The sequence below is a fragment of the Podarcis cretensis genome (genome assembly GCF_951804945.1).
Source record: "Podarcis cretensis genome assembly, chromosome: 9".
Lineage (NCBI taxonomy): Eukaryota > Metazoa > Chordata > Lepidosauria > Squamata > Lacertidae > Podarcis > Podarcis cretensis.
The window spans coordinates 24248026-24392204 of NC_137178.1; the positions used below are offsets into that span (position 1 = coordinate 24248026).

The following is a 144179-nucleotide window of genomic DNA, read 5'->3' on the forward strand; positions in this document are numbered from 1 at the left end:
GTGTTGAATACGTATTTTTAAATGGGCTGTATATTGCCTTGGAGCTGGTGTAGGAGGCGGCATAGTAGTGTTAACATAATAAGATAAGACATTATTGCTAATTAGTCCTAAGCTGATCAAGATGCAATGAAGAACCTTGTGGGGCAATTATGTCTTGTTTGAAGAGAACAAGTGGAATTTTGAATCACATTAAACAGTCACCAAACAGCGGTAAGGCAATCAAGTTTAATCACATTTCCAGAAACTCATACAGATGTTCCTTTTCCTTTTGAGAAGCCAAATTCAGTCACCATTGCATTCTTCTCCATATAATTCTTTCAAACCTCTTTGCATCAATGGATACTAGCAGCTCTACAGTTTCGGCATTGCACCCTCCCAAATGATAACAGCAGACATTCAACAAGTTTTGTAATGACCAGTGATGACAGATGTAGATGCATCTCAGGTGCATATGGAGAGGGCAAAGTAAAGAATGAAGATGTCTTATAAGGTCTATTATAACTACAAAGAAATGTAGAAACCAGAACCAAATATGAGTTTTATTTCCACGGGGGGGGGGGGGGTCCATTATCTCCATGAATGCTAATTAAGCAATATACCTTTTAAGTATTGGTTGATATTACATGTATTCCAGGAGAAAATCCACTAGATATGAACCGTGATTCCTAGTTGTGTCCTGTTGTCCTGTTGTTCAAACCATTTTTGATTTTTTCCGTATATAGTGAATGTATTTTGCATTATGACATAATACGTTTATGTTGCTATGGAAGCACACAGAAATGTTGTCCTAGTTGTCCTAGGAAACACACAGAAACAGTTTCTGATAATGGCTGTCACACTGTAGCTCAATCCAGACTTTTTTGTTCTTTGTTCTTCTAAAAGCCAGGATGTCGTACTGAACCTTGAGCTACAGTACTGAAGTCTTAGTGCAGACCACACACAGCTTAATCATGAGGGAGTTGGGTGCAATGTTTCCATGAATCCAGTGCCTGCAACCTACCTTTGTCCCATCCTCTATAATCACCTGAGGGGATCATTGGAAGACCAGAATTTCATGGCTGGCTTCTTGCTTTGAGCATGGAAGAAGGTTATACTCATGGTGTATTCATATTTTCCCTTGCTTCCCACCCAGTTGCTCTTGTTGGTCTTCTTGGCTTGGATATGCATGCTGTCCCAGTGTTGGGAAGGTTCAACGTGCTATAGCGTTGCTTTGTGCATGAGCAAGGAGAACAGCTTTTGTCCAGCTTTTGTGGCTCTTCTGGGCGTGGTACCTAATTCCTGGCTGAAGCTTTCCGTGGACTCGGCATTGGGAGTCAATAGCGCAAAGCCCAGCACATCTGCATTTTCTGGCATGGGATGGTTGACTTCATTACTGGTAGTTTGCTACATCCATTTGGGGAGAACAGGGAATCTGCTCATTAGGGGAGGAAATCCAGTGAAGTGATTGTGCCAAATTGAATCATCCAATTAACTGCGCAAGATTTAACAGTCTCAGTGGTACCAGTTCATTTTCATACTAGACAGCAATTAAGGATTGCCATTATTATTACTATTATTTACCTTCCCTTCACTGGAAAGTCCCAGGGTGGGTTACAGCAATATAAAACACATCATTAAAACATTTTAAAACAAACTACGCTCGCAACTAAAGTGGGTCCTAAAACTCAGGTGTCCAAGCCCAGGTTAAAGAGGTGTGTTTTCAGTATATGATGAAAGCAGTACAATGAAGGGGCCAGACACACCGTTGTGGGGAGGGAATTCCATAATGTAGTGGCTGCTACAGAAAATGCTCACCCAAACTTCTGAGGATGAATGGAATTCATCCATTCATCCAACATTTAACAGCAATTTAAAACAACCCCACCCTCTGAATAAAACAGCTGGCAATGCCCCCGCAGCAACTGCAGATGGTCCCCATGGTGGGGGACATGGCAGTCTCCAGGAAAACTGTTTTGCAAAACAGTGTATGCTGGGCAAAATCGCAAGTAAAATGTGCATATTAGAAGAACTGAAATGCTGGTGTGTTCTCACGAGGACTTTTTTTTTAATTAAAAAATTGCAAACTAATGTGGAAATGTGAATGGAAATGGGCGGATTGGCCCATCCCTAGCCAGCAGTAGGCTCTTTTTCCTTTTCCCTTTTCCAGAGGTTGCAATTGCTGGAAGGCCAGAGCCATAGAAAACAGAGACGCTCAGATCGTCTCAGGTAAGCTTACATTCCAAGGCAGGGTGCCGCCGAGAAGCTATTTCAGACAAAGAGAAATGCTCCAAACTTCCTTACATGAAGCTTCTTGATGGATGTGCAGTGATTTCAGATGTTTTTGATTACTTGTTCAATAAATGCCAGCTCCGTTGTAAATTCCTTCACAAGGGAAAGATTGTTTCCACTGCCTTCAGTGAAAAATCACTAAGCCTTTTTATGCTCGGTGCCCTGCCGTTTTAAAGTTTGGTTAGTTTTATACTGCTGATTGCTTTTGAATTTTTCATAAACACATATAACTGGAACTGAGGGGCAAAGAGACAGCCCCTGTTGCACATGCAAGTATTCAGGCTGCAAAAATTGGTGGGTTATTTCAGCTGGTTTCAGGGGTGGCAGCAAAACTCATCAGTGAGTTTTAGCCACTATTATTGTTTCAAAGAAAAATGCCCAGCATGATATTTACATTATGACATAACACTGCTCCAAAGAGCATTATTTGGGGGGGGGGGAATGTTGTCCCTCACTGGCAGGTGCCATTAATATTTTGCTTACCTGAAGTTATAACTCTGTGTGTGGTATCTGATTCAAATTGTTTTTAAAATGAGAAATCTCACACAAGTCAATGGATGTCTTTACAAACTTTGAAGCGGTACAACAGAAAGAATGAATGAATGAATGAATGAATGAATGAATGAATGAATGAAAGACTCACCCCACCTAAGAGAACACAACTTACAGTATGAACAAGGTTTGAAGGCAAACTCTACAGATTAACCATCTAGTCCCCTAGACAAAAAGTTGAGAGTAGAGACAAAACCTTGTGCTAATGCATGGAGAGACCGGTCTTCCTTTCATAGAATAAGTCAGTAACTAAGGATGCAACTGCAGCAACCACAGACTAATGCAAAACACAGGATTGGCTGCAGTTTAGCACACTTTTAACTAATGGGCAAATGTGTTGTCGTCCCCCTTTATGTGCTTATGGTTTTCTGTACTTACACACAGGGTTTGTACTTGGGTGGAAGACAAAACCTGGGTTTGTACTGGAGGAGAAACAGCCAATTCCCTTTTTCTTTAGCGAGTTATTGCTGTTCACAAAAGCTCGTTCCTAAAATTCATTTAGGAAATCAAGAAGAGGCAACAGAAACTGCTTGGGGAAGGGTCACAGCTCAGCGGTAGAGAATCTGCCTTGCATGCAGAAGATCCCAGGGTCAGTTCTCAGCAACTCCAGGTAGGCTAGGAGAGACTCCCTGCTTGAAACCCTGGAGAGCAGCTGCCAGTCAGCGCAGGCAACACTGCGTGAGATGGACCATTGGTGTGACTAGGTATATGGCAGCTTTCTCCATTCCTAACTTTCTGAAAAGCAATATGTTCAAATTGTGCATTTTAATATATTTCTTTAGAATAATGTAATGGTAATTGCTTACACGAAACAAAATGGGTGCCCCCTAGTGGCCATATACTAGCTCTAAATCCTTGTAACATTTAATCAAAGATCAACAATTGGCCGGTGGAATATAAAAATCACTCAATAAACTGCCAAGTAACAATGTTTCACACAGGATGATGTTTCAAATGTATTTCACACACAAACACACACCCAGTCTCCCCCACTATACTGTCTGCTTTTGGCTTTGATTGTTACGTCTTTATTATACGACACACAGCTAAATCATTGCCTTCCTGTTGTGTTGTTTATTTTTATCACTTCCACCCCATACAAACTGTGTGTGTGTGTGTGTGAGAGAGAGAGAGGGGGGGGTGTTCATTGTTTCTTTCTCTGATATGCATGATTAAACAATGCTCCTACAACCCGTTACCTTATAGCATTTGTTTTCCTTTTACAACGGAAGTGTAGAATCTGTGGCCCTCCACAGATCTTGAACTCCAGCCCCCATCAGCCCCAGTCAGCGTGACACTGGATGATGGGAACTGGAGTCCAGCCACACTTGCAGAGCCACAGGTTTTACAGATTGCTAGAGGGTGAAAAGGAGAAAAACCACGTGAGACACCAGACCTTCTTGTACAATTCTTTGTCAGAGCAGCCATGGGAGAGAGTGAAAATGGGAATTATCAAACCATACCATTTTCCATATTCAGATCATTTCCCCACACTGCTGTTTGTCCCTCTCTAGTCTGAATCAAATTATCTCAGCTTCTTTTGAAAGAAATTGAAATAGACATGGGGTCCAATTATGAATCCTCGTCTCGTTTGACTTTAGTTGTCAGGGAGTCAAAAATCCATGCCAAGACTAACGGGTTTTTCTTTCATGTCAGGATAAGTGATTATATACATAAAAGATGACTGTGTTGTTGTTGTTTTTTCTGATAAATGAAGATGTCAGTTCTGCAGAGAAACATAAGGCAGCTTCAGACATTTTTACCTGCACCAAAGATCCTGGACTATAACTGCCTCCACTATGTTCATGATGTGATTTGTGAGAGGGGCACTTTATGCAGAAAGCATGTGTCCTCCTTTTCTTCCCACTTTTTAGATGAGAAGAAAGTTAAACAATTCAGTATCTGCATGGAGTGTCTTTGTCACAGTCACACATCTTTGTCACAAGCATGGAAGGAGAGGGATCAATGGGAAGAGGTGGTGGGTCATAATGTGTGTGTGTGTGTGTGTGTGTGTGTGTGTGTGTGTGTGTACAAAATAGTCTGCAAGTGAAGTACAATTGGGGGAGGCAATTAAAGTTCTAGCATACAAAAGATGAACAGGTTAAATCTGTAATGATACACTGGTACCGGTACTGTGTGTGCTTGAGTAGCCCCAGAATAAAAGCACTGACTGTACCCATTGCATTATTGGAATACGTTATTGGAGCTGCGTTTTCAGGTGGAATAAATGAGCAATGCTGCTTAACTTCTGCTAATGCTCAAATTACTGAAGAAATAGAACAACAACAACAAAAAGAGGATGCATTTGTGTGGAGGGAAGCGTGTCTCTAAGTGGCCAGAAAGGATGTGCACTCAATAACAAACATCTCTAAAAGAAGATTTCCGTTTCTTAAAAGCATTTGATGGTGAGACGTGCAGCCCGAAAGTGGAGTTTCTGTGCATTTCATCACAAGGAAGACAAATTTTGTTGACGGAAAGACAAACATCTTTGAGCAAGTCCTTTAAAATGAAAGAACATATGTTATGATTTGTACATATATGGCAATCCTGCGTGACAGACGGCCTGAGAATGTGAAAGGAGCTTTTGGAAAGGTCTGCTGCTGAGAGAACATTAAACAAACACTTAGACCAAGACAACGATATCTCAAGTCTGCTACTGACAGGATGAGAAGCCTCAAGTTTTCACTGCCTGTCTTCATTCCTTTCACAAGCTCGGGTCTTCTGCGATCCTCCCTAGAAAGAGGGAGTTAGAGATGCAAGTGTTAGGTCTCTCTCGAGAGAAGAAACTTGAGATAATCTGAAATGAAGAAGAGATGGACTCCGGTGAATTCGCAGTGATGAGTTGAAGGCACAGTGCACCTACAGATGAGTTTAACAGTTGAGCTCCTCAGGAGTGCAAGCAACTTATTTATGGCAATGCAGCTGGAGGCTAGAAAACCTAGGGATTTAGTAGGCTTTAGTAATGGAAGTTTGCACTGACAAAAAGTTGGCCAGCAATTATCTTACAGGTAATTCAGACTGTCACAAGACTGACTTATTGGACTGGAAATGGCCAAAGCTATTAATTGTAAAGGAAACTCAAGGTATGGTTAAAAGCTTGACAACACAGGTCTACTATTTGACCAGTTTGGGGCTTTGCCACCCAAAAGCTGTTTTGTGGTCACTTAACATCTCTCAAGGCCCTCTGTGGTTAAGTTGCCCCACAATGAGTCAATGGATCCCATTCTGCTTTCCTCAAGTCACCCGCCAGCAATAAGCTATTAGCTTAACCTCGTAACTGAAATTAATATAGAATAAGGAGAAGCAAGACACTGGGGGAGTTATTATCTGTCTTCCAGATGCGGAGGGTGAGGAAAATATGGGAGGAACTGTGCTTTTTAAATAAAAAAGAATAAAAAATCATATTCTGATGGCCACAATCCAGGACCTGACTAATGACTTTGAAATGCTGCGGACAGAAGTTAAACAGGCATCTCGATCTGGATGCACAAGGGAGCTCTTGATCAAGGACTGGAGAGGGCCAAAAGCAAGGGAAGCTCTGCAATTTGAAGTCCTGCCAGAAGCATAAAAACCCACCAGGTCTGTGCCTGTTGCAGGTACTAACAAAGGGAAAGTAGCCCTATGAGAGTAGGAGGTACAGTTCGAGGACAGAGAAATCAAGAAACAAGGAGACTGAGAAGGTACCAAATGGCCTTGTATAGATCTACAGGATTCTTTAGCTGTGGTGTCAAATACTTTGCACCACAAAGCTTCATTCTTGATCAAACCTATCTAAGAGGTATATAGAGATACATGCAGCGCTTTTCCAACCCCCCCTAAAAAAGATGTTTAGGAGTACTCTAATTTCGACTCAAGAAAATCACCATTCTATAGTTCAAATAAGGGAAAATAAATACAGTAAGAGGACAAAAGTACAAAGATCCACAAAATGTTTAGGGGTATGTGTACCCCCAGAAAAAAGCACTGGATACATGTTAAGTTTCCTCCCAACACAATGACAGAAGGTCATATCATATGGAAAGTGGGGTGGGAGAATCTAAAATGGCTTCCCCTGAGAATTTGCTTTCAGCATTGGGTGTTTAAGAACTCCTGGCTCAGTTGAGTAAGGTAGGAAGTGGTAGGAAGTTGGAAAGCAAAATATAAGTGGAGGAACATGCGATTAAACATATTGAAAGTTGGGATTAAAGGTGACTATTGATTCTGAAAAAGTTTAAGACCACGGCACTATACCCTATAGCCTGATCCTGTTTTATACAAATTAATTATTGGGCATTGTAAAATATTGCGCAAAATCATTTGGATGTATTAATAATTAATCTGATGCGAAAGGTTGTTATTAGAGATGTTCTACAAATTGGCATGTCCAGGTCATTTGTCCTCTGTTTTGATCACTCAAAAATGCTTAGCCAGAAAGTCAATTGCTTAGCACAACTAGTCATAGCATTGAGAGAATGGTATGTTACCTGTTCATTTTCATCATAGCAACTTGGGGGGGGGGGATTTTTAATTGGGAAAAGGTGGAGCTGGAAAGCAGAAAATCTGATCACTAATCTCATGATTTATTTATTTATTTTGCATCCTTAGATAATGCAATAAAGATTAATTGTAAACTAATTGTTAAAATACTTAAAAAAAAGAAAATTAAAGCCTTCTGTGGAATCTTCTGCTGCAAACTAATATTAAGAATTATTATCATGCAAAAAAAAAAAATACACATTCATTTGGGAAGTGTTATAAAAATTACAAAAAAATCCCCATTTGCAGTAAATGGCATAATCAGAGAGTTAAAGTCCCAGAATTTCCCTGTCTGTCTAAGAATGTGCAGGTGTGCAGTTTCTAATCGGCATTGCAACTGGCTCACTGTTCCCCACAATGCAAAGTCAACAGGTCTGTAAAACAGAATGTCTCAGCTTATTCATCACATCTCCTTGTGGACTGTGTTTTAGGGGTCATAAATGAAATCATTCTGCTCTACCGAGTGATAAATGTTCTGTTCATGAGAGCCTGCTTTTCAACTTTGATAAGCCTGGGAGGCTAGGAGTCCTTTTTTCCATTTGCAGGTTGACCCACAATTCCTTGAAGGCTTCTTCATACTGGGGCACCAGTTCCCCCATAGCAGTACTTTCAAATTTCTACGGGGCTCATCCTGTCTCCATGTCTGCCTGTTTCTCTCTCTCTCTCTCTCTCTCTCTCTCTCTCTCTTTTCTCTCTCTGATCTTCTCAACCCAAAATCTGGTATCTCAAATCCAGAGAAAGTTAGGAGTCCTTAAACCTTATTGGAATCAGTTGCACAAGTTGTGACTCATTTATGTCTTATTCATTTCAATAGGACTTTAGGAGAACTTTATTAGTAGTATTATTTCAGCCAATATTGTGTTCTTCTTGAGCCCCCACCCACCCACCCATTTTTGACCTCCTGACCCCATCCAATAAAATAAAAGTCTGCCATTTGGACCAAAGTTGACTTGTGCGGGAAGTTTTATTTTTTCTGGCAGTATGGCTTGGGCCATTGAGCATCATACAAGCTGAATATTTTACCATCACATCATCAAATTAAGTTCTAGTCTGTTTGACTGAGGCTGGATTCAAACCAGGATGATTTGAGTGAAAAGCCACCCATTCTCTTTGTAAAGCACTCCATTACTTTTCCATTTCTTAATGGATGATCGTAATGTGGTCAGGGCTGCTTCTTTGCAAGCATTGAACTTGCTCTGTCTGCATCTGGCAGGTCAAGATTGCACCTGTCTTCACCCTTTGACAACTGACAGCAGTTTAATTCACAAGCTCTTGGTCTTCATTCAACAGGGCGAGTGGTGGATTGCTCACTTTTTCCAGACAATGGCTTGAAAGTGATATTCCAAACCATATTTAGCATATGACTATCATGCATCATTTCTTTTGAAATATGGGGACTGGAAGTCCCATCTACAGCATATCCACCTTCCTTGCCGGGTCTGGCAAATGCAATTTAAATCATGGCAGCACTTTAGGAGCATTTTAGAATCCCAGCTATATTAAATGCATCTGGTGTCATGTGGTGGGAATGGAGGCTGCTAAGAACTGGGCAAGCATTCAGCTTGATCCTCAAAGCTCTCAACTGGTGCCAGGACTTTTAAACTGAGCCAGGGTGGTATACGGCACATGACCACAAATTGCACCTTTGGGACAGTGCAGTCTGCAGCTGTGGCCAACAGCAGCTTGTGAGTTTTGCTGAAGGCTTGGCAGACTGACTAAACCTGTGAGAAGGTTGAAATGCACAATGGATAACTGCATAGACTCACCTTTGAATTGCTTGGTCATATTCTGAAAAGCATCTTTGCCCATTTGTCATGCTTATTTTCCAGTATATTGCACCATCTTGTCCTCTAGAGGGCAAGCATTCACCAGGTGGTCCAGTTTGACCAAGAAACGAAGGGAGACCATTGCCATCTTCATACAATTTGATAAATGCCGGTTGTGTGGAAGCACAGCACACCCACTGTCCTGTCTCCTGTCTTCTATGCTCATTCAGCATAACTTCAGAAAGCAGTTCGTAGAATCTGCCCACGCAGCTGATTAATCCTGAAAAGGGTATGTTCTCTAATCAAGAGAAAACATCACATGAGAGTAGAATTTGTCTGCATGTAGGACGTGGAAGAAAGGTTGAAGGCTTCAATCTCACCCCCTACCTCTATGGGTACTCTTGGTAATCTGTGAAGAGACTGTTGTATCTCTGTCAGGAGTTTGGCCTACACTCGAGTAGGACCCTGGCAGAGACACATGCCCCTACTGACATGTTCCCTCTCACCTGGTTGATCGTTTGGGAGCTTCATAAGCTTTCTTCAGCCAGAAAATCGCAGCGACTGATGCCAACTGACACCGGCACACTTAGGGATCCGCAGAGTTTGCACACCTGCGTGACAGACCTCAGCAACTCAGCATTTTGGCTAATCTACTTTACAGTCATACCTCAGGTTAAATATGCTTCAGGTTGAGCATTTTCGGGTTGCGCTCTGTGGCGACCTGGAAGTAATGGAACGCATTACTTCCGGGTTTCGCCGCTCGCGCATGTGCAGACGCTCAAAATGATGTCACACGCATGCGCGGAAGCAGCGAATCACGACCTGCGCACGCACAGACGTGGGTTGCATTCACTTCAGGATGCGAACGGGGCTCCGGAACAGATCCTGTTCGCATCCAGAGGTACCACTGTATTTACATATAAACACACACGGAGCACTGCAACATGGCTCCCTCTCTCTCTAGCATCAGACAGCAAAGAGAAAAAGAACAAAGGACAATAGTCCCACTTCATGGAACACAGTAACACAAACATCCTGTCTCCATCACTTCCCACTCTGTGGAGTCAAAACATATACCATCATGTGACAATCCTATGACTGCAATCATGGAGCAGGAATTCTAACAGGAATGCCCCTGGATGCTCCAATGAATTGCAGCTGATAGGAACATAAGGAACAGGATCATAAGGAACATATTGCATTAGACCTCCTGTCCTCCTTCTCCCCTCCTTCTGTATGCAACCCCCCATATGCTCTGGAGAGTGGGAGAACCCCTCAAAGTAGATTTGGGGAGGGGTGCATGCAGGGAGGAGAGGGAGGGGACATTCTGTGCCACAAGCAGACATCATCCCATGAGTGCAATGATTTCATTGGCTTCAACCATTGGACTTTTTTTTTTTTGCCAAGGAGTTCCCTGACAGTAGCTCTCCATGGTCTTCCCCCATTTTGATACCTTTGAACTTGAGATGCCAAGGACTGAAACTATGAATGTTCTCTGTCCCTGAGCTGTGGCTTCTCTCCGGGACTGCTCATCTCTGTTTAATACACTTCAGGCAGGGTCAATAGAAGACACCAAGGGTATCCTTCCAACTGCTGGGTAACACTAGGATTACTGGCCTGTCTTTGCTATAGGTACATTCATTCTGTGTGTTCTCTCCCCCTAACTGTAGAAGGTGTGTGGGATGCAAATGCTAAACAACTTTTTCATACCTGTGGGCACAATTGCAATTTTTTTAGGGAGTGCCATGGGTTCAACCACTTCTAGCCACCTCTAGTAGAATACAGTGGTACCTCGGGTTAAGAACTTAATTCGTTCTGGAGGTCCGTTCTTAACCTGAAACTGTTCTTAACCTGAAGCACCACTTTAGCTAATGGGGTCTCTTGCTGCCACTGCGCCGCCGGAGCATGATTTCTGTTCTCATCCTGAAGCAAAGTTCTTAACCTGAGGCACTATTTCTGGGTTAGCAGAGTCTGTAACCTGAAGCGTCTGTAACCCGAGGTACCACTATAAGTCCAAACCTGGAAAAGTACATAGAGCTGAAAGAGGAAGTGGGAAAATGTCACTCTTCTAATTTCCTCCTTCAGCTCTATGTACTGTTCATGGGAGAAGAAAGCAGCAGCCCACACCATCTCATAGCCAAGGAGACATTAGGGGGATCAGAGGTTTTGTGGGCACCAGGGAAAGACCTCCAGGGTGCCATTTTGACAATCCCTGTGCTAAGCTGTCAGGTACAGCACCCCTGCTCTGCAGTCACAGTCCCCAAGGTAATTGCAGATGAATTCTTCCCCGTGGAGAGTAGCATGGATGATTCAGTTGTTGCTGATAGAACAACAATTGAAGGAGCAGAAATATGGAAGAAGCAAGCCTATAGACTAGCTGACTGCAGCTTGTAAACATTAACAACACATTGCACATTGCTACCAGGGGTGATGCCAGATTCAAAAAGGGAGAGAGGGAGAGAGATATTCAGCACAGAGCAGCAATTTGAACACTGAAGTGCTATATAAATGATAAGCATTATTATGATGGATGTGGTCAATTTCTTTCCCTTCCTGCAGTAGTCTCTTGCATGTGTTCTAGGAGGGATCTGCACACAGAAGCCTATTTCCGGGCACTGATCTCTTCTCTCTGGACCAGGGCCAATGCATTTAGGCCTGGGAATGTTAGAAGTTTAGGCCAAACTGTCTGTTTTCAGTAATCCAAGAATGCATCTAGCAAACACTGCTCTCTTGGCCCCCCCCTTTTTTTTGTTTCAGTGACTTTGATTTAGCTCTTGCAGGTTTCTTGGTCAGACAGATTGGGTTGCAGTCCTGCTGTGGCCAGGAGTGTCTCATGAAACCATAAACCAGAAAAGGGAATCTGAACTGGGACTGAGAAAATGTTGATTAGATTTGAAGCGCTGGATGGATGCCTCTTATTTGTGTTGCTTTCCTGACATGTACAATTATGATGATGACATTTGAATTGTCCAGTCCAAGAGTTCAGAAAACACAAGGTTAGCTATATATGAACTTAGATTTCAAGCCACTGTGAAGAAGAATGAAAGGGCTTACTGAATGCAAGATTATTCTTTTTTCAAATGACTCCAAGTCAGCTTCCATTTTGTACATGGGAGATACAGAAGATCATGTTGCACATGGTTGCCTTTGCTCTGACTGAAACTCTTGCCCTGAGTTCCTCTCTGGACTTCCCTTAATTTAGCCCAATGCAAATTTCTAGGTCACAACCTCAGGAAAAATGATAGGAGGTGTTAGATGTAGTGCTGGACTTGAGAAATGATAGGATCAGATAAACTAATGGGGAGAGAGGTTCTGGAGGTTGCCAGAAAACCAATAACACAAGTTTCTGGCTTTCAGTTTTGGCCACAAACTCCACAGTATCATTTCAGATCTTTGTCTAACTGACAGATATCCTGTGATTTCTGCAGCCAGCTGTTCACATAGTACTAGCGGCAACTTGAAGTTACCTCTTAATGTGTTTTTATTTGACTTCTGTTAAGTTATTCTACCCATTGCTTAAAGGTGATGAACCAGACGAACCATAGCACTATCTATTGGTACAGTGGTAAAACTAAAGCTATATGCGACATGAGCTATGTAAATATGTCAGGAGTGCTCTGATGGTGTTTCCTGCTTGGCAGGGGGTTGGACTCAATGGCCCTTGTGGTCTCTTCCAACTCTATGATTCTATGATTCTATGAAATATAATTGTCAGGAGTAATGAGAAGTTCCCCTTGATGCCTTGGTGCCAATAGAAGCTTCCCTTGAGATAGAAGTAGCTGGTCCAGAGAGGAGATTGTTGTCAGGACTGTAGCAGAGAGAGAAAGAGTTAAACTCCCCCTTGCTACCCCCCATGGTATCGAAGCTGCCTGGGCTTCCTCATGGCTGTTATTAACAAAAAAATGCAATAACATCATGTCTCGTTTGGAGCTAAAACAAAAGCCCCAGAGTTTATCTGCGTATTGGTCAATGTGTTGATCTATTTGTAGAATCAGTGACTTTCACCAGTGAGCTCCCAGCAGTTGATAAACTCAGCTGTTTAATCAAGGTGCTTGAGCACAACCTTTTGCACAAGAGATGGGATACTTAGAGCTGATTCTTAGTTTTGGTGCTGCCCTGGGTACCTTGGTGTTAGCCAAGGAGAATGCATAAATTGTGAAGAATACATCTAGGTATCCATACATGGAGTGGGTGTGCAGCAGGAATGTGTAGCCAATCACAGCTGCCAATACATGAGCAAGGAATGGAGCCATGCTAAGCAGCCACACCTTTGATGTCACTAGCCTCAACCCCTGGCATCTGCACACACAGCTGCACACAGTGCAAACATCTGCAGGCAGATGGAGGCTTGCATGTGATCTGGAACCCCAGTTGCTCAGGGATTCAAATTGTGTGGAAGCCTCTGTAAACGTGAAAGCTCTCTCCCTGCTGATGTGTTGACTGAATGAATAAACATTGGGGGATGTGGCTAGTCAGCACAATGACATTAGAGGTGCATGTTTCCAAGCACAAATTCAAAGTGTTGGTGCTGACTTATAGAGCCCTAAATGGCCTCGGCCCAGTATACCTGAAGGAGCATCTCCACCTCCATCGTTCAGCCTGGACACTGAGGTCCACCTCTGCGAGCCTTCTGGCAGTTCCCTCACTGCGAGAAGTGAGATTGCAGGGAACCAGACAGAGGGCCTTCTCAGCAGTGGTGCCGTCCCTGTGGAACGCCCTCCCATCAGATGTCAAAGAAATAAACAACTCTCTGACTTTTAGAAGACATCTGAAGGCAACCCTGTTTTGGGAAGATTTTAACATCTTATTATGTTTTTATATGTTTGGAAGCCACCCAGAGTGGCTGGGGAAACCCAGCCAGATTGGCGGGGTATAAATAATAAAATTTTTGTTGTTGTTGTTATTCTTATACATGGCACAATGCGTGAGTAAATCACCTGTGTAGGACTAAATCGGGGGAAAGAAACCTGTAGTCTTCCAGATGTTGCTACACTCCCAACTCCCAGTAGCCCAAGCCATCATAGTCCGTGGTCAGGGATTATGGCAGTTCTTGTCCAGAAACATCTGGAGGGCCACAGGTTCTCCATCCCTGGACTCAACCATTTATATGAATCCTTCTAAGATTCTTCTTCAGTTTGGAAATTTTTATCTTTCTATCCGACTGGAAATACTATGAAGAGACAGAGTTCCCTGAGCTGTTTTGGCACACCTACAGCTTTGGCTCGAACTGGAAAGTCCAGAGGTGCAGTGAAATGAAAACAATGTGGTAAAGAATATATCATAACTGTCAGTGCTAGGCATTCAATGGCCCATCAATACTTCATGGTAGCAGCAGGACAGGATGAAAGCTTCCCTAGTCTGTTCTGTAAAACAACAGGTCCATTTCTGAAGAGAAACTACTGATCATTAATGCATGCATGCATACCGACAGAAAAATACATGTGTTTCAGCAATTTCTAGAAAATGAAGCTTTAGGGGATCGGGAGACAATGTTCATTGGGACCATGACGCAGGGGGCAGGGCTTCCATTTGGGTGCTATTTAAGAAATTAAACACATACATAAACACACATGGAATATAATCACACAGTTCACATATCATCTGGAACAGTGATGGGGAACCTGTGGCCTTCTGGGTATTAACTCCCACCAGTACTAGCTAACATGGCCTATAGTCAGGGATGATGGAAGTTGCAATCAAGTGAATTGTCCCTCTGGCCTTTTGTGAAGAAGTCTGGAGCTGCTCTCAGAGCCTCTCTGAGACCCTTTGGTAAGCTGAACTTTGTTTTGCGAGTCTTAGCCCATCAAGGTTTCTGTACACCCATGTTCAGCCCACATCTTCAGAGCCTGCATAGGCTGGGCGACGGGAGCACCTTCTCTGACCTTCCCATCACAGGACCGCAGGAACAGCAACACACCATTCCCAAGGAATAGGTCCTGGTGCTGTGGCTGATATGAGCACCCAAATGCAGCAGAGTAAATGGAAGCAAAGCTGTGGAGGTTTTGTGGCATACCTAATTTATTTCTCCTAATTAAACAAATAAAAGAACATAACAAACATGTACGAGAGAAGCAGCTCTCATACAGCCATTCTGTCCCTAGACAGATCAAAGGAAAAGTCTTGCATTACTAGAGATGGAAGTCTCGAAGAGTAGCTTCTGCCCCATCCTTTCTCATAGAATGAAAGTAAAATAACATGATCAGGTGATCCTTGCAATGGGAAGGATGAAAATACTGACACAATGATGGGGCATGAAGCTTAATGGCACTTGTACATTTGGGTCCAATCAATGGGGAAATGAGCTTTGAAGCTGACTGTATCAGGTATGGGTGTTGATTGCTAAAGTCATTGTAGGCTAAAAGGAAGATCTCTCCCTAAGAGATGGAGATGTCCTTTAACAATATTCACTTAACCAGTCCAGGCTCAGATGCTTATTGTTTTTTGAAAAATTGTGGATGTGAGAAAGTTATGTTGATATGATTAAGTCCAGAGCGCTTGAGCTTCTGGCACCATGGGATCTGTTTTGATATTCAGATTAATGATACAGTGGTACCTCGGGTTAAGAACTTAATTCGTTCCGGAGGTCTGTTCTTAACCTGAAACTGTTCTTAACCTGAGGTACCACTTTAGCTAATGGGGCCTCCCGCCACTGCTGCGCTGCAGCCGCGCATTTTCTGTTCTCATCCTGAAGCAAAGTTCTTAACCTGAGGTACTATTTCTGGGTTAGCAGAGTCTATAAACTGAAGCGCCTGTAACCTGAAGCATCTGTAACATAGCTGTCAACTTTTTCCTTTTTTTGAGAGGAATCCTATTCGGAATAAGGGAATTTCCCTTAAAAAAAAGGAAAACTTTGACAGTTATGGTCTGTAACCCGAGGTACCACTGTAGATAGAAATTAAGGGTGTGCATCAGATATCAGAATCCAAAATCAGAAGTCAAAGAGGGACACTTGGGAATGAATCAGTGCTAGTTCAAGCCAAAGCAGGATCTTTCTGAAGTGCCCTGAACTGAATCATTGAACACTTCATCAATTCAGTCAACTTCTGAGACTGGAACTGTGTGTGTGTGTGTGTGTGTGTGTGTGTGTGTGTGTGTGTGTTTGTGTATGTGTGTGTGTGTGTGTGTGTGTGTGTGTGTGTGTGTGTGAAGGGGAGGCAGGATGATATCTATCCTTCTGAAACATTGCAGATTTCTTACCTAGGGGCACCTCTCTGATGTGTGCTTTTTTTGTACATATTGCGCACAAAACAATATGTTTTAGTCTTTAGTCTTTTTTTAAAATCACCTCAAAACTGTAAATGCTGCCATTGCAGGAAAATCACTGTGACTATCCTTCTGAAATATGGCAGAATTCATTCCCATGTAAGAGGTCTGCAAATGTAATCCAATTTGGTCCGTTTTTTTGTTTTAAAGACAAATTAAAGTTGGCTATTTTTTTTTAAAAAAAAAGTTTGGATTTAGCAGGCTTCATCCACCCTAGAGAAGCTAAAATGCCTGCATCCCCCCACCCCAAATTTCATTCAATCTTGTCAAACAGTGAAAAAATAGCCGTTTTAAAAATTCCCCATGATGGTGAATGCGGAGTCATGCAATTGGAATTTTCTGAATTGTGATTTGGATTTGGATCTCAACCAAAACACTCATCTTCTGAACTGGCCTGAACCAAATCAAGCTGTTTTCCAAAGCACCAAACTGGGTTCCAAACCAAATCTTGTGGTTTGTTATAAATCTTTTAAAAAGGGGAACTATCCATCAGAACAGTTCATGCCCTCCTTCTTCTGACAATAAAAATTTAAAGCTGAGCTGTGGTATTTTATATTGTGCTGCAAGCCAGTCTAAATTCACATGTTGCTATTATGATGCTGCAAAAATATAGCAATAAAATTGCCTTCTCTGGCTGTTCCAGCAACTACCCATTTTTTCTGGTATTATCCGTGTTTCGTAACACTTTTAAGATCAATAGGAAATATGAAGAGCTGTCCAGAAAATAGTAGATGAACTTTTAAAAACTACTGTTTATTTTCCTGTTGCCTGCTATTACTTTTTCTGTCATCTTTTTTTATCCATGTGGGTCCTCCTCTATTTACTTAAAAAGTAGCCTTTCTGATTCAAGATCATATTCTCTTTCAGGAGAAACTGTATGCAACAGTCAATTCTCCACAACTAATAGTGGGTTTGTATTTGGTGACACAAACATTTATTTCTAGGAGGGCGTTGCAAGTAATTGCACTCATGCAACAGTCACAAACTCTAAATAACTGAAACTTCCAGAACAGGTGGAATAAGCTCTAATTTATCAATATGAGAATATGCACTCTCCCCATGCTCAGAGGAACTTTTTCTCACATACTCCAGGAGTCAGTACTGGAAACAGATTCCACATTTTATCCCTGGGTAGCATAGCTGTCAGCTTTCCCCTTTTTTAAAGGGAAATTCCCTTATTCCAAATAGGATTCCTCGCAAGAAAAGGGAAAAGTTGACAGCTATGCGGGTAGCCCTGACACAAAGGAAGCCATGGTGGTGGCAATGCTCAACCCCACCACCACAGTTTGGTTTGGTTTGGTTTTCTTTCTTTTTGTTCTTAGGAAGTCTCTCTCTCTCTCTCTCTCTCTCTCTCTCTCTCTCTCTCTGTGTGTGTGTGTGTGTGAGGGTGTGTGAGGGTGTGTGAGGGTGCATGTGAGTCCCTTGGTTTGTATCTTAAAGGAAATGATCACTGAATAGCACCTTTCTCCTGTGTAAAGGCCCAACTGCATGCAACGTGTAATATCTCCTGCTGTTTATACTTTAAAAATAGCTATGCAACAGGGATGGGATGCAAAGGCTGAATTGGTAAAAGTCTGTGTTGCCAGAGATTTGTTTATTCCCCGCCCCCCGTTTTCATATTTTCCCAATCAGCCCCCACTGCCCTGCTAAGATTCTGTATTTCCCCCTCATTTCATTTATAGTTAGGTCACGAGTTTCTATGCCAGCTGGTTTAACCCGAGAAGCAAGGCTGGTGGAACTTTTTTTGTTGTTGATAGCCACGTTCCTTTTGGGGTTAATCTGTCAGGGCCATAGATGGCCACCACTCTTATCTTCTTTTTCAAGCAGATATGAGGGCTTGGCCACTAGCCAGGCACACAAAAGATTCCACCTGTACTTCATACCCCTGTGATTTCTGCTCCCCCACCCCACAACAATGCCCTGAGCCTCGAATCATGTTATGTATTAAAGTTCTCACCCTGGCCACCAGGGGTATCGTGTATATAGTTTTCACTCAGGTCCATATCAGTTAATTTAGGCAGGAAACCCTGGGTTGTTGTTGTTACAATGTTGACAGCCGGCTGCTTATAAAAGCAGGCCGGCTGAGCTGTTTGCTGTTCAGTTCAATTCCAGCTTATTTATAAAGAACCACTTGGAGAAATCTCTGTGTCGTCAGCTATGTCCACCCACTATTTAATAAATCATATATCACACAAGAAATCACTCTTGGGTTTCAAAAATGGTTAGGTGGTTAAGGAGAAGAAGGAACAGCTGTAGAAACTGGGGTTGCCATATTTCAAACAGACGCAAAATAAACAAACACGGCGTGCCAGCAGATGCAGTAATTTTGCAACCTGTCCCTCAGGCAGCCAGTGCTGCTGACCCCTCTGCCATCGAAGAAGAAGAGTTTGGATTTGATATCCTGTTTTATCACTACCCTAAGGAGTCTCAAAGCAGCTTACAATCTCCTTTCCCTTCCTCCCCCACAACAAACACTCTGAGAGGTGAGTGGGGCTGAGAGACTTCAGGGAAGTGTGACTGGCCCAAGGTCACCCAGCAGCTGCATGTGGAGGAGCAGAGACGCGAACCCAGTTCACCAGATTACCATGTCAGTTTCGTGCCATTTTCTTAGCCTTCTCCAGAGGCCAAGCCACAGGAAATGGATACACAGCATTTCAAGGTGATAAAAGCAACAGAATGGGGTTGTGTGGTCCAATCCTTTTCATGCTTAGCCAAAGTTGTTATTATTTGAATTATTTGGAACTTACACCACAATAAGTAAGCACAGAATTGCAGCCTTACATTGCAATGCTGCTCATGTCTACTCAGAATTAACCCCATTGAATTCATTGAGGCTTATTCCCAACTAAGTGTTTATAGGTTTGCAGCCTAAGCCACAATTTTAGAACTGATTTTGCAATGCTGTTCTTAAGTTTAGTCCTGTTGACCATAGCAGGACCTCACAGTAAATATGCATATAATCTGGTTGTAATGTAGATTATAGAGCGCAAGATGGGTTGCTTAAAGCATTAAAACAAGGACAGTGGTTTGGGGGTCAGTTCATACAGAGCAAGAATCAGAAATCCCCACACATATATCATCAGGTTTTACATATTTATAAAGTGTTATGTGCTCATGTAGTAATTAATATGACTATCACATTTGATGATTTACATATGGCAGTTGTGAAATGTCCTACACAGAACTGACTTTTCACATAAGATTTTCATAATGTGTGGGGCAATTATTGTTCACAAAGCACTTAGTGTTCGGACAGAAAATATATTAACCACTTGAGGGCTAACAGTCTGTTGTAATGATTAAAGGAACCCAAGGCTTCTGTTTTCTCTGCAATAAGGTTGTAAGTTCAAATGTTCAAGTCAAAATATTTTCATTTTAAATGTGTTTTATAGGTTGCATTTCAGGACCAGAACCAAGATATTGGGGGGGGGGGAGGGGAGGTGTTGATCTCTTCTAAATCTTCCTTGCAATTGATATAATTTGAACTGCTTAAAAAACTGTGACAAAATTTGAATCCCACCTCCCACCCCCCAGCCACTGAGCTGAAAATGAGCAGAGACATATTTCTGGAAACATATTTATTTATGAAAATATTTATATTTTCAGCCCCATTCCAACATGGCTCACAAAAGCCAGTTAAAACAACATACAATTGGTAAAGCGATTAAAACAAAGAAGCCAGATGAAAACCAACAACCAGATGTTAAGATTGCAGAAGGGGAGAAAGAAACGAAGAACACTGAATGAGTCAACACAGCAAAATGCCAGTAAATAATGAGTCGGTTGGGCTTCTTGCGGAGCATAATTCCGCAATCTGGGTGCCAAAACTGAAAAGGTCCTGTCCCACTTTCCAGCCATCTGAGAAATGGCAATAGGACAAAGCCTCTGATAATGATTGTACTTTTTGACCAAACTTACGTGGGAGAAGGCAATTCTTCCAAGTTGCCCACTCCCAGAGTTTATGACTTTATATAGCTAGGGACTCAATTCACTGAACTGTGATTGGAAATGCCAGTGCAATTTGAATGGTGTCAGTTACACCCTCTGAAAAACAGGCCCCAGACAAAACGTATCTGCATTTAGTTTTATAAATTTTATGAATATTGTTTGCACAGTCTATTGCTCACCATACAGCTGTCTTGTAATATTTCCCTTTGTCTCATCTTCATCAAATTAGTTACTGTAGAAATCAGTCCGTGTTGGGGATGATCTTCCCAAACCAAATAGTATATGTTTTGGATTTTGGATTTTTTTTTTAAAGTTAAACACAGCTTTTATGAAACTTGGGGGTTCAGTTTGAGGGAGGGAGGATGATGCCTGACATAGAGAGAAGATAAGTCTCAATGATCTGATTGTGAGTTGTTTGAAGTGTGCAGCCTGTGGGCTAAATCCTGATGGGTCTTGCTCTTGTGGGTTGAAGTCAGAAAGAAATAAGGCCCCTTTTTCTTCAGAATCAGATGCATTCCATATGGCAATACTGGGAGGTGCAAAGATAAGGGTGGTTGTTTGTACAAATATTTTGCACAAATATTTCCCTGGCCTTGATGTTAAAACATGCTTAAATTCTGAGCCCAGGGGTACACTTAAAAAGATGGTAAACAATAAATGATGTTTTCTTATTTGCAGTGCAACTGGGGTTATCTGAAGTAAGTCCATGTTTGTTTGGGAATTAACAACAGCAGTAGGAAGTGTATTACTCCTGTCCACTCTTCTCTGTTGGCAAGAGGAATTTCACAAGCAATGAAAGCTTCAGCCTTCCAGCTCAGACTACCTGTTTAGATGGGGCGGCCACATTTCTAGGTGGGGCATTTGAGGGAGGGAGGTGGGAAGGATGTGAGGGCCAGATCAGAGAAAGGAAAAGGCCCTCACTCCTCCTCCATGCAGAGAGTATGTTAAAAATCTGCTGACTGGCATAATTTGCTCCTCAGTGGGAGAGAAATTGGATTTAAACAAAAGAAAACCAGAAAAGGACAGAGGAGAGGAAGGCTGTTCCTATCATTTCACTTCCACCCTGCCAAAACCAGCTCAGTAAGTCACTGGATTTTTCCACTTTCGGTTCTTCCTCCCCAACCGCATTTTAGGGTGACAGCTCAAGTGATCTTTGTTTTTTAATTGTTTCAGCAGTGGAAGAGGACTCTGTGGGTACAGGGAGGGCCTCAGGTGCTGCATTGGCAACACCCCGAATGTGAGGAAATGAGCAAAAAATACAAAGACAAATGTGGGCAAAGGGACATTTTAATATATTTAATCTTTTTATACATTTCTTTCTAAATTACAAAGTCGACAAGTTGCAAGTATAGTTTGCTGCAAAAAGCTTTCTGTACGAAATATCTTCTATAAGAAAATACATCTCATTAAACATTTCCTGTAAATAAATTACTTCAAATGCTAGTTCTTGCAGGAGAATTATGGGGAGGACATGCAGAAGCCATCAGATAACGCTTAAATGAGTGGGAGCTTTACTTTGGCTGCGCTGAGGGACACCGACTCCTTCCTGTAGTCTCACAGAGGCAAAAGGATTTCAGATACGCACTTCCATCCCTTAAGGGAGGTCAGAAATGAAAATGTCTTATTGAAACTGTACATTTTTCCAGCCTTAGTCTTGTTTTCATTGCAGTAGAGCCGTGGCAGAAACCTGTAGTTCTCCATGTGGTGCAGTGGGGAGGAAATTGGGGATCTCTACCTCTAGGCAGCACAGAGACAATGGTAAGAGAGGTGGAAGAGGTTTCCCACCTCTCCACTAAAGTAAGCCAATTACAGTTTCCTGTACTCAGCCTTAAAATAAGTCCCAGTGAGATACAGAATTAAGCCTTTGCTTTTTGGAGTTTACATAGTCCTTTGTAAATAATATTATTATTTAGAAAAATATAACCATGGGCATACTAATCTTAGTTAGTTTCCTTCTGTTCTTAGCTACTGATATGTTGCTATCAACAGGCAAACTACATGTTGTACACAACTGCTAGAAATGAAGACCTAGCTGTTTTTCAATGAAAAACAGAACCGGAAGGCTGAATTTTCGAATGAAGTTGTGCATGGAAAGAGAGAGGTCAGTCTGCCATTTTCCCACCACTGTTTTCTCACTCAGTATGCTCCCCAAGCCGCTGGTCCTCCAAATGTTGCTGGACTTCAACACCCATCAGCCCCAGACAGCATGGCCAAGGGTCAAGGAGGATGGCCATTGGTAGTCCAGTAGCACTAGGCAGGCCACAGATTTCTTGCCCTTGCCTGAGACAGTGTACATTATCCCAAATATTGTGCAGTGGTGTTGATACTAAGACCTGAAGTCAAAGGGCTGGACCCAGGATATATATGCACTATGCTCTTAAAACTATTTCATTGGCATGGCTTTCTTTGAAGTCCATCAAAGTAGAATCTTAGAATAATTTTCAGCACTCTCCCTAAAGGACAGTTAGTGAAGAAGCCACAGCAAATGGACTGCTTCAAATCCAGTTTCTATTTGTAGTGTAGACACATGCTCCTAGATAATTTTAGGTACCTTCCAACCCTGTGGTTTGATAATGACATGATAAATCATTCTCCTTATTCACAAATATATGAGAGTTACTTTAAAAAAAATAGAGATAAAGAAAATGTAGCATAAGGCTTGTGTTTACTGAGAAATTTCGATACTGGTTACAAATAGACCATAATTTTAATGGCACATTGCCATAAGGTGGCTATGGGAAGCCAGGAAAATATGGCTTGTGGAAAGTGAGATAGCCAGGGAACCCCTTTTTCATTAGACTGCTTCAGATACTTCATTTTCACATAGATACGATCAATCACACTGCTGTTTCAAATGGCACATGGTAGCAGGAAAAACTCAGTCTAACACACACAGACACACACACACACCCTGCCTCTGAGTAGCATTTAAAAAAAGGAATACCATTCTCTTCTCCAATCAACAATATTTCCTGGAGGGTGATCCTACCCCTTTTCAAGGCTCCAATGCTTACACAAATAACACATTTGAAAAATAAATGAGTATAGTAAAAGAAAATGCAAGAGTGTTAGAAGGGTGGTGGTAGAATGACTGAACAGGTCACCATTCATCTTTGTCAGTCCATTAATACTGTGGCGGTGATAGTGAACACTGGTATCCACTACAGTCAATGGTAATCCAGTAGCAAGTGATAATATCCACATTCCAAATATTTGCAAGTCTGAGTTGTTATATTGTATCATGTGATGTCATTTGCTGATCACACTTTTGGCCTCCATGTCCATCTTGTTTTCTTTTCATTCCACCCCTGTTGCTGCTGGCATAGGATGCTTCCATTTTAAGTTCTCCAAACCACAGAAGATCTGTACTGAAAGCCCTGTTGATGCTGTTATTTAGTAGTACACACAGTCAATGGACGCTGGATGCCTCCGCCAGAGGCAAAGCTGAAAAATAGTTCACAATACAACCCACAATTCCCCACTATTTACAGCTAGCAGCTCAGCATACAATTCTGCTCAGAATGCATTCATGGACACTTTGCTTTTTTCTCTGTTAGCCCCCTGTGTGCTAGCAGTAAACTGAGACAAAAAGAAGCCATTGGCTATGAAGATGAAATTATTTGGGTGTTGTGGTCCAAATGCTTAACAGTATGCAAATCGAAAACATCATTCCTGCTTTATTACCTCTGTTCAAGGCAGATTTTGCCAGGCATGTGTGTTGTGTGTTTGTGAAATGAGTGAGATTTTTCCATTTGCAGTCTTCCATATGTAGCCCTTGTTTGGCAGGAGAAGATTTCTCATTCAGGTGACAGCCTTTGGTTGTTCATGGGTAATGTTAACAGATAAAGACATGTATGGTAATTTTCCCCTTGGCCTCTGATAGCTTCAGTTTACTAACATGTTTTTTTGTTCAGTACCCAAGAAGGTGCTGATAGAAAAGTCATTTGGCAAAGCACTGCTTTGTGTTGTAAATATGTCATATAGCAATATTTTACAATCATAATGGGGGGGGGGACCTAACCACAACCAATGTGGAGAATTCACAAAGCCATACGTCAAACATGAGTTAAATGCCAAATGTCATTGGCGCAGCGCTTTTCCACAAATGTCTGGCAGCATTGGCAGAGAGGCACCACGTCACAAATCAAAGGCCAGCTGCCACCGTATTCACCTCCAGGGCAGAAATATAATTCAGTTTGGGGTGTTGTTTCTTCCCACGACAATGGACACTTTGGCAATTTGTTTCTTATTTACAATCCTTGCATTCTACGATGCTGCAATGTGTACATTTTGCCAGTTCTTCACGGCCTGTGAATGACAGTCTCCCAGTCCACCATCAGATCTTCTGGCACACGTGAAGCCTCGCTTTTGAAGAGTAAGTGGCGTCTTTCCAGATTTTGCATGACAGCCCTTTGGCACAGTCACATCGCTGGAAAATCTCCAAGCCGTGGGACCCCTTCTTGCGTTGCTTGGTGCACACTTCCCCCTGGTGCAAGACGGGCTTGCAAATTTTGGTCCAGAAATGGCGAGCACAGCAAAAGCCCTCAGTGCAGTCGGAAGACCTTAAGCAGGAGTCTCCTTCGTGGCCTAAAGAAAGCAACTGCATAGTTAATATACAGGGAAGAGCACGGAAAGAAATCAAACATGGGCTCTTTCTAAAAACAAAATTCACAACACAATATAATTTAGGGAGAAACAATGCCAGAAGTGGGACCAGCAATGAAATTTTGTGCTATAGGCTTGCCCACCAACTGGAAGGCTCCAATTTGGATGACTTTAAAGAGGATTAGACAAATTCATGGCTCCTGACCATGATGGTTATGGTGAGAGTACGCTCTTGTGCTCAGATCCTGCTTGCAGGTTTCTCACAGGCATCTTTTCAACCACTGTGAGAACAGGATGCCATTGGCCTGATCCAGCAGCCTCTTTTTATGTTATTTAGCACCTTTTCCAGGCAAGTTTACTCAAAGGTGACACAGACTTTAATGCTGGTAAGTGTGTCTAAGACTGCAACCTACTAGTCCAGTCCTTTGCATGTAGGTCACTTATTATTATTATTATTATTATTATTATTATTATTATTTATACCCCGCCCATCTGGCTGGGTTTCCCCAACCACTCTGGGTGTCTCCCAACCAAATATTAAAAATAGAATCAAACATTAAAAACTTCCCTAAACAGGGCTGCCATCAGATGTTTTCTAAAAGTCAGGTAGTTGTTTATTTCCTTGACATCTGACCGGAGGGTGTTCCACAGGGTGGGTGCCACAACCGAGAAGGCCCTCTGCCTGGTTCCCTGTAACTTGGCTTCTCACAGTGATGGAACCGCCAGAAGGCCATCGGAACTGGACCTCACTGTCCGGGCAGAACAATGGGGGTGGAGATGCTCCCTCAGGTATACTGGGCCGAGGCCATTTAGGGCTTTAAAGGTCAACACCAACACTTTGAATTGTGCTCGGAAACATACTGGGAGCCAATGTAGGTCTTTCAGGACCAGTGTTATATGGTCTCGGTGGCCGCCCCCAGTCACCAGTCTAGCTGCTGCATTCTGGATTAGTTGTAGTTTCCGGGTCACCTTCAAAGGTAGCCCCACATAGAACACATTGCAGTAGTCCAAGCAGGAGATAACTAGAGCATGCACCACTCTGGTGAAACAGTCCACGGGCAGGTAGGGTCTCAGCCTGCATACCAGATGGAGCTGGTAGACAGCTGCCCTGGGCACAGAATTGACCTGCACCTCCATGGACAGCTATGAGTCCAAAATGACTCCCAGGCTGCGCACCTGGTCCTTCAGGGGCACAGTTACCCCATTCAGGACCACGGAGTCCTCCACACCCACCCTCCTCCTGCCCCCCAAAACAGTACTTCTGTCTTGTCAGGATTCAGCCTCAATCTGTTAGCCACCATCCATCCTCCAACCACCTCCAGACACTCACACAGGACATTCATTGCCTTCACTGGTTCTGATTTGAAAGAGAGGTAGAACTTTCTTCAGTGGAGCCTATCCAGGTAAGTGTGCTTAGGATTGCAGCTTTGATCAATTAAAAAGGACCTCATTCTTTCCCGTCATATTTATGAAGGAAACTCATTGCTGAATGTATGTATTGCTATCGCTGTATACAAGCATCTGATTAATTCAGTACGCTAGAATGGAGTAGTTCTGCATCTTGTGAAACTAAAGATTACAAAATGCACATTGCAAAACACTCACATGGCATTTTGGGGTTTTGAGAAATATGTTATAACCCACCCTGAACATTGTTTTTGCCATGGAAGTATGGGATATAAAGAGTTGTAGCCAAAGTTAGTCTGACTGAGAGATGACGCACTGAAACTACTAGACGTGACTGAGGTTCACTAATTTCAATGAATCTTCTTGGAATTGGATTATTGTTGGATGCAACACTCATAAACAAACAAACAAGCTTCCATTGCCAAGGCACAGGACTTCATAAAAGTGGGGATGATTCTTCTTTCAAATCAGGTGGCCACACAAAGTTAAGATCTGTCTCTGCAGCGGCACTCCTTGGGCTGTTCCAAGTCATCGCTCTCTTGCTTGGTGTGGGTGTCTTGTTTATGTACCAAAGAGGTGCATTACAAATGTGTCATTTGATCCTTTCAAGCAATGTGCTGCACGACTTTTCCACAGTAAATACCGTTTACTGAAAAGGGGGGAGTGGGAGCATGCTGTTTTAATTCTTAAAAGTACACAGAGGAACAGAACGAAAACATGGGGAAATGGGAAGGGAGAGAGAGAGAAAAAAATCCTAGCCTAAACAAAAGGCTGCAAATAGTTACATAGGTGGCTATAACTGCAATAATATGCTCACTTTTCAGGGTATAAGCCCCTTGGATGCAGCAGGGCTCTCTTCTGAATAAATGCACTTGCATCGCAGGACTGCACTTTTAGCTCATTGTGGACACATTTCCAACCACCCAAATTCTGTGGTGTGCGCTCACCCTTCCTTGGCTCCTCTTAGACACTAACCAGTTTATTGCAGTATAAGCTTTCATACTCAAAGGTTGTGTTGCAGTACAACACAAGCTGTTACTAAGGATTTGAGCAATGGGTTCTTTTTGGCTTGGCTAACCCCTAAACAGCATCTTAAAAAGCAGAGACATCACCTTGCCAACAAAGGTCCGTATAGTTAAAGCTATGGTTTTCCCAGTAGTGATGTATGGAAGTGAGAGCTGGACCATAAAGAAGGCTGATCGCTGAAGAATTGATGCTTTTGAATTATGGTGCTGGAGGAGACTCTTGAGAGTCCCATGGACTGCAAGAAGATCAAACCTCTCCATTCTGAAGGAAATCAGCCCTGAGTGCTCACTGGAAGGGCAGATCCTGAAGCTGAGGCTCTAATACTTTGGACACCTCATGAGAAGAGAAGACTCCCTGGAAATGACCCTGATGTTGGGAAAGATGGAGCGCACAAGGAGAAGGGGATGACAGAGGACGAGATGGCTGGACAGTGTTCTTGAAGCTACCAGCATGAGTTTCGCCAAACTGCAGGAGGCAGTGGAAGACAGGAGTGCCTGGCATGCTCTGGTCCATGGGGTCATGAAGAGTCAGACACGACTAAATGACTAAACAACAACAATCCCTAAAAAGTAGTTCAGCATTGTTCGTGTTCTTCCAATGGCATTTTTTTTATCCCTTCTTTAAATTGATTTGTTTCTACCTGCTTTCAGTCTTACCGTGCAATATAGTTTTTACTAATCTTTGAATTATTGCTTGTCATTGCATTCATTGTCTTTAATAATTTTGTAAGCAGCTAGAATTTTTTTGATAAATGATAGAAATGCTTCAAATAATTACCGTAAATAGAATATATGAGCAAGGGCCCAAGACCATTCATGGAGTTTGATTTGAAATCAAAGGTACGCTGGTTCACCTGCTCAAGGGAACCCATTGCCAACTGATGTCATGCCCTCACCCTGATGCTCCTCCTACATGTTTACTTGTTTGTTTACCTGCTGTCTCTGAGTGAGTAAACAGTGGCAGGAGAAAGGTAGAAGAGGGGCAGCCAGTGTTTGCCTTCCTTTTCTCCTTTCAGAGAAAGAGGCTGCAGCTCAGTGGTAGAGCTGGAAAAGGCCCGCTACTAGATAGGACAACACTGAGCTCAGTGGACCAATTATCTGATGTGGTATCAGTCCCAGAGGATTAGTCCCAGAGGAAGAGGGCAAATAAAATGGGAAGCCAGATATGGCCACAGGATCAGGCTGTGATTCACTAGACACCATACTGCGCTCTCTCTGTCTCTCTCTCTAATGACAATGTTAAACATTTCACAGGAAAAAGCTTTTCAGAAGACTATCTCCTCAAGGCAGTTTATAGACAACACGGCCTTACCCTTTGTGTGTGTCAGCTTGGTCTGCCCTTTCCCAAGATTCTGCCATCCCAAGTCCTTAGTGGGATAATGATTATTTTTCTTGTTGCGAGGTACTTCCAAGGCTGGGATGTGGGGAGTAAGAATGCTCTCAGTTACTGGTATACAAATACCTAGAAAGATGAACAGAATGAGTTACAATGGAAGGGCTCTTGGGGGAATAATATGGCAGAGGGCAATTTTCACAGAATGACACAGAGAAGAGCCTCTATGCTGAAAGAAAGCACATTTATTTATTTATTTGTTTGTTTGTTTGTTTGTTTGTTTGTTTGTTTGTTGTTTGTTTGTTTGTGTGTGTGTGTGTGTGTGTGTGTGTGTGTGTGTATGAATGACAGTATAGGAATCATAAAATATCAGGGTTACACCATTAAAACCCTACTGATAACCATTAAAGTGGCTGGCTGGCTGGCCAAATAAATAAATAGCTAGCTAGCTAGCTGCAAAGGCATAAAAAAGTCCTCAAGAGACACCTGAAAGTCAAAAGTGAGGATGCCCATTGAATATCTGCTGGAAGAGTATTCCACAGCATAAGACGGGTGGCACTAAATCCCCAACTTAAGTCCAGTTTAAGTCCAGTCAGGTCTCTTTAACATGGCAGACAGCTTAGCATTATTTAGTGTTAATGTTGTCTGAAACACCTGGAGGGCACCATTTTGACTACCCTTGGTATGGTAGATCGTTTTGTATTCGGTATTTCCGCAGTGCTTCACCCAGTCTTGTAAATGCTGGCCAGTATTAAATTTTCCCATCTGGCATTTGGGGGTATTGAGAGGCTTGCCTAAGTCAACCTCATGAGTTTGTGACTGAGATGAGATTTTAATTGTTAATAAAAATAAAAATAATTTATTTGAAATTCATTTAAATGGTGCCCATCTGACTGGGTTTCCTCAGCCACTCTGGGAGGCTTCTAACAATTATAAAACTACAGTAAAGCAACAAACATTAGGTCTACAGGATCTGTCTATTGATTCACCTAACAATCAATACATAGGTACTTATATTTGGTATTTCAAATTCGACAAGCTAACTTTTTTAAAAGAAATTAAAAGGTTAATTTTACTTTGTTTTACCATTGGCAAATCAACAGGGCTCGTCCCTTCACTAAGTCTGTCTCCAGTTTGAGAGAACATGCTTTCTTGCCTCCTTGCTGCTGAGAACCCTGCCTTAACAGGGTTTCTAATACAGAGGAGATTAGCCAAATGCACTTAACAAGTCCCTTTCAGACCTTCATGTTAAATAAGTGAAGGTCAGGAATGAAGGAGACTCACCCATCAGTACTGGGGGCAGGGTTGATGCATTCACCCCATCCCTTCCCACTTTAGCCCTCACATGAGCAGGTTGAGCACCTGAAGAGGGCTTATATCTACGATTGTTAGATGAATCCACAGATGGATCCTGTAGACACATGTATTTCAAGTACACTTCATTAGCATATTGATTGTAAAACCCCATATTGATTGTTTTTATTGTTTATGTAGAGAGTTATGCAGAAATTCTGGTTTAATATGCTGGCTATCGATCCTGTAGACATCTGTTTTTGTGGTTCTAGACTTCCCTACTTATTGACTGTGGAGTTCTAGAGTATGTGGGCTGAGCGTCGATGGAGTTAATACATTGAGCCATTCATGTTGATAAAAGGGCGTCAAAGTGGTACATATAGTAGATACCATTGTTGCAGCGGTTCCCAGGGCAGCACATGCCATCTCTGTGACAACGCTTCTTTTTCCTCCTACAAATCATGCAGGCAGACGTCGCTTGATGGGGACTGTGGCAGTATTTCCCAACTTCACACTCCTTGTCATTGGTGCAAGGGTAAGCCTGGGTGGTAGGAAGAGAAGAATGCAGTGATTCATTAATAATACCTTGCCAAATATAAAATGGAACAAATGAAGAAACAAGTTAGAGTACAACCCAGGGTAATTCCAGATGTGAAACTTGAATGGCATTCAAACTGTAAAAGTTTAATGACACTCCAAGTCCTCGATTTATGACCCTGTAATCTTTATTGGTCATAACTGATGGCACAAAAACTTGCAGTCCAAAAGTATCCTATGTATTAGAAGACTATCAGATATATGGAAGTTGCATTGGATCAGAAAGCCATTCAGGGTCAGATGGATTGCTGTTTTACTGAAAATATGTACCCACAAATATTTTTGGTGTCCCTTTGTGTTTCTCCAACCAATCGAAGGCAGACAACTTGGGCTGAAAGCATCTTGTCAAGTGGCAAGACTCATTTGCTCTCAGAATTAGTCACCAGTTAATAAATTCATATGAACCAGAACATGACAGCAGGAAATTCAGAGTCCAATCCTTAAACACACACACACACACACACACACACACACACACACACACACCATGCTCTTCAAATTGAATAAACAGTGCAAATTTCACATGTTTCTAACTATTTGATTCAAACTCAGATCTCATGGCTTGCTTTGATAATTTGTACATGGAGGGTAAACAGAGAGTGTCAAGTGGTTTTTCAGAGAATAAGACATATAAGGAAGAAAATCATTCCAGATTACATACATGGACAGGTGTTGCATGTCGAGGTCCCCAAGCCACCCCCCAAATAACTCATAACGCACACTTAATTTTTGTTTAAGGTTTTTGGCATAATTTTGGCCATAACTTTATTTAAATACAAAAACGTGAGTGGTTGTTTAGGCATTGGTTAAGACTATCTGTCCCCCCGCCTGGGGACAGAACTGACTTCCGGGCACCACCGAAAGACAGTGCGGGGGAAAGCAAGTCGGGGAAGAATTGGAGCTGAGACACAGACCCTCAACTCTCACCCGCCTGCTCCCCGAAGGCTTGCCGGCCCTAGTCCCATTCCAGGGATTGGACGAAAAGATGGCAAGCCCCAGGATTCCTTTAACGGAATTCCTTTTCCGCAGCAACCATGGAGGGGCAGGCCCAGCCTATCCTAACCCCTCCTCCACCAATTTATAACCAATGCCTAACCGCAACCTTACAAGTTGTGACGATTTGCTACACAGTAGGCAAAAACCAAATGGCCCAGCCAATCAACCAGATGGACAAAATTCCTACCAAGCCCCTGCCCCAATGGCAGACGACCCCATGACAGGCATAGCAAGGTCAATGCAACAACCCCTTACTCAAGGGCGGGTGGGCGGGTGATCCGTTGCACGCAGCAAAGAGAAAGCTCCAGGCTGCGTGCAGAGTATTTAAACATTTTACCCCTCCCACCAAAATTGCAACATAACTTTTACCCCAGCAACCCAGTGAACCAATCACTGCCCCAGGCCATCTTTCGAGACCCTGCCTGGTAACAGAGGGGTGGCTCAGCAGACCCCACCGCAACACGTGCTCTCCATGAAGGAGAACACGCTTTGCAAATGTAAGTTGTATTGGTCATTTCATATTGCTTATATTTTAAAGATAAAACATTACCCCTATGTACAGTACATTTGAACAGATTTCTTTGTATGCATGAAGGCATGGGATGCACGTGCAATACACAGCAGGATCAAAGTGATTCCCAGGAAAAAAGAAAGTTAATTGTACATGTCCCACTGAAACTAAGTTGTGGTGACAAGGGACTTTAGAATGATATGCCACACTTTCCTAGCAACTATGAAGCCTTATACTGTATGTAGTCCTCAGAGGCAAGTCCTGATGCCTTCAACCAGGATTACTCCAAGGAAAGTGTGTGTGAATTTTCAGCCTTTGTTCAGCTTGTAGAGCATTTGGCTTCCAGCAATAATTTTATCCCAAAGACTCCTGGCCACTTATGCTATCTAGCTTTCCAGGAACAAAGCAGGATCCAGGAGAACCTCAGGATTTGAACCTGCTGTGACAGAGGGAGCAACCCCAGCGGTGGAGCAAGCCGATTGGGCGCCCGGGGCGGTATGCATCCAGGGGCGGGGCCAGCCACCCGTGGGGTGGGGTGGAGTCTGCCTGCCTCCTCCCACTCAGCTACCCTACAGCTGGGAGGGAGGCAGCAGGTGGACCGTTTGGGGCAGCACGGAATCTGCGGGCACCCATGCCACACGTCACTCCCAGGAGAGACGTGTGGCTTGGGCGTGTTGCAAGCCCTACGGTGAGTGCCACCTGGCATTTTGTCACCCCCCTCAGTGGTGACACCCGGGTTGGACTGCCCCCACCGCCCCCTTCCTCTGCCCCTGAGCACCCCACCCTGTGCAAGCATAACAACAATACATTCGCAGGCTTTAGAATTTCCCATCAGCTTCATTTGTCTCATGATTCAGCTTCAGATCATTTAGCCTCGTCTATTCATCATCATTTTCATACAGAGGATTAAGATAACAATACCTGAGTATTCAGATAAAGCAATACAGAGCAACTGGTGACTAAACTATTTTATGGCAATATCCACACGCATGGAATGTGAAATTTACTATTGATTTGCCAGCAGGAAGTTAGCAAGAAGCCATCTTACAGTTTTTCCACAAATCTTTAATATGTGGATAAATTAACAGAGCTCCCATTATACAGCATGCCTATCATTTAAAAGACCATAAGTAATCAGATTTCTCTTTCGTGTATTTGACATGGTTGATCCTAGCTGGCCCTGATCTATGTTTAGAAACAAATGACAAACCACAAAAGCTTTGTATTCATAGATAAGTACTTAAAAGCTACTAATGTTGCATAGAAAATGTTATTAATCAGTTAAGTTCCAGCGTTTTACCCTCTTCGGTTTCTGTACATGGAAATGCCTCCTAATGTTCTCACATAAATCTCCTCCTCTACCAACGAGCCCCATTTTGGCAAAACATTATAAAGCTGAAACACTTATCTGAATTTATTACAGTGTCTTTGATCTAGAAAATTTGGCAACGAGAACCAGTGGGCTTGTGAGAATCCCAGCAGGGTGCTTCTTAATTTGAAGAGAGCAGGAAACACTATGAGGAGAGTGTAAGAGACACCCAGAAGATTCATTTTTAAATTATATATATTTTAAATAGAGTGTTTTTAAAAGATAATCTAATTACTGTAGCTTCTTGGGTTGTTGGCAAGGTCTTGTCATTAACTCAAGAAGCTGAAGAGACTAGATGGATAGATTTTTAAAAAATGTGTGTGTGAATGAAAGAAAAATATTGGGGAGGGAGCCTTAACTTTACATTACAGATTTCATTGGTTTGTGTCACTTTATGACCCCCCCTCCACTCTCTTAACAGGGTGGAGTTTGATCTATATTCCAACAATCTGCCTGGAGATGCTGGATTTAAGAGAACCAGCTGTTCTTTGGTGGTGTCTCAAACTACTGGGAATATATTAATTTCTCATGAAGCATCTTGATATTCTCATGCAGCAAAAGGAACCAGTCCATATACAAGAGCTCAGCCATCAAAAGCTATAAATCGTGAAAAAGTCTGTCCGTCTGTCCATCCCCCAATAACCATAAATGAGCAAGCACTGCCCTGTTATTGTCTGCTGGGTTCACATAACTAACTTTATGGCTGGAAATGTACCAAAGAGAAAGCCCCACTGAATTTGAGAAGATTTTCTTCTTACTAGGATCGCACTGCAAATTGTGTGGCAATAATGGGAAAGGGCTCTCTGTAAACTTAATTCTACCGAATATTTAGCACCATCCTGTTGTTTTGGTTTTTGTTGTGCTCTTTAAACTCTATTCCTGTATTACTCACATGTAGGGCATTTCCACGGTGACTATGGAGCAAGACAACACTTTGAGCCCTGTCCCCAATATAGAAATTTATTTCTGCCAGTGGAGTGTGCTTGTCTGCTGAGAAATGCCAACACATGAACACACACTTGCTCCTGTGTAGGGACTCCACACAAACAAGACACCCATGCCATACCTTTCAACACAGGTGTCAACGAGGTGACAAACTAGGGCACTGTCTTCCGGGACTGTGCTCCCATGTGAGCCACATGACCTGGGTGAGATTGTGGGGGGGGGGGGCTGAGCAGGTTTGTGAGAAACTGCAGCTTTGAAGTGGACAGTTAGTGAGTTGGCAAGAAGCCAAGTTAAGCAAGGCTACGTGAGAAAGTCTGCTTGGAGATAGGGGAGCCTAGCAACAGGTGATGATTGCCTAAAAGTTTTCCCTTATAAGCAGCATGACACAGTAGTTTGGTGTTGGAGTTCAGAGGTTGGTGTGTCGAGTTTGAATCGAGTCTGTGTATATAGTAACTTGCACAAAGCTGTGCTATACTCTGTATATAATAAAATCAAATACAAATCAAGTTACTGGTCAGCAAGTTATGTTCCTGAGTCATCATCCTGGATTACACAGACTAAGCAGCAGGTAGCAGAGAGTTTTGGTTGTGATCCATCAACAGGTGAGATGGGAGAGCTGAGCAGCCGTGGAGGAAGCTGCTTGGGCGTCTGGGGTGGGGCAAGGGCGGGGTGAGCCGCCCATAGGGGCGGGATGCACCGCGGGGCCTCCGAGGGGTCTGCCTGCCTCCTCCTACTCAGTTGCCCTACAGCTGGGCAGCAGGCGGACCGTTTGGGCAGTGCGGAACCTGTGCGTGCCCAAGCCACCATGTCTCTCCCAAGAGAAACGCGTGGCTCGGGTATGCTGCAGGCGCCACGGTGACTGTCGCCCAGCATTTTGTCACCCCCCTCTGTGGTGACACATGGGGTGGACCGCACCCACCACGCACCCCTTCCTCCACCCCTGCCCCTAAGATGGAAAGACGATAAAGTCGCTACCAGAGAAGAATAGCAAATTAAATTGTTGGACTATGCCAAAAGGGCAAAACTGACCGGAAAGCTCAGGAACAAGGAAGACCAAAACTTTAATGGGGGGCAGGGTGGAGAATTATAATTTATCTTGGAGACCACTGTAAGCAGTTGAAAATACTAGCAGTATTGCAATAACACTTGTACTGTAAAAAGAGGTATGAATATAAAGGAGTATGGATTATTGAAAAAAGATACAGTAGAAAAGGTTTAACAACAGAAACCATGGAGGGGAAGATGGGAAGTCCAGAGATTCAGAGGGATCTTTTAATTGTGGATGTGTTGTGGTATTAAAGGTAAAGTGACCATTAGGTCCAATCGTAGACGACTCTGGGGTTGTGGTGCTCATCTTGCTTTATTGACCGAGGGAGCCAGCGTACAGCTTCCGGGTCATGTGGCCAGCCTGACTAAGCCACTTCTGGCGAACCAGAGCAGCACACGGAAACGCAGTTTACCATTCCGCCGGAGCGGTACCTATTTATCTACTTGCACTTTGATGTGCTTTCGAACTGCTAGGTTGGCAGGAGCAACGGGAGCTCACCCCGTTGCGGGGATTTGAACCGCCGACCTTCTGATCGCACGTCCTAGGCTCTGTGGTTTAAGCCACAGCGCCAACCGCGTCCCTGTTGTGGTATTATTATAATTTTAATTTTGTATAACCAAATCATAATGATGATGATGATTGTGCCCCTCCCCCAAAAAGCACTTTTTCGGAGTGAGTTTGTGGTGCCCAAAATGGCTGCCATGCTCTCGTGTGAAAAAGAGAGGATGTCCTGGTTTTCCTAGGGCAGTTGAGCGGTGTGCCATGCAATCAGATAAGATCATAAGAAGGGCCATGCTACACTGCCTTGCTGGTCCTGTGTTGCACCTTCCTTGAATGTTTCTGCCTAGGGTAAAATTCACATTTATTTCTCCACCCATTTTCCCCCTTGTCCACCACTGTCATGTGAACCCCAGAAGGTTACCCAGAAGGATACGTGGCCCTCGAGCAGAAAGAGGATTCCCACCACTGCTGTGCAATCGGAATTAGAAAGATCAGAAAGATGGCAGGCCTGTTCTTGACATGGCAAGACTATCCCCTGTGGCAGACCTTTCCCGTTCAGGTCACTTGACATAAACCTTCTGAAAATATCTATGGAATGATAAAGACACCAGGCGGAAAGATAAATATTTGTGAGGGAGATGTGTTAGGAAATCAACTCTCTTAAAGTGGTGGGTTACAAGTTCTGCTAGTGGGAACACATAAGCTTTTGAGCTTCACGGAGATCTTTTCCAACAAATCCAACTGTTGTTATTGCTAGTATTTGGAAATGGAAAATAGATTGGTTCATTTTACCACAGACTGGCTGCTGCTTGCATCCAGGACTTCTGGCTTTGCCTTATGACTTTATAATTTCCCTGGGGTATCCTTATGGTTCATTCAAAGCCCTTGATATTGCAAGCAGAACTTAAGATGCTATTGCTAGAGGCCCCTTCTTCATTTCATGTCTAGGTCTCTTCATGACTTGGCTGGCACACAATATTCCTTGAGGAATGATCCAAAAAGTACATGCCATGGCACAGAATGAGAGAAAAACTCCCCAGAGACTCCCTGGAAAGCTTTTACTTCGTATCTGTATTTTAAAACAATCAGATGTTGGAGTCTTGTCTCCCTTGCTAGAACACGAGGAGTGTTTGCGACATACTTCTATTATAAAGTGCTTGCAGTGAAAGAAAGCATATTTGCAAGAACAGTGGATTCAGGGTGAAGTCACAGAGCTCCCCACCCACCCATTTACCATAACCCAGCCAAAAAGTCAGAATCATGTGAGCTGTGTAAAGGCTTCCTCATGGATTAGCTTACAAGTTATCCCCATAGGGGCAGACTTTGGTCTTTCAAATTTCAGCGGCGCCCTGTGTGAGGCCAAAATTTGACGCCCCCTGCCTCTTACATTCTGTTCTGTTCAATCCACTACATCATAGTTGCAATGCCCAGTGGTGCCCCCTAGGCTCAATGCCCAGTGCAGCAGAACTGGTCACACTGCCCTAAATCCGCCTCTGATCCCCACTTAGGTCGCCATCCTATATTCATGGCGTAAGTCCCAATGAATTCAATGCTATTTATTTCAGAGTAAACATACAGTCGTACCTTGGATCCCGAATGCCTTGTGAGTCGAACGTTTTGGCTCCCAAATGCCGCAAACCCAGAAGTGAGTGTTCAGATTTGTGAATGTTCTCTGGAAGCTGAATGTCCGCCGTGGCTTCCGCGGCTTCCGATTGGTTGTAGGGGCTTCCTGCAGCCAATCAGAAGCCACACCTTGGTTTCCGAACGTTTTGGAAGTGAAACAGACTTCTGGAATGGATTCCGTTCGACTTCCGAGGTACCACTATATGGGACTGCACTCTTACGCCAAGACAGCCATGTACACATCGCCAAAAAAGAGAGGAAATGCGTCACCAAAAACAAGAAGAAAGAGGATGCAGATTTGCATATATTTTGTAAATGCTGATTCACATGGATAGATGCAAACTTAGAAATCACTGCTATCTTCTTTTAAACAGAAATTCAATGCATCTCACCGCAGTGGAGAAGGTGGTGTCGACATGGCCAAGTGCCCCTGCTCAGTTTGGACAGCTTCAGCCACAGAAGGCTCACCCAGGGGGTGGAGCTGTAGTAATAGCCTCACTGCTGCTTACTGGACGGAGGAGGAGCAGATTAAGAACCAGGTCAGGGTGTATAGGTATACCAATGGAAGTGATGTATTAGCTCTGCTGGTGTGCCATAACTTAATTGCTGCCTCACCTCTCCCCCTCCTGATAAGTGGAAACAATGCCCACAATATTGCTGCAGATCCACACCACCACTCCTGATCTTGAGGCCTTATGGTTCTTTGTCTTCCAGCTGGACCACAATTGGGTGGGCCTTCAAGCAGAAGACTTCTTCAAAGAGAGGACTGTTCCTAAAAGCCCTTCAAATCAAGGATTGCTCCTGTAAAGTAGGACACATCACCTTTCCTGTGTATAAGATTGTACTGTTGATCAGGAGAATATGTAGATTGGCCCTTAGAAGCCAGAAGAAGCAGGATGAACAGTGGTGGTTGCAAGGTCTTTCTCCATGAAGCAGAATTACCGTATTTTTCGCCCCATAGGGTGCACCGCCCCATAGGACGCACCTAGGTATTTTTTTGGGGGGGGGAATAAAGAAAAAAATATTTCCCCCCCAGGCACGGGGCTGGCTCGGGGGAAGCCCGAGCTTCCCCCCGACCCCAGCCCCCAGAACAGCCTGCGATCCGCAAGCCTAGGGAGCCGCACCGGCCTCCCCAGGCTTGCGGAGAGCTGCGCGAGGCCCGGGCGCGCTCTTCAGTGCGCTCCAGGCTTTGGAATGCAGGCAGCTCTGCACAACCTTTGGGAGCCCGGCGCGAAGTTGCACCGATCTCCCAAGGGTTGCGCAGAGCTTCCTGAAGCCTGGAGAGTGAGAGGGGTCGGTGCGCACCGACCCCTCTCGCTCTCCAGGCTTCAGCGAAAGCCTGCATTCGCACACATTCATTTTTGGAGGGGAAAAAGTGCGTCCTACAGGGCGAAAAATACGGTATATAAGATTGTGTGTGTGTGTGAGAGAGAGAGAGAGAGAGAATGTGCTTGAACTGCAGAATTCAACTTGCAGAATTCAAGCTCAAAAAGCCACCAAGGATGACTACTGCTATGTTCACGTGGTTCAAGCAGAAAACCTTTGGCAGACTCCAGGACTCACAGTTAGTTTGTATTCCAAAGCCTATGCTTTATTCTTTCTGCCTCTCTTTAGCAGAACATAAACAGCATTGTGTTAGTTGCAGCTCATACCCTCCAACATTTCTCCGATGAAAATAGGGACGTCCCATTCCATAATGATAATTTTACTATTTATAGCCCACACATCTTACTGAGTTGTCCCAGCCACTCTGGGCAGCATTCAACATATATGAAAACATAATAAAACATTAAACTTTTTTTTAAAATTTCCCTGAGCAGGATTGCCTTCAGAAGGCTCGGGGGTCAGATAACTCCATACCCTCCAACATTTCTCCAATGAAAATAGGGATATCCTAAGGAAAATTGGGACATTCTGGGATCAAATCAGAAACTGGGGTGGTTTCTCTAAATCAGGGACGCCCCTGGAAAATAGGGACACTTGGAAGATCTGGCAGCTTATTAATCAGTTTTCTTAAAGGAATATAAAGTAATAATGAATTTGCCTCTTCTTATAGGAAAAAGTAGGGAGTGTGCTTAATGGTTTCTGGAGACTGGAGGTGACATGTTGACAAAGTACCAAGTGAAAATGAGTCTGATGATCTCAGTTTTGCCTGTGGTGGACATTTATTCCTCTCACAAGACCACATTGCTTCTGATAAAACGCAGCTATTTCCTGGTTTTCGTACAGTGAAATAACATAAGTTACTGAGCCACAATAGAACTGACTGGAAACCACTGTGGTTTGTCTAACTCTTATTAGCGGTACGTGATAATTACTTGAATGCCCATGTCTAGTACTATGACTTAATTCCAGAGGACAATCAGAACGACAATCAAGAGAAGTGCTCCTCTTGCAGTGGGTTGCCTAAATAAATCCTCCCAGGAGATAATTCATGGCCAGGAGAAAAAAAAGAGAAAAAAAGCAAACAGGAGCGAAATTATGTGTCCCTTAGATTCTGCAGAACTGATCACAATTTGGGGGATGCATTTTCAGAGTATGTCTGTACAACGCATGTTGTTAGAAGCATCAACTACCACCACCATCATTGTCACCGACAGTCACGTAATGCTCTGTTAATACCCACTGTGACAAGAAGACTTTATCACTTAATTTTATGTCATGTCTGAGTGCTTCACCAAAGAGTCACTGAAAGATGAAGCTTGTCTGTGCACTTTGTTCCCTATCCAGGTTTTGTTTCTTTTAATAATCTTACTGGTCTTTCATCTCTGCTTTTCCCCTCTCCCACCCATCCCCCATCTGCTAGTTAGCTTTTTAGTTTAATCTCTGAGTGGTTAATTTATCATCTGGCCTAGAGTTAGATCTGGCATTTTGAACAGTCAGCATGCCGCTTTGGGAGAACATAAGAATGAAAGGACAGCTCTGCTGGATCAAACCAAAGGCCTACCTAGTTCAGCATTCTGTTTCCCACAGTGGCAACCAGATGCCTTTGGGGAACCTATAAGCAAGGCTCAAAGTCAGTAGCCCTGATGTTGTTCCTCAGTGACTAGTGTTGGAGAAGTATACAAAATGAGGACTAATAGTCACAGAACAGTAGTAAGATAAAGGTAAAGGGACCCCTGACCATTAGGTCCAGTCGTCACCGACTCTGGCGTTGTGGTGCTCATCTCGCTTTATTGGCCGAGGGAGTCGGTGTACAGCTTCCGGGTCATGTGGCCAGCATGACTAAGCCGCTTCTGGTGAACTAGAGCAGCGCACGGAAATGCCGTTTACCTTCCCGCCAGAGCAGTACCTATTTATCTACTTGCACTTTGACGTGCTTTTGAACTGCTAGGTTGGCAGGAGCTGGGACCGAGCAACGGGAGCTCACCCTGCTGCGGGGATTCGAACCGCCAACCTTCTGATTGGCAAGTCCTAGGCTCTGTGGTTTAACCCACAGCGCCATCCACGTCCCTACAGAACAGTAGAACTCCCCTCAAATATCAGGTCAAGCCATCAAGTCAGCATCAGTTCCAGCTTTTGCAGTATACAGTGGTACCTCAGGTTACATACACTTCAGGTTACATATGCTTCAGGTTACAGACTCTGCTAACCCAGAAATAGTACCTCGGGTTAAGAACTTTGCTTCAGGATGAGAACAGAAATCGTGCTCCGGCGGCGCGGTGGCAGCAGGAGACCCCATTAGCTAAAGTGGTGCTTCAGGTTAAGAACAGTTTCAGGTTAAGAACGGACCCCTGGAACGAATTAAGTTCTTAACCCGAGGTACCACTGTACTTAGGCAAGATGCTCTCAATAGGGCTCAAGCCCTGAATACCCCCATCCAGCTGTCCTTACAATGAAAGCTGGGACAGCTCAGTTGGTAGCGCATGAGATTCCTGCACTGCAGAGCATTAGACTAGGTGGCCCTCGCAGTCCCTTCCAACTCTACAATTCTATGTTTGACACAATTTGTTATTTGGCTACTTTGTCCAGTTCTGAGTGCCTCACTTTAAAAAGGATATAGCAACATGGAATGGATCCTGAAGATGGCGATGAAGATAGCAGAACTGTAAACAAATCCTCTGAGGAAAAATGTTTTGTTTTGTTTTTTAAAGGAACAAGGTGTCCTTAGACTGGAAAGGAGAAGCTAGAGAAAGGATATGATAGCACAAAGACCTGTCCCCATTTACCCCCAGAAGGCAATATTCAATGTTTGCTTTTGAGCTCAGGTTCTGTTTAAAGGCTTCTCATAGGTATCTGGGGACTCAGCTACATTAGTCAAAAAACAGCATTTTAAATGCTTTATAAACATGCAACACCAGATGGTGCTGTAGAGCACAAAATTTTTCCATGTGATTTTACATAGGGTTTTATTTCTTTTGTTATAAAGATTTAATTTATGACATATTTATAGTTTTTTTTTCCCCTGTGTGTAGATCTTCCCTGGGTGGCCACTATGTCCAGAATGCTGGACAAGATGGGCCACTGGCCTCATCCAGCAGGCTCTTCTTATGATCATATGTAATGGGCTTAAAGTTACACAAGGGTAGATTTCAGGTGAATGTTCGGAGAAATGGCTTGACAATAAGAGGGGATGGAACCTATGGTGGAACCTATTATTATTTTTTTTTTTTATAATAATTTTTATTAATTTCCACACATATAATAAAGAACAATGTAAAACAGTATCACATCATACTCATCGGTTCTTACCCTTCTTTCTTTGACTTCCCCATACCTCCCCATCCCTGCATCCTTGTTTAATAATTCTTTAGCAACCCTTGAGTCCATTATCTTAGTTCCCTTTCATAAAAATTTCTTAAGTTTTTTTGTTTACTGCTGCAATTCTTTACTTCTTACCCCCTGACATCCTAACATTCCTCAATTTTGCAATTATTTTTAAGATATATTTTGAAGTTCTTCCAGTCCTCTTCCACTGTCTCTTTCCCCTGGTCCCGGATTCTGCCCGTCATCTCGGCGAGTCCCATAAAGTCAATCACCTTTGTTTGCCATTCTTCCAGAGTAGGTAGTTCTTGCGTCTTCCAATACTTTGCCAGTAAAATTCTTGCTGCTGTAGTGGCATACATAAAGAAAGTCCTATCCTTCCTTGACACCACTTGGCCCACCATGCCCAAGAGGAAAGCCTCTGGTTTCTTAGGAAAAGTCCACTTAAGGACCTTCTTAATTTCATTATAGATCATTTCCCAGAAAGCTTTAACCTTTGGGCAGGTCCACCAAAGGTGGTAGAAAGTGCCTTCAGTCTCATTACATTTCCAACACTTATTATTAGGCAAATGATAAATTTTTGCAAGCTTGACTGGGGTCATGTACCATCGGTAGATCATTTTCATAATATTTTCTCTTAATGCATTACATGCAGTAAATTTAATACCGGTGGTCCATAACTGTTCCCAGTCAGCAAACATAATATCATGACCGATATCTTGTGCCCATTTGATCATAGCTGATTTCACCGTTTCATCCTGTGTATTCCATTTTAGCAACAAGTTATACATTTTTGATAAGTTCTTAGTATTGGATTCCAACAGTTCTGTTTCTAATTTTGACTTCTCTTTCTGAAATCCTATTTTCCTGTCCTGTTTAAATGTCTCATTTATCTGATGGTAATGCAACCAATCTCGAACCTTAGGCTTTAGTTTCTCATAACTCTGAAGTTTCACCCTTTCGCCATCATATTCTAAAATCTCATGATATTTTGGCCATTTAGAATCCATATTAAGCTTTTTTACTTCCCTAGCTTCCATTGGTGACACCCACCTAGGGGTTTTACTTTCCAGCAAATCTTTGTATCTAATCCAGACGTTATACAATGCTTTCCTTACAATATGGTTTTTAAAACTTTTATACACCTTTACCTTGTCGTACCATAAGTATGCATGCCAACCAAAACTATTGTCATACCCTTCCAGGTCCAAAATGTCAGTGTTCTCAAGAAGTAGCCAGTGTTTCAACCAGCAGAAAGCTGCTGATTCATAATAAAGTCTTAAGTCCGGCAGGGCAAACCCCCCTCTATCCTTTGCATCAGTTAAAATCTTAAATTTAATTCTGGGCTTTTTGCCCTGCCAGACAAATTTTGATATATCTTTCTGCCACTTCTTGAAACATTCCATCTTGTCCACAATCTGCAGCGTCTGGAACAAAAACAACATTCTAGGCAATACATTCATCTTAATGGTAGCGATTCGGCCTAACAAGGAAAGTTTCAACCTTGACCATATTTCCAAATCCTTTTTAACTTCTGACCAACATTTTTCATAATTGTCCTTAAATAAGTTCACGTTCTTGGATGTTAAGTTTACCCCCAGGTATTTTACCCTTTTTGTTATTTCCAAGCCTGTTTCATTCTGAAAACTCTCTCTTTCTTCCATTGTTAAATTTTTTTGCAACACTTTCGTTTTTTGTCTATTCAATTTAAAACCTGCTACTCGACCAAATATATCAATTAATTCTAATACTCTTTTGGTACTGGTGTCTGGCTGTTGCAAAGTCAATACTAGATCATCTGCGAATGCTCTTAATTTATAATGTCTAACTCCGACCTGAACTCCTTTAACCAACTTGTTATGTACTGAGTCAAATAGGATCCAAACTGCAGCAGTCTGATTGGTCCTAGAACAATAGGATCCAAAAGGCAGCAGTCTGATTGGTCCTAGAACAATAGGATTCAGAATGCAGCAGTCTGATTGGTCCTAGAACAATGCAGCAGTATGATTGGTTGGCAGGAACCACCCAGTCATGCTCCAGATTGAAGTGAATCCACAACCTGATTGGCTTACAGTAGAATTCCGGAATTAGCCAATCATGTGCAGCCCATTGTGTAAATAATGTATATAAAGCAGATACTTTGAGGGGACATTCATTCCTCCTCACCACTATGAGCTGAATAAAGAGCATGAAATCACTTGGCGACTCTGAGTATATTTCACTGGCGACGAAGGTGGGATCCCGCTGAGCTGACTGCCACACACAGCACCGCAGCACCGCCACCTGCCGCACCGCTGCCTCGCACCGTGTATCCAGGCTTCAGCTCCGGGACACAAGGAACTCAGAATGGCAACCGACAGCAGCTTCTCGCCGTTCAACCCAGCATCCGGAGACTGGGAAGCGTACGCCTCCCGTTTCACCTTCCTCCTAGAAGCCAAAGGGGTCACCGATGAAGAAGACGCCAAGAAGAGGGCAATATTCTTCAGCGTTTGCGGAGAGGAGACATTTGAAATCGCCCGGGCTCTCCTTGCGCCTGAAGACGTTGCTACTGTTCCATACAAAACAATAATGGAACAGCTGAAGGGGCACTTTTCGCCACAGCCCTCAGTGGTAGCTCGTCGAAATGCCTTCTATGCAAAGCGGCAAGCCCCTGGGGAAACCATAACTGGGTTTGAGGCCGGCCCCATTCACCCTCCGGGACTTCCAGAAACGTAAGGTCCCCACAATGGGGGTGGGGACCTTCAGGGTGCAATACCGAGGGCGGACGCGGCAACTGGACTTACTTGTGGTCAAGGGCCCCTACATTAGCCTACTGGGATTGTCATGGTTTGGACCACTGGGGCTAGCTGTCACCGGGGTGAACCACACTAGCTTACAAGTGGACGTGGACGCCATATGCAAGGAATTTCCGGGGGTTTTCGATGGGAAATTGGGACAGTATACGGGCCCCCCCATTGCTCTACAGCTTGACCCCGCAGTACGACCGGTCAGGCTCAAGGCCCGCCGGGTCCCGTTCGCCCTGAAACCCCGTATAGATGAGGAATTGGACCGGCTCATGGAGCAAGGAGTGCTGGAACCGGTGCCTAATGCCCCCTGGGAAACCCCAATCGTCACACCTGTCAAGCCTAATGGTTCAGTCCGCATCTGCGCAGACTACAAATGTACTATAAACAAGGCCCTCACGGCCCATGCATACCCAGTGCCAGTGGTCAGCCATGTCCTTGCCACCCTGGCTGGGTCGAAAATTTTTGGCAAGCTGGACTTGGCCCAAGCATATCAACAGCTGCCAGTAGATGAGGCCACAGCAGAGGCACAGACGATTGTGACGCACAGAGGAGCATTCAGGGTAAAGCGGCTGCAATTCGGTGTCAGCGTGGCACCAGGCATATTCCAGAATCTAATGGACTCTCTCCTTAAAGGGATTCCTGGCGTCACCCCCTTCTTCGATGATGTGTTGATTGCCGGGCCCACACCAGAGGAGTTTGAGGACCGCCTCCGCACCGTTCTGCACCGTTTCCAGACAGCAGGTCTCAAGGTGAAGCGGGAAAAATGTCTACTAGGAGTGCCCCAGGTGGACTTTCTGGGATTTATGGTGGACGCAGAAGGGGTCCACCCGACTGGGGACAAGGTACGGGCCATTTGTGATGCCCCAGCGCCCAAGAACAAGACTGAACTTCAGGCCTTCTTGGGACTATTGAACTTTTACCATTCCTTCCTTCCCCACAAGGCGGCGGTAGCGGAGCCCCTACACAGACTCCTGGACAAGCGGGCCCCTTGGGTGTGGGGCCAGCGCCAGGAGGCCGCATTCCAGGCAGTCAAGGACTTGCTTGTCTCAAACTCGGTCTTGGCACACTTCGACGAGAGGCTGCCGGTGGTGCTAGCATGCGACGCCTCACCCTATGGCATTGGCGCTGTCCTGGGACACCAACTCCCAGATGGAAGAGAGGTACCGGTGGCATACTTTTCCCAGACACTCAACGCAACTGAGCGGAACTACTCACAAATTGACAAGGAGGGTCTGGCAATCGTGAAGGGAGTTAAAAAATTCCATGATTTCTTGTACGGGCGGCCCTTCACCGTGGTGACTGACCACAAACCGTTGCTTGGCTTGTTTGCCCCCGAAAAGCAGACCCCCCAAGTGCTGTCTCCTCGCGTCCTCAGGTGGTCAATTTTCCTTACCAGCTACCAGTATGCACTGATTCACCGCCCTGGGAAGGCGATGGGCCATGCGGACGCCCTCAGCAGGCTGCCACTACCGGAAACAGGCCCTGACCCAGCACCTGCACAAGAGGTTATGAGCCTGGAGCTGCTTCCTGACCGCCCCATTCAGGCACAAGAAGTTGCACACCATTCCAAGAAAGATAGGGTCATCTCCCGGGTCCTGGACTGGGTGTGGAGGGGATGGCCCAGCAGCAGCCCTGGGCCAGAATTCGCCGGCTACACAACCCGCAAACATGAACTGTCGGCCCACAAGGGGTGCCTGTTATGGGGAAGCAGGGTCGTTGTTCCCCAGCCCCTCCGAAAAAGGGTCCTCACAGCCCTACACGAGACACACCCTGGGGTAGTAAGAATGAAGGCCCTTGCCAGGAGTTATGTGTGGTGGCCGGGGATTGACGGAGAGATAGAGGCCTGGGTCAAACACTGCCAGGCCTGCCAAGAATCCCGCCCAGATCCCCCAAGGGCCCCAGTCCAGTCCTGGGAGTCCGCCCGAGCACCATGGTCACGACTGCATGTGGACTTCGCTGGCCCCTTTCAGGGGAAAACATTCTTCATAGTGGTGGACTCCTACACCAAATGGCTGGAAGTCGCACTGGTACCGTCCACTTCTACGTCCGCAGCCATCCGGGTACTACGCAGGCTGTTTGCTACCCACGGGCTCCCTGACACTCTCGTCTCAGACAACGGGACTGCATTTACGTCAGGAGAATTCCAAACCTTCACAGCGCAGAACGCCATCCGCCACATCCGTTCGGCGCCATTCCACCCTGCCACCAATGGCCAAGCAGAACGCATGGTGCGGACCACCAAGGAAACCCTTCGCCGCATGACGCAAGGGGATTGGGAGTACCGCCTTGCCACATTCCTTCTAGCACAGCACAGCACCCCCAGCTCAACAACTGGCAGGAGCCCCGCTGAACTACTAATGGGTCGGCGCCTTGCAATCAGATTGGACCGCCTTCACCCCGATAGAGCTCAGGATGAGGTAGTGGTGGGGGAAGGCAGGAACCCCCGGACCTTCGAGGCCCAGGACCCAGTGTACGCAAAGAATTTTGGGGCAGGCCCTGCATGGGTACCCGCCACAGTCACCAGGGTCACTGGCCCCGTGTCGTACGAGGTGCTAACAGATGGGGGGCAATGCTGGCGCCGCCACTGCGACCAGATACGCCGACGATTCCCGGGAGAAAACCAGGAGGAGGAGGACAGGTCAGAGGAGTCCCAAGGGAACAGTGGGGCAGTGAGGCCCATAGAGCAGCAGGGGCCAGCAGGAGAGGCAGAATCAGTAAATACAGAGAGGACCCGTGAGGCTGAAAGGACACCGGAACCAGAACCACGACTGAGCGAGCCGGTTGCGCCAGACCAAACAGCCCCATCACAGCCAGCATCCTTGGAACACGAGCCAGAACCTGAACCCCGGACCAGGGAACACCCCAGGCCGCAACGCACACGTAGGCCGCCAGCGTACCTTGAGGACTATGAATGCGACCTCCCGGGCAGGACTGGAACTTAGAGGGGAGGGGTGTTATGTACTGAGTCAAATAGGATCCAAACTGCAGCAGTCTGATTGGTCCTAGAACAATAGGATCCAAAAGGCAGCAGTCTGATTGGTCCTAGAACAATAGGATTCAGAATGCAGCAGTCTGATTGGTCCTAGAACAATGCAGCAGTATGATTGGTTGGCAGGAACCACCCAGTCATGCTCCAGATTGAAGTGAATCCACAACCTGATTGGCTTACAGTAGAATTCCGGAATTAGCCAATCATGTGCAGCCCATTGTGTAAATAATGTATATAAAGCAGATACTTTGAGGGGACATTCATTCCTCCTCACCACTATGAGCTGAATAAAGAGCATGAAATCACTTGGCGACTCTGAGTATATTTCACAACTGGTCCTTTCTGATCATGTTTAACAATACCTCCAGGACTGATATAAAAAGCAAAGGGGATATTGGGCAACCCTGTCGTGTACCTTTTTCTATAGGTATTTCTTCTGTTACCACATTATTTACAATTAATTTGGCCTTTTGTTGAGAATATATTGCACCTATACCGTTTTCAAAACCTTGGCCTACCCCCATCCCTTGGAGATTCTTTTTCATAAAAGTCCAACAAATATTGTCAAAGGCTTTCTCTGCATCCACAAAAATCAAAACTGCTTTCCTATTAATGTCAACGTCCAACAGCTCCAAAATATCTATAATGTTTCTCACATTGTCTGACATATGTCTACCTGGGAGAAAGCCTGTTTGGTCCTTATGAATCTCTTCTGCTAAAACTCTTTTCAATCTTTTTGCCAAAATGTCTGCAAAAATTTTGTAATCCACATTGAGTAAGGATATAGGGCGGTAGTTTTTAACCTGGTTCTTCTCAGTCTCTGTTTTCGGTATAAGTGAAATGAAAGCCTCTTTCCACGATTCAGGTGCCTTTTTCCCCTTCAAAATTTCATTGCAAACTTCCTTCAATGGTTGTGTCAGCCATTCTTTCAACATTTTGTAGTATTTGGCCGTCAGGCCATCTGGTCCTGGTGATTTTCCCAATTTCATATTTTGAATGGCACCCTCTATTTCTTGTTCTGTTATTTCCTCATTTAAGATCCTTTTACTTTGTTCTGAGATTTTTGGTAAACCGTATTTTCTGATGAATTCTTCTATTTCTTGCTCGTTAATTGACCCTTGTGCATACAATTTCTTAAAGAAGCTTTGAAAACAATTGTTGATCTCATTGGGTTTATGGATAATTTTTCCATCTATTTCTAAACTTGTTACAGTATTCATTTTCTGCCTTTTTTTCAATTGCCATGACAGAAGTTTCCCACATTTATCCGCTGATTCGAAAGTTCTTTGTCTCATTTGCCTTATCTTCCATTCTATTTGTTGGTTCATAAGTTCCATGTACTGCATCTGATAGAACTTTATTTCTCTCAAGATCTCATGGGATTTTGGTTTAGACCTCAACTTCTTCTCTCCTTCTTTTATTTTTTCTAAAATTTTTTCCTTCTTCTCATTTTGTTGCTTCCTCTTAATAGAATTTTGTTGAATCAGGAAACCTCGCATCACGGCTTTGCTTGCGTCCCAAATTATTCTTTTTTCCACATCTGTTTTCCTGTTGATCTCAAAGTAATCTTTTAATGTTTTAAGGGCCTTCTTGTGGATCTCTTCATCCTTAAATAGGGTGTCATTCATTCTCCATCTAAAGGATCCAGTTGTTGTTAGTTTCATCTCCATCTTCACCGCATTATGGTCGGAGCACGTTTTTGGGCATATTTCTACTTTTTTTGTTCTTGACGCCAGACTGCTAGAAATCCAGATTTGGTCTATTCTTGTCCATGTCATTTTTGCTTCAGAGAAGAAAGTTCCCTCTCTCTCTAGAGGGTTCTTTATTCTCCAAATATCAATCAAGTCCATTATTTCAGTCATTTCGAAAAAGATCTTTGGTAGTCTCCCTTCTTTTGAAATCACTTGTCTCTGTGCTTTGTCCATGTTTGTTGAGACAACTCCATTCATGTCTCCCATCATTAGGATTTTATAATCTAAAAAGTCAACTAATGTCTCATGCAACTTCCTAAAGAATTCGGCCTTCCCTTCATTTGGGGCATAAATTCCCACAATTAATATCTTTTCTCCTTGAATTTGTATTTCAATTGCCAGGTATCTTCCTTGATCATCTTTAAATATCAATTTTGGAGCCCACTTTTCCTTTGCATAGATCACCACACCTCTTTTCTTTACTTTGTCTGATGAGATAAATTCTTGACCAAGTCTCTTATTTATCAGTAATTTCCTATGTATCCTGGCAATATGGGTTTCTTGCAAACATATTATGTCTAATTGTTCTTTCTTCAAAATGTGAAAAACCTGTCTTCTTTTCCGAGGAAGGTTCAAACCGTTACAGTTCCAACTAAGGAGTTGCAGAGACATTTTGTATTTAGGTAGCTGTTCCTCCAACTGCTCCAAGCTTCTGCTCTTCCTCCGATGGTGGTAGTGAAAGTCCAAATGACAAATTTGCTATATCAGGTGGTTCCCTCTCCTCCACAGTTCCTTTCTGCAGATCCTCCAGGTACCTCTCCAAAAATTGCTCTTTGTCCTGAATTGTTTTTATTTTAATCTTCCTTCCTTTGAAGTTAAAGGACAATCCTTGTGGAAACTCCCATCTGAATGGTATAGTGTTTTTCTTCAGCAGGTCTGCTAGGCTTTTGTAATATGTTCTCACCTCTAAAATGTATTTAGGAATGTCCTTAAAAATCTGTATCTGACAATTTTGGATCACCAATGCCTTTTGATAATGCAGATTCAATATTCTATCTCTTTCTTCTTTTGATCTCAGTGTAATTAGACAGTCCCTTGGTTTTTTATCCTGCTTTCTACCCAGTCGAAAGGCTGATATTATCTCAAGTTCCTCGTCTTCCTCCCATTCCTCCTGCCAAAAAGTTATGATGTTCTCTGTAAGAAATTTCACAAGGTTGTCCCCTTCCCCTTCAGGCACCAATCTAAATTTTAAGTTCTTCTCTTTACGTTGAAGTTCCAGTAAGGAGAGGGCTGCATCATGCTCATTCACTTTTTTAATAATAGGCCCAAACTTTTCCCTTGTCTCTTCAGCCGTTGTTTTTGCACTTTCTGCAATCTTTCGTGTTTCTGAATTTTCCTGAATTAATCTATTTATAGAATCTGTGTTAGATTTAACACTAGCTGTATTCACATCCAACCTTGTTGTCAACTCTGTTAATTTTTTAGAATTCTCTGTCGATAGCTTTGTCAATGCTTCCAGGGATTGATTTATTTTAAGTAGTGCCTGAGTCATAGGATCCATAGAAGCTGGTGTTTTTTCCTGCACAGCTGCAGTTCCTGATATAGAGCCCCTTTTCTTCTGAGATTGTTTTGCTTTCTGCCTTGTTACTATCTCTTCTGTAGGGGCACTCATATCCTCAAGGTCGTTTTCACAGAGTTGATTCCCAAGTGGAAAATCCCACTGTTACTTTTCCAAGTGCAACAGTTTCACATAGAACCCTCTAGAGGGAGCATTCAATTGTATCCAAATGGCAAAGATAGAAAAAAAAACAAAGAGGCAAGGAAGTATAACAGTAGCCAGAAGTTTCCAATATCCAAATTGTAATGTCTCTATTTTCTATGTGGCCAAAATGCAACAGGGTACGTCTAAGGTCCGGTAACTTTGTTGCAAACAAGCCCCCACTTCTCAAAGTTTGACAGTCCACGTCCCGGTGTCTTATTTGGGCAGCCCGACCCCGGGGGATTTGGCAATGGAAGATCTTAATTTTCCATTAATTTTCCAGCAGGTTAACAACGTTCCAATCCCTTCCCCCCTTCTCCTGCCAATCTGGGGGGAGGTTTTAAGTCCGATGTCAGTTTGACAGCTTAAAAAAATTTGAAAGATTCCCTTTAAGTGCAGCTTGATTTTCGTTGCTTTATCTCTTCTGCAGTTCCGGGGAGGCAGACTTCCTTAATTTTTGCCTTTCCCGTTTTCAGCCAAATTTCTTTTTTAATGTCCCGTTACTTTTTCAATCTTACTCACGGGTGCTGTAGTCAAATTCCAATTGCAGGAAGGAATCGGCGCTCTCCGCTCATGGCGACGCGGCTTCACTCCGCTAGCTGGGTGACAACTCTCAGCACCGCGCTTACCCCGATGCCGCTCCGAAGCCTTTAAAAAGGCTCCTTCACAGTACCGGGGGGCGCAAAAGGTGCCCACCGAATCTCCTTTGTTCACAGGCTCCGCGCCTGTGATTTTAGGGGTCCCCCGCTTGCCGTAGCGGGTAAGACCCGAACTAACGGAGCAGTCCTGCCTCGGAGCTCGAGGCTCAGACCGCCATTAAGCGCTGGCGCCGACCGGAAGACTGGGAACCTATTATTTAAAGGGGTGATGGGCTCTCAAGCAGAGGCAAGACCATAGTCTGCTGGAGATGCTTTAGTTCTGGATTTCCTGCAATGAGCAGACTGCTGCAGTGGTAGCTGGCGCCCATGGAGACTGGTGGGGTGGAGGGCAAGGAGGGCAACACTAATTCAGTTTTTTCCACCATCCTCCCTGCTGAATTCTACAAGGAGCAACACTGAGACGTAGGGAGGGAAGCTACTAGGCATGGCCACCTCCCCACCCCCCCACACCTTTGCTGATTGTAAGAAGGCAGGAAAGTAGGTACTGGCTGAGGGCAGGCTGAAGTCAGTAGGGCAGTGCCCCATTTCCTCATGGGCCAGCCTCTACTGGATTCTTGGACAAGATTGCCTAAAAGGCCTCAGACAGCTCAAAGTTTTTATAATGTGAAATCTTTTTCAGCCTGGGGCCCAGATTTCTCTCTAGACAACCTCCCAGTAATAGTAATAGTAATAGTAATAGTAATAGTAATAGTAATAGTAGTTTATTATTTGTAGCTGGTTTCCCCAGCCACTCTGGGCGGCTTCCAACAAAGATTAAAAATACATTAAAATGTCACACATTAAAAACTTCTCTGAACAGGGCTGCCTTCAGATGTTTTCTAAATGTCAGGTAGTTGTTTATCTCTTTGACATCTGATGGGAGGGCGTTACAGAAGGCGGGTGCCACTACCGAGAAGGCCCTCTGCCTGGTTCCCTGTAGCTTAGCTTCTTGCAGTGATGGAACTGCCAGAAGGCTCTTACTGTTGGACCTCAGTGTCCAGGCAGAAAGATGGGGGTGGAGATGCTCCTTCAGGTATACTGGGCCCAGGGTTGCATGGTAGCAGTGGGCAGGACCAGAGGCAAAAGCAGGTGGAACAGCAAATGTGGATTTTTTTGTGTGTGCAGTAGCTAGTATCGTACATGCCTAGACGCACTCATCTCCATCCTCCATCCAGACAAGCAAGCAGCATGATCAAAGGGCATATTCCAGTCAGGCATAAACTCTTGGGGAGCAAACCAGCACCAATGAGAGGTGTGGCCTGGGGAGATTTCATGCCGTCCAACATCCCACTGATCAAAATTGGGATGCTCGTTTTTTGGTGTTCCTTAGCTCTTGTGGGAACACGCAAGACCAAAAAACAACCATCTTTTGGTCCACTGCTCTGGTGTGAGCCAGCTGATCACACAAAAGTGTGAGACCAAGAAATGAACATTGTTTGGTCCGGCGCTCTGTTGCGAACCAGCTGACTTGCAACAGAGCAGCAGACCAAAATTAGGACATCCGGGATCCAATCAGAAGCCAGGATGGCTTCTGTAATTCTGGGGTGTCCTGCTCAAATCAGGGAGGTTGAGGGGTATGAGATTTCTGAGGAGCAATTAGAAAGACTTAGTGGGCGACATTCAACCCCTGGCCTGAGGTTTCCTGGCCCTCCTAAACCCTTTTAATGAAGAGGTGAAGCTCAACAATCTTCTACAGCAAAACGAAGAATAGCAAGATCACAATGTTGATGTTACACCATACTGGCACTGCTTATATTCTCCCACTCTGTAGTCTGCAGCGCTGCATTTCACTTTTCAACACTACAAAATCTTTCCTCAGACACCTTTATTTAGCTAGGCATAGATAGATGGAAGAAGCAGAAATCTAAATGAAACCACAATGGCCTTTGTCCCTGCTTCTCAACAAGAGGAACTCACAAAATGCATTCCAGGCTAGTTGTACACATGGGAGATTGTTGTCACATAATCAAGTCTGGTGGTGAAGCTTTTTGGCAAGGTAATGAAGGTGGAATGGGAACATGAGAATGTAGTTTAGAGAAATCACAGCTAGATAAGTGGAACTCTGAAATTAAAGAGCAGCAAAACTGACACACACATGTTTATCGGCGCTCCGTGCAGCATACTACACAATTCTACCCATTGATTCCTATTGCAGCCCTGCTAGGCTGGGAGATGGTGACTGGCTCATGGTTGTTCACTGTGCTTCATGGCTGAGAGTCAGACACTAGACCAGGGGTAGGAAACCTTTTTCACCCCAAGGGCCACATTTCCTTCTGAACGACATACCAGGGGCCAGTGCTGGGTGGGGCCAGAGGCAGAAGTGAATGGAGCAATAAATATACAGTGGTACCTCAGGTCCGTTCTTAACCTGAAACTGCTAGTGGGGCCTCCCACTGCTGCCGCGTGATTTCTGTTCTCATCCTGAAGCAAAGTTCTTAACCCGAGGTACTATTTCTGGGGTTGTGGAGTCTGTAACCTGAAGCGTATGTAACCTGAAGCGTCTGTAACCCGAGGTCTCACTGTATATTTTACGTCTGTACAAGTTAGAATACTGGTCTATCTACCTCAGTTTCTTTACTGAGCAGAAGTGGCTTATTTAGGGTTTCAGAAAGGAGTTTTTCAAAGCCACACTTGCAGAGGTTGGGGACATTCTGTCTGCAGAACATGTGTTCTGCTGCTGAGCTACAGCCCTTCTTAGCCCAAGGTAGCCCACACTGGGATATAAATGCAATAATTAAAAGCAGGTCATTTTAATTTTATGTTAATAATGCTAATTATAATAATTATTTTTGCATTTCAATTGCCATGGTTTTATTAGATATTGTCTTGGGGTTTTTTATTAGTGTTTTTAAGTGCAACATTTTACTGGGTTGCTTTAAGTATCACTGCCTGTCCTTAGGCGCCAGGGTGTTTCAGATACATTCAATGAATTAAAATGTGGAAATACTGCCTGATGTCGCATTCTGATCTCGACTGCAATGGCTCTTTTTTCAGTACACTTCAGCCTCTGCTCTTTTACAATAGCCTTTTGATCTGCTTCAGCCTACTGGCTTCCTCAAAACAATATTCCTTGAAAGTTCCATTTGGGAACCTCGTCTTCCCTCTTGGATGTCTTTGAAACTAGTCAACGTTCAGTCATTTCTTCTTTAAAAAAGCACAAAATCCTCTGGGTTTGGCACAACATCAGACCAAGGGTTGTTCCTTTGTAGAATAAATATCTGTTGTTGTTTTTTTTGTTTTCACACTGGTCACTCTTATTGTCCAGTGGGTGGCCCAATTGTCCATTCATCCTTTTGTGCTTATTTACCACCCCTCAGACAACACTGCCTGAAAGAACTCAACTGCCGCATTTTTCAAAACCAAGAAAAGGTTATTGTGATGCAATTTCATTCAAATGTGCTGCTTTATGAATCCCCAAGGAAACAACAGATCAGAGAAGCCGAGATCAGCCTCTTTCCATTCTGTGCCAGTTTTATGTAGCTCCATAAGTCCATTTCATCTACTTTTTCAGATTGTTAAAAAAAAACCACCCCACAACACCATCTTAAATTTTACTTGCCTTTCCCTAATTTTTGCATTCTTTCCTTAAATATGTATTTTTGTATGCTTTTCAGTGTATTTGCCCATAAAAGATGTCTTACTGTATGCATTTTTCTGTAAAATATATGTGTTGTATCCAATGCCGGTAAAACTCAGAAGAGACCCATTGAAATGAATGACTTACTTAGGTTTATTCGTTTTGGTTGGTTTCCTTGGGCTGGACTTAGTTGGGTAAAAACCCTAGCATTTTATGTGCATTTCCTTAAACTAAAAATGCCCTGTAGAATTCAGAAAGTAAATGACAGCTGCCTTCTGATCCACATACAAGCCCAGGACCTGTGAATTTGGTCACTCACTTTTAAATGCAGAGTGAACTATATTTCTCCCTCCGCTTCTTACAACAATCTCTTGTGAGGGAAAGTGTATATAGATCACCTGTGTAAGGTAATTAATAAAAGATTTGGCTGGATCGCTAGATCCAAAGTGCAGGGCTAAACACACTTTCTAGCAAGAGAGAGACCCCAACTGAGTTTTAACATCACAAAAGCAAGCAGTAGTATAGCATGAGGAAAGTAGGCTGTTAGGCCTTTTAAATATCCTGTTTAGTCCGCAACCAGAGCTTCCCCATTTCTACTCCTCTTTTCATTGAATAGACCAATTTTAAAATGCTTACTGTGAATCCTGCCACCTGCAGAGGCTCCTGTGAGTGGACGTGTATGGAGAGGCAGGAATTTTTTTATCAATTTCCCCTTGCCCTGAAGCCCCTCATAACTATCTGTTTTGGATGATTCCTCAACACTCTAGAGGAGCTTTTCAGAAGATCCAACCTAATATCCTTTCCTCTGAACCATCAGCTCACACAAATTGTACTTTTTCGTACTATATGCAGCATTGCACATTCTATAAATGACCACACTGTATTGCAGTATCTGCACCAACGGTAGAAGTTCAATAAAATTATCTGTTAATAGAAAGGGACTAGGCTGTACATCTGTGATAGTGTACACTATAACATACATCTAATACACCTCTTTGTCCTGGCTTTTGACACTTGAGCTGTATATTTTTTTAGAACCCACCTTATTTCTGTAAGTTGTTTTAAACTGTTTTTAATATTGTGTTGTATAGTTGTGTTTTAATGTCATAACCTGCCTGGGACCTCAGGGTAAAAGGCAGGTAATAAATTAAATCATCATCATCCTCTACATTATTCATGGGTTTTTGTGCAAATGTCTATATTCCCAATGGTCTGAAAATCTACTGAATATAAAAATGATAATTATCATGGACTAAATTGCTGGGATCAGCAGAAGTGTTGAGCTGGAACCCACGTGGTTTTCAACAATTTCAGTAAGAAGCGAATTGAAGATATTCATTGTATTATTATTTTTTATGTAATCCTGACCATATGGGGGGAGAAGCCAGTGACCAAATTCCAGTCTCCTTCCAACCCTTCCTCTGCTGACTATTAATTCTGCATTACAAAAGGGGCAAAAGGTCATAAAAGTTGATGCAACTGATTATGAACTCTCTTGCCAGTTCTGAAAATTGTCAAGGAACGCAAACCCCAGAGACACATTGACTTCTCGCTTTCAGTGCCCAAGGCACAAGTGCAGCCGATAGCTTCCTTCCAAACTCTGCTAATTCCAAATTTCACACTCTTGGGATAGTTGAATGAACGGGAAGGCCTGCTACAAAGTCAGACTTCCTAATACAGGAAACGGCTGCTGCTGAGAGGCACGTCTGTAAATCCTTCTTCGGCACTGAGTGTCAGATATCACGATTCATTAGTAATGATTTGTTATATTGTAAGACATCCGTCTCACTTTGTATGTGTAACAAAGCGAGTGAAACACTGATTGCTCTGGGGGCAGGGGGGCAGAACCCACATTCGCTTCATTGATACAGTACCTGAAGGTCTCTGCTCTTTGATATTCAGGGAAGGTCCTCAAAACTCATTGCTCTTAACACAACCACAGGCTAAGGCAACACATGGTACAAAGGCTTAGAAGCATAGAAGCATTATAACTGTATAGTTAGAAGGGACCCTTCTTCCAACCCCCTGCAAAGCAAGAATCTCAACTAAAGTATCCATGACCGATGTCCATCCAACCTTTGGTATGTGTTTGTGGAACAGAGGAGTTATTGTTTTTGTTTTGACCATTTATTTGTGCCTTTACCTTGTATTTTTATGATATGAACTACCCTGAGATCTTGCAATGAAGGGTAGTATATAAATCTAATCCATAAAAACAATAAACATAAATAAAACCTCTGCTTAAAAACCTCCGTCTTGCTCCTTCTTCCACATGACAGCCCTTTAGATATTTGGCTATCACTCTCCTCTCAGTCTCGTCTTTTCCAGGCTAGACAAACCCAACTCCTTCAAGCATTCATCATAGGGCTTGGTTTCAAGACCCTTCGTCATCTTGGTCACCCTCCTCTGCACACATTCCAGCTTGTCAATATCCTTCTTAAATTGTGGTCACAGTATTCCAGGTGTGGGCTGACCAAGGCAGAATAGAGTGGAACTATCACTTCTCTGAAGATCAAACCTATCCATTCTGAAGGAAATCAGCCTGAGTGCTCACTGGAAGGACAGATCCTGAAGCTGAGACTCCAATACTTTGGCCACATCTTGAGAAGAGAAGACTCCCTGGAAAAGACCCTGATGTTGGGAAAGATGGAGGGCACAAGGAGAAGGGGACAACAAAGGATGAGATGGTTGGATAGTGTTCTCAAAGCTACCAGCATGAGTTTGACTAAACTGCGGGAGGCAGTGGAAGACAGGAGTGCCTGGCGTGCTCTGGTCCATGGGGTCACAAAGAGTCGGACACGACTAAACAACTAAACAACATCACTTCTCTAGATCTGGACACTATACAGGACACTTACTGTTGATGCTGCCTAGAATAGCTGTTGTGTTAAGCTTGTGGTCCACAAAAACCCCTAGGTCCTTTTTGCATGTACTACTAGCAAGCCAGGTGTCCCTCATTTGTCTAAGTGTCACCTTTCACTGCTTTCATACATCAACCAGCTTGCAAGCTAGATGTTCCAAAGGGATGGGACAGGAAGAGAGCTCAGTAGTAGAACATCTGCTTTGCATGCGGAAGGTCTTAGGTTCAATTCCTGGCAGTGATAGAGAATTATCCCACCCCACATCCATGATACAGTGGGGGAACCCATAACAAACCAGTGAGAACTGAACAGGATCAGTGGACATAGAATGGTGGCTGATAAATTGTAGAAAAATTGTATATGCTAATGTATATGTATAGGGACAAACTTAAAGTTTTGCATCCTCTTCCCTCTAACGGTTCATTATATTTAAATCAGATTTGGAACAGGCAGCCTTTCAAAAAGAAGGCACTTTGAATAGAGGATAGTCCTCTGCAGAATAGGACTAATAATAATAATAATAATAATAATAATTTATTATTTATAACCCAGGCACTCTGGGCAGCTTCCAACAAAATATTAACATACAATAGTCTATTAGACATTAAAAGCTTCCCTAAACAGGGCTGCCTTCACTCTGTTTGGTCATTGTTTCTGGTCACTCTTTTCACTGTGCTGTGAAGACATGTCCCATATCTCATTTCCTGATGCAGAATCTCTTTGTTTAGATCTAGAGACCCATTACAACAATCTAGTTGGTGTAAAGAACATTCCTCTAAGATATTTTCACTTTGGCCTCATATTTTATGCACACAGAGACACTGAAAATGTTCGTTGGTTACACATTCATTGAGGAATGCACAGTAGTATCCTTATCTGTTATATCGCATACAGTTTAAGAAGAGCTTTGGGAAAGCTCAAAAGAAAAGCAACAAACAATGGCTTTCATGAGAATCCATTAGACTCAAATCTTGCTTCCAAACAATGATGAGGATATCCACAGCTGTTGGATACTTGCAGAAACTCTGGGAAATAATTTGTTCTATAGAGTCAGGCCAGCACTTATATTGCCTAACCTGGTGGGAGGGAAATGATACAAATGAATGGAAAAATTGTAGTGGACCAACAAAAGGACCTCACCTTGCCAAAATCAAAACTATGTTATTAACTGACTTAGCCCTGGAAAAAGAGTCATGGTCTGGACCTATCATAGCCAGTTGCATTGGCTTCCATAGGGTAAGTTAATGAGTTCTAGCAATACAAGCAAAGCCCATTCGTGTGGAGCTTACAGCCCTAAAAATGTAAAGAACACCAACCATATTTCAAACCTGGAAGCATTAATTTGCTAGAAAGGGATAGACTTGGAAATGTTCAGTTCAAAAGCAAGCATAGTCATTTGGGGGCTTAGAATCATTGGGAGTCTTTTTAATTAACAAAAATGGGCAGTGAATTACATCTAAGGGGTGGGGGGGACAATGGTCAGTGATTAAATCTTCCAGAATAAAGTATCTCTTGCTCTGTCCTGTTACATAGAGCAGTTCTGATAGAGAATAAAGCAGTAACAATTATATATTTTTATGATACTTCATGATCTCACACTCCTTTATATGCTTATTCGCTCCCCTCATGTTGTGATGGTGTTAGATATATATGAAAGGAAAAGAGGTAGTGTTTAAGGTTCAGCTATGCTCAGATCCTGAACCCGAAGTCTCCTGAGATGAGAAACAAGCGTAGATGCACCCTGCCACAGAGCTCCACATTGCTAGTTACTCAGACAATCCAATAGATCTGAATATTTTGGTCCCAGGTCTGGAGGTCTTGGGTTCCTGGGTTCTTGGGTTCTTAGACCAACCCCAGGCTGCAGGAGCAAGAGGAGATGACAAGCCAGGTAGGAATGCCAGAGCTGCCACCGAAGTGCCTTAGCTGCTCCTCAGGCTACTCAGGAGGAAATGGAAACACATGGAAACACCTGCATAGATAAGAGCCTGAGAGAGAGCAGGGAAGCAGGTGGAGGCTCCACCAATATAAGGGTGAGCTGCATCATTATTGAAGCAACAGCTCTCATCATATATCCAAGCTTCTGCTTGACCTGTGGAAATGGATAAGTGGCAATTGTATTCCAGCCTAGATGACAGCTGGCATGGGTCCAACTTTACAGAGGACACCTCTCTCTCTCACTGAAGGGATTTCCAGTCCAAGCCTGGTTTCCAAATAAAGACCCCTAAGAACCCAATGAATGGAGAGCAGGGGCACTGAAGTTGCCTATCAACTTGGCAGCAGACTAAGCTGATGGACAGGATACCAGAACACCATTGTATTTCTGATTAAAGTATAGTAATCATTTCTACATTTGCATCTATATATACACAAATTAACATATGCAAATTATTATGCAAATATGTGTTCTTTGGTCCCCCTCATTTTGGATGATGCATATCTTCTTTGGTGACTAAGTGGTCACCTAATCTGGATATAAATACCTGCAAATTCAGGCCGGTCTCCTATGGCTCTGCTTGATCAGTTCTACTTTGCTATCTCATTAGTTTTGCTCAAAGTTGTTACACTATTTTTAATGAAATTTGCCAAACTCTACACTTCTGACATGGGTGGTCATACGTCCAGATTTTCCCGGACATTTAAGCAATTTTTTGTCCGGACACTGTTTACGAGGGTCAAATACCGGCTATGTCCAGGGAATTCTGGACATATGGCAACCCTACTAGTGTCTTTTCAAGCCCTGATACTTTGTAGGTGAGGACATCACAGACTAAAACTGTGACTTGATCCACAGGGAAAATGGAATCCATGAGCCATTGAAAACTGTTCTCTTGCATGTTCTCCACAGCTTGGCTTGAATGGATTAACAACTTTGTTGTTGTTGTTGTTGCCAGAGATGTTGTAAGGGCAGCTCTAAATTTTGGTGTGGGGCAACTTCTATGTCCTTGTTATCCAGGAGGTGTAAAAGCTTAGGGGGGTTCCCCAGGAAATATATAAAGTACATATTGCATGTGAAGTGAGGGAAAATACCCTTCTTCTATTTGCCATAACAGCTTCCTTTCTGGGTTTGTTCACTATGGGTGCACATCAGATTCGGACAAATCTTGAATCTTCAGACAGATTCAGGGCTGGTCCAAACCAAAACAGGCTTTTCCCAAACACCCTGCAGGGGTCTGCGAAGCAATTTGGGATGCTAAAGAGGATTAGACATCGAAAAGACGGCTGCCAGAACAGAAATCTTTCTCCCCAAGACTGCCATATAAGAAAAATGGCAGGGTTAGGAGAGAAAGAACAGGGAGCTCTTTTGTGACTGGTGCCAAATCAGGGTCTGAACTGAATTTTGTGGTCTGTGCACACCCCTGCTGCTTAGCACATATCCCAAAAGAGCTTGTGCTGAATGGAGGTGGGAAGCTGAGTAGGGCAGAATCTCAACCTTATGTGCACCATGTCAAATTGGCAATACATTCTTCCATCCATGCCCTGCATATTAAATGCAGATTTTATTTCATCATCGCCCCAACCACATGTGCTTGGAAATAATCTCCATTGACTTGAATAGGATTTACTTCCAAGTAAGTGGGATGAGGATCACAGCCGTAGGATTTTCCCCCCCATTTCATTTCCTTCTCTCTGTTCGAAGCCATTTTCTATGTCTTTTTTCCCTTTTATGAGCTACCAAATTACATAAGACCAAATGTACCTATTTAGTGAAAATGGTTTCCATTAGTTTGTAACTTTAGCCAAACATTGTTTTCTTTTGAAGGAAGATAATGGAGAACAGGTGGGGATGTTTAGCATCAGGCTGCTGTTTCTAGTATTACATATCATCTGGGAGTCACCGGCAATCTCTGAAAGCTGTCAGGGCTGCTCGAGAACAAGTATGATCCAGAGCACATTCCATACATAAAAAGCCTTTTTGAAAATTTAAGTAGGTGAGACAGGAGAAAACTAGCTGGTTGGCAAAAGGATTTTAAAGTGTCCTTGGTCAAGGTCAGGCCTTCCTTCTGTACTTAAACTGGTCTCCAGTTCTGCAGAAGCATCTCAACATCATTTCAGAGATGTAACTAAAATAGATCACTTCATCTTTTGCAGCCTTGAGTTTAGAATTTAGAAACGTGAGCAATATCCATGCTACCAATGTGAATGTAGCTAGATTGATGGTCTTCCAGACGAAGATCATTTTAAAAAAGATGACTGCAAATAAAATCATCTCCTTGAACGCTTTAAGAAGACTAATCCATCAAGCCCAGGGAGAAGTGTGTGTGCCATTTCAGCCATCAATGGCATCTTTGTTTTCACTATGGTGCTAGCATCCCTTGCTGTCAGCTTTTGGCAGCTTCAAGTAATTGTCCAGCACAACCCATTTTTCATTTCACTTTCAACTTATATACTTACTGTCTTTCTGTATTGCTATACACACGGCAGTTTTCAAGCGGGAGGTATGAAACAAAGATCGCATACCTTATAACAATTTGATCCAATACAAATAAGTCATAATAAAAAATATGACTTGAAAATAAGCAACAGAGACAATATTCAACAACCCAATGGACTATAATAGTACACAATAAAAAATAACCCTCAAAATATCAGCAAATACTAATTAAACAGAAATTCATTCTCGACCACTTCAATAAATCATTACTAAACTATAATCAATTAAAATACAGTGGTACCTCGGGTTACATACACTTCAGGTTACATACACTTCAGGTTACAGACTCCGCTAACCCAGAAATAGTGTTTCAGGTTAAGAACTTTGCTTCAGGACGAGAACAGAAGTTGTGCTCCGGCGGCATGGCAGCAGCAGGAGGCCCCATTAGCTAAAGTGGTGCTTCAGGTTAAGAACAGTTTCAGGTTAAGAACAGACCTCCGGAACGAATTAAGTACTTAACCCGAGGTACCACTGTAACAAGTCACAATACATAAAATATGTTTTAAAAAACCCACAAAAACCACCCACCAGGGCTAACACCTGCCCTAGATCCCACCCACTCACCATAAGATGGCCAAGTCTTTGAGCCATGTTTTAATTTTTTCCACAATTCCCCCACTCTGAGGCATTGTGAGGAATAAAATGGTGGCTTGTAGCTATTTGCTGCTGACTCCTTGCTGCTAAGATCTGAGTGGCACAGCTGATAAGACCCGGGATACTAGTCAGTGTGCAGACCCCAAGCAATTCCATATATTAAAGTGTTGTGCTGGTGCTGGAATAGTTACACTCCATCGGAAATCCTTCTATGCTGGCTCAACGTACAATTTAACCTGCTTGCCTGAAAATGCATTGTGCTAAGAAGATTGGAAACTGCCTTATTCCAAAGCAGCCCATTTCTTAATGGAGCCCAGTGTTGCCACCCTGACTGACAGTGGATCTGCAGAGACTTGGGCTGAAACCTTTCTCATCAGCTGCTACTTGATCCTCTTCACTGGATATCCCAGGCATTGAATCTAGGGTTTTTGCCATACAAGACATGTATTTTATGATTGATCTCCAAAAAACCTTGAAAGTTCCTTTGACTTTCCTGGTGTTTCTGGGAATTATTTCTGAAAACAACAACTTTGGGACCATTACTTTTCAAGCTATAGCACAATGTCTTTTTAAAGGGAATTTTTTCTGTGTCAGTGTTGTAAACTGCAAAGTCGCAGTTGCAACAAATATTTTGAGTGTCGGTGGAAAATGAGGCTACGGAAAATTACAACCCTGATGTTTAATCTACAGATCATCCATCATGAAAAGTTGGCCATCAATATATACAATGCATATGCATGATTATAGCTCTTTAGCCTCAACACTGTACAGTGGTACCTCAGGTTAAGCACTTAATTCGTTCTGGAGGTCTGTTCTTAACCTGAAACTGTTATTAACCTGAAGACCACTTTAGCTAATGGGGCCTCCTGCTGCTGCCGGGCCGCCGGAGCACGATTTCTGTTCTCATCCTGAAGCAAAGTTCTTAACCTGAGGTACTATTTCTGGGTTAGCAGAGTCTGTAACCTGAAGCATATGTAACCTGAAGGGTATGTAACCTGAGGTACCACTGTATAAAGATTTAGTTCAGCTGGTTTTGTTCAATGTGTCATATGATTAATCATAAAAAAGCAAAACATGCACATGCAACTTCCTTTCCTCCATGTTGCCAGCAGCCTAGCATGTGAGGGTCCTACACAGAGCTAAAGAAAAAATTAAAAATTCTTGGTTGCTACCATTATTTGATGAAAAGTCAGCATGAAAATGTAGGTGGGAGTTAAATAATAGGCAAAACATCTTGTGAAATCTGTAAACCAGTGATTCCCTGTGTGCTGGGGCACTCTAGCCATAAGAAGGACTGAAATGTGCTTTAGGTACTATTAATCACCATGTTAAATATACCCACCACTTTCTGTTCCTTGGAGTAGGGAAATCTCCTGCACAACTGATGCCCTGCATGCCCTTTCTCATGGCCAAAATGGGAAATTCCAAGGAGGAACTGGTGATGCAGCCCTGGTGCCCTGATACTATCACAGCTAAGTTCTGGTTGCTGAAAAGCTTCAGAAAAGGTCAACCAAAATGATCAAGGGGTTGCACCAAATGCCCAGCTCCTGCCAACCTAGCAGTTCAAAAGCATGCCAATGCAAGTAGATAAATAGGTACCGCTGCGGCGGGAAGGTAAACGGTGTTTCCATGTGCTCTGGCTTCCATGAAAGTGTCGTCCCATTGCGCCAGAAGCGGTTTAGTCCTGCTGGCCACATGACCTGGAAAGCTGCCTGTGGACAAACGCCAGCTCACCTTTGATTAGACTTAACCATCTGGGGGTCTTTTACCTTTACCTTTAGGGAAAGGTTTAGAATGCTTAGGGCTTTTCAGTTCAGAAAAAAAAAGGTTAAGTGGAGGGACAGACGTAATAGAGGTATATAAAAGTATGTATGGTAGTGCGGAATTAGACTAGGAGACATTTAGTTCCCTCCCTCACAATACTAGAACCTCAGGCCATCCAAGAAAGACTGAATGGTGGGAGATTCAAGACAATGAATAGGAAGTACAGTTTTTCATATAATGCATAGTGAACCTGTGGAGTTGGCTACCATGACATGTGGTGATAGCCACCAAATTAGATGGCATTTGAAGAGAATGAGGCATGTTTGAGGAAAGGCGTAAGGCTATATACTACCTCAAGGATTGGAAATAGCATGTCCCTGAATACCAGTTGTGGACAACAAGTTCAGGAGAGATGTTTTGCCCTTTGCTTCCCAGAGGCATCTTGTTAGCTTATATCACCCCATCCTCAACACTTGCAAGCTGTAATTCAAAGATCCCTACACAAACAAGCCTGCTGTGTGCATTAGTGCATGTGAGAACCTTAGAAATGGTTGATGCCACCAGATGGGTTGGAGCCCATCACCTCTTAAAGAGGGGTGAGAAGAAAGAGGGCTGAATTCAGTCTTTCCACCCTCTAAACATGGTATTGATGTTACAGAAGCTGACAGCACTGACCACTAGGTTTGTGTATGTATGTGCATCCATTTATGAGGCACTGGCCTGCCATTAAGCAAAGTGAGTTGATGACTTCAGGAGACAAATTTCAAGGGCAGTGGAAGCCACAACCAAGCTGTTCTCCCTAATCCTCTCTGTTGGAGGACAGAAGTGTCCTGTCCCCCTGCCCTCCAAAAGCTAGCCTGCTGCCCCAGGTGTTGTGAAGGATGCTGCCAGTGTCATATGATTAGACTCCCCATCTGGTCAGCTTCTGTATGTGGACTGGGAAGGGAACACCATCTTATCCTTTGCCTCAGGGAGTAAAAAGTCTCAGGCTAGCCCTGATGATCGAGGGACTGCATGAACAATATCCAGATGTTGGGTGCAAGCAACTGAATCATCTGAAACATATGCACAGCACTGTTCTGTGTGATCAGTTACCAACCCAGCATGGAAGTTGCATGCAAAAGCTTGCTTCACTTACTCAGGGAGACCAACTTTAGCAATTGCTTCCACCGGTGCACTGATTATTATTCCACAACTTCTCATGAGTGCTTTCACAAAGGCAGTCTTAGAACAATGCTAGTCTCACCGCATTTCCTTTTAATCAAGCAGAATTACTAATGGCAGGAATGCCAATATTAAACGCTAAGACCACAGTCCAGCCGATGTTAACCTTTTACATGGCAGTTCTATGAGTAGATAAGTCCTGCTGTGTTCAATGGGGCTTACTCTCAAGTAATTGGGTATAGGATTGTGCTGGGTATAGGATTGTGCTGTTGATTACCTTTACCTGCTTCTATTTTAGTTATATAGCTGCATAATATAAGCTGCATAAGCTCTCATGAAAAGGGTGGGATATAAATAATTACAGTTCTAATTATATTTATACCTGGGAAGCATTTTCCGCCATTGCTTGAAAACTGTGAGAGGCTGAGCACCATCCATATTTTGAGGGAGGCTCTAGCCCTGGGTTTCCTGCAGAGAGCATCCTAGATAGTCTTCAAAGCTCCCTACAACTCCAACAATTCTTTGGCTGTAAGCCCAGTCACCTTCAATGGCATACGTGTGCTTTACTCTCCTATTTTATTTTATTTTAGCTGGAAGCAGCAACTCAGCTGCCTCCAGCAATCCAGCAGCATTCCTGGAACAGAATGCCCCATGTGAACAATACTGCATCACAGAAAAAAAGGTCAACTTTGCCATTGCAAAAGAGAGTTCTTGTGATAGTTAATCGCACAGCATGGGACAAAGCCATGGCTAGAGAAGGTTGATGCCATAACAAAGCTGATAGCACCACTTAACACAACAGAACTAAAACGCTTTCTGGACAAGGTGAACTATCTAGGTCAGGGATGATGAGCATCAGGCCCAGGGGGAAAACATAGTTCTCTGTCTGGCCCTTGGTACTTTCCCCAGGTCATATCCAGAGCCGGATTTAGGGCAGCGCAACCGGTTCCACCACATGGAGTGCTAAGCCTAGGGGGTGTTGTGAAGAAGAAGAAGAAGAAGAAGAAGAAGAAGAAGAAGAAGAAGAAGAAGAAGAAGAAGAGGAGGAGTTTGGATTTGATATCCCACCTTTCACTCCCTTTAAGGAGTCTCAAAGCGGCTAACATTCTCCTTTCCCTTCCTCCCCCACAACAAACACTTTGTGAGGTGAGTGGGGCTGAGAGACTTCAAAGAAGTGTGACTGGCCCAAGGTCACCCAGCAGCTGCATGTGGAGGAGCGGAGACGTGAACCCGGTTCCCCAGATTACGAGACTACCGCTCTTAACCACTACACCACACTGGTTGTGGTGTCACAACTATGACGTTAGCAGTGACATAGCAAGGTCGGTGCAGAAAATTTCTTGTCACCCGTCCCCCCCCCACACACACACACATTGAAATTGCAGTGGTACCTCTGGTTATGAACTTAATTCGTTCCAACGGTCCGTTCTTAACCTGAAACTGTTCTTAACCTGAGGTACCAATTTAGATAATGGTGTCTCCTGCTGCCGCCAGCGCGCAATTTCTGTTCTCATCCTGAGGTAAAGTTCTTAAGCCGAGGTATTACTTCCGGGTTAGTGGAGTCCGTAACGCGAAGTTTTTTGTAACCCGAGGTGTTTGTAACCCAAGGTACCACTGTATTAAAAGAAGGGAAAATAAGATACTTACAGTTGCAAGTGTTGTTTTCTGGTTTATTTACTTAACATTTTGTGATGGGAATTTCTTATTTTAAAAACACATATTTTTGCTATTTTGTCACCCCCCCCCTCAGTGATGACATCCTGGGCGGCCTGCACCCACTACACCCCACTTCCCACACCATTGGACGTAGAGAACTGAGCAGAAAGAAGGTGCGGGGGGGGGCAGGGTGCCAAAATCTGTCCTTGCACAGGGTGTGCCTGAAATTTGAAGGACCAAAGTCTGCCCCTGCCATACCCCTTCCCCAGCCACTCTCCCTCCCCTAGACTGCACATCTCATGGGCCTTGCTTCACACCCTCCTTGGGTGGCTTTGTGTGGCTGGTATTTGCCCTGGAATCCTGGTAGTGACTCTAGCTTGTCTAAATGGCAGGTCGAGTATGGGGGGGTGGGGGGACTAGCCTTCTGTACAACAGTAAAATTTCAATGCATTGATCTGCCACTTTTGCCTCTATCGCTGCCCACCACTGGCATGCATTGCCTAGAAAGAGGCCCAGAAGGGAATGTGGTCCATGTCAATATGTGCAAGAAAACGCCATGGAGTTGTGTCTATATTAAGATGCGGCCATTAACCTTCTCTGACATTACCTGTTGCAGCACAACCTTTCTTCTCTTTGGCCATCTAGATGAATTCATGACTAACAAAGCAGCCCAATCTATGGCAGCAGAATTCCAGTAACTGCAACCATTTTACCACTTTTGTCATATTACTGCTGTGGCGGAGAAGGCAGTACAGACTACAAAGAAAATCCCGAGGCAGAATGAGCTACATATTGGTCTTCTAAGCTACAGGCCAACACCACTGATAACAACAGGATGTATCCCAGCAGAAATGTGAATAGGAAGTCAAATCAGAACAATCCTAGAAAAGAATTTGATTCCAAAGTGACCTGGTCTAGAAGTGGTCAGCTTACCGAGTTAAGAGAGGTCATTAACATTTCTATGACTGGTGCCATTCAGTGTGAGAGCTACCATGTTTAGAGCCAGCAGAGAGTTTCTGTCAAAGGACATAGATGAAAAGATATGAAAAATCCAGATCATATTCTGTTGAGACTGAACATGGAATACTTAACAGAAACTGTTGATATTGTCTTATTGCAAGAGGAGGCAATCACTAAATGCAAAAGCATCACCTGAAAACCCAAGTCCATCATCTGGGCCTGCTTGCACCATCTTATAAGGCTAACCACAGTGATACTACTCAAGAGTGACACGCACTCTGTATGAGTTATTTACCAACCTTTGAGATAAGTTACTACCTGGACTACCAAACATTTCAACATGGTGAACGGTGGTTTCTGCATGTGTTGTAGAAGATTATGAGAGGCATATGGGGGTCGTCAACTTGGGAAGGTAGAATCATAGAATCATAGAATCATAGAATCATAGAGTTGGAAGAGACCACAAGGGCCATCGAGTCCAACCCCCTGCCAAGCAGGAAACACCATCAGAGCACTCCTGACATATGGTTGTCAAGCCTCTGCTTAAAGACCTCCAAAGAAGGAGACTCCACCACACTCCTTGGCAGCAAATTCCACTGTCGAACAGCTCTTACCGTCAGGAAGTTCTTCCTAATGTTTAGGTGGAGTCTTCTTTCTTGTAGTTTGGATCCATTGCTCCGTGTCCGCTTCTCTGGAGCAGCAGAAAACAACCTTTCTCCCTCCTCGATGTGACGTCCTTTTATATATTTGAACATGGCTATCATATCACCCCTTAACCGCCTCTTCTCCAGGCTAAACATGCCCAGCTCCCTTAGCCGTTCCTCATAAGGCATCGTTTCCAGGCCTTTGACCATTTTGGTTGCCCTCCTCTGGACACGTTCCAGTTTGTCAGTGTCCTTCTTGAACTGTGGTGCCCAGAACTGGACACAGTACTCCAGGTGAGGTCTGACCAGAGCAGAATACAGTGGAACTATTACTTCCTTTGATCTAGATGCTATACTCCTATTGATGCAGCCCAGAATTGCATTGGCTTTTTTAGCTGCTGCGTCACACTGTTGGCTCATGTCATGTTTGTGGTCAACCAAGACTCCTAGATCCTTTTCACATGTACTGCTCTCAAGCCGGGTGTCACCCATCTTGTATCTGTGCCTCTCATTTTTTTTGCCCAAGTGCAATACTTTACATTTCTCCCTGTTAAAATTCATCTTGTTTGTTTTGGCCCAGTTCTCTAATCTGTCAAGGTCGTTTTGAAGTGTGATCCTGTCCTCTGGGGTGTTAGCCACCCCTCCCAGTTTGGTGTCATCTGCAAATTTGATCAGGATGCCCTTGAGTCCATCATCCAAGTCGTTGATAAAGATGTTGAATAAGACCGGGCCCAAGACAGAACCCTGTGGCACCCCACTAGTCACTCTTCTCCAGGATGAAGAGGAACCATTGATGAACACCCTTTGGGTTCGGTCAGTCAGCCAGTTACAAATCCACTGAGTGGTAGCATAGTCAAGACCACATTTTACCAGCTTCTTTACAAGAATATCATGGGGCACCTTGTCAAATGCCTTGCTGAAATCAAGGTAGGCTACATCCACTGCGTTCCCTTCATCTACCAGGCTTGTAATTCTGTCAAAAAACGAGATCAGGTTAGTCTGACATGACTTATTTTTCAGAAATCCATGCTGACTATTGGTGATCACAGCATTCCTTTCTAGGTGCTCACAAACTGTTTGCTTAATGATCTGCTCCAGAATCTTCCCTGGTATTGATGTCAGACTGACTGGGCGGTAATTATTTGGGTCCTCTCTCTTCCCCTTTTTGAAAATAGGGACAACATTTGCCCTCCTCCAGTCTGCCGGGACTTCGCCTGTTCTCCAGGAATTCTCAAAGATGACTGCCAGTGGTTCTGAGATCACATCTGCCAGTTCTTTTAATACTCTTGGATGCAGTTCATCTGGCCCTGGAGACGAGAATACATCTAAACTAGCCAAGTATCCTTGTACTATCTCCTTAGTTATTCTGGGCTGTGTTTCCTCTGCTGAATCATTTGCTCCAAATTCTTCAGGTCGGGCATTGTTTTCTTTATCGGAGAAGACTGAGGCAAAGAAGGCATTGAGGAGTTCAGCCCTTTCTGTGTCCCCTGTTTGCATTTCACCATCTTCTCCTCTGAGTGACCCCACTGTTTCTTTGTTCTTCCTTTTGCTACGAACATACCCATAAAAGCCTTTTTTGTTGCTTTTAACCTCTCTATCAAGCCTGACTGTGCTTTAGCTTTTCTGACTTTCTGTCTACACGTGCTGGTTATTTGTTTGAATTCCTCTTTGGTGGTTTCCCCCCTTTTCCCTTTTTTGTACACATCCTTTTTTAATCTTAACTCAGTTAAAAGATCTTTAGATAGCCACCCTGGCTTTGTTAGGCACCTTCCATGTTTCCGTCTCATTGGTATTGCCTGAAGTTGTGCTTTTACTATCTCCCTCTTAACAAACTCCCAGCCATCATGAACTCCCTTTCCTTTTAGTATTACTGTCCATGGGATCTCACCCAGCACTTCCCTAAGTTTTATGAAGTCGGCTTTCTTAAAGTCAAGAAATTGAGTCCTAGTATGCTTGGCTGCTCCTTTCTGCTGTATAGTAAACTTCAGAAGAGCATGATCACTCGCGCCTAATGATCCTTCCACTTCTACCCCACTAACCAGGTCATCAACATTGGTTAGGACCAGATCTAAAATGGCTGTTCCTCTTGTTGCTTCTCCCACTTTCTGGACAATGAAGTTGTCTGCAAGGCCAGTGAGGAATCTGTTTGACCTTATGCTCTTGGCTGAGTTTGACATCCAACAAATATCCGGGTAATTGAAGTCCCCCATTACTACTATCTCCCTTCCTTTTGCATGTTTGGCCATCTGTTCCAGGAAGGCATCATCTATGTCCTCCATTTGGCTTGGGGATCTATAGTAAACTCCCACAATGAGGTCACTGTTATTCTTCTCTCCCTTAATTTTGACCCAAATGCTCTCACTTTGGCTTTGATGTTCTAAATCTTGGATCTCTTCACAGGTATACACATCCCTGACATATAACGCCACTCCTCCTCCTTTCTTGTCTGGTCTGTTTCTCTGAAATAGATTGTATCCCTCCATTATTAGATTCCAATCGTGGGACTTATCCCACCAGGTTTCAGTGATGCCTATTATGTCATATTTAGTTTGCTGTACCAAGAGCTCAAGCTCATCTTGTTTATTTCCCATGCTTTGCACATTAGTGTACAGACATTGAAGTCCATCAATCATTCCCCCTTGTCTCTTATTTAAGGATTTTTTCCTCCCACCACTAGGTCTGCGTGCTGTTTGCTCCATTTGGTCTATGACATTTGGATTATCATCTTCATCAATTGATAGACTCCTACTTCAGGAGCACTGTCTCCCTCCCCCACATTAGTCAGTTTAAAGCCCTCCTGATGAGGTTTCTGAGATTTTTGGCAAAAACATTCCTCCCAACCGTTGTGAGGTGCAGCCCATCACTTGCCAGAAGTCCATCTTCAAGAAACTGCAGTCCGTGATCTAAGAATCCAAACCGTTCCTGTTTACACCATTTGTGAAGCCAGCTGTTCACTTCCACTATTTTTCCCTCTCTTCCCTGGGCTACGTCGTTCAACTGGGAGGACAGATGAGATGACCCCTTCTATCAGATGGAGCCCTTCTCATCTTCTATGAGATGGAGCCCTATGAGATGAGCCCTTCTATGAAATGGAAAACTCTGATCCTAAACTTCAGCTGCCTGGCGGGATATCTTCGGGAGAAGAAAAGGCTAAGGAGTAAACCCTACACAAAGCTAGAGTCCCTAAGACAGTTGGATGTGCCTTGTATGCCTCCTTCCAGCAACTCCTGCAGCGAAGCTGGTGCCAAACGTATTGCTCTGCTTTTCTTTGGACCACATCAGTGAAGCCAAGAGTGTGGTCTTGTTGTCTAGGCAGCCCAGGACCTTCACGCACACTGCTCAGGCTTGCACCCCAAGGAGGTCACTTTAGTGCTGCTGACACAGCAGTTTGACTTCATCCATTGCCTCTTGACAGATTAACGCCAACAACAATGTTATCATTACTGTTAACTGTCCTCAGCAGCACCATTTGGTGGAAAGGTAGGATACAAATTTAACTGATAAATAGATAAACTAGGTGGAAGAAATTAGCCTCTCCCAATCCATAATTTTGTTGAGGTTCCAATAGACATACACAAATAGTTTTATTGCTATTTTGGAGTTCAAATGCATTGCACCAATTACTATTAATTTATTACACTTAGTAATGACTTTATCTGACTTTTGGAACTCAAGGCAAAAATAACACTTTTCAAATACAAGACAAATAAGATCTAAAATTTAAAACACAGTAAGTAAGTAATACCACCTTGAGGTTATTGCTTTTTGCAAAGGCTGTCCCTGAATCTGACATGCAACTTTTAGTCCACTCGGCAGACAAAAATCTGGATTCAATTTTCAAATGCAAGACCACTTAATTAGGCACTTCAGACAACAAAACAACAACAAACAAACAAACAACTTTAGAATGCCTTTGCTGACGTTGGGGTAGAAGCCTTTTTCAGCTTCGGCCATTATTATTTATTTTGATGTTGGCTTTAGTTTTAAGCTGGTGATGGAAAATGTTTGGGGGCAGTTCTGATTTATAAGCTGTCTTATTTCTAAGACAAAGAAAGCAATCAATTCAGGAAAAACTAATCTTCTGTTCACAGAGATACTGTCTGGAATGCCAGTTCCTTGTTCTGACCCAAGCAGATGGATAACATTTTAAGGAGAACACATCGATTCAGATGTTCCAGGCAAGTTCCACCCCACCGAAATTCCAATACACAATTTGTGCTGGTCTCAGATAAAAGTCCATGTATCGGGAGTTTCCTGATACAGGTTTCCATAATAATAAAATGAAACAAAACTGTGTTGGCTGAATGCTAGCTTTCTACAGAAGGTAGGGACAGAAGCCTTATTCTCTTTAGAAAAATGAACAGCCTTTTTGCTTACTGTGTGTTCTAGCTGATATTTGTTTCCCTGTTATTTTCAGCATGTGCACCCCCTAGCTGACATAGTGAAAATGTGCAAGTACTAGACAAGAATTTTAAATCCCACAAGGATTTGAACCACGCTGGTCACTGTCATTAAAACAAAAACAAGACTAGCTTCTTTTGTACATTCAGTCAAGGGGATATTAGAAAACACGCCTCTTCCATGCAGTGATTTGTTAGTGGACATGATTGAAAAGAAGGAAGATAAGACTGCCTGCTCATTTTTATATGACACTATTAAAATCCACAAAGAGCATTGCTAACATTTTCATTGATGGAGCAATTCGTCGTGATTAGTTTCCCTTGATTTTTAAACAGACCAAGTGACACCAGTACATTCCTCTTCCCAGTGGCGTAGCGTGGGTTGTCAGCACCCGGGGCAAGGCAAGTAATTTGCGCCCCCTCACCCGTGGATTTGCACCCCCTAACCCATGGATTTGCGCCCCCTAACCCTAACCCCCAGATGTTGCACCCGGTGCGGCCGGCCCCCCCTGCATCCCCCACGCTACGCCACTGCCTCTTCCTCAACCCTGAGATGATCTTACCTTCTTCCCAGTTCTCTGCTAATATTTTTTTCCATTTCCGCAGCCAGAAGCAGGCCAGCAACACTCCACTATGATCTACATCAGGAGTGGACAAGCTGTGGCCCTAGGATTGCTGGCAACTATTGGCTTAACTTCATGCAGCCCTTGACCTCATTCTAAAAGCCCACTGCAAATGATTAATTCAGACCTATGGCATGAATTCCCTGACCTACTCACACACCTACTCACAACTTGCTGGTCAGAGAGGAGAGGGGGGTGGCAGAGAGGAAGCAAAAAATGTGGATCTGTCTAGCCCCTCCAATTGTTGAATTCAGCCCCCAACAGATGATCCCCTAAGAAATGTGATAAGCAGTTATCTAGCCTGAATATAGTTCTGACTTATACTGCATTGGACCCAGTATTGTCCACTCAGAAGATGTATTCGTTGCCACCCTAATGGAACTGCACCTCTGTGGGAAAAGCCTATTGTGTGTAAGAACTTCTGCAACACATTTTCCTTTGGGTATCTATGAGCAAAACCAGCACAGGTCATTAATAAAACTAGCAATCCCAACAGTGCCCAACCAGGTGAGTAAAAACAAAACAATAATTTAAATAACTACTGAAGGTGTTCCCACTGAATGGTGTCTAGGCCTGTCTTTGGGATGCTGGTCTTAAGCCAGCAGAACATTTGTTATGGTTTAAAGCATTTAATTGAATAATAACTGCATTTTAATGGGTATTTTCTGTTTGTTCCTTAATCCGTTGTTACCATAAGGCTCTTGGGTTATAAATTCAAATGTATTTCCCATACTTCCACATGAATATTTATTTCTGGCTCGGAAAACGAAGCAACCCTCAGAGATCAGCCATTGAATGCATTTTAACAGGCAGAAGGAGGCTAGTGATAAAATCCTTGGCTATACCCCAGGCAGCGTTGCAGAACTCCCTGCTTGTACAGACACACAGAGAGGTCAGCTGATGCCCTAAGATGAGAAGTTCTTTTTGTACTCTGGGACAGAGGAACCCAAAGCCCAGCAGGAACCTTCAAAGCAACGTAGGAGGCATGGTGCATTGTATGTGTGTGATAGAAACCATGAGTTACGATCATCAAACGCAGTCGAAGGCTGTGGGTCTTGCCACATTTGTTACAATTTGCAACACTATTATTGTCTATCTCACCAGGGGACTGTTTCTACCATCCAAGAAGGTTCCCTTAGGGGATTTTTTTTACTCCCCCAACTGTTCTGCCCTGTTTTGGAAGCAGTTAGAAGCAGTGCAAGAAAGCAACAGAGCAAGCCTTGGGAGAGATGCTTGGAGAGTTTGGGTTTTTCCTTTTTTTTTTTTTTTTCAATGAAGTATTTCTGTAAATAAAAGCTGGAAGGAAAAATGCCATGGGGCTGGAAATCTGCAGCTGGGATGTTGGCTGGGGGAGGGGGAGAGGGATTCTAGGGTGGAATGGCGATTATTAGTTTCTTTGGGGAGGGGGAGAAGAAGAAATTAACATATGTATTTATCGTGACTCCAGCTGGAAGGGAAGGGCATTGTAGAAAATGATTTTTTTAAAAGAAAAATCATTATTAAATATATTTATTAAATCACAACTTGTAACAGGAAACTGCAGCTGTGGGAGGGAATGAAAAGAATGGGTTTTTTTCCTTCTTCTTCAGACCATATGCAAGCATTTGCTTTCACCCGGCATAGGAAGCCAGACCTTTCTGATTCAACATCAAAGTGGACAAAAGGTCTACTTCAAATCTATAGTAACCTTTTATTAGCATTCTTAAACTTCCTGCATGCTTGCTCTAGCAGCTTTAAGTAAAAAAACATGGAATAATAGGCCTGAAAGGGAACTCGGACCATTTAGTCCTGGCTCAAGACAGCAACGCCTCCTCCCCCAGTATCCCCTTGTCTCCCACAAGGAACCCGTGTAATCCAGGCCCATAATGAACCTTAAGCAGAGAACAGGGATAAACTTGGTGCACACAACATAGAGGATCCCTGCTGAATTGGACCAAAGGTCCAGTGATCCCAACATCCTTCTTCCCACAGATGCCTATGCGAAGCTTGCAGCAGGACTTGCATAGAAACCTAGGACTTGCTTAGGAACCTAGGACTTGCATAGGAACCTTATATCAAAGTAAGACCATTAGTCGCCCCAGCTTACCACTGTCTATGCTGACTGGGACAGGGTCTCCAGGGTTTTGGACAGAGCACATTCCCGGTCTGACCTGGAGATGTAGGGAATGGAACATGGGATATTCATCATGCAATGCGTGTGGCTTCCCCACTGAGCTACAGCTTGCAAGGTATCTGAGAAGTGGCCTCTCTCCCTACATCCCATCTTGGTGCTTCAGATATGTGGCTATAGATCTGTTGGCAATGCCACATGTCTCTGCGGTAAAGTATGTGGCGACTCAAGCTCATGCTTTTATTGCTGTGCCACCAGTTCTCCAGAATTCACTTCTCTTACTACTGAAGCAAGCCCCAACGTCGTCACGTTTTCAACATTTGCTGAAAACCTTCACAATCATAGAATCACAGAGCTGTAGAGTTATCTGATTTCTCATTTTCATATATATGTATGGTTTCTTGCACCACTTTGATATTTTAATGATTTTTATATATATATAAATATTGCTATAAATAAATAAATTAGCCATTGATCCTCTATGAATTTGTCTGATCCCTCTTTTATAAAGCCAAGCAAGATGGTAGGCACCGCCACATCCCGTGGCAGCAGATCCAATAGTTTAACTTTCTGAAAAAGTACTTCTTCTCGTCTGCCCTGAATTTCTCATTGCTAGGTAACCCTGGATTATATAATACTGGAGTATTATCTGAGAGAGGGAGAATATGCAGGGTCATTCAATGAAGCTGGATCCCGAGTCTGCTCCCAAGGCAGTTGTGATGAGGTCAACTATGCCTTTCTGATTTGGAGCGTGTTTCATTGGTGTGGTTGAAATTGCTGTATCCCCGTCAAGAGTCTCTTTAAACAAATAACTCTGTCCCCACAGATGTGTTGTTAAGAGACTACCCAGCACAAAATAAACATATTACTCAGGCTCTAATCTCTTCAAGGCTCCCTAAGAATGTATTAAAAATAGAGGAGAGGCCCTCCTGGCTCTGGGGATCAGTTTGGGCAACATTCCCCATGAAGCAGACATACTTCCACATGAGTTGAGATTGGGAACAATACTGAGGTCTGCATGCTTTCTTCACACCCCATTCCTCCCACATATCGTTCCTCATGTGTGGAAGATAATTCCCAAATCCCTCAATAATGTGAGAGCTGTCCTCATGCACTGAAACCTCAATAGCCCCATTCATACGCAAGGCCAGTGCTACTGTGAGGCAAACTGAGGCAATTTCCTCAAACAGTGGAGACAGAAGGCAGCCAGTTAGCACCCTACACACCCCAATTCACTTATCTCACCGGCCAATGCCCTTGTCAGCCATTGACCTTGCTGCCACTCCCACCCTACAAGGCTCCAGTGGATCAGAGCTGCAGCAATAGCCTTTCATGACTGCAGTTTACCAGGAGGACAAGTTGCAGCCTGGTGGTGCATTTACAGCTGTGCAGAAATGTTGTTGGAGTGCCAAATTGGTTCCACTGGTGCGAGCCCTCACTTTGCCGCCTAGCCTTTATTGGAAAGTGATCGTGACACTGCTGCCAGGAGCTCCCACCAGATGAGCCACTCCTTTTGTATATGGAAGCATAGATTGGCAGGAGCAGAAATGTACTTGCTGGAAGCACCCACCCACCTTCATATCTTCATCCAGAACCTAGATTACCAAGGGCAACCTACAACTTGATTTTGCATGGATGAAGGAGACCACAAGGAGAGAAGGTTGGAAACCCCTGATGTTTTGTATTGTTTGGGGAAACCCAGCCAGATGGGTGGGGTAGAAATAAAGTAGTAGTAGTAGTAGTAGTAGTATTTGCTTTTTGTTTTATTTTCTCATGTTTAGTTTGACTTGTAGATTCAGTCCACTGCTTGGTGAATTGCTAAGTTCTGCTTTTTATCTCAATTTTTTTTAATCCTATTTGTTTTGTTTCTGGGTTCCATTCAGCAGAAAGGCCAGGCGTACATGCAAAAATGAATGAATGAATGAATGAATGAATGAATGAATGAATGAATGACATTATTAATGCATGTACTGAGAGCAAGATTTTGGTTTCAAACACCCCACCCCCCAAAAAAATGTAGGGCAGGAACAAGTGTGCCCTCAATTGTGGACCCAGCATCTCTGGCACCTCATACTAAGCCCACAGGATTTGTTCTACTCTGGAACTTCTGAATGGAACCCCTGAGTAAAGTTGATCTCACCAAAGTAGATTTGCACATTAAATTCAATGCAGACTGCAAGCCCCATTTGGGGCAAGAATCTGCGTCTTGAATTGAATCCATGGAACCTTCCTCGGCTGCCCCAGCTAAAGTCAGGGCTTTAAAGAAAGAAGAGAATTGGGAATACACTTAGAATTCTGCCCGTTATTATGGAGAAAGCCTCACATTGCAGGTATTCAACAGAGGATGTAAAAATGTTCAATTTTTAGACTTTTGCATCAAAGCAGCAGTGTTTTGGAATGCATGTGTGCCAAATTACAGCTTTCTGTCTGATGGGGAAATGCTCCAGCAATTTACTGATACCCTCTGGGTCAGTAAGTGAGTGAGGCTCAAATGTCTTAATAATACATGATATACCAGGTTCATCTGACAGCCGTTGTTTTCTATAGAGATGATCCCTCTGTATTTTACTGCTGACCTTCTGCCCTTCCTATCAGGCACCCAAAATGCTGATTGCTGAAAGGTGAGCGGCAGAAATGCCGCGCAACAAAAGAGGGGAAATCAGAACCAGAATTTTGGCCCTAGTTAAGTCTGCATCTAACACACACACACACACACACACACACACACACACACACACACAGATTTCCTCATTCTGAATTTAGGGAGTCTCACCTCACACACTGCTTCTACCACTAGCACCATATTCCTGGTCAATGGGAAATCGCTTAGATGCTTTTCTGGGGAACAACGCGGTGCCTGAGCTTCTGGAAGGGCGAAATCAAAACAGACATGCAGAGCTGCCGGTCTGAATTGGCACGGCTCTCCCAGCTGCAGAACACATGGGGCACCAGTTTGTCTTCTAACCGTCGGCGAGGCCAGGAAGGGATTCATTAAAGAAAAGAAAAAGGCACAATTCTGCTTGTAACATCCTTGCATCCCTGTCCAGTTTTATATAGAAAGCATTAGATCAGTGTAGGAATAAAGGATTATGGGTTGCTGGTGAAAGGGTTGTTTCATGCAGATGAAATGCATCCTGCCCAGCAGTTGTCTCTCAGATTGTCAGTGCAGTGCTGATCTCATTGCTACTGAATGATGGCTACAGGCCTCAGACTGGCAATTGTCTGGAATACACGTATTAAGCATCACAGTAATCTATATAAAAATTCCTGGGAATGTATGAATGACTCTGCATAAAGTGACACAGAATGGAGAGCATAAGGAAAGCACAACACAGAGACAGACAGACAGACAGACAGAGAGGTTGTAAGTAGCAATCCCTTCTCATAGTGCTGCACTGGAACTCTAACAGCACATTGCAATGGGGGAAATGCCATAGCTCAGTGGTAAAACCTCTACCTTTTATGTAGAAGCTTCCAGGTTTAAGCCCCAGCATCTCCAGGTAGGGCCAGGAATGGCCCTCACCTGAAACCCTAGAGAGCCTCTGCCAGTCAGTGTAGACCAGGGGTCAGCAAGGTTTACCTCACCTGGGCTGGTTCACTCCAGCAGATATCCCTCCGTGGGCCGGATCGTGTACAGACGTGATTTCCAGGGAGGCAAGTCCCCACGCCATGCTGTGCCGGTCTAGCGCAGCGCGTGGAGACTCGCCAAGCTGGCGGTTCAGTTCGGGGGTGACTCGGGGGGGGGCAGTTAAACAACCCACTTGGGCCACTTGTGGCCCATGGGCCTTAGGTTGCCAGCCCCCTGGTATAGACAATACTGAGCTAGATGACCAAAGGGCCAGCCAAAGTTAAAACCTTTTTTTTTTTAGGATTGAAGTTGTTGAGCTTTTTTTACCGGCAGACTGGATTAGGCCCCCAAAATGGACTTTGGACGTGCCTTGTCTAGCTGAATGTAAGGCAGCTTTCTATGTTCCTTATGGAGTCAAAAGAGCTTGTGAAAGCGCCTCAAGTGGCAAGGTCGTGTCTCAGAAGGAAACAAGCATCACCAATACATTTGTGATTTCATTCCCTTTGAGCTTTATTATGAGACAGGCAAGGGTGGGGAAAGAAAGAAAGAAAGAAAGAAAGAAAGAAAGAAAGAAAGAAAGAAAGAAAGAAAGAAAGATAGATAGATTTTGGGAAATATAAATGTATGAACATCTCACAGAAGATGAGGTTCAAAACAGGGGCAAATAACCCTGAATTCTACTGAGAGATGCCTCAGTACATATTTCTAGACATCAGATATCAGGGATAGTTTTGTGAATAATGCCTGTTGTTCTGTTTCTCTGGTAAATTCTGTAGAGTTCAGATAATCCTGAAAAATGTTGTGCTATTTGGTGGGATTTTATCTTGCATACTTCGAACATAGCTACACAAGACTCCCTCTCTGCGATATAATGTGAAATCTGGCTAACTTGATAGACTCAAGTACAATACTTTTCTATTGATAAACTTTTCTCAAAAACCCCTGCACTGCTTTTTATGTATGCTTGCTGCTTTTTGTTTTGTTTGTATTACCTGCTTTATTTTAATAGAATCTGGGGTGGGTTTTTTGTTTTTTGGTTTGTTTGTTTTTTAAAAAGATCCAGTTCCCAATAAGTTGTCTTGCAGGTTATAATAATCATAATTACTTGGTCACTCATACTTTTAAATCTGAAACACCAATTGAGAGTAAAGTTCACTTTCAATTTGTTGCAGCTGCTGTGGCGAGGACCCCTTTGGAAGAAAAAATATTATAATTTCAAGAGGATTCTTCTGGTTAAAAAGCCATTTCCTTACAAGGGAAGTTCTGGAAGATAGCAAAGGTGGGGGGGAAACAAGCCCAGAATTTTACAAGCACTCCTAAAAGCATTTTGGAAGCATTATATTAATTCAAACAACTGCAAAAAGAACACACACCCAAAAAAACATTTTTACTGAGTTAAGGAGCCCTTCCAATGAAACTTTTAATATTGAGTGAATTTTTAACTTAGCTTTTGACAGACAGCTGTTCTGCTTCAGTGAACACATTACCCTTAACAAAACGCACATGAGGTAAAATGTATCACTCGGATTTGCTCTGGGAACCATAGAAAGGAAGGCTGGTGGCCAGTTTTGCTTTGTAGCTGTCTGGAAGCCACTTCAGTGGGAGGTGGGGGACAACCCATGGTTTCCCTACAAATGCACACCCTATACATAGCCCAGCACAAGCTCTCTCAGAACAGTGCTATGCTAATTGAACTGTTTCTCTGTAAATAATGCTTGTTACAAATGGAGTCCCCAGATCCTTTGTGACCAGATCCTGATCTCTACTGTTTCATTTGTTATTGGCACACATCCCCCAAAAACCTTGGATGAAAAAGCATTCAGCCCATGAGTGAATAGTAAACTGTTGTATGTCATCTACTTGAGGCTCAGCATCTGGGGGCTTCCCATTGGTTACTGCAGTCATGTGGTGCAACATCTGCTCCCAGACTGGCTGAAGAACTTCCAGCACACTAAATAAATACTCGTGCCAAAATGTGTGCGTGTGGTGGGAGAGAGCTTCTTCTTCTTCTTTTGCAAGACATCTGGGATTTCTGTACACCTGAAGGCCTCCATCCATATGTTCACACATAACTAATAATATTATCCTACAACAATGGTACAGTGCATATATTTATGAAATGATTTCTCAGGGCTTGCAGAGTTGCTCTGTTTCCTAGGAGAGTCATTTGCCTGCCATGCCTGCTTAATATCCCATACAAAACCCTCATCTCATTTATATACTTTCTCCTCCACCACCACCACAAAATATACATTTTCCCTCTTTTTCCAAGATCTCTTTATTCAGTACTCCATAAACCCTCATTTCCTCAGTTGGCTACTAATTCTCTAAAAGAAATAGCGGGAGCTGAGCAGTTTCTTTAACATATTGTCTTCTTCTTAGGTGTGAATTCTCAAATCAGTTCTGTCATAATAATTTTATGGAGAACCTTTAGCAAGAACAAGGTATTTTCTGGATGGATAACTGTTTGCAAAAGAGCTAGAGACAGGACAACAGATTGTTGGGAAAGATGGGGGGCACAATGAGAAGGGGACGACAGAGGACGAGATGGTTGGACAGTGTTCTTGAAGCTACCAGCATAAGTTTGACCAAAGTGTGGGAGGCAGTGGAAGATAGAAATGACTGGCATGCTCTGGTCCATGGGGTCACGAAGAGTCGGACACGACTAAACGACTAAACAACAACAACATGGCTGTCTATACTGTGGTCATCATGCATCTACTCAGTGTTGCAAGTTCTAGATGTTGCAAGTTCTGGAACACTATGGACAGTGCAAATGAGTGCTTACATCACAACCGGGGAACGTTGCTTGTGCTGAGGGCCATATTCCCTTCCAGGGGCCATATACTAATGTTTATTTGGTTGTACATCTCTCTCCCTCTCAGGCAAGAGGCTTTATCGGAGTTCAAAGACACATTTTAGCCCAAACACTGGATGCAAAGCAAGGCAGGTCAGGGGTATGGCTGAAGATAGGCTGCAAGCTAAGGAAAATCCTAAAGGTCAGATAGAGAGGCCTAGAGGGCCACATTTGGCTCCCAGACCTGAGATGCCCCATCCCTGATTTATACAATCCATAATGATGGTGTGGCCAAAGCATTTTCAGCTCCCGGGGGGGGGGGATCTCCAACCAAATATATGTTGACCCATCAACCTCCAGCATTAGGAGGCATCTGCATGTGCAAGTCAAGAGGTGCCCCTTAGAAGGTCCTGCAACAATTCTTACCAGCAAGACCAGCAAGACCAGTATCCATATATGACATCATAGGGCAGTTGTCATTGCTGGACTTCGATTTCTTTTTCCTGCCTGGAAGTCAAAACAGCACAGGCAGCTGGACCTAGACACCCTTTTAATGTATGCAATGTTCCTAGCCTAGCAATATTTCTGGGGCATTGCGGGAAATTAGAAAGGGTCGCCAGAGACCCAGCTACGAGCTGACTTACTCCATCATCCTGTTTTGCTGAATGGCCAATCAGATGGCTCTGGCCTGTTCTCCCTAAACTAGTATTCAGAGGCATGCTGCCTGGAATGCTCCCACCACAGCCACATAAGAACATCAGAGGAGCAGGCTCACCATGGGACACCTTGCCCAGTGCCCTCTTCATAGTGAACAGAGGAAGCTGCCTTACAAGGGGTCGCACCATTGGCCCTTCTAGCTCAGTATTGCCTAGACTAAGTATTGTGGACGCTGCACTGCATCTTTCAAAGAAGGATCTCTCCCAGTCATACTTGGAGATGCTGAGGAATGGACCTTTTACCTGCAAAGCAGATGCTCTACCATGGAGCTGTGGTCCCTCAATCAGGTGTCAATTCTGGAAGCAACATTCTAGTAGAGAGAGATGTACAGGGAACTGGAGGAAATTTAAAGACTATCTACAGAAACATTGTAAAATTAATATTTGTTAGAAAGATGTTGGAATAATAATATATGATGTTAGCAGGAATGATATAAAGGATTTGGGAATAACTGACTGTTAATTGGTGAAAGGATGAAAAGTAAAATCACATTATATTAAGACAATTTACAGGACAAAAATTTTAAAAGAGGGAAAGGATTTGCTGAAATAGATAATCGACCTAGAATACAAAAAAGGGAGATGTGAGGAGGTCAAGGAAACAAGCTAATGAAAGAATAGAAAGGAGATTTGATGCTTTTTCTTTTTTCTAATTTTGTTTTGGTTTAATGGGTTTTATTTTTCTGTTTTTTTCCCTTTTTCATATTGTGGTGTGTTGTTTGGTTTTTGTTTAACGTGGTATGTTCATTTTTTCTTTTTGTAATTCTTGAAACTTTAATAAATATCATTTTAAAAAAAGAGAGATGTACAGGGAACTTTGCCCTACAAAACGCTATTGACCCCATGGGAAAAGTCAATCAGTGCCACAGCCAATGGGTGGGCAAAGTGGGTGGGGTTTGCAGCATGGCAGGATTCTATAGGGCTATCTCTCTCCCCCTCCCTCTGCTATCCATCTCTCCCTCTTTCCTTGTCTGTAGCTCCCCCTCTCTCACTCAGCATTATAAGATATGGGGAACTGTCACAATACTAATCTATGCAATGAAAGCTTGAAGGCTGTGGTTGTCTATGCCTGTCCCATCACCCGCCGCCCATCCCATTGTGGAATTGCATTCTAAATATGGAGGGCCGTTATACAGGGGAAATCATTATCATACCAATGCTTTCCTAGCTTCGCTGTATTACTGGTTTGAATTACAAGATCGTCCAATCAAGGATGCTCTTATCCTGGTGGGTTTTTGTACATGGCTCAGCCAAGTAGGACTCTGATCTCAACTACAGGCTGGGGCTTATTATAGTAGAGATAATAAAATACTTTATGGTATTTTCCCCTCTTTCAAGTTGCCATATTAAAAATGCAGTAAATCAAAGGAGCCTCCACATGACAAGATGAAATCCCTGGAAGGAAAAGCGAATAGGAACACCAACAGTAAGCAAGGAAGCTTCATTGTAATAAACACTTAAGACTTTATAAAGCAAAGCACAATGGCAAACAGCTCTCACTGCTCGTCCAGAACTGCAATTGCTTCTGGTTTGCATAGTGAAATTTTGCTGATGTCCCATGGTTAAGGATTTGGAATTCTCTGGGTTACTAATTATTTAAGATACTGTGGTTACATGTTTGGTGTTCAAGAGGGCCTGTTATGGCTGTGCCTTCAGGATATTGTGGTCAATTATTCAGTGTTGTACAGTTTTATTTGCCCACTGGTATGAAACTCCAGGGTGGGACGCAGGTGGCGCTGTGGGTTAAAGCCTCAGCGCCTAGGGCTTGCCGATCGAAAGGTCGGCGGTTCGAATCCCTGCGGCGGGGTGCGCTCCCGCTGCTCGGTCCCAGCGCCTGCCAACCTAGCAGTTCGAAAGCACCTCCGGGTGCAAGTAGATAAATAGGGACCGCTTACCAGCGGGAAGGTAAACGGCGTTTCCGTGTGCGGCTCTGGCTCTGGCTCTGGCTCTGGCCAGAGCAGCGATGTCACGCTGGCCACGTGACCCGGAAGTGTCTCCGGACAGCGCTGGCCCCTGGCCTCTTAAGTGAAATGGGCGCACAACCCCAGAGTCTGTCAAGACTGGCCCGTACGGGTAGAGGTACCTTTACCTTTACCTTTTATGAAACTCCAGCTAGGGATTCTTCTTGGGATGTGACAAGCTCAGTTTTAATGGTATGCTCCAGCCCAGGGGGGGAAATTGTACACAAAGGACTCAAACAGAAATGTTCTGGTTTGGATTTAAATTCTCCACCCACGGAGCTTCCTTAGAAATCCAAGTGAATAAATAATAATTGCAACAATAATCAAGTGATTGATAAAAGAGGATCTCAGATTATACCCCGTCAAAAAACTGCATCGCATATTTTCTTGGTTTTTACCTAACACTGTCAATGTCTACAGATAACTAGCTCTAAGAAGCCAAGATGGGCAAGGGACAGGTGAGTGGTTTCATTTCTTCAAGGAGCTTGTCTGCCTCCTCATACCACAATTGTTGAAACTGATCCAGTACAGATGGAACAGACAATACTTTGGATGGTTCTGCTGGTTGCCTCCAAATCTCTCCAAATCTGACCTCCAAGGGTGTCAGAGCAATGTTCTCTTTGCCAGATGACAAAAGCCCATTCACCACTCAGAAATGCTCTTCTGGACAATTACTTGCAGATATAACGGCAGTGAAGACGTTAGCTTTTTCTGCCACCAACACATGGTAGGCACACTGGTGCAATCTCATCCATGTTTGGTCAGTTTTTGGACCAAGATTTACACCACCTATGATCTAACTGCTGATCCTCCTGTTTTATCTCACATAGGACACTAGAGTACCAAGGTGACTTACATGCTCCAAAGCAATGACAAAGGGCACTCGGGACCAATTATGTCAATGGCTCTTCCCATCTTACCCTTCCAGAGTGAGAGAAGAGGCTCAACAGGAACACCAGGCAGGTCAGGTGGCGCCCGGAAATACCTCCAGAGTATTCAGGAATCCATTGGATTCCATCAGTCTCCCAGGGTGGAACATCTCAATAAGTGTCCCACCATTGAAGAGTGGAGTAGCTGCATTCAGCCCAGACCTCAAATTTAGAATTGACTGCTATAATTTAAATAGAAATAAAATGTGTATCACACCCTAGTGGGGAATACTGTGATCAGGTGATCTGTGTGCCTGTTCAGTCTGCTGTCCAGGTGCTGATCTCAAGACTGCTGCTCTCCCATCTTCTGGTTCTGTATTATTAAACCGGGCCTAAATCAGACTGTTGTCTGTAAAGAAAGACAGGTACCCGACTTCAAATGCAGTCCTCTATAATATCAGAAGATGAGGGTGTGATTTAATGCACATAATGAATGTACAAGCAGAAGTTCTGGCCCCTCCCACCAGGACTGCCTGAGGTGAAGCCTTCGCCCTTCCACCTATAGAATCTGACCAGATTGGAAGCTGAATTATGCTTCGGTTGCAATGAGACAGTGTCCTCAACTGTATCCAAGGGCAGCAGGCTAGCTTAGAGGGTGAAGGGCATGGCAGGTGGCATGCACACACTCTCAGTGACCTGAAGCAAATGTCTCATTTGCCCAATGGTGGTGCCAGCATTTCTCTCCCAGCTTGGGTAGTGTCCACTATTAAACTTGGCGGCATGAAAAGGGACTTTTGAGGACAGGTGGCAGAGGTAACAGAAGCAAACCAGGGGGTGCAACACTCTCCACCCAAGCACCATTTTGGCATATTAATCGTATCCTGCACACTCTGCTTGTGGCAGAACACAGGAAGTTGCTATAAGCCACATCAGACCATTGGTCCAGCTTACTCTAACCAGCTTTGGCTCTGCAGGATTTCAGAAAGGAGTTTCTCTCCTGGGACCTCGTACCACTGAGCAATGGCCATTCCCCAGAGTGACTGGGGCAGAGTTACACTGGAGCACATTATGCTATCCTGCTGACACAAGTTTCAGGCATTGCAGGGGGTTGGAATAGATGACCCTAGGAGTCCCTTTCAACTCTATGATTCTAAGTTTTGTGACTAAGGAATCAGTGCCCAAGCTGGCACTTCCTTCAGGACAACCTGATGGTTCTCTGTTGTCAAGAATCAGGAGGGGTATGCTTGAAAATCTTAACCAGATTCTGGCAAAAAATTCAAAGCACTGTGTAATGGAGCACACCGCTTGCCAGGGAAAAGAAGAACCACAAGTCCAGTCTCTAGACCAGCTGTGCAAAAACTCAGGCCTTTGTTTCAAAAATAGGCATGGCTGAAGCAGATGTTATTTTTCAAGGTGTATGCCTGGATTGCAAAGTTTACACCTAAAAATGTAACGTAGGGATATGACAAGCAGGAGTTTGAAAACTCTTGCATCATACAGATACACCTTCTAAAAAGCCACAATTGAGTGCAGCTCCTGGTTGTGTATACACTTGGTGGGAAACCCATTTGTCTCATTGCACACAGCATGAAATGGTGCCCACACGTTTGTGTGCAACAGGAATGCAAATGGTAATGGAATACACTACAGACTTTGGCCTGCTCTGATGTGGATTAGCAGTAGCAAATCACATGGAAAAACTGCTGTTCTGGACACACCCTAACAGTGCAGTCCTTTCCATGTCTAACTCAGAAGGAAGCCCCATTGAGTTCAATAGGGCTTACTTTCAAGAAGTGTGCACATAAGATTGAAGCCTTTATTTATTTATTTATTTATTTGTTTGTTTATTTATTTATGAGTTCTTTTGTAGGCAAATTGGTTAATCGGCTTAACCCAACACACATTGAACACTGTTCTTTTGTGTAGCCTGGAATCATTTTTAATGTGCAGGGCAGAATCATTCCAACTGCACTCCATTAATTTACAATGGGATCGCTTTTGGTAGCTTTCTAATAGCTACAAGAAGCAAACAAAGCCACTTTATCCCATTCGTTTTGTGCATTTGCCTCTTTTTCCAAAGTGTCTCTCTGTCTCTCTTTATGAAAGGAGGCAACCATCTTAGAAACTAATCATATCAAAGAAATAAAATGTCATAAAGGGAAAGGAAAAGAAAGCGGGCAGAGAGAGAGAATGAAAAAAAAAAAGGAAGCCTTGTTCTTTTAACAAACAGAGTTTTGTGTTCCTCCAAACAATATTTTGTAGTCTAAACAAGTCAGGGAGAAGTACTAATCTAATAAAGGTTCATTTGAAACAAAAAATATTTGACTGTTAATGTGCTAATTATTTAGGATATATGAAACTGCTCTTCTTAAAGGCAAGACTTCTAGCTTTGAAATCGTTTATGCCATCAAAGCAAATGATCAGCTGAAGAGGAAAATCATTATCAGTTCATAAAAGGATAATGACGGCAGATACTTGCAGGGCTAAACATACTGGCCACAATTGGAAGGAGTGTCAAGCCATACAAGGGTGGCAGCCAGGAATCCCTTAGGGTGCACCCCCAAAACACAGATCGCAGCCACAGTATATTAAAGTCTGCTCTTTCTAGCAGAGATTAAATAGTTGCTCATATAATAAACACTTTCGCTACTCCTTGGCTCCTCCAAACTAGTCTTTTTAGTCTGTCTATAAAACTTATTTCCCATAACTCTGTAGGTGACAATGAATTTCCTGTGTCCCACCACAGGCTCTCCCTCTTGCCATGGGCAACTCTGGAAATGTCATTTGCATAAGAGCCTACTGGATGGCTCACCTAGTCTAGCATCCTAGAAACCCACATGCAAGATTTCAACACAAGAAAACTTCATGCTCCTGTGGTTTCCAGCAACTGGTATTCAGACGTATTGCTGCCCCAACTGTGGAGACAGAGCATAACCATCATGGCTAATAGCCTTTGATAGCCCTCTCCACCAATTTCTCTAATCGTTGTTTAAATCCCTCTAGGTTTGTGTGCATCACTCCCTCTGCGGGAGCAAGTTCATAGTTTTAACTATGCGATGTGTAAAGACATATTTTCTTTTCACTGTCCTGAACAGGCCCAAGCAGAGTTTGCCTGAGGCCCGGGGCAGGAGTCTTGTTAGAATAAGGTTATAAACTCTTGGCATGATGGTGTAAGTCCAAAAGGCTCCTGGCAGGAGCCCCCACCCAGTTTAACTCTCCAAGGCCTGGGGGCAAGTGTACCTGGCTGCCCCTGGCACACACTCTGCATGGGCCTGGGCCTGAATCTTCCAACATTCAACTTCTTTAGATGCCCATGATTTCTAGTGCTACGAGAGAGGAAGAAAAACTCTTCTCTACCCACTTTCTTCATGCCATGCAGAATTTTAAAAACTTCCGTCACGTCACCTCCTAACTAAAAGAAATCCCAAATGGTGCAACCTTTCTTTAGAGAGTTGCTCCATCCCATTGACAGTTTTGTCCGCCTTTTTCTGAACCTTCCAGGCTTCAGAACTACGACTTCAAGGAAATAAACCCAACTGATTTCAGCAGAACTTACTTTCAAGTAAGTGGTCTGTGTGATTAGGCAAGTCATGTTAACAAGGCATAATAAAATTGATGCATTGTATAATCATTCTAGGTCCCTACCACTTTCCGCTCTGTTGCTATAAGTTGCTTCGTAGCAGAGATAAAGGGATAGCTTACATATATAGCAGAAAGAAATGGTTATGTTCTTTCCGGACTGTGTGGTTTCAGGCTTCAGGATAATGTCTAAATGCTCTCTCTGCACACTGAAAAGCAGCATGTCAAGGAGAAAATTCCCTGCACATAGAAAGACAGGAAAGCAAGGAGAAAGTAGAATGAGCTTTTCTACTGGCATGCTAGGTTTGTAGGTGGGGGGGGGGGTATTCATTGGAGGAGAAGCTTTCAAGCTTTTCCATTGTGCCTTCCAAGAATAAAATTTTGCTCGTGCCACACCAACTTTTTCATTGATAAGAAATATGCTGGGAAACAAAAAGAAACAACTCCTAGCCATGCTTGATTTACAACACAGAACACAACCACTTTATAATATGATCATAGGACATCCAGGAAGGATAAAACAATGCAGCTATATAAGAACATGAATCATTCCCAAAATATAAACGAGCCACTTAGATATATAAGAACTCAATGAGTTTGACTGTCCTTGAATCTTCCCGCCATGCTTGCCATCATCTCCTGCCACACCAGAGTGATGCGCCACACCCAGCAGCAGATGTTGGGCTTTCAAATTTCAGCAGCGCCCTGTGAGGTGTCAAAATTTGGTGCCCTCTTGCCTTCCATTCTAAGTCATTGTTGCAGTGCCTCCTGCAGGACCCTCTCGCCTCAGCGCCCAGTGCAAGTGTTCCAGTCGTGCTCCCCAAATCTGCATCTGCCACACCCTATGAGAACCACTGATCTATGGAATGCCTTGCCAAATGAGGCTTATCAGTCTCCATCACCCTGCCGCTTCAGGCAGCATAACTGCCTAATTGTGCTGGCTCAGTTCTGTTGCATTTGTGCTGTGCTGGGATTGGATACTATTCGTTTAAAAAAAATAAAATTGAATGTATACATTTTAGTGATTATATCTAGGGCTTGCCGATCAGAAGGTTGGCGGTTCAAATCCCTGCGACGGGGTGAGCTCCCGTTGCTCGGTCCCTTCTGCCAACCTAACAGTTTGAAAGCACAGAGTGCAAGTAGATAAACAGGTATTGCTCCGGCAGGAAGGTAAACAGCGTTTCCGTGCGCTGCTCTGGTTTGCCAGAAGCGGCTTAGTCATGCTGGCCACATGACCCAGAAGCTGTACACCGGCTCCCTCAGCCAATAAAGTGAGATGAGTACCGCAACCCCAGAGTCGTCTGCAATTGGTCATAATGGCCAGGGGTTCCTTTACCTTTAACCTCACTGAGTCTCCCTTGAGAAATAGGCAATACAGTTTTAAAATAAATAATGAAATGAAATGAATCATACCCCACCTGAAGCCTTTCATGGAAGAGTCCAGACTTTGCCACTTGCTTTTGTTGGGTGAACTGACCCCAGTTTACATCAATGATAGGGAGATCCAATACCATTTGCTAGAATTTTTGTTCACTGTGTGAAACCCCAGTTCCAAAACAGCACTGACTTGAACAGTGTTTTCTTAGGAGCAGAACGCCTTTGAAATTATCATATAAATCATAACGTTTGGCAATTGTCATGTACTAAAGTTTTCTTGCATGGCATTATTTTAAATTCTGTACATTAAAGGTGACTTTCACATCATCTTTTTAAACCAAGCAACCCTGGTTGCTGCATAAAGACCTTCTTAGGCAATTGTACACAGCAGTGAAGTTGTGAGATGATAAAAATATCAGCAACTGCAAGAAGCAAGGAATCTCAACTTGAAAGGAAAAGATGCTACAGTACTCTGGTTTTCACTTATCATCTAAATGGAAGCCCTTCAATGATCTATCAAGCAGATCAAGGATGTTTGTATATTTCCCCCACCCCGTGATTCAGCTACTTAACTTACACATTAAAACTCTCTTGATAGTTAATCAGCTTCTCCTCAGGCTGATTTACTCTCACCGTCCCATGATAGACTAAGGAGTGCAATCAGTCAATTTCCCTTAATTTAGTGGACCTTTTGTATTGTTAAATGCATTCTTCCTTTCCGTTGTCTGCATTTATAACTATTTCAAAATAAAATTCCAGGCAAAATCAAAAGGAAAAGTGTTTATGGGAGTTCATCGAAGGCAAGGCTTTTGCCATCATTTTTAGTAGCAAATAAGTTTTCCACTACTATTGTGGAACTTCATCAAACTGCATGTCATGTCGTTCTAGGTCTTTTTATTTGACCCTTTAAAATCGTGTTCAGTGGCATCCCAGACACTGACTTTCAGAGAATGAAAAGTCAGTGAATAAACAGAATGAAAAGGAACCTTGGCTGTAGCTCTTACTTCTGTCCCAGCTACTGTGCTGTACTGGGCATTTGTTTGTTATTATGCACACTGTAAGTACAGGGTGCATAATGTTCCTTCATTGCACAGGATTGGAATAGAGGACCCTCATGGTACCTTCCAACCTTACAGTTCTATGATTCTAAGTGAGGGTAGAGCTAGGATGGAACTTTAGAGAGGGCTTGGCTCAAAATCAATTACCAGTGAAGAGCTTAAAGGGAACGAGCAATATTTTAGGTAGACTTCGAATTCCAGGATTTTCAGGTAGCAAAGCTAGAATTTTCTTTTGTCTGACCCTGAAGATTCTGGGCAGATGGACTGAGTCATGCTGGATCAATGGACTGACTCTGTATAATGTCACTTACAATATTCATAAGTCATTTGCTGAATGTAAAGGAGATCAGTCCAACCACATGGGGCAGCATGGTATAAGGCATGGAGATAGAATGGAAGAAGAAAAGGGAGGAGATGGCTCAATGACTTTGTGATGGAATAAGCAAGACCCTCTTTATTTTATTGGGGGGGGGGTTATTTTAAAAAACACACTTCATTGGAAACCCCACTGGGAGAAAATCCTATCAATATGGTGCATATTATTAGGGTGGTACAAGATCAAAACTATTTTTGCAATACCTGTGTTTGCTACCTTATCCACCAATGAAGCAGAACCCTTGCAGAGCAAATGATCACAAATACATGGTGACAACTTCATTCACTGATCTAGTGTAACTGTCTATAGTCTGGGCTAAATTCCAGCATTGTTTTCCGACATTCTCAGTGGGTAAAAACAAACAAACAAGCCAGAATGCGCATTAATTCTCCCATTAGCTGGCATTACAATCCTTCATGGCAGAAGTGCCTGTCTCCACTTACTATCCATCTTAAATCCAAGGCTGGTGGAAGTTTCCTTCCCTGAGGTTGCCACTTTGTCAATTACACTCAGTTGTGAATGGCAGCACATGTTTCATACCATCCCATTAAAATGTAATCTGCTGTAACATCATTTGTTAACATCTTTAACCGAGGGGTTTGCAGTTAACAGAATGGAGGAAAGGGGTCAAGATTCAGACAATGAATCTGTGATTCACCCCCTCCCCAAATATTGTAAATTTTCCTACCTGGTAACCACATATTCCATCATAAACTGTTACCGTACATCCTATTATTCAAAAGGTACTGTTAAAATGTTAGGAGAGCCGGTCACTTGGTCAGCAAATGAAGTGACTTAGCAAACTTTTCTCTTAAAAAGCCTGTTAAGGATAAAGAGGGACTGTAACCAGTGCCCCTTTCATTGTTGACTGAATCTTAGCGGTCCAGTTGCTGCGCTGTCTGTCTCCTTGTGGCTCATATCAAACAGCCTTACCTTAGCAGCCAAATAATGTCTGGGCAGATCACCACCAATACACAAATTTCTATGCCCTTTGCTTTTTTTGTGGAATGCAGAACACCAAAGTTATTCAAGTCAGGAGGCAAGGGGAGAAATCCCATGACTCAATAAGAGTACAATGTCCCTAATAGTCTCCTGAGTATTGGGAAGATGGGACAGAGGGAAAAGAAACCTTATTGTCAGGCATACTTGGATGGGTTACCACCCAGTTAGCACCTCCTCTGTGCTTACCACACCAGGTATAACCAAAAACAATGCCAGCTTCCATTATGAACAACTAAGGGCCAAAACAGAGGTAGTGCAAGAGATCCATTATCAGATATCCACACTTAAAAATAAATTAATTAAAAACAGCTAATGGGGTGTGTGCAAACTGCACCGGGGCTTAGAGAGGTGGAACTAGTAGCAGCTATTATGGAGGGAAGCAGTTTCGGTAGATCTGATCACAGATCTCCAGAGTTACCTTCGTTTTGACTCCCAAACCCTGGCTACCAACTGATCTGGTGGTGTGGGGACACTTCAGTAGTGGAATGGAGGTTAGAGTGGCAGCTCCTGTCTCACCTCCCCCCCCCCCCACCGCAGATAAACTAGAAACAAGTCTTCTTTCCACAGCCACTAATGTCTTTCGTACTGTGAGTGTATGTGGTAGAGATTTGTTCTGTCAGGGAGCTGAATTTGATTCCTGGGCTCTCCAGCTATTGACCTCTATTATGAGAGTGAGCATTATTCTCACTTAGGAGAGCAACAAGTATTCTCCTATTATTGGAGACACATTTATATCCTGATCCTTAAGCGCTTAGCAATCAGTCCCACTGATTTCAATCAAGCTGGCTTAGGATCACTCTCTTACATTGTTCTGATTTCATGCTGAACTTTGCAATTTTGCACCTCTGCCAACTGGGTGCACTAATGTCACACAACAAATAGCAAAACAATGAAAAATTATCATTCTTCCTAGTAGCGCCCACTGTTTCTACTACTGTGTAAAATGTAATACATTTCACATTTCCTCCATGGAGCATAAGGCAACATTCATGAGTCCCACTCTCCTCCATTTTATCTTCACAACACCCCTGCAAAGTGTACTATTTGTGCACACACACAACAGAGAGAAAACACTGTGATAGGGCTCGGCAATCATTACTTGGTTGCCATGTTTTTATTTCTTTATCTTTGGGCTGCATGCAGTGCAAGTCCTACGCAGAGTAGGCCCATTCAAATCAGCCAAGTACCTTAAGTCCATTAATTTCAGTGGGTCTACTCTGAGTAAGACCAGCATTTGGCTACAACCCACTGTTAGCTAGAGATCCCAAGACAAGAGACCCTCCATGTTCAGGAGCAGTCTATCTCTGAATTCTGTGGACGGACCTGAGAGGGGAAGGAGCTCCCCCTAACCCTGAAACTGGTGTTTGTTTCTTTTTAAGAAAAGAGGGTTAGAGCTAAGTTCCTGAAGCATCATGTGGGCTGATACAGAGCAGTTTGGTCGCAAGCAGAGGAGCGGGCTGCGCGAACCGGATGGGAAAGGAGGAAGGCAGGGATGTTATCCTACAGAGAGAGAGAGAGAGAGAGAGAGAGAGAGAGAGAGAGAGAAAGAAAGAAGGAAGCAGGCAAGGATGGCTTCTTACCTCGCCTTGCCGGTGATAATGCTTCAGCCCCTTGCCCCCCTGGCCCAAGATTTTGCCCTTCTTGCTGCTCCCGAGAGCCAATCCTTGGTGGAAGGTGGTCGACCTGTTGGTGGTCGCCTGCGTCGGCGTCTCGCCCATTAGGGTGGACTTGATAGAGTTCACCTTGGTGCCGTCTAGCTGGGAGCTCTCCACCACCAGGAGCGCGGCCAGGAAGAGTAGAGGGCGCGACGTGGAGAACTGATTCCAGCTCAGCATGATCATCTCCCCTCGCCCCAGAAAGGAAGGCTGACGCTTCTTTTCCGGGGTTTGGGGGTGGGGGTGGGTCTTGTTCTTGGCTTGACTGGTGCGTTTTATCTAGATTTTTCAAAGCACCTTCTGCTTCTTCTGCTTCTATTGCATCGCGATGTTCTTCTCATTCACGGAAGCGCAGGCGATGCACATCAAAGCCCCCCAGATGGCATTTTGGAAAAGACTCCGAGGAGCCTGGCGCGAGAAGCGCTCCCTGGAGGGGGCGGGCGGCTCGGTCCTTGCGGCAGCGGCTGCGCTTCTGGAGAAGGAGGGAGCGAAAGGAAGGCAGTCCCTGCTCGCCGCCCGCCTGCTCCGCCTCTAGCTGCTGCCGGAGCAGCCCGCGGGGCGAACTCCAAGGCGACCCGCTCCCTGTCGAGGCAAGGCTGGATGGATGGCCGGGCGGGCGGGCGGGCTTAGCGCCCTCTCGCTCGCGCTTCCGTCGGGGAAAAAGGGACACACGCTCGCCTCCTTCGCGCTTGCAGTTAGCTGCTCCCGGACATCCCGAGGGGAGGCCAGGCGAAAGTCCTGGGTGGGTGCTGGGGGAGAAGGACCCAGCGCGCCTAGCCGGGCAGAAGTGGATTCAAGCGCCTCTTCCGTCCCGTCGGTCCGCGCTCCAGCCCGGTCCCCGGCAACTCGCCTAGCTCTCCTCCTACCCCCTTCGCTTTTATAGCTTCCCCCGGCGCAGTTTTCCCTCCGCCCCCCAAAAGCCGAGCCGAGTTGACAGGGAGGGAAGCTGACTCATACGCCCTCCTCTCTCCCACTCCCCACATCTCCTCCCAAGTCCCACCCGGCGCCTTCCTCCTGCTCCTCCTCCTCTCGAGCCCTCGGAGTACAGAAGGAATAAATAAAACGGTCTGCCCTGTCTCTGTCCGGGTCTAAAGTACCTTCCCGCCTTCGCACTCATCTCTGATGCGGTCTTTCTTCCACCTACCCCGGGGGGGAAAAACCTTTCCTTTAAGAGGGCTTTTAGGGAGGTTAGAGCCCTCGTTTTCTTTTGGAAATGGAACCCCCCGCCTCTAAGAAATGTTGGGGACAGGTCAGGATTGCCAGGCGTCGGGAGGCACAGAACGCTTCCCCGCTTTGCGCTCAGAGCTCTGTGCGAGACGGGAAGCCTGCGAACCTTTGACACAACGTTTTGTTCAATTGGGTTTTCTCGCCGGCGAACACACTGCACAGTTTGATCCGGAATCCGAAAGGCATGGGGTGGGGTGAGGATTTTTCTAGTTGCGCTTAAACTGTAAGGCGTCCGGCGGCACCTGAGAAACTCCTAGGTTTGCCTGGCGCATTTCAAAGTATATATACCTTCTTCTTTGGCGATCACTCGCCATATATAGATATGGAGGAAGATGTGTGTGTGTGTGTGTGTGTGTGTGTGTGAGAGAGAGAGAGAGAGAGAGAGAGAGAGAGAGAGCGCTCTGTCTAAGTCAGACCAGACCTCCATGAAATACAAATGATATAAGTATATGCTATTATTCTGCAACCTTTAAAATATATCCAAGTTCACATCAGCAGGACTTGGCAGTATTGCTCGCATTACACCTGATATTGCAAAGGGCATATTTCGATATCAACCACCAACCGAGGCTCCCCAGTCATACATGCCGGGCAAAGTGCGCTCTGGCCCTGAGAAGCTGTCGCTGCGATTAAATATGCTGGCCACCAAACTCCTGCTGCAACAGAACCCACGGGACTGGGTCTTGTCCCTGACGCCAGAGAAGACCCTTGGCTTTTATTGCTGGGTGAAGCCAAGCTGAGCCTCTCTCCCCACCCCCACCCGGTGCCTGAACAGAACCCACCACCCATGATTTCGAATCCATCAAAATATTTCCCCTGTTCTTGGCTTAACTGAAATTCAAAACGCTTCCATTCTTTGCTTCCGCGGGCTTGTATGGACCAGGTTGAGGAGCCCTTGTTAGAAAGTTATCTCGGTGCCCCATGGGCATATATTTAATATATCCCCGACCTGTTCTTTGAGCTCTTATTCAAGGGGAGCTCTGCATGTGCTCAGAGAAACACACTTCTCTCTCAGAGCCTGGACCATCTCATGCTACAGCGCTCTTCTAATTATGGTCCTTAAAAAAATAAAATAAGCCCTGGTCCCCTCCATCTCTTGCTTCGCGAAATCTCTTGTCTGATAAAGTTCTAGAGAACTCTCTAAAGTTCTAGAGAAGTGTCTCGCTTTCTGTGGCATCTTTGGCTGGTGAACTTCGGGTTTTGGAGTTTCTGCTTGTTTCACGTGTACCACGGTTGGGTCCAAGGCAGCAAGAGATACTGAATCTCTGAAAGTCGAGGACCCCTTTGCCCAGAGCTATAACGCTGCGCTCCTCTTCCATCCGGTAAGCAACTGTAGAATAGAGTAGTAGTCCCAACAAATATAATAGACTCCGCAGTCCAAGGGGGTTGAGGTCAGAAGGACCATTGGACTGACTGTCTGTGTACTATTGCCATAAGTTCTTTCCTCTTCCTCTCTCTCAAAATATCTTTATAGGCAGCGGTGGTGGAGTGGTTAAGACTGTCGGACGACGATCTGGGAGTCGAGGGTTCAAATCCCGCTGGGCCATGGAGCTCCCTGTGTGTCCTTGGGCTAGTCACTGCCTGTCAGGTCGACCTACCTGAAAGGGTTGTTGTGGGGATAAAATGCGGAGGAGAAGAACCATGTACACCACCTTGAGCTCCTTAGACGAAAAGATGAGATATACACGCAATAAATCAATAAGAATATATGTTCTAAGAGATTATTGTCCTTGCGGTAAGGAGTGGGATGGGATCCGGAGGGGGGGGGCAGCCTTCAGCCTTCACCTGCTTTCTTTTTTACTAGATCCCCCAAATGGAGCCAGGTGCAAGACACATCCATTGGGACGAACATATTCTGAGCCGAGGAATATGAACTGCAGAATTGAGCGGAGTTCAAGTCCTTCTTCCACGCAAAGATCCGCTCCAGCTTTCTTCATTTCAGTCCTTTCTTTTAAAGGGGTGTGTGTGGGTGTGTGGGTGTGTGATTTTGTCGTGGCCATTTGCTAAACAACAAGGCTCATAAATCCTTCCCGGTCTACTTCAGATCACCCAGAGAAGGAGCGGAGAGGCTGCAGTTTCTGGTCAATTTCTTTCCTCCCTGTGTAAAGAGGCGCCAAGGGTGCAACCTTATAGGTGTCTTGCTATCGGTGAGTGGGTATTCTCCTAACCCCACTTACCTGAGAGAAAGCCTCATTTTCAACAGGACTTACTTTTGAGTAGGCACAGCCAGGACTGGGCTGTAAACCACTGGCACTGGAGGTCTCCTCCGGATTCGCCTGGTTCAGAAAAGTGACAGCATAGGAATCCTGTTGATCCAGGAAATGTCGATCTAAGGAGGATATGAGGACACACACACACACAACCTCGCAGGACGGTGCTTTTGAAGTGGCTCCATGGTCCTGAACATTAGCTTTCAACGGGTTTTCCCCCCATTTCTGGGCTGGGCACAAGAAATCCCCATTTGTTATCAATCAGAAGCAGCGAATCTGAATCAAATTTCTTCTCCCCATGGGATCTGCCCGGGGTGGATCTGCTTCTGAGTAAACACGCATGGGATCGGGCTACAAGCCCTTGTCCAGAGAAGGATGAGAGCGTACCTACTCAGAAAGATGGTGCACGGTGTTCAACGGTGCTTACTCGCAAGAAAATGGGTATTGGTTTGCAGCATAAAAGCAGCGAGAAGAAAGTTCTATTAAATTTACGGGACGTATTTCGCAGGAGATACGCAGGGGGCTGGACGAGATGAACCCTGAGATACCTTCCAACTCTATAATTCTTTGATTCTATGAAAAGGACCCAGGTGCCAATCCCCTTTTTCTTCGGGGGGGGGGCATTTAGACACCCTTTGAGGTAGTCCCATGGTTTACACGTGTCAGACAGACTAGCTTTAAGTGCCTATATGGTCATGGTCTTTACTCCCAGGAAAGAGGACTGAGGGGCGCGATCCTTTTGCAAAGATTTATGCGGAACGTGGCGCTCCGGAGTTCCTGCCCCGAAACACAATCAAAATTTTCTACTTATCTGGGAGTTTATGCTTCTCTGTGTGTAGGCGCCTCTCACACAACCAACACCTTGTGAAGACGAAAAGGAAATGTTTCATCTGCCTAGAAGAGGACTGATAACTTGACGGGCTCTTTCCAGCCGAGACCGGCAGGAAGGAAGATAGCCAGGCAGAGACTCGAGCGCCGATGTACAAACAAGGGACATCTCGACGTTTTTCTTTGATGGGGTTTCGGAGTAAATTCCGCTGAAGTCACTGGGATTTACTTCCAAGTCTTCCTGCTGTGATCGAGTGGAAAAGATTTCGACTAGCAGAAAAAGTTCACACGGAAGGCCTGGGGAAATGTAATCTTCCTCAAGGCGGGGGTGGGAGATTTTCCAGCAGCCTTTGCCAACCTGGTGCCCTCCAGATGTTTGGCACTACAGCTTTCATCAGTCCCAGCTAACACAGCTGGGGAGTACTGAGAACATGCGTTCCCACTCCCTCCGGCAGTCTGAAGTAGTACAAATCCATACACTCTCCCTATAACCAAGAAATCTGATGCCCCCATACCGCTATTATTCTGCTCCCTGTGTAGGAGCAGAATAATAGATTTGTCCAGTAGGAAGGGACCTGAGGGATCAACTCCTGACTGGAAACCACTGTGGAAGGATGTGGGGATCCAGAATTAGCCTCCACAGTCACTTATGGACTCACTGTTAAAACCGTGTTTATGGAAGACAATCTTACTTGGCTACCAGTGATTGCCAAAGAAAGAAAGAAAGAATGCAGGAATCTCAACTTGATCATACATGACAGATGGCAATCCAACCTCTGCTTGAAAACCTCCAAGGAAGGAGAATGCACAACATCCAGAGGAAGTCCGTGCCACTGTCAAACAGCTCTTACTTTCAGAAAGTTATTCCTGATGTTTCTCTTCACTTTCCTTTTTTGTAACTTGAATTGATTGGTTCGGATGCTAGCCTCTGGAGCAGGAGCAACCAAGTTTGCTCCATCCTCCATGAGACAGCCCTCCAGGCTATCAGATCTCTTCTCAGTCTCCTCTTTACCAGGCAAAAGATAGCCAATTCCTTGCCCCAGAAAGTGGAGTAATGGCCAGGAATGATGGACTCATGATTCCAGCAACATCTGGAAGATCAAATGTTCCCTACACCTTTGCATATATTTCATTTCCCACTCCACACACACACACCGCCAAAAAAAAAAAAAAGTTCTTTGATACCATTGCTAAAAAAAAAGCCCTATGATATGGGTATCAATAACAGCATGGTAGTATCAATGACAGCTGCAAACTAAACAACATTACAGCCCAACAGTCTGTTCAGCGTCCTCAGCTTTTGCAGCTGGAGTCAGGGCCCTGCCCTTCCAGACCAGCTGCAGAAAGTCCTGCAATGCAAGGGAGCAGGTCTTCCAGGACACACAGCCAAAATGGCCTCTGAAGCCCTGCAGAGCTGCAGCCAATCAGTGTAGCAGACTGAGTGGCGTAAGGCAACTTCCTCTAATTATTCAAAGTTCCTTGGCTTCATAGTGAAGGACAAGGCTGTTTGATTCATATTTGACAGATGTATTTATTTACAGAAAAGGGAGTATCAGCTAAAGTTTGCTTAGTTAGTAGTAAACAGTGTACTTGGCCTGGGAAGATCGAGAAACATTTTCATAACAACTTGGCTTAGATATATGCAAATCTATTCACTAGTTTTAGGCTTTTGTGAAATCTAAACCACACCAAAATGTGAGTGATGGTTTCAATATTCTACATGGTTGCTGTTCTCATCATTCTTATATTCTGCATGGAGATGTTAAATTTCAAGATGGGGAGGTTATGACAGGTCACAAATACCCTTTTGGCATCACAGAATCACAGCAGGGGGCACATGGAAGTGATCAATAAAATATTTAAAATTTAAAAGAAATTGGAAAATTGGGTGAGAAACCCCTTTGGGCATCATTGTTTTATTGCTATGACAGCAGCAATTCAATTTAATTAAAAACTTCTTTTTTAATGGACAAATTTGAGGAGGGCCTCAGAGGGTCACAGGAAAAACTTCACAGTATCACAGACCTCCAGGATACAGCAAGTTCCCAGACATGGAGAAATAGTGACGGCCATGGACACTGTCTAAGAACTGAGGGTAGTGGGTTGGGTGTTAAGAAAAGATGAAAGTTGGCTGTCAGCAGTGGCAAACGCTCCACAGCTATCCATAATATCACCTAGTGTCTCATATATGTTGAGTGGAAGTGAGTGGGACTGGAGTGGAGCTCCTGAAAGGAAGGAAGGCTGACCCACTTTCCACCACTAAAGGAGCCTTCTCATGAAAACTGAGCAAAGCCACTCAAAAGATGCTTTGCAAATAGTACCACTCTATTCTGCTTTGGTCAGACCACACCTGAAACACTGTGTCCAATTCTGAGCACCACAATTTCTGGGCACAAGGATGCGGACAAGCTGAAACGTGTGCAGAGGAGGGTAACCAAGATGATCAAGGGTCTGAGAAACCAAGCCTTATGAAGAACAGTTGAAGGATCTGGATATGTTTAGCTTCGAAAAGAGAAGACGGAGAAGAAATGTGATAGGCATCCTCAAATATCTCAAAGGCTGTCAAAGGAAGAGGGGAAAAGTTTGTTTTCTCCTGCTCTGGCGGGTAGAACTCAAACCAACGGCTTCAATCTACAAGAAAGGAGATTCCAACTAAACATCAGGAAGAACTTTCTGACAATAAGAGCTGATTGACAGTGAAAGAGTCTCCTTTGGGAGGTTGTGGACTCTCCTTCCTTGGAGGTTTTTAAGCAAAGGTTGGATGGCACCTGTCATGGATGCTTTAGCTGAGACTTCTGCATTGCAGGGAATTGGACTAGATGCCTCTTGGGGTCCCTTCCAACTCTACAATTCTGTGATTCTATTAAATATCTGCCAGAAGAGGTTGTCCATAAAGCAAGTGTCCAAAACACGCTATCCCATTTTATTTACACTGTTTCTGGACTTAAAGACTGTGAATTCCTTTTATCTCATTGACTCTGTCTACTCTCTTCAGACAAAGACTTCAGCTCCGAGAAGCTGTGGAAGTGGAGCCCCAATAGTGAATTTTAATCACTTGCCCTAGTGCCCTCCATAGGCACCTGCGTTCTTCTGCACTCAGATCTAAACGATGCGGCAGATTAAGTAGCTTCCCAAGAGTCCTTGAGCCTTAAAATTCCTTTTCCTCCAGAAAGGATTTCCTGCTCTGGAGGGTGAATTCCTCTGAAGAGCATCTGACCATCTGTAAGAAACCTCTTACAAAGTAATGCTTTCTAAGTATTTCTGAATGTGGGGTGGCATTCCAAATTTCTAAGACAGTGTGAGGGATTGGATCAGAAGGAAGACTGACATTATTGGATGCTACATGGAAACAGTTGAAAACTTTAGCAGCAAATCCTAGCCAGATGCAGGCTGTGCTGAGAAGGAGGTGGAATGGGGTCAGAAAAGGCCTCCGAGCTGAGTACTGGTAAATTGACATTTGTCACACACATAAGGGACACGGGTGGTGCTGTGATCTAAACCACAGAGCCTAGGGCTTGCTGATCAGAAGGTTGGCGGTTTGAATCCTCACGACGGGGTGAGCTCCCATTGTTCAGTCCCAGCTCCTGCCCACCTTGCAGTTTGAAAGCACATCAAAGTGCAAGTAGATAAATAGGTACCACTCCAGCGGGAAGGTAAACAGTGTTTCTTTGAGCTGCTCTAGTTCGCCAGAAGCGGCTTAGTCATGCTGGCCACATGACCCGGAAGCTGTCTGTGGACAAATGCCCGTTCCCTCGGCCTATAGAGCGAGATGAGCGCCGCAACCCCAGAGTCGTCCACGACTGGACCTAATGGTCAGGGATACCTTTACCTTCACACACACATATAGTGTAGAAAGAGTTGGACTCAGGCCTGAAAGGATCTAGGTTCTAATCCCTGTGCAATCATTGCATTCTCCTCCTGCATGTGCAGGCCAGGCTCAGGTGAGACAGAGATAGTTGGATTCTGAACTATAGGCTGCACTTCAGGCTGCAGATGGGAAATACCATTTCTGAATTATAGATACATTAAACAACTTCCTGCATGTAGTAAATGAGCATGTCAGGGAGAAGAATTCAGTATAGTCTTCCCCTTGATATGTTATATTTTTACTTATAAAGAGTTGCATTGGGGTGTTTTTCCTCCCCGGGGGAACATTCACAAATTGAATGCCTCCTACGCAGCCTGAAGTGGAGCACTCTGTTGCAGGGGTGAGGAAACTTCTTCAGCCCAAGGGAACTTTGCAAGGGCCACATGTCTGTGGTCAGATGGGACATGTCTTTTATTATAATAGGCTTTGCTTTAGCAACACAGATGCTTCTGTAAATGTACAACAACATACATCTCTTTATCTTCTATCCAGGCAAGTAAGATGCAACATCTCAGTTCAAGGACACATTTCAGATGGGGATGGGCAAATCTGCCAATTTCAGCTTATCTCAATGTCTCATTTTTCCCCTCCCCAACGTAAAGTGTGTGTTTTTATATGTTATTTTCACTAATATATGCTTTATATGCACAAGTTAGGGACGCAGGTGACGCTGTGGGTTAAACCACAGAGCCTAGGACTTGCTGATCAGAAGGTTGGCAGTTCGAATCCCCACGACGGGGTGAGCTCCTGTTGCTCAGTCCCAGCTCCTGCCAACCTAGCAGTTCAGAAGCACGACAAAGTGCAAGTAGATAAATAGGTACCGCTCTGGTGGGAAGGTAAACGGCATTTCCGTGCGCTGCTCTGGTTCGCCAGAAGCGGCTTAGTCATGCTGGCCACATGACCCGGAAGCTGTACGCCGGCTCCCTCGGCCTATAGAGCGAGATGAGCGCCGCAACCCCGGAGTCGGCCACGACTGGACCTAATGGTCAGGGGTCCCTTTACCTTTACCTTATGCACAAGTTACTCATGTATATGTATATGTGTTTTTGCTCACGTTAGCGGGCCTGAGAACTGTGAATCTCAAAGGATGGCTGTGTTTTGGTTCATGGATGGTTTCAAAAAAAAATGTGAATTAGATCAGTGAACTGAATCAAATCCTTCCCCTAATTCCAGGCAGGCAAATGCTAGGGGAGGATGAAAAGCAGGACTGGTTAGGAGAGAGAGGGTGTTGTCCTGGAAAGTTCTGAGGGCCAGATACAGTGGACAGTCCCCTATCCCAGGTCTGAAGTTCCCTGCCCAGCATACCACCATAGGACTTCAGCATCTCACTCATCTTCATGGGAGGGTGTATCCAAACATCATAGTCAAAATACTGTAGACTTATTGAAATCAATGGTCCAGTCATTTAAGTGGGCCAACTCAGAGTATGACTAATGTTGGTGATCACCCTGTTGATTCACTCTGGTTTAGGCTGCATTACCATTAGGAAGTCAGATCATTTAAATGCAACCATACCTGACTTACACAAGCATGAGGTCATTTTTTTCCTTCAGATCCTGCATATTTCCCCCTTTAAATAAACATTACCTGCTCTTAAAAAATGAAATCTGTTTTTCATTCTCTGTGAAGTTTCAGAGACAATGACTGAATGAAAGACGTTGTATAAAAAATAAAGGTGTATTGTTCAGTGATTCTGAAGCTTTTTTTTACAATTTTCCTTTCCAGCTGCAATGAATTTCTGACATCCCATTCAGCAACTCTTATAAGCCATATATAGTAAGAGCTCATCCCTTGACGTATTCTCCCCAAAGTGCTCCCTTCGCAGTTTTATTTAATTACCAATTGAAAAATATATTGTAGGTCATAAAGACATTCCCCGGTTGTCCATAATAACAGTGGACCAAGCAAAGTGTGTGAAGAGAGTATGAAGTCCTGGTTTACTTATAGGGAAGAGGAAGGAAATTTCTATGTGACTAGCAAAGCTGGAATGAAGTTTGGGGAAGGGGGATACCCAGTTCCATCACCTGTGCCTCCTTGCTGAGCCTCATTGCCTCTGCAGCCAGACCAAACTACCATTAGGACTCCCACTTCTTTATTCGCATTCTGAGATGCAGAGTATTTAACAGCAGCCCAAGAAACATCTCCTTTTGGATCTGTTGTGCTTGCCTCCCCATTTTTCCTACAGCACCCATGTCAGATACATTTCCATTTATGGCTCATACAAAATGGCTTCCTTAACCAACAGCCTTCTGAATCAGGCCACATTACTCACTCTGTAGTCTATGAAAAAGATGGTCAATTTCCTGATTCTCCCTGATATGTGTCACTCGGTTACGGGCATGGATATTGATTTGTCATTAGGAACTTCCACAACTCCCACAAAAAATGGGATGATTGGGACAGTTGAGGCAGCATTGTTCTCTTGCCATCATTCCTGGTCAGAAACCAGGAATTTCTGACAAATACAATCAACGACACTTGTCCCACACACAAAAGCAATTATTTGCATCAGTGATGTTGTGTCTAACAAAACAGTAACATTACTTCAAACATTTAAAGGCAAGGCTTCATGATGTCATTCTACTAGCAGGAGTAATGCATTGACTGACTATGCATCATAACCATAGTGCAATCCATAAGCAATTTAGGCTGCCATACTTATGCTGAAGTTTGTCCATTCTATAAGCCAGCTAAGCATGAGCGCACTAAACATTAGTTTTAAATGCTAACTTGGAAATGGAAGCTTTGTTGTTGCTGCTGTTGAGACTCATTTAGGATCACAGTGTTTTCAAGAGTGGGTAATCTTTTTTTCACTTTTAGGGTAGTGTACCCTCAAGGGAAAGTGGCCAGGAGACGCAAAGTAGTGGTGGGTGTGTCAAAAGTTGGCAAGCACCCCATGTCTCCTTCATCCAGCCATTACATGCACTCATTCTCACTCCCATCCATCCATCCACGGGCAATGCGGGTGGCACTGAGCCTCTTGGGCTTGCCGATCAGAAAGTTGGCGGTTCAAATCCCCATGACGGGGTGAGCTCCCGTTGCTCTGTCCCAGGTCCTGCCAACCTAGCAATTTGAAAGCACACCAGTGCAAGTCAATAAATAGGTACCACTGTGGCTGGAAGGTAAATGGCATTTCCATGTACTCTGGTTTCTGTCATGGTGTTCCATTGTGCCAGAGGCGGTTTAGTAACGCTGGCCACATGACCCGGAAAGCTGTCTGTGGACAAACACCAGCTCCCTTGGCCTGAAAGTGAGTTGAGAGCCACACCCCATAGTTGCCTTTGACTGGACGTAACCGTCCAGGGGTCCTTTATCTTTTTACCATCCATCCGTCCATCCATCCATCCATCCATCCATCCATCCATCCACATTCACACAAATACAGAGTCATATATTACAAACTCCCCAGTTCATCATCATCACACATCAGTCTCTCTCTTCACCACCCCCTTCCCTTTCTCCATTTCATACTAATTCCCACACACATTCATAGAATCATAGAATTGTAGAGTTGGAAGGGACCGTTGGGGTTTCTAGCTCAATCCCCTGCAATGCAGGAATCTGGGGCTTGAACCCATGCCCCTGAGAGTAAGAGTCTCATGCTCTATTGACTGAGCGTCATCCATTTCCATCCCACACTTTCTTTCCCTCCCATTCACATAATCACATAATTCCCATTCTCTTTTCCTTCCATGATGGGTGAGGGAATCAATGCTTCATTTCCCCCCAGCCTAGCAAGGAAATAAAGTGAGGTGCTAGGGCAAGAACAGAATGATCTGCTTCTCTACTGGCATCCTAGGAGCAGAAAAAGAGGCTTCTCTTTCTCTAAGCTTAGCAGGGAAGAAAAGCGATCTGTTGGAGCAAGAACAAGGCGAACTATTTCTCCATAGGCAGCTCAGTTGCCATGTCAGCTGGTACTTGATCAAAGTGAGATTTGGAAGATGCTGGAAGGGGGGGGGCATTTGGGGCACACAGAGTAAGTCAAGGGCTGAATGTGGCACATGGTGTGCTGTTGCCCTCCCTGAGTCTTTATTGTATTGAAGGGAATGGACTGAACCAAACCATGGAGTTTTCTGAATCAAGTTGCTTATGGATTTCAATTCCTGCACACTTGACTTAATAAACATGCATAGCATCAGGGCATTAGCCGCTTCTGACCTCAATGCAACTAGAAGGCTGTAGTGCTAGTAATTTGCCTACCAGAGTAGCTCTTCTTCAGATACCACCCAACCTACAGAGTAGGTGGATTGCATTAGCAGAACCTTCACACATATTCAATATGGACTCCAATTGCATGGGCTCCAGTTCATATTAAAAGTGCAGGGTGCCAGCAGAAACATAGATGAGCTGAAGGTTTTCTTCAGTGCCCACCACATGTAAAGGAAACATGTTGGAACTGTGTGTGAATGAGACCTGTATTGTGGCATAACCCAGCTAAACAAGAAGATGGATCAGGTCTCCTAACATCATTCAGCCAACAGCCTGAGAGTAATGAACATTAAAGATCTAGGCATGAGGCCTAAAGAGTCAAGCAGTGATCTGGGTCCTGAGAGGACAGTATTATTGCAATATCTCTCTTGTGTTCTCCCTTTACACTTCCTTCGCCTTTTCCGCATTTCTGCATGCTTTCTTCTAGTACATCTTTCCATGTTTTCTTGCTCATTGCTCTTCACAGTCCTCTGAAAGAATAAAATGAACGAGACATTGGGGAAGGCTGTCTGAATTGCCTGTTTGGGGAAATGACCCATATGAGCAGGGAGAAAGGGACCAATTTACATCAGTCTAGAAAGATGTGGTTTAGGAGCAAATTGAAGTGTTACTAGAAGTTTTAGAGCAAATTATATAGTCAAGTCCAAATGAAGAAAACAGAAGGGAGCATAAACTCTGGCAAGTTAAATGAAGGGGTGGGGGGAAACCTATAAAAAAGCTGGTCAAGAGGGAATTTTTTGGTGTAACCAGCTAAAAAAAGACATAAAAATGAACAATACGATTTTTCCCCCTTAAATAAAAAAAGCTGAATGCAGAAAACTTGCCAGAGAGTCAATGAGACTAGTAGACCACTCAAACACTGAAGAAAAGGAAAACAAGTTGTTTCTGCATAGGATACCGGTATGTTTATATCCTATTTTTCTGTTATATTTACAGAACTTATGCCTGATCATTTCTATGTCTGTGCTAATCACCATGCTAATTTAAGAGGAGGTAACTAAACTTGTCACCAAAATGAAATATTAAATATTATGAGTGGTATCCAAGGCTTGCACAAGCTGCCTTCCCTTTATTTTCCCAAATTCTTTGCTCCCACGGTACTATTCCTCCCACACCTCCATGTTCTTTCTTTAGGATCCCTGTGTAGGTTGTTGTGAGGATAAAAATGGTGGGAGACAACTACATATGCTACCTTGAGCAACTAGGAGGTGGGGGGGAATGTGAATGCAATAGATAAATAAATAATAAAACCCCACTACCTTGGATAACTGAGCTTGCACTTGGCAGAGAACATTCACTTGATACTCTGCAACTTCATATTGGTAAGCTTGACTTCTGCCACAGGCACCAAACAAACCGTTATGGATTTTGGGAAATGCAAAGGCTAACAGCGAAGAAACTGCAAAGCAATACCCTTGCAATATGCATCTGATGTGATTTTCACAATGCTTCCCAACCAGTTAAACCAACTTTCCCCAACCTGGTAGATACTGTCCAGATGTTTTGAACTACAACTCCCATGATCCCTGACCATTGACCGTGATGGCTGGTGGTGATGGGATTTGGAGTCCAAAACCTTTGCAAGGCCCTAGGATGGAAGGCTTAAGTTGAAGACTTACATCTCTAAAATCCAGAAGCCCCAAAAAAAACAAGACAAGTTTTCAATGTCAACTTTTAAAAGAGAAAACAACAACCAAGAGTCCCATGGTCCACAAACTCTTATGCCTCAATGAATATGTTAGTCTTTAAGATGCCAAAGGACTCTATTGTTTTTGCTATAATAGACTAACATAGCTATGCTTCTGTAAATCATGTTAAAGTTGTTTCATGGAAGTCTAACTTCTTATGGCAAACAAAGACAACCAGTACGGTAATTCAGTTGAGTGGAAGACCGGGGGAAGGGAAGCCTGTCAGTAAGGTATCATACCTTGATATATGCCAACATTATGAAATACAAATGAGGAAATATGCTTTCTGCTCTGCCAACCCACCCCCACTTCCACCAATTTCCCAAGACACTATGGCAATTGCCCCTAAACCAAGCAAAGCAAATGCTTTTTAGCTCTCTGTTTCTACCCAACACCACAGTATGTTGAAAACACAAATTCTAGGCAGGAGAACTGTCATATAAAATGGTCTCCAGCCCAAACCTACAGATTTGGTCAGTTTTTGCCTGTTGTCCCTGGAAGATGCTGATTGATTATGATGGTTGGTTCTGATAGCTTCTGTTCCAACTGCCAACAAACACCTCTTCTGATATGAAAGAACCTGAGGTCAGCGAACAAAGTAAGGAGTGTGAGCAGTAACTCAGCAAATTATTATCATCAATAACTATACATTTATGGATCACCTTGTATACGTGCATCAAAACGATTTACAAATATAGAAGTTGGGTGCCACGCCACTCTCTGCCAAGCGATAGCAAGGTTCCAGGGGGTTCCAGGTGAATATCTAGAGTTTGTGCACCTTTGGAGAATTGAAGGTGTGGTGTGAAGGCTGTCATAACTTTAAGAAATAGGATTTATTCACATATTTGTACCTTCAGTCTGCATGGAGGGAGTCCAGATCTTACAGCATGGTCATTTCGAGAGGGACTTGTTCTCCACAGCAGTTCTGCACTGGATTGTAAGGCATCTCTCCCAGCCAGCCTTCAGCCGGTCTGCCCAAGATGGATCCCTTCCTTTTGTTCCCCCCCTTTCCTTCCCAACACACCTTTCTCTAAAGACTCTCTTTTCCCACTTGCCCCATCACCATGGCAGCTTCTGTCTGCTCAGGCCCAAGATTCCTCTAAGATGGGGTGTCAACACCTTTTGTCATGTTAATGTGTCTATCCAGGACTTTTAAAAAGTCAGAACTTGCCAGAACTCAGTTCTGGCACCTCTCAGGTGGGTGCTATTGCATTTCTAAGAGAATGAGGGAGGTGTTCATGGTGGTGAGTTCCAGCACCTCTTTTTCTATAAAAATAGCACTGCCTTTATCCCAGGTGAGGCACCTGCTTGGAAGGAAGGTCAGCTTGTATTTTTCCACTGGCCTCCAATCTTCCCTTCAATACTCCAAATAATCAAAATCCTACCATTTATTAATTTCTAGGATTTATGGAGGTTCCCCCATCTATAACTCTCTCTCTCTCTCTCTCTCCCACCCACCCTCCCTCCCTCCCTCCCTCTCTCTCTCTCTCTATATATATATATATATCTGAAGACAGGTTTTAAAACAATACAAAATGAACATCTAAGGCAGAGACCTTTTCATCCAGCTGGAAAAGCTTGTTGAAACACAAAAATGTCCTCGATTGTTTCCAGAGTATATATCCATATATTCATCATATTTCAGAACACCTCCTCACTTTTCTACAAACATGCACTCTCGTAACAAAGACAGCAATTGTCTTCCTCTTTCTGTGCTGCTGTTTGAAAGCACATCCTCTATGAATCCAATCCACTGTGTTTTTAATTCCTAAAGAAATGCCTAAAGAAACCTGAATTTACTTTCCAAGATTTAATTAGCCAGTTCCTCTGTATTGTATGTGTGTGTGTATACACACACACACACACACACACAAGCTCAAAAAAGGCTGGGAAACACAAATGAAGAATGCGTGGGTTTTGGCTGAGAGATTAGCCATGCTTTAGTAATCTAGTGTGCCAAACTGTTTCTTATTAATGGATCATGCAAGCTCTCCCCAGCAGCCCCCACCCCGCCCCACCCCACCAAGTCTGCCACTTTCCCAACATATCAATAGCAAATGTTCTGTGAAACGCAACTTTTTCTGATGGAGCCCACCCTGACTTTTATTGTGTGATCTTAAGCCGCCATCAAACGTTAATATCAGACGGAGAGGAGGCTTTCTGTTGCTGTTAAAGGAAACAATTCTCTTTCTTTTATAAAACACACACACACACACACACACAAACTTAGAACATACAATTTAACTAGTGCTTTCCCCCCTGGGGGTACTCGAGGGTATGCAGTAGCAGCACCTTTTTTCTAGAAGAAAAGCACTGAGTTTAACACGAAACGTAGTTAGATTTGTTTTGGGAAAGAACACAAAAGGATATTGTGCAAGGTCTGGGGACAAACCCCTCATTGCTGCAGCACTCTGCCATAGAAACACATCTGTCCTTGAAACACATACGATTTTCCCCCAGTATAAGCAAAGTAAGTTTTATTCAAGTTCTACTTAGAGGAGACCCACTGCAATTAGTGAACCTAATCTAATACAGTGGACGCTCGGGTTGCGAACGTCATCCGTGAGGGATGCATGTTCGCAACCCGCAGCCACGCGTCTGCACACACGCAGGTTGTGATTTAGCGCTTCTGCACATGCGCAGCTGCTGAAACCTGGAAGTAACCCGTTCCGGTACTTCCAGGTTTCGGCAGGTCCACAACCCCCCCCAAAAAGCAACCTGAAGTGTCTGTAACCCGAGGTATGACTGCAATGTGCATTAGCTTCACTTAGTCTACTCTGAGTAGGACTACAGTTGAATACCACACACATTGATACTGAAATGTTTGGAGGTGGCATGCAGAAGGGGCATCTAGAAGCACTTAGCATTGGCTACTAATTTAAAGGTAAAGGGACCCCTGACCATTAGGTCCAGTTGTGGCCGACTCTGGGGTTGTGGCGCTCATTTCGCTTTATTGGCTGAGGGAGCCAGCGTACAGCTTCCGGGTCATGTGGCCAGCATGACTAAGCCGCTTCTGGCGAATCAGAGCAGCACACGGAAATGCCGTTTACCTTCCCGCCGGAGCAGTACCTATTTATCTACTTGCACTTTGACGTGTTTTTGAACTGCTAGGTTGGCAGGAGCAGGGACGGAGCAACGGGAGCTCACCCCGCCGCGGGGATTCGAACCGCCAACCTTCTGATTGGCAAGTCCTAGGTTCTGTAGTTTAACCCACAGCGCCACCTGCGTTCTTGTGTGAAACAACTTGGTTCCTTAAGGACTGCTTGATTCCTTATGCCCTGCCTTGATTGCTGAGGTTTTCTGGTGGGGCGCTTTTGGTAGTCTCACTTGACCCTGTAGTTCAGCTGGCCTTTACTAGGGCCAAGCTTTCAGTGTGGCACGCTCTGCCCTGTGGAACTCCTTGCCAATAGAAGCTTTGCTGTCTGATAACATGTTGCTTTCTCTTTTGTGTTAAAGCAAGAGTGGGGAAGCTTTGGCCCTCCAAGTGCTTTTGGACTACAAATTGGACTACAATTTTGCCTCAGCCGTTGGCTATGGTTGCTAGGGCTGATGAGAATTATATTTCAGTGATATCTGAAGAGCCAAAGGTCCTCCGGCATAAAATAATAAGTACCCATTTTCACTATACATTTAAAGGAGCATCATACCACTTTAAAAGGTCATGGCTTCTCCCAAAGAATCCTGGCAACTTTAGTTTGTTAAGGATGCTGAGAGTCATGGTTGTTTTTATTAATATGCATTTATTATATTTTTTTTAACATACTGATTTTAATAAACTTGTATTTTAGTTGGCTGTAAATCACATTAATGTTCTTGAATAATTGGTGGCAAATATATATGGATAGATTGCTACCACAGTGCAATTAAGAGGAACAGAAAATGTGCAAATCTTATCCATTTCCTTTTCCTTGTTCAGATAGCTAGGTAATACATCAGACAGGAATTAGCTGCCGACATCCACCGAAAAACAAATTAGGAATGTCTGCCTACTATGATAAATCCAGACCGCCTCCTTGAGAAATGTTAACTGAAATGTTTGTGACAAGTGCGGGGGAAACGGATTCCAAGGTATAACATCCAAGCAACTGTCAAAGACCATGGTTAATCAGACTGGCAACTTTAAAGTAAAATGGGGTTCAAAAGGGATTTGCTTAGCAGAGGCTAATGGTTTTTCTAAAGGAATGATCTAAATGACATGGTGTACCCTGACATTCCCAGTAGGAGGGCCGTCATGTGTTCTACTTTACAGAGGCCATCATCTATTTTGAGAACTGTGTGAGGACAGTGTCTTGCTTAAAGGGCTTCCTAGCCCAGGTTCAGTTTAAATATAGGTGAAGGGAGACCAGAAGATGCCCATGAACAGCAGAATGAGGAGGCACTCCGGTCACCAGGTCAGTCTTCCGGTCTACACCATTTTATTCCTATTTAAATTACAGGAATTATTTCAGAAATCGCACCCATCTATATAAATTAGCACATGCAGATGGCATGCAAAACCGTGTCCATTTTTGCCATCTTTTATATCATGTATTTCCACTTTTTTGCCATAATCGTCCATCAGACCTGTCCAGTTGAACAACCATTTTTCATAGCATCCTCTCTTAACTATCTTCTGGCAGATCCAGTGATGTTGACTGTTTTTATGAATGGCTTGGCTCTGAGAGAGCTGACTTCCCAAGCCTGGAAGGAAATGTAATATAGTATCCAGCTGCTTATGGCTTCTTCATTCATGCTCTCAGAAAGAGATGGCAGGAGTAGTACCCTAGCGGGTTGGAATCATTCCATTAAGGACTCATGAATAAGGTTATTGCTGCAGAACAATGGTTGCCAACATGTGACCATCCATATGTTGCTGGGCTGCAACTCCCATAATCCCTGAGCATTTGCCATGCTGGTTGGGGCTGATGGCAGTAAGAGTTCAACAATAAAGGGCCACCTTTGTTGTTGGAGGAGGAAACAGCTTACAATCATGGAATGAAATGGTGCTATGAAACACCTCCCAGGATCCTAAGGGGCCAGGACAAATCATTTTGTGGGACAAATATGACCCACTAATCACTAGCTAGCCATGCTTTATTTGGATTGGGTTATACTTATCCGATTTGTTAACTTTATTCATTTTGTTTTACAAGGAAGTAATAATAATAATAATAATAATAATAATAATAATAATAATAATTTATTATTTGTACCCCGCCCATCTGGCTGGGTTTCCCCAGCCACTCTGGGCAGCTTCCACAAATACCACAAATACCAAAAGTACACTAATATGTCATACATTAAAAACTTCCCTGAACAGGGCTGCCTTAAGATAGGTGTCTTCTGAATGTCGGGTAGTTGTTTATCTCTTTGACATCTGATGGGAGGGCATTCCACAGGGCAGGCGCCACTACAGAGAAGGCCCTCTGCCTGGTTCCCTGTAGCTTTGCTTCTCGCAATGAGGGAATCGCCAGAAGGCCCTCGGCACTGGACCTCAGCGTCCGGGCAGAACAATGGGGGTGGAGACGCTCCTTCAGGTATGCTGGGCCAAGGCCAGTACAGAACAGTACAATGTAGCATTAAAAAAAAAAATCCAGGCTCCTTATTTAAAAGTGACTAAAATCATCTAAAATTCTGTCATTAAACAAATTACCAAATCTCTCTACATACTGTAAGAGGGTTCTTCAAATTTGCTTATTATTTTATTGGTTGGTTGGTTGTGTATTTATAATATGGTGCCTCAGTGAAAGTCATTCCACTCTGCTTGGTTGCTCAGCAGCACGTCTGCCCCATGGGCTAGTTTTTAACATTAACAAAAATAACCCTTAAGTTGCAGACTGAATGATCCCTGCTGTGGCACTTCCAACAATCCTGTGGGGGTTTTTCAGATCAGGAAGTGCAGGCAGCCAGGAAGGCTTCAGCGAGACTGGGGAAATATTTGCTGGAAAGGGAAAAAAACACCACCAGCTTTTTCCTTGTGAATGATAAAGTAAGTGAAACCCTGAATCCATTGGAAATTTGAAGAAATCGTGAATTGTCCTGAGAATGAGGCAGGATAATGGAAGCCTCTTTCTTGGAGTAGGGGAAACCTTTTGAGAAAATGGTAGGACAGATTTCAGCACAGCAGTAGCCCCAGCCAGTATGGCCAATGGTCTGGGATGAATGGAGCTGAAATCTAATAGCATTTGGAGGCCCAAAAGTTCCCCTGTCCTGAGATAGAGCCTATATAGCTCAGTTGGTAGAGCATGAGACTCTTAATCTCAGGGTGATGAGTTTAAGCCCCACATTGGGCAAAAACATTCCTTCATTGTGGGGGGTTGGACTCAATAACCCTTGTAGCCCCTTCCAAATCTACAATTCTATGAGCCTATGACTGTAAACAATTAGTGCTTTCTCCCCACTAGCAGAAAGGAAAAACTATGAACATACAGTTGCATATTTTTAGACTGCACACACATGAAGATGCTGGCACATGTTGGATATGGGGGGGGGGACAGCTATGTCTGATTGACTCAAGATGTTCCTTTCTCCCTTCTTTATTACCTGTTGGTATATAACAATATTTCCTAAAAGTTATCTATGAGCTGCATATGCTTGGACTGCTAGCAGAAGTTTTGAGCCAGAGCCCACATTCCAAACACCCCAGATTAGAAACGATCTGATAGAAGCAATCTAATGGGGCTGTTTAGATCTTGTTCTTGCATTTCATCCATCACTGCTGGCTGCCTTACAAATGCATCTCGGCACAGGAAGACACATCCCATGCATGCATAATTAACACGGACTTTCAGACAAATGAGTCGAAGTCTACCTGGTTGGAAGTACCCATCCATTTCCATCTGAAGCCCATTATCTCCCATTTTCAAAGCATCTCATCATATGGAGGCACTGTGGAATGATCTTGGGCATCTGAGCAGAGCAGCTGCCCAGTCATTCCTCAAAGTTAAATGTGCAACTGCCCTGATGGTATAGACAAGAAAAGAAATTGGGGTCCAATTTCCACAGAGGAAGAGGTGTGAAGGTAGATCGTTGCCATCAGGTAACCAGTGTAAACCTCCAAAACCATGGAAGTGGAGAGGGGGTGGACCTGGTCCAGCCAAAGATCTGCTGGATCCTAAGCCTGTCCAGGTACCAGCAATGGGCCTGATCTAGGTTCATCTGCTGCACTAGCCTGGAGATGGCACAGCAAAGAATGAGGGATGAAACATTCTGATTGGCACTAGCAACAGAGTTTCGAATGTGGTGGTAGCTCTGCCACTTCACTCCACTTCTCCCAGTTGGAAGTTAGAATTGCTTTTAAAGTTACCTAATTGCTCCATTAGTAGAGACGAAGCAAATAAGCTGCAACAATGGACGTATGGAGGATTCTCACCCACTCACCCTTTCTGCTGCTACTCATTGTGTGTAAACAGAGGGAATTGCGTAGTTTGACTTTCAGTATCATGTCTAGTTTGACTTTCAGTATCATTTATATATAGTGTTTATTTTCTGATGAATTGGTTGTGGCCCATTGTGACACCAACAGAAGTGCCTTTTATATGGAGGCGTGCAGCTGCAAGGATAGTAGATCTTCTCTAAAGTTGAAAATCATAAGACGGTGCCTGAGAATTATGAGACAGCTTTTGAAAACACATCAAAATAATGTGATTCAGCTTTGCTCTACAGCCATGAAGACTGAAGACTTGTGTTGCTTTAAAGAAAGAAAGAAATGAAATGACATTTTACAGGATTGTAATTTAAAGCAGGCTTAGGGGGTCTTTTTCCTAACAAGGGCCATTAAGCCACATTAAAATCAATTGGGGGCCACACAGTCAGTCAGGGCCTGGCTGGCTTTGATGTACACCACTGACAGGGTCAGCTGGTTCATTTTGCATCTTCAAAGCTCTCCTCAGGCTTTCACCGCCCTCCCTCCCTATCATCCCATCCACCTTGTTCCCTCTCTCTCCTTCCCACCTCAAGCAGGACTGGGGGCAATTCAGGCATTTCAACAAGCAAATTGGGCTGGCTGACATTGGACCAACCCACATTTTCAAAGGCATTTCCATCCTCCCACCCAGCCTTTTATTTGGATTTCAGTCATGAAGGGAGAGTACAAATGGTTGGGTATTGTTACCCATTGGAGAGGTGAGTGCCTCTAAGCAGTGGTGACCAATATTCCCTCCTCTAGCCAAGCCTTTCCAGATTGAAAGGTTGGTGGGGGAGGGAGCAAACATTGGCTTCTCCAAGAAGAGCTTGGATTTGATATTCCACTTTATCACTACCCGAAGGAGTCTCAAAGTGGCTAACAATCTCCTTTCCCTTCCTCCTCCACGACAAACACTCTGTGAGGTGAGTGAGGCTGAGAGACTTCGAAAAAGTGTGACTAGCCCAAGGTCACCCAGCAGCTGCATGTGGAGGAGCGGAGACGCGAACCCGGTTCACCAGATTACAAGACTACTGCTCTTAACCACTACACCACACTGGCTCTCAAAGAACACACGGAGCATGTTTAGACAACAGGAACCAACACACCCTCCCCCCCCACCCAGCCTTCCTATGGGTTGAGGCTGGATGAGCAGAGGAAGCACATGGGTTATAGGTTCACCAACTTTAGCCTAAAATCTCTATTGTAGAGAACCAAATCTCGTCAGCAGACTGAATCCTTATCTCCCCTACCCACTAAGAAAAATTCCTTCCAGTTTGGAATAGACTAATAGACCAAGTTTGTTATTGGTATGAGCTTTCGTGTGCATGCACACTTCTTCAGCTACGTGTGCATGCATACCAATAATAAACCTAGTTGGTCTCTAAGGTGCTACTGGAAGGAATTTTTTTTGTATTGTTTTGACTATGGCAGACCAACACAGCTACTTACCTGTAAATCCCCTACCCACTGTGGGCCATGCTTGACAGGTAGGCAGAGTCACCCACCTGTCAATCACCAAAGATTATTGTCACGTCAGGCGACTCATTTTTGTCCACACAGTTTGCAACCGAACTGTGCAGGCAAAGCTACAGCCCGTGAAGATAAGTGCTGTGCATGGGACTTTGCAGACTCCAGCCGATCATCAAATCTTGCATAGTCCCATGAACAGCACTCTGCAAGTGCCAAGGACCAGCTGGTCATTGCGTTTGGCAAAGGCCCATTCACAGTGCTCCTCAGCACCCAGCAGTTATAGAGCTGTACAAAATCACCACTAGGGCACCTCCACAAGGCAGTCAGTTCCACCATTCTGCTGCCCCAGATCAGTCCTAATTCTTTTCTGCTGTTATTTTTGGCCAGTGTGGTTTTCACTCAATTTTAGACACATTGAATTTATTCCGCTCTGGCTTCAATGTGCGACAATAACATGTGACTGAATCTCTGTACCTTCTCCCTAAAATAAACAAACTGTAGATGACTAGTCCAATATGATAATAATCAGTATGGCGTGTGTCTGGGCTTTGAGCATTTGTTTTCCATGTGCATTTCCTTTAAATGTCAAATATCACATTTCTTGTAAAAAAAAGAATGCTATTTCCCAGCCTTGGGATTCCCATGGTATTGTTGCCTAATTCCTCATCCCGGAAGACACAAATAGGTATTGGTTCAGCAAGCAGCTAAGTTGCTTTTAATGCTCAGTGATGGGTCATGTGTTGGGACTGAGCATTTGGTTGTGTACACATTACTGTTTACTCCAGCTCCAATGCATTCCCACTGCTGGTGTCTGAGGCCAAGTACACATGCTGTTAGCCACAATCCATATCTATCTTGCAGTTTTCTGAGAAATGTTGAAGTTTGATGTGTTTTCTTTCAAAGCAGCATCCATCCAGTTTGAAAATGCAAGCTGTGATTAAGTTGGGGTGTATACATTTCAGACAGCTGTTGCACATGTGCAGATGATGGCTTCATTGAATAGAAGTTTAGGGTGGTCAATTCAGGTGTAAAGAAACAAGTCATGTGAGAACACATGATGATGATGATAATAATAATAATAATAATAATAATAATAATAATAATAATAATAATAATAACAATAATAATAATAATAATAATTATCAATTATTTATTTATTTATACCCCACCCATCTGGCTGGGTTACCCCAGCCACTCTGGGCGGCTTCCAACAAAATATTAAAATACAATAGTCTGTCAAACATTAAAAGCCTCCCTAAACAGATAATGCAATTTATTTGAAACAAGAATTCCACACACTTAGTACTGAAGTCATAATGCTTTGAAAACCAGTGGTGGGAGCACACTGAGGGCTTTTTTGGAGCCAGAATTTGCTGGAACTCAGTTGTGGCTCTCAGGTGGGTGCCATTGCCAATCCAAGAGAATGAGGGAGGTGATCTGGCACCTCTTTTCCTAGAAAAATAGCCCTGAGCACACTGGGTTAGCCAGTATTGGGTTAGATCAAGGGTTAGGAAGTCTTTGGTCCTCCAACTCCCATCAGCTCCAGCCAGCGTGGCCAATAGTCAGGGATGATGGGAGCTGTAGTTTAACAATATCTGGAGTGGCATGGCTTCCCCAACTCTGGACTCAGAGGACCAATATTCTGAGTCAGTACATGGCAGTTCTGCATATTCAATTCATATGGGAGGTCCTGCTCAGGGCTATTTTCTTTGGGAAATGAAGGTGCTTCAGATATCTGCTGTTCAACAACAGCTAAAACAGTTCCAGTTTCAATGACAGTAACTCCATTACCTCACACTTCAGAATGTTCCTGCTATAGTCGAGGTCAAATGGCTACTTTTTCAAGGGAAGCCTTTAAGAATTAAAAATGGTTCTTCCTTACCCACAGCATATCCATGAGGCTGATGTCTGTTTTCCCTAAAAAAAGGGGCTTCTGCAAGGGCCAGATCAGAGAGAGAGAGAGAGAGTTCTTTGCTTCTCTGCAGTATGTATATGGGAACCGATATCTAAATGTACTAACTCCCTTAAGTCATATAATTCATTTATACATGGGCCCTAAGCAGGCCATTTTAAATGGAAAGGGCTGCCTTAATGGTTCGATGCTCTCCATTTCTCGCATGTTTTCAGCATAACTAATTTCTGCTCCAACTCCTGCTTGTCTCCATAGTGAATGCAATCAGAGAGATATTTATCGGTGGGGGGAGAGGCAATGATCCATTACGTAGATTAAGTCCCCACTCCCCATTGACCACTGCCTCTGTGGATCACAGCCAAGGGATAAAGCCACAGGAATCTCATATTTGTTTGTTTACCAGAAGCCAGATAAATTGCACACATGCACATACAGCCTCGCTTTATGGGCCAATATCCACACATGTGTGAAACAAAGAGCCATAAATATGTCAGCGGTGTGGGGCTCCCAGCCCCTCTTTTTCACAGATTGTAGTGAACATCTCCCGAAACATGCAGAAGTTTCCCATTCTTCTTCCTTCCTGATTGGTGAAGCAGTGATTGAGTAGCCTTCACGTCAAAATCCATTACAGTCATTTACTACGCTGACTGTGTAATTTTGGCACTATCTCCTTATGCTTGTAAGAACATCTTTTTGTAATTTCCGTGCTTTCGGTTGCCTGAAGATTTGGACTGAGTGACATTGGCAGGGTCTTAGTCTTAGACTCTAAGAATTCCCACCTTCCTCCTTTGGCCCTACTACCGACTCCTTGGAAATTGGACCCACGAATTGCACAAAAGAGAAGCAGCAGCTATTCACTCAGCTGACAGTAGAACCGGCTGACAGTCTGCTCCTGTGATCACTGAAATAGTCATGCATGGGATGGAGTGAAAGAGCTCTTGCCTTGCATAAGGAAACTAATATTTTAAAAACATACCCCAAAACTAGTATCCAATTCAGCTGATAGCAGCATTGCTGAGTCGGTGCTTCGTCGTACAGCTCAGTGGACCCAGTGCTAAATGTTTTGCAGTAAGAAGCAACATTCTGCACTGCGTCACCTGTTTCCTCAAGAATAAGCCTGTCAAATGCATATTTCCCCCCTATATTTTCATTCCTGAGTACTGGAAGGAAAGTGCTCTGGCACAACCCTGCTGATGATCGCCAGAGCGCTGGACTAGAAGGACCCACGCCAGAGCACTGGACCAAAAACCAGGGCAATCTGGGATCCAGACAGAGGCATATCTGATCTGGGATGTCCAACTTAAAATGAGACACTTGCGGTGTATGCTGTTGTGCCTAGGGGACTGTGCCTCCTCCATTCATAAGCAAAGTTTCAGACAATCCATGAGGGTCTTATAAAGTGAAAGATCTCCCTCCCCTCCCAGGTGGTTCTGCAGTTTCAGGAGGGTTGGAAGCTTCCTGGTTCCAAGGTGGAGTCACTCAGTCATCCACCTGACTGCCATGCTCTCTCCCAGCTGAGGTTCTGCACAGGCTTCATTCTCTTGACAGTGGTGGGTTGGGATGGGGTGGACGCAAAAGGGAAAAAGTGCTTCTCTCATTCAGCTTCCATACAGGCTTCCTTCTCTTGGTGTTAGCAGTGGGACAACGATACTCACAGCACCAGGAGAATTAAGACTCCAGGTTTTTGTCCCATTCTCCCTGATGCTTCTCCCCTTCCTCCAGTATACCATGGTGGAATGGGTAAGTTTAATTCTAGAGAGCCAGTGTGGTGTAGTGGTTAAGAGTGGTAGACTCGTAATCTGGTGAACTGGGTTCGCTTCCCCGCTCCTCCACATGCAGCTGCTGGGTGACCTTGGGCCAGTCACACTTCTCTGAAGTCTCTCAGCCCCACTCACCTCACAGAGTTTTTGTTTTGGGGGAGGAAGGGAAAGGAGAATGTTAGCCGCTTTGAGACTCCTTCAGGTAGTGATAAAGCGGGATATCAAATCCAAACTCTTCTTTTTCTCCCTATAAAAGTCTCATCTCTATAATAGCTATGGCCATTTCATGGGAAGTTCTCAGCCCTGCTCACTCTACCCTTGCCATCTTGAGGTTGCTCAGGCTGCCCCATTGCTGCTTTTTCACATCACCAAAATGCATATGAACTAACTTCACTTCTAGCTTAACCCTCAGTGTAAAGCTGATTCCTGAAAACATATCTGCAGGGAAGATGGGCAAAGACTGAGGCACATAGCATCCCCTTCCACTTGTGGGAAGGGACAAACTCAGTGAGAGAGCATCTGCCTTTGCATGCTGAAGGTCCCAGGTTCAATCCCCAGCATCTTCAAGTAGGGCAGAGAGAGACCCTGACTGAAATCTGGCTGCCAGTGAGTGGACCCAATTCTGAGATAGATGGACCAGTGGTCAGACTCAGTACATGTGAGCTTCCTATGTGCTGCCAAGCACAATATCCATGTTACTTAGAGACTGCCAAGCACCGGAACAGTACTTGAATTATAGGGGTGGGAGTGGGGGGGATATCCTCATTTCTTTGGGGCTGGCTTCATAAGCTCCTGTTTTTAGAAAGCTGCATGACTGGCAAAAATTGGCAGGGGGTGGGCACAAGGTAAAGCCTCTGGACCCTGTACTTTTTGTACTAGACCAAAGTAGCAATACTGATGATGTAGCTAAATGAGTCACTTGGTTTTGTCTTGCTGTCCTCTTTTCTTTTTCACAAGACACAGATGTTGAGACTGTGACCTGCAATGGAAAAGCAGCTAAAAATCACTGCCCGCCCCACACAAGCTACTTGCCTCCCTTCATGTAAAATAATGGGTCCCCCGGTGTTTTTGTTGCTCCGTGGAAAACAACTTGGGAGAAGTGATTCACATCAAAAGATGGGGCTGAAGGGAAAGGGTTAAAGGAAGCTTCACGCCCCACACCAATCTTCCACTGCAGATTGCAGCCTTTGCAAAAAGGGTTTTTGTAGGAGATAAAAAGAGAAAGAGAAAATATTAGGGTGGTGGTTGAGGAGAGATTACATGCAACTGAGCATCCTATGTGGTTTGACCCTGGTGCGTCTGGGTTTCTTCAGAGCGAGTTTCATGCGACTGCCTTCCTCCATAAAAGGACTGTTTGGAAAGAGTCCTCTGCTTTTCTTAAAAGCTTTAACCACACTCTGCCACACATGTTCAAGTTATGAAAAGAGAACACAAACTCCCGATGCTTGGGCAATGGATATATTTCTTCGGCTTTGATCTCTATGCATCTAAATTTTCTGGAGTTTTCAAAAGCACTTGTCCTTTGTCTCTCCTTACCCATTTGTCAAACATAATTTCAGCTCAAGGCATGGGCCATGGACAACTAGATTTTGGGGTAATGTACTTTTTTTTAAAAAAAAAATTCTATTCATATTACTTGTTTGTCATGAGTTTGGTAGTGAAACTGTTCTCCATTCTTCCACATATGGGATGTGAAGTAGCCACTCTGAAGTTGGAGACATTCGGTCTACTTCTTTGGACTGTCCTAGACCTCAAAAGAGCGCTTCAAGAATGTGTGGTAAATAAGATTCAGACTTCAGAGTGTCTAGTTGCACTGGACAACACAAACAGGACTAAAACAGTTCATTATGCAATTTCCATCCTAGATAAATCTGGCAGGTGCCTTCTCTTTGCACTTCTAATTTAAAATGCTAATTATTCAATTAGCTTTGTGCATAATTTGTGTTGTGTTTATTTTAGAATGCAGCCTCTCAAAATTTACATGTTTTGAGGTCTAAAATATGGCCCTGGGCACAGCAAATCATATACTGTTTTTAAATTCATTTATCTTTGCATTTTTAAAAAGAAATAACAAAATCTAAACCAACAGCATCAACACCAAACAAACATAAATTGTGACAGAAGGATCAGCCAAGATATTGAAAGCCGCTGTCCTGAAGCGGCCATTTTGTCTGTCCCAGCTTCCATCTCAATGAGCCCCTCAGTGAGACTTCAGTTCTATTTTCTAATAATGCTTTTGTGGGCTGGGAACGGATTGTTATCTTTGAAGTCTCACAAAGGATGGCATTTTAATTGGCACCACACTCACCACAATGTAGCACGCATGTTTCTCATTTGCCTGCTGTCTTAAATCAGCTCCTATTGATAACTGAAGCATAAGGGACAAGTTGTAAAAGAAGCTGCGTTGTAGTTTTAGTCTGTCGATTTTATTCAAACAATGGTCCTCAGGTCAGTTCCGCTCTCTGAAAAAGATGAAGACTTCATGATGGGTCATTATGAAATGATTAGGTGAGAAATTTTGTGGTAGGTTTCCCACCCACCCCTCAGACAGGAAGCAGAAATTTCTGAACCAAACCTTCCTCAGTTTGATTGGGAAAGAGTTAGACAAGCTGGAGACAGTCAAGAGCTTTTAAAAGAGTTGAAAGCTGTTACCAGGGTAATTTTGTTCTGTCCACATTTTTAAGTGAACCAACCTAATTTATACCTCCAGCTTAATGCATGGAACAGGACCATAGCTCAATGGTAGAGCATTCGCTTTGCATGTAAAAGGTACTAGGTTCAATGTCTGGCACCTCGAGGAACGGTTGGAATGGTGCAACTAGGGTTGGACGTCCAGGTGAGAAGTCCAGGGTCCCACAGGGCATGGGACATCCCCCTGCTATGGCCACCTGGAGAGCAGCAGTTAACTGGGGCAGTGGCAGACAGGCCTAGCAACATCATGTGGTCAAAAACAGGCATGAAAGTGCCCAGCAGGTCACACAAACATCCTTTTGGAGATGGCTCAGTGATAGAGCACATGTTTTGCATGTGAAAGGTTTCAGGTTCAATTCCTGTCATCTCCAGGTAAAGCTGGGAGCATCTCATGTCTCAAGCCCAGAAAGCCATTGCCAGGCTGTGAAGACAATACTGAGGTTGATGGGGATGCAGGTGGCACTGTGGTCTAAACCACTGAACCTTGCTGATCGGAAGGTCAGCAGTTCAAATCTGCACGACAGGGTGAGTTCCCATTGCTCTGTCCCAGCTTCTGCCAACCTAGCAGTTCAAAAGCATACCAGTGCAAGTAGATAAATAACGGTGTTTCTGTGTGCTCTGGTTTCTGTCACAGTGTTCTGTTGCGCCAAAAGTTGTTTAGTCACACATGAGATGGCAAGCTGTCTGTGGATGAACGCTGACTTCCTTGGCCTGAAAGCAAGATAGTCGCCTTTGATTGGACTTAACCATCCAGGGGTCATTAACCTTTACCTAAATATCTGTAATACTGCAATATTTGTAATATTGTAATATTGACAATATTTTCAAGGAAAAAACATTTCCCATTTTATTCCTATGGCCATAATGGCACTATGATGTGACTTCAGAATTTTAAAGTGCAGATGCTCTGTGTACTTGTTTCTTTTTTTAACCCGTGTATTACCTGTGCAAAGGATATAGCCAAAACAACAATGCCTTCCTGAGCCTGCAGAAAGACAAACTGTAATCTGACTGTTAAAGGTGACAATTTTAACAATAGCAGGAATGCAGATATTGACCCCGCCTCCCCTGCTGCTAATCATTATCATTTTATGGGAAAGATTTAACCTGCCTGTACATTCCACATTCCAGGCCTCTTGTGTTTCTCAGAGTTCCAAAAGCTTTAGCTGCCTCCTGTCAAAACTCTCCAGACTTTGATCCAATCTTCTGCATAATGACAAGGTGGGCGGTAAAACAGAAAAGACCTACCCGCCCCCCAAAAAGTACAGCAAACACATTGAGGTGACTTCTCTGATTGCACATTTAATGTAAGACACTCACCCCATCAGCTCAGTTTGATCATTTAATTGCAGCAACTTTCCTCCACCAAAAACAGGAATCTCACCATAAGAATTTATAGCTAACTTGAAGTGCAGTAATTGGAGAAACTGAGTATGGAACTCATTTCTTCAGGAGCTGAGAATGACCATGGATTTTACCATCCATTAAATTTAACTACTCCAAATAAAAAGTTAAAAATATCCACAATCCCAAACCTCTAACACATAATTTGCAAGTGAAGAAGAAAAAGTATGTCTTTGTGTATTTTACACAATATCTTTGAAGCTCCCGAGACACCATGGTGATAACTGTGGGTAAAATGCTAAGACAAAACCATAGATTCTTCTTTGACATCAGCCCCAAACAAAAAAACAGCTCATCAAGTGATAAGGTTTTCCGCCATGAATTTGCTTGGCTGTCTGCATTGATAAAGACATTACAGTTGTACCTTGGGTTACATACGCTTCAGCTTACATACACTTCAGGTTACAGACTCCGCTAACCCAAAAATAGTACCTTGGGTTAAGAACTTTGCTTCAGGATGAGAACAGAAATCGTGCTCCGGCGGCGCAGCCGCAGCAGGAGGCCCCATTAGCTAAAGTGGTGCTTCAGGTTAAGAACAGTTTCAGGTTAAGAACGGACCTCTGGAACGAATTAAGTACTTAACCTGAGGTACCACTGTACTTGACACACACTATTGAATCTGCAGGGTGATCAAAGGCAAACCCCTGGCCCTTTGGCACCATGCTTCATGTCTGAGCAGAGCCTATAACACATTCAGTTATATATGCATATTAGTACTGAACACACATTCAGTAACTCTACCTGCTGCAATTGTGTAGACGCTGCACTGCAGAGCAAGCCGATGCACACTCAACTTGCACATCTGTAGTACATCAAGGATAGAATGCCTCCCCTGTGTTCTTTGATCACACAAGAAGGTTTGTCTGAATTGTCCTATTGTGGTGAAGGGATCCAAGAATGCCAGGCCCCTTCTAATCAGCTTACCTTTAACCAGAAAGGGGGTAGAACAAATCACTGGCATGAACAAAAGTCAAAACTAGTGGGTGGATGAGTTTGTTTCCCAGCAGGATTCAACAAAAAATGGCTATCTAGCTTAGCATCCCTTCTTTCAAAGTGGCCAAGCACATACCTTTGGAAAGCAGGACATGAAGGCAATAGCCCACAATCGGTATTCAGAGTCATAATGGGTAGATCCACGCCATAAATTTAAAGCACACCCAATGCACATTTAAAGCACATCTTCCACATAGAATCCTGGGAATGGTAGTTCCCCCGCTCACAGAGCTACAATACTTTCTGTCCAGAAGGAGCCAGTTGACCAGCCAGTCAAAAGTCATATGGTCCTTTGATGAGAAGCTGACACCTGCAGTTCAGTGACTCACCACACGGGGCAGCTGCTCACAGATTGCAGCACCAATGGGTCCTTCCCAGTTCGTTAGAGGAAGTACAGTGGGAAGATGGTTGACATGTACAACTGGCTCTTTGACATACACTGTCTATGGTATTTGTTCTTTGCATAGCATTTTCATGTCTTTCTTAATGTTGTAAACTGTTTCAAGGATTTGTAATGCTGCGCAGTACAGAAATCAAATCAAATCAATAGAAATTAAATCAAATATATTTCTTCTGCGCTCACTGCTAAACCTCGTTTTCCTCCCTGCTGATGATTACAATCAATTGTACCCTTTAAATGTAGTCACTATAGGATAGTTTATCATGTGAGACACATATGCTAAACAAATACTTCATTTGAATATAAGATCTGTCATTTAACACACCAGGATGAAACACTGAAAACATGGCTTTGAGCTGCCCTACTACATAAGGTATATCACCCTGTGGAGGTACATTCGGGTGACATATGTGCCATGGTTTAAAACTGACATGTTAAAGTTAGCTTGTGGTGATGTAGGGCTGGCTTACATGTGATGCTTACCACATGGAGGCTGATTTAAAATCACTTCATGTGGCCACATAGTAAGCCACACTTGATGGCTTTATTGTATTTAGTTAGATATGATATCTTAATCATTATGTAGAAACAAACCCCATCAGCTGCATACACATTTTATTAGAGAATCCATGGAGACTGAGTACTTTTTTCCCCTATTCAGTCCATGAATAATCTAGATTTTTTTGTCCCGGTTAAGAGCTTCTTGAGAAGCTGGTTTCCTTGTGAAACCAAAATCTCATTGCAGATTGATTCTGCATTACCCTACAGTGTGTTCATTTTAAAACAGATTAACACAGATGGAGGCAGGCCCAGTTTCTCAATGATGTTGTGGTGAGCCTTTACCAAGATCACAATCCCTGCCTCCATCTTCACCCACTTGGGACATGCACAGGGAGAAAAAGAAAGAAAGAATAATATAATCAAGGGCAGGGTTTTCAAAAATGCATCAAGTAACCAAAACCACCATCATGGGCAGCAGGATCTAGAATCAATCTAGACTGAAACCAACATGTTGATGGCAAGGATGAACAATTCCAAAATGAAGAATTTTCTGCTACAGATGTCCTAGTGTGTATGCAACCTAAGTGTCACGTAGAAGGCTGTTCAGTCATCCAAAAGCCTATCCAGCAATTGCCTTCACTGCATGGAATGAACATTGCATGTGTGGAAGAAATTTTCCACGTACGTAAGTAGAGGATCCCACCCTACCAAGGAGGAAATTTGGGCCTATAGGTCCACCTTCTGAATGCCTGAGGCAGCACTCTGTGCAAATGCCATTGCACAGAAAACATCTTCTATAAGACATATACACATGTGCATTCAGACCAGTAGGATAGGATGAACAAACATCCATTCAGTGTGACATCCAGTATTGATGAAGGTGTGCATTGCTATTCATTTTTCAGTGTCAATGACAATGAGTTTTCTAATACTTCAACCAATGCATACAAGTATCGATTGGTCAGGACTCAAGAGAAATAATTGGCATGGTTATCTGATTACACACTAAAACATCAGTTAAAAACTAATTCTACCAAGATATCTATTATTATTATTATTATTATTATTATTATTATTATTATTAGCATCATCATCATCTTCATCTCTGCAATCCAGAGAGAAACTCAGAACAACAGTTGTAACAATCCTCAAACTTTTCAGCACTTCAAATTTGATTCGGCATTTTTCTCTGGCCAATAATAATATAATCCTTTTGGACATTTAGCATCGTACATATTGACTGTTTCTTTTTGGGACTTTGGTGCTTTTTTAAATATAGATATTTCTGCAATTTTGGTCCCAAAGAGAAAAACATTTGTGGAGCTGTTTTTAATTATAACATTCAACACAACTGTTTAAAGCCAACGCTCCTAATTTACGACAGTGCCTGTTAATTTGCAACACTGAAGTTGTAGCATTTAAGTAAACATTGCACTTCTGGATGACAGATAGCTAAACACTGAAATAAAACTTCAGAAAACAGCACTGCTTCTAGAGCTTTCAAACAGCTTCCAGAGCTTCAAAACCAAACGACTTTCAGATGGTCAGTTGCTTTTTACATGTTATGTGCCCATTGACTGATAAAATATGGAGAAATATTTTATAATTGTCATACAGAATATTCTTTAATGTCTCCAAATCCTAGAGCCAAGCGCTAGAGTCAAAACAGTTAGAATTGGAAAGAACTGAAAGCAAATTCAAAGTGACAATTTCAGATCTTAGTTTAGTTAAATGTGGGACTCCGCAAAGAAGATAAATCATTGACTTTGCAATCTATTCCATTCAAATTTCCTGGTGTGTCACAATTCTGAATCTGTTCATAATCTACCACAGTGCAACAAAATGCCTCAGGCTTTTGTTTAATTTAGGAAAAGAGGGGGTAAAATATTTTCTAGCAGTGAGTACCTGGTTGCTATCCCACAGAAATCATCTTACCTTGTTCCCAAACCAAACACGAATATACTTAGATCATAGGATTAAGGGAATTTTGTACAATACAGCACATCCTTGTGAATGTTAAAGATCTTACGAATCTCTTGGTTTTCAAGGAAGCCAGCTACAGAAACGTAGCAAAGGTCTGAGTGGCTGGATCATAAGAGCACACTTCACTGCAGATTAATAATAATAATAATAATAATAATAATAATAATAATTTATTATTTATACCCCGCCCATCTGGCTGGGCCTCCCCAGCCACTCTGGGCGGCTTCCATAAAAACCAAAAATACAGTAAAATATCACACGTTAAAAACTTCCCTGAACAGGGCTGCCTTAAGATGTCTTCTGAATGTCAGGTAGTTGTTTATCGCTTTGACATCTGCTGGAAGGGCGTTCCACAGGGCGGGGGTCACTACCGAGAAGGCCCTCTGCCTGGTTCCCTGTAGCTTTGCTTCTCGCAATGAGGGAACCGCCAGAAGGCCCTCGGCGCTAGACCTCAGCGTCCGGGCAGAATGATGGAGGTGGAGACGCTCCTTCAGGTATACTGGACCGAGGCCGTTAGGGCTTTAAAGGTCAGCACCAACACTTTGAATTGTGCTCGGAAACATACTGGGAGCCAATGTAGGTCTTTCAAGACTGGTGTTATATGGTCTCGGCGGCCGCTCCCAGTCACCAGTCTAGCTGCCGCATTCTGGATTAGTTGTAGTTTCCGAGTCACCTTCAAAGGTAGCCCCACGTAGAGTGCATTGCAGTAGTCCAAGCGGGAGATAACCAGAGCATGCACCGCTCTGGCGAGACAGTCCGCAGGCAGATAGGGTCTCAGCCTACGTACCAGATGGAGCTGGTAAACAGCTGCCCTGGACACAGATTTGACCTGTGCTTCCATGGACAGCTGTGAGTCCAAAATGACTCCCAGGCTGCGCACCTGGTCCTTCAGGGGCACAGCTACCCCATTCAGGACCAGGGAATCCTCCACACCTGCCCGCCTCCTGTCCCCCAAAAACAGTACTTCTGTCTTGTCAGGATTCAACCTCAATCTGTTAGCCGCCATCCATCCTCCAACCGCCTCCAGACACTCACACAGGACCTTCACCGCCCTCACTGGTTCTGATTTAAAAGAGAGGTAGAGCTGGGTATCATCCGCATACTGATGAACACCCAGCCCAAACCTCCTGATGATCTCTCCCAGCGGCTGCATGTAAATGTTGAAAAGCATGGGGGAGAGGACAGAACCCTGAGGCACCCCACAAGTGAGAGCCCAGGGGTCTGAACACTCATCCCCCACCACCACTTTCTGAACACGGCCCAGGAGGAAGGAGCGGAACCACTGTATGACAGTGCCCCCAGCTCCCAGCCCCTCAAGACGGTCCAGAAGGATGTTATGGTCGATGGTATCAAACGCCGCTGAGAGATCCAGCAGAACTAGGAAACAGCTCTCACCTTTGTCCCTAGCCCGCCGGAGATCATCAACCAGTGCGACCAAGGCAGTTTCAGTCCCATGATGAGGTCTGAATCCCGACTGGAAGGGATCCAAATGGTCCGCTTCTTCAAATTGTCTTGTGCATCTAAGGGCCTCTCAAAATTTGAAGAAGAAGAAGAGTTTGGATTTGATATGCCGCTTTATCACTACCCTAAGGAGTCTCAAAGCGGCTCACATTCTCCTTTCCCTTCCTCCCCCACAACAAATACTCTGTGAGTTATGTGAGGCTGAGAGACTTCAGAGAAGTGTGACTGGCCCAAGGTCACCCAGCAGCTGCATGCGGAGGAGCGGGGAAGTGAACCCGGTTCCCTAGATTACGAGACTACCTCTCTTAACCACTACACCACACTGGCTCTCACCACACTGTGTTGAGGGGTTTTTTGGGGGGCAGATGTATTCTGCAACATGTTATTGACACAATAAGAGTGGTGGATTTAATGGTGCCACATTATTGCTATCCGGAGGGGCTACTGAGTGACGAAAATGGGACAAAAATAAACATTGGTTGGATTTTAGCATGAATTTGTAGGATAATAATAATAATAGTAATAATAATAGTAATAATTTATTACTTATACCCCACCCATCTGGCTGGGTTTCCCCAGCCACTCTGGGCTGCTTCCAACAAAATATTAAAATGAAATAGTCTGTTAAACATTAAAAACTTCCCTATAAACAGGGCTGCCTTCAGATGTCTTCTGAAAGTCTGGTAGTTGTTTTTCTCTTTGACATCTGGTGGGAGGGCATTCCATAGGGCAGGTGCCACTTCTGAGAAGGCCCTCTGCCTGGTTCCCTGTAACTTGGCTTCTCGCAGCGAGGGAACTGCCAGAAGCCCCTCGGCACTGGACCTCAGTGTCCGGGCAGAACGATGGGGGTGGAGACGCTCTTTCAGGTATACTGAGCCGAGGCCGTTGGTCAGCACCAACACTTTGAATTGTGCTCGGAAACGTACTGGGAGCCAATGTAGGTTTTTCAAGACCAGTGTTATGTGGTCTCGGTGGCCACTCCCAGTCACCAGTCTAGCTGCCGCATTCTGGATTAGTTGTAGTTTCCGGGTCACCTTCAAAGGTAGCCCCACGTAGAGCGCATTGCAGTAGTCCAAGCGGGAGATAACTAGAGCATGCACCACTCCGACGAGACAGTCCACGGGCAGGTAGGGTCTCAGTCTGCGTACCAGATGGAGCTGGTATACACTGAATGGAAATGAAGCAGTGTGGCCACTTCAGAACTTTTGCTGGAGCAAACAATACTGAAAGTGAGAACATGTGTGACCACCCCAATAGCATCATGAGCCCAAATCATGAACTGAGGGGCCCTTCACTGCATCGTCTTCTCTGACTGATCCCCACTCCTGTCAGGGCTCACTTGCCATGAGTCAGCGCCGCCGTCTTGGTTCTCACCAGCCTGATCAGAGGCAGCGAGCACGGTCTCTACCTTTGCATTCTATATGACAAGTGCCTCATGATCTTTTGTTACTATGCAAAGTGCTCCAAGGTATATTCTGCTCTTTTGTACCCCTTTCCAATCATGCAGATAGCTTTCAGAAGCCACTGAAAAATCTGGTTGTGCCTGCCAATTGCAGAGGGTAATTGATCAAATCCCAGGGTCATAGCCACATGGACCAAGGGTGAGGAGATGCCCCCACTTCAGGAATATCACGAAGCACCACCCCTCTTTAGATGTCCATCTCTTCTTTTGTGGTGATATTAGGAAAGGTATTCGGGTAATATCCCATCTAATTGCTCACCACAAAGTGTTACAAGTGAGTAACTTTAAATTTATTAGGCTACCTGTAATGTATCTTTTGGCTGTTCTGCAGTAACTCCTTGTGCCTTTAGGCCCTCAAACTGTATGGCTGTGGCTTGCCAATGCTGTTATCCAACTGCAGTTCAATGACTGCTGAGAGGCAACCACACAATCCGTAACTAAAGAGAATATTGGAGCATTAGGAATGCTTTCAAGAAGGAGCCTGACCACCACAGATCTAAGTCTCTCAGACACCTTGCCGTCAGGAACTCAGCTTCTCCTACCTAGCTTTATCCTGTTATTAAATGCTTAAGTCTAATTCATGATAGCTTATTTATATCTACCCAAGCACACCCTACATGTCAATGTTTATCCCCAACTCGAACTGATCGAGGACAAGGTTTAAGTCTCTCATGCTTTGAGTTTAGACTCTGCCAACAGACCGCATGGTTGCCGTGTCTCAAATGCACAACTATGCACAAATGCCAGCAGTGGTTCTCATGAGTATGCATCAATTTCCATGGCTGATTTCTTTTCAAGATGTCACACAACTTTCGGTGAGATACCGTTGCTACTGGTTGACACAGAAAACAACACAGCCACCCCTGATCACTGTTCATTTTGTTGTCTAATAAAAAATATCTTACTGACGTCAATGGCTGTTTGCCCCAGGAAGAACTCTGAAAAGAAGTTTAAAAGCTGGTTTATTATAACTGGGAAAGGTGCCACTGACATCCGCAAAGGAATGGGGACATGCTCCAGAAAATAAAAGGCAGCCTCTGGTGCTCTGAATCTGTTTTGTTTTATTCATGCTTTGAAACTATTCTTTCCGCCTACTACAGAGATGCACTGCAGTGAATTCCCAGGTCTGTGTTGCCTTGAATTAACAAGGAGCTTATGTACATATTGTGGTGCTACTGTGACTGACACCAGAGCCTAGGAAAGGAATCCTACCATACCCAATACATCCTGGGCATAAATTACCTTCCGTCAGTCCCTTCTAACCTTTGCACACTTCCGTATGTGATTATGCTTTTGTTGTTTGGATCAATGGGAGAGGAAACTACTGTACAGTGGTATCTCGGGTTACAAACACTTCAGGTTACAGACTCTACTAACCCGGTAGTATCTCGGGTTAAGAACTTTACCTCAGGATGAGAACAGAAATCGCACGCCAGTGGCGTGGCAGCAGCAGGAGGCCCCATTAGCTAAAGTGGTACCTCAGGTTAAGAACGGTTTCAGGTTAAGAAAGGACCTCCAGAATGAATTAAGTTCATAGCCAGAGCTACCACTGTATTGCAGAAAATATAATACTGACTCTTAGATAAGGGGGAAGCAATGAGAGAGCAGGAAAGGAGGAGAAGTCAATACATGTGGACTCATCTGTCTTCTTCAGCTCTCCGTTTTCAATCTTGCTCCTTGATGCTTCAGATATTGTCTGTCTTCATTTCTTTCTGCTGAAGAACACTGCAGGAGCTTTCATATCAGTCCATCTATACATAAATAAAATGATTCTTTTTAAGGTGCAAAGCTGCTCTTAGGGTGGGGGATTGTACCTTGGGAATGCCACAGAGGCTAGACAATGGGTATCACACACAGCCAGCTTCTATTGCAGATGCATAGCTGGGCTGCAGTGAGACACCTTCAGAGTGGCCTCCACTTCAAAATGTTGCATGTCTTTTCAGTTCACTGCCAACTTTAACAATAAAGTTTTAATACGGACTTAGTAAATAATAATCTACAATATTCATTCATGAAACTGTACATACCTTATGTAGCATGTACTAGCTATAGATGTTTAGGCTTAAATCCAATGTTATTGATACTCTGAGTCAGGGACGGAAAGACCTGTCAGCTTTGTTTTTCTAAGTATCTCATTTTTTTTCAATATGGAATGCAGTTCTTCACATTTCTGCAACAATTGGCAAAAGCCAATTCAGCATTTTTTATTCAGCATTGTAAATGTGAATTTCTCCTAATAAACACATTTTTGTAAACAGTTTTGATTAATACACACATTTTTGCAAACACATTATCTTAACATGATGCATTTTTGTATGTTATTTTAATCTATTTACTTTAATGCACACTTTTGTAAACATTGGTTAGACACCTGCATCACAAAATTCAAATGTGTGAATTAAAAAAAATAATGGCTGTGTTTTGGTTCTCAAAGTGCTCCAGAAAGTGTGAATTTGATAGATATATATTCAACTGTAAATTGAATCAAATTTCTCTCCCAACCCTGCTCAACGTAGACTTGTTGACATTAATAGACATTACTAACAGCTCCATTAATTCCAATGAGTCTGTTCTTTGTAAAGGATTATTGGCTGCAACTCTCGATACACATTAAGAAAACACATGTCTCTCTTATTGCATTTCATCTGCAATCAACCTGTATATAATAGCAAATATTTAAACAGTGGACAATTTCAAGCAACTCTTTTGAACCTGCTTTCAAGCAATTCTTTTGAACCTACACTTTTCCAGTTCCCAGGAAGAAAATAAAGCTGTATGGCTGATTTTATTCCCCCCCCCCACCTCCAACACCCCATTGTCTCAAGGTCATTCAGAAGACATTCACATTGACCCGCAGTTAGGAACAAATGATTTAATATTGGGCTACAATACTCTGGCAGAAGTAGTAGGAATTGCAGAATGAAAGTGTGGTACAAATGAAATTCCATCCCTGCCTCCTGGAGGGAGTAGAGATTCCATCCTCCTGGAGCCTGCTCCCATTTATGCTCCCCCCACCAAGTTCAGAAAAAAATCCCACTAGAATCCACATTCCACAAATATATCAAAGTGATATTAATACATTCTTCACATGACTGGTGGGAAGTGGGGAGGAGAGTCTAGAGAGGAACTGTCATATTTATTGCCTTTCGAAAATGAGACACCAGATAAAACGTTATCTGAAAATATGGAGCCACACAGGGACATCTTGTGCCTTTGGCATGCTAGATTTCATTTGCATCCTTAGCCAACTAACATCAAGTCACACAGGGGACAAAGCTGGTGGATGTTTATGGGAAGGTTGTAGCTCAGTTGAAGAACGGATGCTTAGCGTGCAAAAGGTCCCAACTACAAACCCAGTATCTCCAAGTGGAACTGGATAGGAGTGAAGCTCCTTTCCAAGAACCAGGATATTCACTCAGTCCTGGTAAGCCATAGTTAGGCTTATCATATTGTGTGAAACAAGCCACAGGCAATTGTTAACCTAAGTCTGCAAAACAGACGAGAAATAGAAAGCCATGCAGTTTTTTTCCTCACCTGCTTTTTGATCTACGAACCTATACACACTAACTTGGGAGAGAGTAAGTCCTACTGAAGTCAGTAGCACTTACTTCAGAGTAGGCAGTATGCATATGACTGTAAAAGAGAAAAGATGGCCAAAGAGAGAAAGCAAAGTTTCATTTTCTTTTCTTCTGGCTATTTGAAAGGACAGCTTCCAAAATCTTGCCATTTGGTGACCTCCCAAAAGCAGGCAAATTCAAGGCAACATGTTCTTTACATCAGACTCTGGGCAAAGAGGCAGGGGTGAGGCTGAGATGGTCAATATTTGGTCTGGAATCATACCATTGACATCTGCTAGAAAACTTCAGTAATAGCTGTTAGAACACTGCAGCCCCAAATGATTTTTGGAAGTGTCTTTGGGCAATCTGATGCAGGTGTGGGAGAAGACTGTTATCCTGGAGCCAAAATGGAAAACTGAAAAAGAATTAGTGACTGTAGCTAACTGGAAGAACTAGAGCAGGGGGTAGAAAATCCTTGGCCATCCAGATGTTGCTGAACTACAATGCCCTCAGCCCCAGACAGCATGGCCAAGAAGAAGAGGAAGAAGAGGAGGAGGAGTTTGGAATTGATATCCCGCTTTATCACTACCCTAAGGAGTCTCAAAGCGGCTCACAATCTCCTTTCCCTTCCTCCCCTACAACAAACACTCTGTGAGGTGAGTGGGGCTGAAAGACTTCAGAGGAGTGTAACTAGCCCAAAGTCACCACGCAGCTGCATGTGGAGGAGCGGGGAAGCGAACCCGGTTCACCAGATTATGAGTCCACCGCTCTTAACCACTACACCACACTGGCTCAAAATGATGGTCAAGATGATGGAAGTCTAGGAGGGGCCACTAGGGGCGCATCGGAAGATGGCTGACAATAACATCTCTCTGACCCACACGAGGTAATTAAGAGGCTGTGATGGGAGTAAACAGCCTCCCCCCCCAGCATGTGGGGGGGACTGACCTTGCCTGCTGTGCCCTATACCACCCCTGAATATGGGATGGGGGCACTAGGCAGAAAGCCCTTGTGTGGATCTCGGCGCTCCTGGACGCTGTCTCTGATTCGCGCCTCTAGCTGCAGCGACTTCAAAAGAAACAATTAGGTGGAAGCTAATGCACATGTTTCAAGGAAGAAGGGGGAGTAAAGACTGCTAACTGAAGAGATCTCTGATAAATAAGACGGGTCGGAGGAACAGGAATAAATCATGAGAAAACACACCAAGGCTCGGTATGTTTGGCAATGGGACTGGATGGGGGGGGGACTTTCCTTTCTTTTCTCTATGTGATTAACCAAGAATCCCCCCCCCCAAGTCACAAGTCAGAAATGCCGTTTAAATGACTTAAGCTGTGGATTTAAGACTAACCAAAGGATGTTTTAAGAAGATCGTGGAAAGCATAAGAGCTTTGGAATGACGCAGCAAAAAATAGCGTCGCCATATTGGCAAGTTCTGTCGAAAGACTTATGTCTGGGAAGAGGAACAGATCTGTTTTCATATTGTGGGTGAGCCTCCTCAGAGGGACAAAAGGCGACAGTTTTGTGAGACTAATGATGGAAAGAGTGCTGTTATTTATGAAAGTGATGATATATGGAAACCATCTCGATATGATGATTGGACGAACTGAAAAATTCACACAGGATTATAATTGGTGTTTACCTGCTTAAGGAGATTATCAGAAGAGATCATAAAGAAAAAAAGAAAAATATATGAACAAGATGAGATTTGGAAACAGCAAGATAGGACTGGATAGAATGGTTTGTGGATATTAACGCAGCAGCAAGAAGATGATCGGAATCCCCCTTCGGAACTTGAAATATGGGTCCCCTCAACAAAAAATTAAAATTCGGCTTTGTAATTCGGAATTTATGTGATGTGATGTGATTTGATTTGATTTGATTTGATTTGATTTGATTGGTCGGTTAATAAAAATTATTTTTTAAAAAAAGATGATGGGAGTCTAGCTACGTTTGGAGAGCCATAGGTTCACTATTCTGTGTCTAGAGCAGGGTTTCCCAAACTTGGGCCTCCAGCTGTTGTTGGACTACAACTCCCATCATCCCTAGCTAGCAGGACCAGTGGTCAGGAATAGTAGTCCAAAAACAACTAGAGATCCAAGTCTGGGGAACCCTGGTCTAGATTCAGAGAAGTATATTTTGCTTCTGCCTTCTGAACATCATCGATTACAGTGGTACCTCGGGTTACAGATGCTTCAGGTTACAGACACTTCAGATTACAGACTCCACTAACCCAGAAATAGTACCTCGGGTTAAGAACTTTGCTTCAGGGTGAGAACAGAAATTGCACAGCGGCGGCACAGCGGAGGCAGGAGGCCCCATTAGCTAAAGTGGTACCTCAGGTTAAGAACAGTTTCAGGTTAAGAACGGACCTCTGGAATGAATTAAGTTCTTAACCCGAGGTACCACTGTAGTCCATTACCCATGAAATGTGTCTTCCGTTAAAAAGGAACTCAATCAATCATAGAATCATTTTCCCATGTAAGCAAACAATTAAATGAAAAATGAAAATGAAAAAAACTTCTATGAAATGTAAATTACATTTTCCCTTGTTCTGGGCATTGTAGTTGTTCTGGATTTCTTCATTTTATGAAACAACGGCCCTGAAATTTGATTCAAATACATGTCAGTCAGGCAAAAAAAAAAAAAATCTATTAAAATATGTGTAGCCGTTTAATCTAATTATTCTTCTCTGGCAGAACTGTAACCCACTCTCTAATTCATATTCTTTTATTTAAACAACATGTTGACTCAGGAAAAAAAAATCCCAAAAAGTATTTGCATATTTAAGCATCTGGATCCTACTTCCCTTTTTATTTGGCTTAGGCCAGGCTATCTAAATTACTGAGAAACATAAACCTTCAGTGATACAAAATGTTTATAACAATATAACTGGACAGAGAATAAGATGGGGGGGGGAGGAATGCCTCCTGTGTGTTAACAATATAAACACTTTGCTACAGAAGATGTGAGCCACAGAAACAATGACTGAACAGACTGAGAATAAGGATGGATAATATTAGTTTTGAATTTGAAAAATAGCCAAAAATGCAGAGACATGAATGAGGATGATTATCTCTAGACATCTGGAACATGGGAAGTCCCCTATATACGTATGTGTGTGTGGATTATATAATTGGTGGTATAGTTTTTATTGTTATTTGGACTGATTTGATTTAATTTGTCATTAATTGGAAGATTGGTATTGAAAATGAATAAAATTTTAACAAAAAACCCAAAAACCCAAAATGTTTATAACAACTGCTTTATTTTTTGCTATAGAAAACAATCAGCATGGTATTTGTATGAGCAAGGAATATTAACAAATGCAAAAGCAAATTGTGTGCTATAGTGATGTCACCAGGAAAAATGTAAGGAGTTATTTCAGTGACAGATGAGCCCCAGCCTATGCATACAACATTTAACCATTATAAAACTGAAAACAGAAAAGACAGACAGCTTTGTTGTGGTTAAAAACCGTGACTATCTCAGAAGGTGGTGGACTTTCCTTCCTTGGAGGTTTCTAAGCAGAGGTTGGATGGCCATCTGTCATGGATGCTTTAGCTGAGATTCCTGCACTGCAGAGGGTTGGACTTGATGATCCTTGGAGGTATCTTCCAACTCCACAATTCTATGGTTCTATGATTACATATAACTAGAAAGAAGTTACATTCAGAATGCGGTAGTTGAAGTGTGAAATAAAGGCAGATAACAGTGGGCCCCTTGTCATAAGACAAAATTATTTTGGAGTTAAAAAAAGCAATGGGTGTTGAGGTACGCTAATTCAATTGATAATAATAATAATAATTTATTATTTGTACCCCGCCCATCTGGCTGGGTTTCCCCAGCCACTCTGGGCGGCTTCCAACAAAGATGAAAAGTACACTAAAATGTCACATATTAAAAACTTCCCTGAACAGGGCTGCCTTCAGATGTCTTCTGAATGTCAGGTAGTTGTTTATCGCTTTGACATCTGATGGGAGGGCGTTCCACAGGGCGGGGGCCACTAACGAGAAGGCCCTTTGCCTGGTTCCCTGTAACTTGGCCTCTCGCAGTGAGGGAACCGCCAGAAGGCCCTCGGAGCTGGACCTCAGTGTCCGGGCAGAACGATGGGGGAGGAGACGCAGGGTATGTTTCCTTAAATTCAGTAATAAAAGGGGGGAAATGTTTCATTTGATTCCTGCTGTTTTTGAGTACTTGTGAATTAGAAATTCCATATAAGGCATATGAAGAAATGACAACATATTCAGAAGATAATCAAATTTAAAAGTTAATTAAACTGGGTTTTTTTAAAAAAAAAATCTGAATAAGCCACTTTTTAAAGTTTACAGAATTCTCATGGATCTTGAAATGCATGAAATAACATTTCCAAAATAAAATGCCAGATAATAAAATGAAGTTACATTTGCAGGGACTCTCTTGTTTATTCAATAGAAGGTAAAAATAATAATACATACATCTACACAAATAAAAAATCTAAAAACTCTATTGAATTAGTACCAGTTTTGTGATAGAATCAAGTAGCTAGCACTTTCTCACATATATGTACATATGTCCAGGGTTATTGGAGGAATGTTGTAAAGGGCTATGAGTACATATGATATTCCATTGTGACCGAAAGCTATATTATCAGGTTCCTTAAAGAATTCTTAAGAGTGGATGGTAGATGTTTGGTGAGATTGAAGGTTTCTTCATGATTCTACTAATAGATATAGATAGATATAGATATAGATAAAGATATAGATATAGATATAGATATAGAGATATAGAGATATATATATGTTGGAATGTTTCTCAAGAGAAGAAAAGAGTTACCTATGACATGCTATTCTTATGAAGCAACTGCCTTTTTTCAAGCACTTCTGAAATGACATTTGTAATCAAGCAGTGACACTAAATAATGTTTTTTTTCCTGGAATAGCAATAAGCCAGAGGAAAATGTTGGGCGAAAAGTATTCACCTAGTATTAAGCTGTAACTAGGTGGAGACTGTTTTTCTTTTACTTGGCTTAGCATCAGTTTTGTGTTATTCTATCTTCTCTATGTTAAAATACAATAATAAATTGAAAACATTACCCTAGCTACATAGAGCCAGTTTCTCTTGAGTAATATCTCCGGAGCTGGCACATTTAAGTGACACGAGCACATAAAATTCAAATAACACGACCACATGGCGAGGTAGGCCATATGGGTCCCAACCACAAAATTGGCACCTTGAGTGTGGAGTCAATGGGGATAAACCCAAACCATCGCTCCCCCACCCATGTGGTTTGGCTATTTAAACATTATCCCAGCTGTATGGGAGTCACTCATGAACAGCAGCTCCCATGAGGCTAGGGTAATGCTTGAAGAGCCCCACAGTTAACTCACAATAAAGTGATGAGAAATGTGTCATATGTTTTAAAGTTCTTCCTTTATTCGTTAATTTTCATCAAGTGACTTCAAACAACTCAAACCAAATGTTGGCTTGATTCATAGGGTAAGTAATTCAAGGGCTTTTCAAAGACCTCCTTCTCATAAGGTTCTTTTTTAGTTAATTAAAATACATACAATATGGCATTTAAGAGTGGAAAGTGTGTGTGTGTGTGTGTGTGTGTGTGTGTGTGTGTGTGTGTAGTGGAGGCAGGAGGCAGACATACAGGCAGGATGATGATTGGTCAATTTGATGGGCAGGGGCTGTTTGGGGAAAGAGGCTACCGATTCCACCCCATACTTCTTCATATACCACCCCTATAACTTTTGAACTCGACATTCCCTTGTAGTTCTGTTGCTGTGGATAGAAGGTCTTCTCCTAGGTTGGTGAAACAAGAGCTCACTGCTCACTCCTTCCCTCTTCTCGCCTTTCACTTTCTTCAGTGCTGACACCAAGGAAGAACATTGTAAAGGGGAAGGTGCACAGAGCCAGTCTACTGTCTCTAGTTCATCATTTTCATCATTCAGTGGTACCTCAGGTTAACAACTTAATTCGTTCTGGAGGTCCATTCTTAACCTGAAACTGTTCTTAACCTGAGGTATCACTTGAGCTAAAGGGGCCTCCTGCCGCCGCCACACGATTTCTTGTCTCATCCTGAAGCAAAGTTCTTAACCTGAGGTAATATTTCTGGGTTAGCGGAGTCTGTAACCTGAAGTGTCAGTAACCCCAGGTACCAGTGTACATGAAGCATGACAAAGAACCACACAAACTGAAGAATTAGCTTTTATATGGATTAGATAGGTATCCATCTATCTAAAGTAATACAGTGGTGCCTCGCAAGACGAAATTAATCCTTTCCGCGAGTCTCTTCGTCTTGTGCTTTTTTCGTCTTGCGAAGCACGGCTATTAGTGGCTTAGCGGATTAGCGCTATTAGCGGTTTAGTGGCTTAGCGGCTATTAGCGGCTTAGCGGCTTAGAAAAAGGGGGGGGGAGGGAAAAAACTTGCAAGAACTCACAAGACGTTTCATCTTGCAAAGCAAGCCCATAGGGAAATTTGTCTTGCGAAGCACCTCAAAAGACGGAAAACTCTTTCGTCTAGCGAGTTTTTCGTCTTGCGAGGCATTCATCTTGCGGGGCACCACTGTATATAATGTTGCACCGAATATGCCAAATATGGTTAACTAGTAGGGAGTGCCCAGAAATTTGTAGAAACAATATATATATTGTTTCTGCGCGCACACACACACACACACACACACATATATATATATATATATGAATGATTAATTTCTAAATATGAGCACTTGTGCATGCACACACACTGTTGTTCAGCGCTAGAACAGATGCTTTGTACTGTATGCAGTTTCCCAGATCCCAGTTTCAGTCCTCTGCATCTCCTGGTAGGACTGGGAAAGACAGCTGTCTGAAACCATTGAGAGCCATTGTCAGTCACTGTAGATTCCTGAGCAAGATAGACCACTTAGTATAGGCAGCTTCCTGTATGCTTTCCCAACATATCCACCAGTAAATCCCAGACCACATTTATTTAACTGTTGGCATTCGCTGGATTGTTAATCTTCTTGAAACGTATCTGGGATCGTCTTAGACATTCGCAGTAAGGCAGATAGCTGGAGTTGTAATCATGACTCTATTATAACACAGGAAAGTTCCAAAGCAAACAAGATCAATTCGTACAATTTTGGAGCTTGGTCTCCAAAGCTAAATTTATCATTCTTTTAATTTATTGTGACTTGTAGTTCAGCTTCACATTGAATTGTATTTTTATGTTCATCAGATAAACAGTTGCTTCGCCCACCCCCCAGCATTTGTTTCTTGTGTGCAGGATGAAAGGAAATGAGGGTATTATTGGATAACTGAAACCTTTAA

General features: G+C 43.7%; 1 protein-coding gene across 1 annotated transcript; it reads right to left on the bottom strand.

The window, feature by feature from the left end:
- Nucleotides 1–21581: 21581 nt before the first annotated feature.
- On the bottom strand, nt 21582–96718 carry DKK2 (dickkopf WNT signaling pathway inhibitor 2). Its single transcript, XM_079990319.1, has 4 exons — nt 95801–96718; nt 30366–30516; nt 28662–28811; nt 21582–24899 (listed from the first exon to the last, which is right to left on the bottom strand). Exons 1-4 carry the CDS (start codon nt 96059–96061, stop codon nt 24649–24651), a joined length of 813 nt encoding a protein of 270 aa, XP_079846445.1. The 5' UTR covers nt 96062–96718; the 3' UTR covers nt 21582–24648.
- Nucleotides 96719–144179: the final 47461 nt, after the last annotated feature.

Excerpts from the sequence above, each read along its gene's own strand:
- DKK2 (XM_079990319.1), bottom strand. The coding sequence starts at position 96,061 with ATGATCATGCTGAGCTGGAATCAGTTCTCCACGTCGCGCCCTCTACTC. Across the intron at positions 30,517-95,800 it reads ATTATCACCGGCAAGGCGAG|GCTTACCCTTGCACCAATGA; the intron begins GTAAGAAGCCAT and ends CCTACCACCCAG. Across the intron at positions 28,812-30,365 it reads TGGGAACCGCTGCAACAATG|GTATTTGTATACCAGTAACT; the intron begins GTATCTACTATA and ends TCATCTTTCTAG.